This window comes from Hippopotamus amphibius, chromosome 4, assembly GCF_030028045.1.
Source record: "Hippopotamus amphibius kiboko isolate mHipAmp2 chromosome 4, mHipAmp2.hap2, whole genome shotgun sequence".
NCBI classification, from domain to species: Eukaryota; Metazoa; Chordata; class Mammalia; order Artiodactyla; family Hippopotamidae; genus Hippopotamus; species Hippopotamus amphibius.
The window spans coordinates 177,926,549-178,070,727 of NC_080189.1; the positions used below are offsets into that span (position 1 = coordinate 177,926,549).

The window sequence follows — 144,179 nt, forward strand, 5'->3', positions numbered from 1 at the left end:
GAGCTATTTTGCATAAGTTGAAACCCCCTCCAGATGCAAGAAATTAATGATGGTGTGCTGCCCACAAGCATGTAGACCCCAGACCAGTTGGACCTGAAGGCTGATGATGCTGACTCCTACTTAGCTCACCACCAGCCCATCAGAAGGATGCAGGATGGTTACTGCCTTGGTCCTTATGGCCTACCCCTGACCACGAGCTCCAACTATAAGACCTCTCCCTATTCCCCAGGGAGGGGACACAATTCTTGAGGCGCTAGCCACCGTGTTCCCCTTTTGCCTGGGAAAGTAATAAAACTATTCCTTTCTACTCCTCCAAAGCTCTGTCTCCATATTTCTATTCAGCATCGGTGAACAGAGGCCAGGTTTTTCTCGGCAACACTGTGAGGAAGGCCAAGCCACGTGGAAAGGACTCATGTAGGTGCCCTGACCACAGCTCAGCTGAGGTCTTTACTGACAGACAGCAACCACCACCAGACATGTGAGTGAGGAAGGCTTCAATGGTTTCAGCCCCAGCCATTGTCTGCGAGTAGCCACAGGAGACCCCCAGAGTGAAAACAGCCTTGCTGAGCCTTGTCAGAGTTGATCACCAGAACTGAGAAGTAATAAGAAATGATTGCTGTTTTATAACACTACATTCTATACTCAGCAAAAATATTCTTCACAATTGCAGGCAAAGTATAGATTTTTTTAGACAAACAAAAGATTAGACAATTCATTACCAGCAGACCTGCATTACAAAAAACTGAAAAAAAAAAGAAAGTTATCGGGATAGAAGGAAAATACACAGATAGAAATTTGTACCTAACCTAGGAATGAAGAGTAGCAAAAGTAGAGAAAGTAGACTTTTCCCCTCATTTTTAAATGCTTTGATGATATTAACTGTTTATAGAAAAAAAAGAAAAAAGAAAAAAAATTGCAATATATTGTGGAGTTTATAGCATATGTAAATTAAAGATAAGACAACAATAGCACAAAGTACAAAAGGGAAAAAAATCAAGAATATTGATGTAAGATTCTTAAATTTTACTTGAAGAGACAATGTTATTTGAAGGTATACATTGATAAGTTAAAGATTTATTTAAACTTTTAATATACTGAAAAAATGTAAAACAAGTATAGTTTATAAGCCAAGTTGAGTAAAACAGAAACATAAAAACTCCACAAATAACCCAAAAATATGGCAAGAGAAAAAGTACAAAATACAGATGGATTGAGTAGGAAACAAATAGAAAGTTAGACGTCTACACTAACCATATTGGTGATCAATTCTGTAACCAAAATTATAGCAATTTTTTTCACTCATTCTTTCATTTATTCACTAAATATTTATTGAGTACCTACTATCTGTTAATCAGGGTAGTCTTATTGAGAACACAATGGTGTACAAAAGTGTCAGAGTCCCAGCTCTCAAGGATCTTTGAGTGTAATAATGGACACAGATAAGTATCTCTCAATTAAAATATATTGTGATATTTCTTGGAGCATGATATGAAGAATCAGGCGGAAGGCAGAGTTAATATTGTCTACGGTGAAGAAAATAGCATTACCTGCAAGATTTCTCAGTGCCTTTAATTCCTTTTCCAAACTGTCGAAGGTTTGTTGATCAGCAATGTGATCTAAGAAAGGCTCGTCGTGGTCAGTATCACCAATATATTCAAGTTCTAAAATTTCAGAAGCAGCTCTAGAGAGTGAGTGAGCAGCTGCACTTCCTGACTGGGGATGAGAAGAGGAAAGGGGGCTGGAACCTTTTTTCACAGAGTTGGAAAGTGGTAAATTTGCTGTTGAAGGTCTCTGTGATGTCTGGCCTAAAATAAAAAATCTAAAATTTTTTTAATTTAATTTTTTTAATTAAAAAATTTAAAATCAAAAAAATATATTGTGGTATATTCTTTGATAACAGAGTGGGTCAGGCTGGACCTCTACCTCACACCATATGTAAAAATTAACTCAAAATGGATCAAAGACCTAAGTGACAAGTCTAAACCCAAAAAACTCCTAGAAGAAAACAAAGGAGTAAATTTTCACGACCTTAGATTTGGAAATGGATTCATAGATCTGACATCCAAAGCATGAGCAACAACAGAAAAAGAAGGTCAATTGGACTTTATCAAAATTAGAACTTTTCACATGTCAAAAGACACTATCAAAAGAGCAAAAAGACAACCTACAGAAGGAGAGTAAGGTTTTCCAAATCATGCCTCTGATGAGGAAATTGTATCTAGAATATTTAAAGAATACATACAACTCAATAATGAAAAGACAAGCAATCCAGTGAAAAACTGGACAAAGAACTTGAATAGACATTTTTCCGAAGAAGATACGCGTGTCCAATAAGCACTGAACGCAGGCTCACCATCATTCATCCTTAGGGAAATGCAGATCAAAACCCTAACCTGACATCTACTAGGGTGAAATAATAATGATGGTGATGATGGAAAATAAATAACAAGTGCTGTTAAGCATGTGGAGAAATTGGAACCCTCATACACAGCTGGTGAAAATGTAAAATAGTGCACCTGCGGTAGAAATCGATTTGGCGGTTCCTCAAAGAGCTAAAGGTACAGTGAGATTTGATTTGGACCTTGTGACCCAACAATTCCATTCCTAGATGTACACCCAAGAAAAATAAAAACATATATTCACACACAGACCTGTACATGAATGTTTATAGTAGCATATTCATAATACCCCCCAAAATTGAAATAGGCAAACGTCTGTCAACTGACCAATGGATAAACATAGTATAGTACATTCAGACAATGGAATACTATTCAGCCATAAAAAGGAATGAAGTACTGACACATAAACAGTGTGGATGAACCTCGAAGACACCATGCTGAGTGAAAGAAGCCAGTCACCAAATATCACATATTGTATGGTTCCCTTTATATAAAATATTCAGACGTTAAATCCAGAGATACAAAAAGCCTATTAGTAGTTGCCGGGTGCTAGGGAAAGGGGGTAACGGAGTGACAGCTTAATAGGTATGGGGTCTCCTTTAGGGGTGATTAAAATAGTTACAAACTAAAAAGAAGTGGTGGTTGCACAACATTGTGAATGTACTAATTGCCACTGAATTTCACACTTGAAAATGGTTAATTTTATGTTATGTAAATTTCACCACCATAGAGAAAGAAACTTAGAGATACAGTAACTAAATGTCATGCTTAGATATTGGTTGGCTCCTAATTCAAAATAACCAACTGTAAAAAAAAAAAAAAAAATCTGGGAACCAGTTAGGGAAGCAATGACTTGATATCTGATGTTATTAGGGAATCCCTTTTTACGGCATGATATGCAATGGTGGGTATAAATTCTTTTAAATTCTTATAGTTAAAATAAAAATGTGTGTAGGATTTGCTTCAAAAGAACCCAAGGGGAAAAGGGATTGAGAGGTAGGGGGAAGTGATGTTGGCCCCATATTGATAATGCCTGAAGCAGATTATACGCCTGAGGGGTTCACTATGCCATCCCCTCCATCTCATATATGTTTGAATTCTTCCTTAATAATAATGTGAAACAAACAAACAAAATCCTTGAGGGCAGGATTGTGCTCCATTCCCCAGCACTTAATGCATCCTCTGCATGAAGTGGACACTGGATAGTGAAAGAATGAATGAAGGAATGAATGAATGAAACCATGCATCTCATCAGAGCCCCTGCTGTACCCTCCCTTTAGTGAACATCAGGAGAAAGAAGTGAAGATCCGGAGAAGTCAAGGAAAAGTGAAGGTGTGGGTGTTTATGTCCAGGCAGTGAATGAGCAGGATCCTGATAAACAAAGCTGGGAGAAAATGAAGCCTGATTCACACTCATTAACCCAGGAAATCCCTGCTTCCACACGCAGTCTGCAGGCCATCTTTGTGCCACCCCTGCCACCAAGCCAGCTCAGGAAGGACAAGGCTTTTGAGTTGCAAAAGTTTCGTAAACACTCCTTCTGTTGAGTACATATTAACTTTTCTGTTTAGGCTGCATTAAAGTGGAAAGCTCTATTGATTCGTATTTACCATGTAAAAACCACTCCAGCCAAAATGAATAAACCATCATGACATTTGAAAGAGTCATAACCCAAGTCCCTAGGAAGCAAGATCGATGATCTGGGCTGCACTCCTCTGAGGGGCACAGGATCTGTAGCAGGATGTGTCCCAGAGGAGAGAATAAAACCAGGAGAGGCTGGAGCATCGCCCCAATTCCCTCTGCCCTTCCCTGGTTTAAAGAATGTCCATCTGCATCTCTAGGTTTCAGCTTCATGACAACCTTGAAAGGTCAGGGCATGCAAAGGAGGAAACTGAGACTCAGGAGAGTCAGGCTGCAAACCCCTGAGACTCAGCCCAGGACCCCAGCCCCAGTCTCAGGGTGCCTCCCTTGCTTACAGCTCTTTCTCTTCTGTGCATGGATTCCCACACAACCCTCACTGAGGGGCTGGTTGTTTTCCTCACTGTTGGTGGTGCTGAGGGTGGGTGAGGGGCCAAGGGAGCCTCAGAACAGTCTGTGTCATCCCAGGAGGCCAGCCTGTCACAGTCCTCCCTGCAGGGACAAGCTTCTGTGTCAAGGGCCCTGCAGACCTGCTGATTGTCCCCAGCTGCTTGGAAGGTTCAGGCAAAGATTTCAATTTCAGGAGAGTGTGGGGCTGTGGGTGGGGCTGCAGTCCCGGCCCCCAACCAGCTTGGTGAGCCGGCCACAGGTCACCCCCTCACAAGACACACAAGTGCACCCCTCAAGCTCCAAGGGCTGTGCATGTGGACACAGCCTGTGTGGTGCTGGCTTACCCTGACTCCATGACCTTGACAATGCTCTTCTCTCAGCCAAAATCTTTTTCTTGTCTCTCTCCTGATCCATCTTCCAGTCTTAGTGCAGGGGCCACCTCCTCCAGGAAGCCTTCCAGGAACTGCCTAGAAATAAAGGCCTCGTAGTTTCCTCCTATGGGGTCAATTGATGATTCTAGAATTTTCCTTGCAGGCTACTCACAAGGCCGTGATGACTCTGGATGAGCAGAATTCAGAGGTTGCTGCTGCCACCAGCATCCACCTCACTCCTAGACCTCACCCCAATGGGGACCCCACACTCCCTCCAGGTGCTGAGTTCAATTGACCTTTTCCTGTGATAACTCTGTGATGACTTTCCACACAGAAACAGGAAGACTATTTTGGAGGGAAAGATTGTCAACCTATTGGGATCATGGCTCCACGGGTGCCCTGGATGACTCCAAAGGAACAAAGTAGGGGACCACTCTGGGGACCCAGTCAGCCTCCACATCTTTATATGGCCCTGGAGACATCACCGGGCATCTGGGGTTCCATTTCTTCATCTAGAAGTGAAATGGGAAATACGAATATTTTGAAGCACTGATGAAGGCAGATACTCTTGTATAAGCTTCATGCAGCCATGAAAACAACCACTGGCCCACATGCCAGGAGCTTCTGTTGGAGAGTCGGGTTTAGTGAGGTCGTCCATATACTCTGGCTGCCTTGCCTGGTTTGTATGGGAACCTACGAGGTGAGGGTAATAAGGGAGGCCAAGGTCGTGTCATCGGGAGAACAGCTCCTGTGTGCTAGGTGCTTTGTGTATTTTATTTCATTTTAAAATTAATTCCCACAACTTCAGAACAACTATTAAATGAAATTGATCATATGCTCAATTGTTATGATCAGTTGATTATATTTGGCAGGTTTTTTTTTTAATCTACAAAAAAGGCAATTTCATACGGTTCCCCCAATACAATTTCTCCCTTCTCTTAGCTGACATTCAGAGCTTAAAAGACCCACCCCAGCTAACTCAGCTAGAAAGTAGCCGAGCTGGGATTAAGATGTGTTTTATTTCGAAGCTAGACTTTCCATTCTCATTCATTTTCTAGGTCGGTGATTTTCAAACTTGTTTGTGTGCAGAAATCCCCTGAGGATCTTGTTAAAAAGCAGATTTTGATTCAGTAAGTCTGGCCCCGGGGCCTGAGGTCAGGCATTCCTCATGACGCCCTAGGATGCCGAGGCCTCTGGTCCGGTGACCATGCTTGGAGTAGCAGGTGCTAAATCCTCCTGCCCCTGGGACCCCAGAAGGGGTTGTGTGGGTGCTTCAGTTCAGTGCTTGTGTGAGACCGAACGTAAGTGTGGCAATGCCTTTTTGAAGCCTGCAGACAAAACTTGCTGTAGGATTACATACTAACGAGTGTTTTGCAGGAAAATAAGGTTTTTAAATAAAGGCTTTGTGCCCATTCTAGGCTTACTGCCGGTGCTTGTCCACGAGCTGCGTTGCATGTCAGTCACAGCCACTGGGACGCTGGCCGTCAGCCGGCTCACATCCTTGTTCTCCAACTGCACAGAAGGGAGCCACACAGGCTCTGGGGCCAGACACGCCTGAGAGTAAATCCCACCCTGGCTCTCACCAGATGCCCCCTTGGAGCAGTAATGAGAACAGCAGACAACACAAAGGGCAGGTCAAGTGGCTCTAACACATGATCCCACTGAACCCTCATGTAACATTTTACATTTACTGTCAGAAACTGACTGATTTTTTTTTCTCATCTGCAGTGAGAAGGTGGCCACCAAGCACCAATGAGTCAATGAAGTCAGCCTTCCAGAAGGGGGAGCCCCGGAGTCACTGAGCGCATCTCCTGAAAAAGAGGGGTGAAAAGGGCTGGAAAATGAGTGTCTCGTCTTTCATTTTTTGAGGGTTGACAGTGGAGACCCCAAACTCAACTGGCTGTGGGGATAGGGGGGCCTAAGGGGGATAAGGGAAAAATAACTGCCCAAGTTCAGTAGCGGATGTCAGCTGAGCTGGTGTTGGGAATGCGTAGGGAGTGGAGGGGACTGCAGTAAACTGGGTCTCATCTAAAGGAAGCTTCCAGTGTTGGCCTGCCTGTAACAATCGCTTAGATGAGATAGAAGTTTGTATTTGGACCCCACATAAAAGTGAACTGGGACTTCCCTGGCGGTGCAGTGGTTAAGAATCCTTCTGCCAGTGCAGGGGAAACAGGTTCCAGCCCTGGGCCAGAAAGATCCCACGTGCCGTGGAGCAACTAAGCCCGTGCACCACAGCTACTGAGCCTGAGCCCTAGAACCCAAGAGCCACAACAACTGAGCCCACATGCTGCAACTACTGAAGCCTGCATGCCTAGAGCCCATCCTCCATAACCAAAGAAGCCGTCACAGTGAGAAGCCCACGTACCACAATGAAGAGTAGCCCCCGCTTGCCGCAACTAGAGAAAGCCTGCATGCAGCAATGAAGACCCAACACAGCCAAAAAAGATAAAATAAAATAAATAAAATGCTATCTTTAAAAAAAAAGTGAGCTGGCATGGTAGCTGCAGTTTATCCAGGCTTCTTGTAAATTGTGGGTCTGCCATGCCTAGGGTGTTGTCCTCACCTGTGTGTTTGAAGATCATGCACCAGTGCCTCCACCTTCAAGCCAACAGGAAGGGAGCAAGGGAAAAGGTACTACCCATGAGCTACATGTGTCTCTTCAGCTTATCTCCTATTGGCCAGAATCTTGTCACATTGTTCACCTAGCTGCAAGAGAAGCAGAGATTTATCATTTCTATCTTAGGTTACCATGTGTCCAGCCACAAATTGGAAGTTCTCTTACTTTAGAAGGGATGATTGGCTACTGGGGACCCCCAACACGTAGCCTCTGCCTAAGTTCTTAGCCTCAGTTGGATATCATCTTGCAGAAAGGTGTCCCAGGGTTTCTGGCTTTTCAATTATAAGAGAAACTAAAAAGCCAGGTTTTTATGTGAAAATGCTTCCATTTTCGATGTTGACCACTAATTCAATTTAAAATTTTCTGAGCCAGCCAACAGCGTGTAGGGTCAAGGAAGCACACGGTGGGTCCAGAAGGCAGCTGTGCAGAGTGGAGGGCGGTCAGCAGGATCCCTCAGCCTGGCCCTGTAAGGCGCTGGCATCAGGAGCTTAGTTAAAACCCAGTCCTGCATTGAAATCCCCAGGTAAACGTGCAACTGTCCCCAGAGAGGGAAGACAGCAGCTATGAAGCAGCTTACGTCACAAGACTACATTTCAGAAACGTTTGACCTCATTTTACAGAAGATGTGCGGTACTCATTTTTCGACTATTTCAGTTAATAAAGCCAGTATATATAAAATCATTGTTACAAGAACATAATCGGTGATTTTACTGAAATGAAGACAAAAATTAATAAATATTATGAAAAATATATGAACATTTGTGAATTATGTACAACTTTATTTCTCATTGAAACATTATTAGCCCATCAACAGACGTGCAATAAGTATTCCACTCAGTCATCATTCATACTTTTCAGTCATGTAAAACTGTAGCTGGATCCAGAATTTTCAATTCTTTTGTTTGAAGGTATCAATTTTCAAGGGATGGATTTTATTCAGCAGGTTATTTTATTTTATTTTACTTTTAATTAGTTTATTTTGTTTTTATTTCTTGGTTTCATCGGATTTTTGTTGTGGCATAGGGGATCTTTCATTGCAGTATGAGGGCTCTTCGTTGTGGTGCACGGGCTTCTCTCTAGTTGTGGCACTTGGGCTCCAGGAAGCGTGGACTCAGTAGTTGCAACATGTGGGCTCAGCAGTTGTGGCATGCAGGCTTAGTTGCCCTGCAGCATGTGGGATCTTAGTTCCCCTACCAGGGATTGAACCGGCGTCCCTTGCATTACAAGACAGATTCACAACCACTGGACCACCAGGAAAGTCCCTCAGCAGTTTATTTTAGCTTGATTGATAGCTTGTCAATATCTGAATATGTGGGAAATGGTTTCCTTTCATACTTTGCCCTTGGAGGGCCCAGCTAGGAGGTGGCTGGGGTCTTCCATTTGTCCCCTCTGGGCAACTGGGACAGCAAGAAGAAGTGGACAGAGTCGGGACTCCTCAGTCCAGAAAGAGGTGGAGGCTTGGAGCCAGGAGGGGTCACAGAGCAGGGATGGGCATGCCCAGCTGGATGGTTCATCCATCACTCACTCCACAAGCATCTACTGAGCGCCCACTGCACACCAAGCACTGGGCATGACTCAGGTTTACGTGCTCGGTGTGCGGGAGGGAGCAGGAACCCATCCTACAGGTCATCCCATGGAGAAGATGGAGAGTCCTTGGTGCTGGAAGTCCTAGTTGGGAGGATCATCTAGGATCAGTGCTTCCTGCTTGGATGGCCATTGAGGATGGCCAGAGTTTCTTGGGCAGAGATTCTGGGCATATGATGGGGAATGTTGTGGGATGGGGGTGCTTTTCTGTTTTAGGAGGAAGGGAATTACCAGTTCAAGTCAAACCAACATGGAGTGTTGGAAAGGATGACCAAAACCTGGGGCTACCAACCTTGACCTCAACCCACTGGACAGCTCGGCCTTCCAGAGAAGTAACCAGGGGGAGAAAACTCATCCTTCACCCAGCAGGCCTGCCTGAGTACCTCTGCCATGCAGACTCAACTGGGCTACACCCAATCGAGTGTTAGGGACCAAATGTCAACAGTCCCTAAAGAGAGAGGAGCACTGGAGACCTACGATGAAAGGATATGTGGGAGTCCTCCTAATGACATATTCGAGCCTGGGGTAGGGGAGCAAAGTGGTTAGGGGCTAGGTTCACATCCTGCCTGATTGATACTTGCACTTTGTGGCAAATTATGTAACTTCTGTGCCTCCGCCTGCTTCTATTAGCTGGACGTTCTCTCACCTGTACATGGGGTTTTGCTAGTCCCTACCCCACGGGGTTGTGAAGATGAAATGAGTTAATATGTGGGACGTGATTGGAAGAGTCACCAGGCCAGGAAGGAGCCATGGAAATGCCCACTGTCATCATCCCTGGAGTGAGTGAGCTGAGTGGTGGCGCCCAGAAGGTATGTCCACATCCGGACCTCCTGTGAATATCACCTTATGTGCAAACAGGGTCTTGGCAGATGTCATCAAGTTAAGGATATGGAGATGCTCTCCCTGGATTAAATCCAGTGATAAGTGTCTTTAGAGGAGACAGGAGAGGAGAAGACACAGGCACCGAGGTTGATGGAGTTATGTGGCCACGAGGGAGGCTGACGGCCTTGGGAGCTGGAAAAGCCTAGACCCTCCCCTCTGGGGGAGCTCCCCCAGAAAGCACTAATGACACTTAGACCTGGGACCCCTAGACTCCAGAACTTTGAGAGAATACACTTCTTTTTTTTTTTTAATTTTCATTGGGGTATAGCTGATTTTACAATATTGTGTTAGTTTCAGGTGTACAGCAGAGTGAATCCATTATACGTATACAAATATTCACTCTGTTTAGATGCTTTTCCCATATAGGTCTTAACAGAGTATTGAGTAGCATTCCCTGTGCTACACCGTAGGTCCTTATTAGTCATCTATTTTATATATAGTAGTGTGTGTATGTCAGTTCCAATCTCCCAGTTTATCCCTACTTTCCCTTACCCCCTGGTAACCATAAGTTTATTTTTTACATCTGTAACTTTATTTCTATTTTGTAGACAAGTTCATCTGTACCTTTTTTTTTTTTTAGAGTCCACATATAAGTGATATCATATGATATGACTTTTTTAGTTTAAGCCACCCAGTTTGCAGTCATTGGTTTCGGCAGCCCTAGGAAACCAACATGATACCCTCCACGATAGGTACTCTAATGCCAGTTTAGGGTCTACAGTAGTATGGTAGTGGGTAAATGCTTGTTGAATGAACACCATGTGGGGCTGCGCTTGTGGCTGGTGTGGCTTTAATCCCCACCTCTGGGTCAACAATGCTGTGTCCCTTGAGTTCCCTGGATAAGTCAGATCTGTTCTGGGTCGCATCCTAGGGGGTGGCAGAGAGTCCTCTCTGGCCATATGAGGCTCTTCCCCAGGCCCTTCTCCAGACAGGAGCTTCCTCATGTGGGGCTCCACTCTCGGAGACCCTGCTGAGTCGTTCCTTGTCCAGGCCTTCAGGGGCCCTTGGAGCCACCCAGTATTTAGGTGTCCAGGTCTCTGGTCATTCTCAGCTATCCTGAGGGACCCTTTACAAGGTCTGGTCATCCCCAGGCCTTCGTGAGGGCCCCTGCTCATGCACCCTGTCTCCTCTCCATTCTGGCTTTGAGGGACTCTTTCATGTTTGTCCCTCTGATCTGCCCACGTCCCCATCCATACTCTGAGAGATGATCTGGTCCAAGTCACAGTGTGAGTTCAGCCATCCACAATACCTAAGCTGAGGGGTCCCTCTGCTGTCTGGTTCTCAGTCCTCTATCCCAAAAGTCCTGCAACAACAAAGCTCAAATACAAGTCAGCCTTCTGGGACAGGCAAGCACACCAGCAGCACAGGAAGCCTTGGAAAAGATCATCCTTCCACATGCTGGGGAGCCGGGCCCTGCCTTCCAGGAGCTCCCAGTGGATCTGGCAGAATGTCAGTCGCAGCTACGATGGTGGGCAAATCGAGGACAGGTTTAGCTTGATGAGGGAGACTCGGTGGACTTTCGGAAAGACCTTGGTTGCTGGGGGGTGCCAGGTGGCAGCTTGATGCCAGCCACTGGCTGCATGACCACTAGCAAGTACATGTGTAACACGGAGGCCATAGCAACGCTTGACACGCCTCATTCACCCCCACTCCATCCCTGTGGCGGACAGGCTCCTCGCATTGGACAGTGGGGGAAACCCAGAGACAGAAAGGCTTAAATAACTCCCTCCTCTGAGCCCCCAAATGAAAGCAATGTCACTCCAGATCCCTCAGAGCCCTCCACAGCTCTCCTGAACCCTGACGCCTCCTCCTGGGTGGTTTGTGCCCACCTCTCATGCGGGCAACAGACCACGCCACGCCTGGGCCACCTCTGCATCTTTCAGGGCCACGAGGCAGTGCCTGGGCCACAGTGGGCAGTCAGAGAGCCCGGCTGGCTGCAGCGTTGGCCAATCTGGGCTGTTCCCAAGTGAGGAGCTGAGGAGAGAGAGATGGAGGCTGAAGCAAGAGGGAGAGAGGTGTTAACACAGAGCCATCCTTTGTCTTACACACACACACACACACACACACACACACACACACAACACGTGCATGCACACACACGGGCATACACACAGGGGGCAGGATGGGGCAAGAGGGAGAGCGGTACCCCAGGGACAGCAGCAGAGAAAGACAGCAAGGAGACAGGAGAGAAAATTTCACAGACTCCCAAAGCAGAGCAGAAGAAATTGTTTCCAGAGGCAGTTTGGAGTTGGCCCCCCGGCCCCTGAAGCCCCGTCACTTAGCGGGTCTAGAGGTCCCCTTGCAGCTGCCAGGACCGGGAGGAGGTGGGGGGTGGGTAGGGGTGGACGGGGCCTGCTGGAGAAAATCTCCCCAAACCAGGCTTGGCATCCGGGCCTCTGATTGCCCTGAGCCTGGGGGAGGGGTGGCAGAGAAAAGTGGTCCAATATGGTTGGTCCCCGAGCACAGCCCAGATGCCCTACTGCTCGTTAGCAGAGGTGGGAGCGTAACCTGAGAGCCCCGAAGGTGTGGCCCTTAAAACCAGGCCCTCGCTAAGCAGGGGGCTCTGTCTGCTGGATCTGGGGTTGGCAAAACTAAAGCACAAAAAGCTCACGTTCTTGAGAGGAAATGCAGTGTGAAGTGAGGGGAGGGGAGCCAGCTGAATTCCTCCCTATTTCTTCTTTTGTTGTAGGAAGAACATGTAACATGAGATCTACCCTTTTAACAAATTTTTAAGTATACAACACTTTTTAAAAGTGTGGTGTTAACTACAGGCACAAGATTGTACAGCAGATCTCTAGTATTTTTTCATCTGGCGTAACTACAACTTTATATCCATTGAACAGCAATTTCCCGTTTTCCCCACCTCAGCCCCTCGCAACCACCATTCTACTCTTTGTTTCTAAATGACTTTGGCCATTTTAGAGACCTCACATGTCCTTCTCCAACTGGCTTATTTCACTCAGCATAATGTCCTCCAGTTTCATCCATGTTGTCACCTGTTACAGAATTTCCTTAATTTTTAAGGTTGAGTAATATTCCACTGTATGTATACAGTGAAAAGAAAACCTACAGGATGGGAGAGAATATTTGCAAACCACATATCTCATAAGAGGTTAGTATCCAAAATATGTGAGGAACTTCTACAACTCAACAGCAAAAAGAGATATAACCGTATTTAAAAATGGACATAGGACTTGCATTGACGTTTCTCCAAAGAAGACCAACAAATGGCCAACAGCTATAGAAGAGGATGTTCAAGGTCACTAATCATCAGGGAAATGTAAATCAAAACCACAATGAGAAATCGCTGCACACTTGTTAGGATGGCCATTATCAAAAAGTTAAAGAGAAGTGGTGGTGGTGATGTGGAGAAATTGGAACCCTTGTTCACTGTTGGCAGGAGTGTAAATGGTGCAGCTGCTGTGGAGAACAGCATGCAGGATGCTCAAAAGATTTCAGATGGAATTCCCGCATGACCCAGCAATGCCACTTCTGGGTATTCACCCCAAAGAATTGAAATCAAGACCTCCCAGAGATATCTGCACACCCATGTTCCCTGCAGCCCTATTCACAATGGCAGATAAGTGAAGGCCACCCTAAATGTACATCATCAGCTGAATGGATAACGAATTCCTCTCACTCTTTTCCTCTTTTTAGTCTTCATCCTCTAACGTGAGAGTAGGAGAAGATCCCACGGGGATCTACCCCCGTGCTTCTCAAACAACGTCCCTCAGAGGGGAGGATGACAGGTTGATGGGCAGAGGGGGCCAGCGGGTGACACTCGGTGTCCCCCTCTCTGCTCCAAGCTGGGCCATTCTGCCTCCTGTTCTTCTTCTTTTTTTTTTTTTTTTTTTTTTTTTTGCCATGCCACACTGCTTGTGGGATACCAGTTCCCTGACCAGGGACTGAACCTGGGCCAAGACAGTGAAAGCCCAGAATCCTAACCACTAGGCAACCAGGGAACTCCCATGCTCCCTGTTCTTAAAGTAAGATTTCAACTGAGAGAGAGGTCGCACTGCTAAAACTATTAAAATCTAAATAACTCTTGATGACACCATATGATGTAACTTGTTGTTTTCCCAGGGAAGGGAAAGTGGATGGTAATATCCCGAGGCCTCGTGGCCAGAGTGGACAAGAGGCCGGCCTGAGGCATACGGGCCTCTGAGTCAGGCAGCCCTGGGTGCTCTCCTGAATTCTGACCCTTTTTAACTGCATCACCTTGGGCGAGTTGCCGTACTGACTTCACATCCCTCCCTTGTAAAACTGGGATCAGGTAGTGCCTCGTTCATGAGGTCGTTGCCAGGGTAAAACAAGTTCTAACCCCACCACCCCAGAAGCTTGTGGGGCAGCCTTTGGAAGCACAGCTGCTATGACCTGGGCTGGGCACCCTGGAGACCTAGTTCTAGTCTCAGCTCGACCACGAATACCTCGTCCCATTCCCCGCTCTCTCCTCATCTGCTCAGTAAGAACATTGATCTAAAGACCTGGTTCTCCACTTTGGCTGCACAATAAAATCACCTGGGAAGTTTCAGAATGTATTAGTCCCCTTCCTCCCCAGGTGTCACTCCAACAGTTTCTGATGTCATTGGTCTGGAGTGGGCTTAGATATCAGTGCTTTTCAAAACTTCCCTCAGTGATTCTCACATGCAACCAGAGTTGAGAACCACTATTCTAGCTATTCTTAAGCCCCCTTCTGGCTCTAAAACTCTGTGGCTGGACTCAGCTTTATTCCAGAAATATCCAATAAAGTACCTAATAGGTTTCAAGCACTGTCAGATCTCTGGGCCAGTGATGTTTTCATTCATTTCACTGCTTAGGAAATGTCTGATGTGGCTTAAACTGGGAGTTTTCAGATAAGATTCTTTTCTTTCCTTGATATTAACCTGCTTCTGTCTTGCCAATTTTCCAAATAAACTAACTTTGTGAATAACAACCATATGGCCCAAGTTCATTGTCCTATGATCTATATAGGTTAAATATGGGAAAGGATGTCTGTGAGCAACTCTAGCTTACCCTGATGTCAGCATTAGGTCATGCCTACCCACCCTATCTTGGCTGCAGTTTAATAATTTTTAAAAAGTTTGGAGAAATCAATAACTTTCACACATACAAATAATGAGGAAGAAAGAGAGAAGGAGAGGGAGAGAAAGAGAAGGGGGGGAAGAAAGGAAGGAAGGAAGGAAGGAAGGACTTCTTTTCACACAATAGTAATAGCAAGGACAAATGAAACAGTCAAGAACAAAATTGAGAAATGTACAAGCTCTAGATGGAGGAAAAGTTTTAAATGCTGCTGAAGAACAAAGAGGAGTTTCAAACGAAAGGAAAGGTACAACATGGCCTTGGGTGGGAAGACTCACCATCATAAAAATATCAGTTCTTCCTACATTAAGTTATAACTTTAATAGGAACTCAATAAAAACATCAATGGCATACCGTAACTAAATAAGATGATTCTATAATTCATGTGAAAAAAATAAGCAAGCAAGAATAGTCAGTAAAATTCTGAAGAAATGGAAAATATTAAGAAAAAAAAATACTGGAGAGGACTAGCATATTAAAACACACTACAAAAAAAATAAAAAAGTAAAACACACTACAAAACTCCTAATTACAAATCATGAAATTGTCATTTATGAATTATAAAACACATGATTAAAACCAAATGCTGCATGAATAGACAGACTGATTAATGAAACAAAATAGAAAGCCTGTAAATACTCCCAAACTCATAATGGAATTTTGACCACAATAAAGAAGGTATTTCAAGTCAGTGGACAAAAGGTGGATTAGTCATTAAGTAGAGTTGAGACAACACAGTTGTCATCTGGAAATAAAAGTTGGATCCACAATTCTGGTCGAAATCATTGAATCTGTTCACAAATATTCCAGCTCTCTCCTTCTGATCATGTGATTTGCTCTGATCAATGAAATGTGAGCATAAATGTGTCCCTTCCAAGAGGTAGCTCTTAAGAGCCAGGGTATAAGTCACCATAGCTCTGTGTTCCTAGCTCTGTCAGCCTGGCTCCCAGAGCCACCTGCTAACCAAAAATGCACACATAACATGAGTAGGAAATTAGCCTTTGTTGTTTTCAGTGATGAGGCTCGGGGTTGTTACTGCAGCATACATGAGCTTATCCTAACTGTTGCATTCACAGCATACACCAGAATGAATTTCATAGGCATTAAGGATGTAAATGTAAAACGTGAAGCCCAAAAAGCACTAGAAGAAATCGTATAAGAACTTAAAATCTTGGAGTAGGGAACACCTTTGTAACTAAGAATTAAAAACCCAAGCCCATTTTTTAAAAGATTAATAATTTTAAATACATACAAAAATTTTTAAAAATCACTGCATTACAAAAACTGGCACAAGCAAAGTCAAAATACAAAGGAAAAACTGGGGAAATCACACAACTTGTATCATGGAAAAAAGACTAATTGCATCTGTATATAAAGAGTTCTTACAAATCAATATGAAAAAAAACTAGTAATCTAATGTAAAAATTGACAAAAAATATTAATTGATTTTTCATAATAAAGCAAATGAACTTGGCTCTTAAACTTATGAAAATATCACTCAGGCTAAGAGAAATGCAAATTAAAACTACAGATGAGAAGTTCTGTTTCATCTGTCAGATTGGTAAAGATCAAAAATGTTGATGCTGTATTGATAAGAGTATGGGAAATAGGAAGTCTCATATATTCTTAGAGCAAATATAAATCAGAACAGCCTCTCTGAATAAATGCCTAATAATATGTCTCAAAATTATAAATACATATATCCTTTAACCCAGCAATTCCATTTTCTAGGAATTTATCCCACAGGTATAGTTATACAGGTGAAAAATGATATGTATAACAAAGTTATTCATTGCAGCATCATTGAAATTGCAAAAAAAAAAAAATAATAGAGGGACTTCTTAGGTGGTGCAGTGGTTAAGAATCCACCTGCCAATGCAGGGAACACAGGTTTGATCCCTGTTGCAGGAAGATCCCACGTGCTGTGGAGCAGCTAAGCCCATGTGCCACAACTATTGAGCCTGCGCTCTAAAGCCCATGAACCACAACTACTGAAGCCCGAGAGCCTAGAGCCCATGCTCCACAACAGGAGAAGCCACCACAATGAGAAGCCCGCACACCACGGCGAAGAGTGGCCCCCACTCGCCCCAACTAGAGAAAGCCCGTGTGCAGCAACAAAGACCCAATGCAGCCAAGAAAGAAAGAACAAAAGAAAGGAAAGAAGGAAGGTGGGAAGGAAGGGAGGGAGGGAGGGAGGGAGGGAGGGAGGGAAAAGGAAACAACCTAAATACTCCATCGATAAATGACAGTTTACATAAATGAGAGTCCATGCATATGACGGAATCTAATGCAGAAAAAAGAATGGGTGCACTCATTGTGAATCTTTGTGAGCTGATGTGGGAAGATCACCAAAATATATTGCCAAGTACATGAAAAAAGCAAGGTGCAGGACCATGTATTACGCCACCATTTGTATATGAATAAAATATTTCTGGAAAAAAAGTTCAAGTTGTTTAAAACATGCTTGCCTCTGGGAAGGGGATGTTGGTGTCTGGAAGAAGTTTGGAGGTAAATTTGACTATATTCCTTTCATTCATTTTGAATTTTGAATGATGTGAATATTTCCTCTTCAAAAAACAACATTAAATAATGGGGAGAACAAAAAGCTCTCTGAGTGGAACTAGTTTTCTACAGTTGGCCAGCATAAGACCACAACTAGGATCCATCAGACAATGAGATTAAGTGTTCATGTATTTCTGAGCATTGGAAACAATGATGTAACCCTAGAGAGGTCTGAAATCTCATACCAAGAAGGTTCAAGGCAATTGACCATAATTTCCCACTGCACTGAGTTTCATATATTTAAGAATTAAAAGCCATTTCTTCAGAAAAGCTAAAACCAGGTCTTTTGTAAAAGGTCAACTCTAATTCCACTTCAGCTGAGAGATTCTCTCCCTAACTAAAGCCATCAAATTGCTCCAGAGCATCAAATGTATGTCTTATCTTCTTATCTTAGAGGCTCCCATGGAGATTGTACTCACAGCTTCCTTCTCAACAGAGACCCCAAAAGGCCTTTGCCTTTCTATCCACTTAGACCACTAATTTCAGGTGAGAAATACCAGCCTGGTATTACATAGGCAGAGGGATGATGACACATCAGGGACCCGTGATGATTCAATAGGAGCTGGGGGACAAAACTGGGCCTCCTACTCAGAGATCCACCCCAACCCTATGTAGCCTACCCTAAGGACATTGTACCTAGGGTCAGCGTGAGAAGAAGCTTTAGATCAGAAAGACATAGATTTGAGGGGACTTCCCTGGTGGTCCAGTGTTTAAGAAACCGCCTTCCCCTGGTCAAAGAACTAAGATCTCACATGCCACAGGGAAACTAAGCCCATGTGCCACAACTAGAGAGCCTGCGTGCCGCAACTACAGAGCCCGTGTGCTCTAGAGCCCGCGCAACACAACCGGAGAGAAGCCCACATGCCACAGCTAGCGAGGAGCCCATGAGCTGCAAAAAAGAAGCCCGCATGCCACAACTAAGACCTGACACAGACCAAAATAAATAGATAAATAAACAAATAAATAATAAAAAAAGAAAAACATAGATTTGAATCCATGCTTCATTGAGGCATTTATGCAGAATCCCTCACATTCAGAAACCATCCCTGGCAAGAGGTTCAGACAACAACAATGGATTCCCCTTAGAATGGATACTGGAGAGCCAGGCACCATGACCATGACAATAAAGATCTTGACCATGAGCATCCCAGAAGTACCATTAGGACAGGAGACTTAAGGACTGCCTACAATTTAATCAGCCCCACATGAGCCTCTTCTTCAGCTACCTGGGGGAGGTATACTCACCCACACTCATTTCCTGAAAATGATTGACAATGAATTTCCAGTCAACTGGATGAGGATTCAAAGCCAGATGAATTTAATTTAAAAAATAGGCAATGTAACATTTCTTATACACCTAAGTTGGTAGAGTAAAATAACTACCGACTACATTTTTATTGTTGCTACCATTACGTTAATATTTTGCGGGAGATGCTGCTTTTCTGTTGTCCCGACCTGTTGACTCACATAATTACGTGTCCAGCGGTGGAGCTCTCTCCGCTTTTGTCTCACGCCCCAGCCTGAGCCCACTTGCTTAGAGTTGGTGTCTCTGCCTGCCGCTCCATTGCCCAGCCTCTGCCTTCCCTTTTCTGCCCAGATACTTTGGGTCAGTGTGACACCTGTGTTTAGACACTGTGCCTTAGCTCCACACTCTGTTTCATAGGTTAGTCCCACCCACTCCCACATCTGGAAGTTTTAACACCAGTAGATGACTAAGATTGTCCAGAGACCTCATCTAACTTGCCCACTCTGAACATCTAAATCTCCACTAAATTAACCATGTAAGGTGGATCCAATCCATTTTAAGAGCTTCTTTAACTTGGAATTTTATGCATAAAAGAAAAAAAGGTCATTGAGAATCACTGACTCCATGTCTTGTAATAAGAACTGTATTAAGTTAATTTAAGCTTAAGTATACACATGACAGATGCTGTCTGGGGGTTTTTCATGATGCTTCTAGCTCCTCACCATCAATGAAGCAGTGAAACCCCTTACCCACGATGGCGAGATAACAGTCTCTGTTATGGCTGACATGCACCCCTTTTCTCTTACCTCTGGACCCTGTACTGCATGCTCTCAGCTGTGTGGCTTGGCTTTCTCATCCTTGTCCTTTTGCCTTTGGATGCCATCTCAATGGGAGCCCCCGTTACCAAGGTCTCATCAACTATACTTAGAAATGCTCAAGTTCCTTTCAAGTAGAATGTTACTGGAAGCTCCGTCTCCCTCTCATATGTCTCTTAAAATTCTGGCTGATCCTGTAATTCATCCACTCAACAAATACATTGCACTGGATGCCTTTTCTTTGCCTCTTTTTAAACTCTGGGGATGACTGTCTGTTTGTTGGTTTCTTTGATTCGTATCTGGTTTGGACTAGATGGTCTCAAATTCTTCCCATCTTCTGGGCCATGGCTTAAAGGGTTTTTGTGAGTGCTAAATAAGACCACATAATGAGAGTGTCTCACATAGTGCCTGGCACATAATAGCCACCATAAACTATAGCTATAATTATAATTATTATTATTGTCTCCTGTTTATGCCATCCCTCGTTACCTAGCACACAATAGTTGCCTTGGCAATTGTATTTCAATGATTTCCAAGAAAGGACCCCCAGTTTCTTATTACCATCTCCCTCTGCTCCTCCAAATTAGAGTAAAAATGCCAAATAACTTCCAAAAACCAATGACATGACATTTTAATCCTACATGGTTATGGAAAACTGCCTACTTCACTGAGGCCATGCCTTGGTGTACACACAAAGTCCACTTTCAAATTCTTCTTTGATGTTGGGTCTCGACGTTCAGCAAGCTGAGAAACTCAACAGGAAGTGGAACAATAAATCAAAAGTTGCAAAGCCAAGGAGAAAACTTTTTGTACTGATAATAATCTAATTGTTAATGGCATTCTCTAGCACAGTGGGGAGGCAGCCCGACTCAGAGGTCCTCAGGGACTCAGGACCCTCTGCCCAAGAAGCCGTGATCATGGAGATTATCTGGGTAGCTCTATTCTCAAGGTATCTGCTATGACTTAGCTCCTCCCCCTGTTCCAGGCCCCATGACCTCCTTCTGCCCTTTTGATCCTGATTCCCCACCACCATGACATAGCTCATTACCCAGGCCCAGGTCTTTGGAGGCCAATCCTGAGGCTGGCTAACATGCAGACAGAGAAGTCCATTCATGGGTTGGCAGAAATCAGAACACACACACACACACACACACACACACCCCTTTATATATATATTTATTCATTTATTTTTTTTGGCTGCATTGGGTCTTTGTTGCTGCACGCAGGCTTTCTCTAGTTGTCTAGTTGCGGCTAGCGGGGGCTACTCTTCATTGTGATGCGTGGACTCCTCATTGCGGTGGCTTCTCCTGTTGCGGAGCATGGGCTCTAGGCACACAGGCTTCAGTAGTTGTGGCACACAGGCTCAATAGTTGTGCTCACGGGCTCTAGAGCACAGGGTCAGTAGTTGTGGCACATGGGCTTAGTTGCTCTGCAGCATGTGGGATCTTCCTGGAGCAGGGATCGAACCCATGTCCCCTCCATTGGCAGGCGGATTCTTAACCGCTGTGCCACCTAGGAAGTCCCACACACACCTTTTTGCCAATCCATTTGAAAGTAAGTTGCAGACATCAAGACACACACATATACACGTATGCATGCATGTATACCTCTATGCTTAGATGAGTGTTCACACGCACACACAAATGTAGTCAAGAAATGGGGCGGGCATCTCTGACTCCCAGGGTTGGTGCTCAGTGCAGTCCCAAACACACACTCTCATGACTAACACCGTTCAGGCTGCAGCAAAACAGAAATGTGTCTCCCTGTCTCTGGCTCCATGTCTTCAAAACAAAGGATAAGTGTGTCTGGATGCTGGAAAGGATCATGAGTTGTGTCCCTGTTGATTTTGGAGATGGACCCTGGTTCTGAGAGTGGGGAGGATTTGAGTGCTTAGGTAAGAAGAAAGACAGACAAATTGATTTAGATAGTAAAAATGCAATAGATTCTTGCATGTGATGTATCATTTTTTAGAAATACAGATGTTCATTTTCCTGTCTTAGTTATGTTACCATTTGTGTTTCAGGAGGTACTCACAAATCAGCACAATATTCCCAAATAGTTGCTAATGACAGCTGAGGAACCGTTCTTCGATATTAAATAATTGTATACTCCCAAATTTGTATAACATAGGTCTAGACAAAACACACATGAAGCAGGAGATGGATTTTTCACATTGCCAATTATGCTAGAATTGCAAATGGCTCTATATTTATTTAAATAGTTAATCAGATTTAACTAGATTTAAAAATAAATTCTGCTCTATTGAAAAAATTCTTATTTAAAATCTTATACTTATTAATTTAAATTTGCATTTTGTCATTTAATGAAAGACAATTTAAATATGTTAGAAGACAAAATCATGATTTGAAAACATGAAGTTTTGTATTTTCCGTGCATACATTTTCATTTACACTTTAATGAAAGTACGTTCAGGGACATCCCCTGTGGCCCCGTGGTTAAGAATCCACCTGCTGATTCTGGGGACATGGGTTCGAGCCCTGGGCATGGAAGATCCCACATACCACAGAGCAACTAAGCCCATGCGCCACAACTACTGAGCCTGCACTCCAGATCCTGTGAGCCACAACTCCTGAAGCCCTCATACCTAGAGCCATGCTCTGCAACAAGAGAAGCCACTGCAATGAGAAGCCCATGCTCCGCAGTGAAGAGTAGCCCCCACTCTCCACAACTAGAGAAAGCCTGAGTGCAGCAATGAAGACCCAACACAGCCAAAAATAAATAAATAAGTAAATAAATAATTTATATTAAAAAAAGTACGTTCACATTTTGTAAACTTTGAATTGGTGACGTTTCATTGTTTAATACTGTAACTCATGACTGCCAATAGAAAATATTGTGTAATAACCTTGATTGTAGCAATATAATCAGTGATATTGCTGAAAAAGAATAAATGAAGGAATAAAAATATTTTAAAATAAATATCAATATATAGCCATGTAAGAATTTTGTATTTATACACTGTATTGCACAAACATTGACAGTTCATCATCAGAATATCCAGAAATGCACGATAATAATTAAATTGAGTTTTTTCTTCAAAATGTTGCCAACTCTTAATCATATAAAATTATAGCTTTACAGATGATTTGTTTTGTTATTGTACAAGTATATTTGAAAAAGGTAGGAATGATTACGCATTATTTAGTGGTTCATTAGTTTGACTTACAACTTTTAAATGTTTGGGCATATAGTATGTGAGCTTCTAATTATACTCTGATCCCAGGGCCTCCATTTATAGTCTCATTCTAGGTTCTGCAAATGTCAGGACAGGCCTGCACACACAGACCTTGAGACATATACACTTATCCCATTAACATAAGATGTGAGTGGAAAAACAAATACATATTAGCCAGCCAAATATCTGATTAGTTATAACAATGTTCTCTAGCATGTAGTAGAGAAACTTGAAGGCAAAGTGGTTTAACAATTAATAAACTATTAATGTAATACAATGCACTTATAAAACCAAGCAGTCTTAACAGATGACACAAAGGCAGTTGATAAATTTTGATATTTATTCTCAATTTAAATTTCTGCAACATGCTGGAAAATTAGGAAGAGTCGAACATCCAACTTAATCTCACATTTGATGGTGAAATATTGCAGGTATTGCCATTAAATTGGGACAAGAAAAGGATGCCAGGGGGTATTTTTATTAGTTCATATTGTTCTTGAATTCCCATCTCATGTAATTCTGTATGAAGTAGAAATAGGAGATATAATTTCTGGAGGAAGAGATGAAACCAGGTTATTTTTAGATAGTATTGTATATCAAGAAAACCCAGGGGAATCATCTGAAAAGCTATTAAAAAGTAATGAGAGTTCAATAGTATGGCCAGATCTATGATAAATATGCCAAAGTCAATAGCTTTTTTTATATACCAGCAATAACAGATGAGAGGACATAAAGAGAAAAAGAGATTCCCTCCATAATAACAATAAAAAACACAAAATCTCTAAGAATGATGCTAAAAAGATAGTGGAAGAATCTATATGAAGAAAAATATGAAGCTTTACTGAGGGCCATAAAAGAAGACAAGAAAATCGAGGGAACATATCCCTGAATGAGAAGACACGATAGGGAAAAGATGCCAATTCATCCAAAATTAAATAAAGATTTAATGCAATAATAGTCAAACCAACAGGTGGTTTTCATAACTTGACAGAAGTGGATATAAGGTGACTCTTAGAAAGTTAGAGTAGCCAATAGTATTCTTTCAAATAAGGGGAAAACACAGTCATTAAGCTTCCAGTTATTAAAACATATTATCAATGTACATTAATTAAAACAGTGTGTACACGTATGATTACAAATCCATCCAAAGAAAAACAAAAGCCCATTTGTCTGTAGCTCTTTAACTATCTTGTCCCAACCCTCTTCCCCAATTCCAATTGCTGCTGACCTGCTAAATCCATTCTCAGCTCCAAGTCAGTGAAAGCGAAATATACAAGATACTCCTTGATTTGTAACTTTTTATTATAAAGGTCGTATATTTGGAAAATGTAAAAATATTAATCTTTTTATGATACAATTATAGTCCTTTGTCCCTTTTTGGCCAAAAGTTTGCATTTTTAAAAATTTTTTTAATATTATTTATAGCATAGTACAATGAACAGAAATTTTAAATTTCTAGGCAGACAAATCTAATGATCTTTTACCTTGTAATTTCTTCTGTTGTTTTTAGGCTAAAAAAAAATCCTCCCCAATTTAACCAATGATAAATGTGATATTTTAAATTTGGGGGGGGTGGGATATAGAGGATATTATTTGCAAAGCAGGAATAGACACAGATGTAGAGAAAAAACGTATGGATACCAAGGAGGAAAGGCGGGTGGGAAGAACTGGGAGACTGGGATTGACATGTATACACTATTGCTACTATGTAGGAAATACATAACTAATGGGAACCTACTGTATAGCACAGGAAACTCTACTCAGTGCTCTGTGGTGACCTATATAGGAAGGAAATCCAAAAAAGAGGGGATATATGTACATATACAGCTGATTCACTTTGCTGTACAGTAGAAACTAACACAACACTGTAAAGCAACTATGCTCCAAAAAAAATAAACACCTGAAAAAAATTAAAAAATTAAAAAATAATGGGGGGAAGATGAACTTTTCAATCAATATAGTTGGGATAATGTGGTAACTATGACAAAATTATTTTTGACTGCTGCTTCATTCTTTATGTAAATATATTCCAAATGAAGCAACAAATTTAATTGTAAAAAATGAAATTTTAAAAAATATATTAAAGTGAACACAGGACAGATTTATTGGTATTTATGGAGTGTGTGTGTTTTCTCTTCGGCGTGATCCTGAACCCAAAAGCCATAAAAGGAAACACGATGAATTAGACTATGTAAAACTTCATTATTTATTCAATGTGGCAACGGGGTCATGGGATTCCAGCTGGGAAAGCTTCATCCCAAGGAGAAGCAGGATTAATAAGGCGATCTCTGATCCACGGCTCTTGCAAAGCAGAAGGCTTCCGGGCTGCAGAACCTATCTGGTTCAGGTTTTTGAAGACGTCTTGTGCTCTTCACGCCACAGGGTTAAAAATTATGCCAAAAGACATGCAGCTTGCATGCCACACTCATGGAGAACACACTCAAGACCTCACTATGAAACATTTCATTCTCCCGCCCACCCCACCAAAGAATCTCTTCTTCCTGTTATCGGTAGTTCTGAATGTTCAATTTTTCCCCACCATGGGATCAAAGGTACCTAAGTGGATGACTGCAAGTAGAAAAATAGAGACCAAAATTCAAGTATTGGCAGTTTTTCCATTTTCATAGTGTGTGAGTTTTCAATGGAAGTGTAGCGACAAAAAGCACCAATGCAGATCAGAATGTTTCAGGGAAGGGGGTTCAGCTGTTCAACTTTATAATAAGTATAAATAAACCTGTTAAAATTTTCTGGACAATGCCAGAATTTGGATTTTTTTTTAAAAGTGAATTTTTTTTTTTTTATTGACAGCAACTAAATTGCGATTGTAGCATTTTTTTTTTTTTTTTTTTGGCACACGGGCTTAGTTGCTCCGCAGCATGTGGAATCTTCCTAGAGCTAGAATCGAACCCGTGACCTCTGCATTGGCAGGCGGACTCTTAACCACTGCGCCACCTAGGAAGCCCAATTGTAGCATTTTTATCATACAGTACAATCCATCATTCACTATGCTTTTCTGAATTGACCTGCATACAAGTACGTGTTTAATGTTGTCTGTCTTCTGTGCTGTTCCTATGTCTGCTATTAAAATACATTAAACTATTTTCTTAAAAAAGAAAGCAGAGCTACAATTACTGATAAATGATAAATTGATGTGTGAAAAACGTAAGATGTAGAACACTGTGTGTAATGTGCTTCCTTATTTTTTTAATACACATTATACCTTTAAAAGGATACCAAAGCACAATAATTGTTAAAAAGATGACCCTCTGGATAAGGGGATGGAAGAAGATGCAGGGGCGGGGGGTGGTTAGAAACATACTTGAGAGTGACGGGCACTGGGGCCTGTTGAATTGCTTTCTGCATATTAACTACTCAAATAAATACATCTGAAAGGTCTTCCCAATCTGAGATCAGATATATAATCATTTATACTTCATTTGTTTTTACATTTAGATCTCCAATTCCATCGGGATTTATCTTGGGAACTGGTAGAAGATGGCTTTTCCAACTCTGAGCCCAGGGGTCCTATGGAGTTACAACCTTGGTGCAGTCTGGGGGGCTTCCAGCATCACCTTCATCTGGATTATCAGTCAGGACCCCACCTCAATTTTGCAGTGTGCACATAGAGGTGGAGATGCGATGTTAGCAGGTGGAAATACACGTCTGGAATGCTGAAAAGGGGTCAGGCCTGCAGTGCAGTTCAGTAATTTCAAAGAAAAGAGATGCCAGTATTTTTGTAGTCATGTTATCTAAGAAAGCAGAAAGAGAGAAAGAGAGAGAGAGAAAGAAAAAGAAAAAGAAAGAAAGAAAGAAAGAAAGAAAGAAAGAAAGAAAGAAAGAAAGAAAGAAAGAAAGAAAGAAAGAAAGAAAGAAAAGAGGGAGGGAGGGAGAGAGGAAGAAAGAAAAATATAAACCATTAACTTAAAATTTTGTAATTTGATTTATTTTTTAATTGCAGTATAGTTTATTTACAATATGTGTTAGTTTCATGTGTACAGCAAAGTGATTCTGTTATACAAATATATATTTATTCTTTTTCAGATTCTTTTCCCTTATAGATTACCACAAGAAAATGAGTATAATTCTCTGTGCTATATGTTAGGTCCTTGTTGGTCATCTATCTTATTTATAGCAGTGTGTATTGTTAATTTCAAAACCCTAATTTATCCCTCCCCTCCTTTCCTCTTTGGTAACCATAACTTTGTTTTCTATGTCTGTGAGTCTCTTTCTATTTTGTAAATAAGTTCATTTGTTGCATTTTTTTAAGTTCCACATATAAGCAATATCACAAACCATCACCTTTTGAAAATCTGACAGCGCTAAGATGAAACAAAAGGGAAAGTATCACAAACCTTTTAGAAGTCCACAAAGGCAGTGGCCTTGTAGGTCTAGAGGACATGCACGTGACCAGGAACCTATGCCCAGGGCATCAGGTGAGAAACTCACGGTGGGAAGACTGAATTCCAGGGCCACTGAGGCTGATGACACTAGGGAGCTGAAAACCCACAGGGCTTGGGTGGCTTGTTCCTTCACGCTTCAGTCTTTGTTGAATCCTACCGTGCACCAGGGATAGCCCAGGAGCTGGGATTAGCGCAGGGAGCAAACAACCAAGTTCTTGCCTTGATGGTGTTTCAATTCTAGTGGACAGACAAGGGGCAACAACAGTGTAAATGTGAGATGTATAACATATGGGATGGAGAGGAGCGTGTCAGAAACTAGCACGAGGCTGGTGGGAGGGCTGGGGAACGCGGGGGGGAACAGTGTGCTCAGAGAAGGTCTCAGTGGCAATGCCACATTTGAGCCTAGACCTGGTGGTGCTCTGTGGAGAGCTGGGGCCAGACAGGGCCAGACCTGGGTATGAACCCCCTGCGAGGGTGCCTGGCAAGCTTGGGGGAAAAGCAAGGACAGATACTCAGAGAGGAAGCCTGGCAGTTTCACTGGTGCCTTCTCTGCGGGGCCTGGGACTGGACTGGATGGGACACGTGACCTCCAGATTTGGGACTCACATTTTGATAAGGACAATTTGATGCCCAAGGCATTTTTGGGGATGCCTGCTAAGGCAAGATGACATTGGCAACAGGTCTCTGGAGGCCATGTCCTACCCAGGCACAATTACCTCATGAATCCATTTTAATGCCAAAAGCCCATCCCTGCTGGAAGGGTTTGCTTCGTAGAACACTTAGTTCACCAGAAACGTCAGTTTCCTAAATGTGCTGATCCTCAAGTTTGGGGAAGTCCAAGTTTGAAGGGCAATATAGGATTAAATTAAAACACACGTGAGCTCGCATCCCCCCCCCCCCCGCCACACACACAGGGTCAGACTGGAGAACATGGGTGTCCTGTGGCCAGAGACAGAGCTCCAGGAACAGCTATGAAACGAGCCATGAGACTGTGTGGGGGTGGTTGCTGTCACACAAGGAGTGAGCCCCCAGCCTCACCATGGAGGCCAGAGGGGCCGGGTTGGGTTCTGGTTTCTCCCCTGGTAAGAAAAGACTGAGTCTCAGCACTTTTGTGTTTCTTGTCCCTTCCTGGGGCTGGACCATCATTGTCAAGATGACACATGGTTCTCCAGTCTCTCTTCTCTGCTGAGATGTCTTCAAGACACATTGCATCTCAGGGCAGGACCATCGGATGCAGACTAAGCCACCTCCAGCCAGCGCTGGGCTGTGAGGTCCTGGATGGGAAGATGGACAGAACCGGCTCTACCACCCACCTGCCATCAGACCCCAACACTCAGCTGTGGTCAAAGGACATCAATGCTTAACCTCTCTGCGCCCCTGTCTTCTCATCTATCAAATAAAGACCAGGTGCTCCACCTCATAGGCTTGGGGTTCATCACACGGTCCTTTTCTTTTTTCTTTAATTTTTATTTTATCTTGGAGCATAGTTGATTCACAAGATTGTGTTCGTTTCAGGTGTACAACAAAGTGATTCAGTTGTACGTATATACGTATCTATTCTTTTTCAAATTATTTTCCCAGTTAGGTTATTATAGAATATTGAGCATAGTTCCCTGTGCTGTACAGTAGGTCTTTGTTGGCTGTTAATTTAAATATAGTGGTATGTACATGTCAATCCCAAACTCCCATTCTATCCCTCCCCCCGACCCTTCCCACCTGGTAATCACAAGCTCACTCTCTAAGTCCGTGAGTTACAGTGTTCTTTTCAAAGACAAAGACTGTCTTGTTCATCTGTGGGTCCTCAGGGACTGGCACAGGGCCCTGGGTTAGGCATTGTCCCACTGAAGTTGGAATGCAACTGCATGAAGATCCCTGCAATTTAGTGTAAATTAATTTATTAATATTTTTGTGTCATCATAAAGGAGCAGCGAGTGAGGGGAGCCCCCGGCTACCAGAGCTCAGAAAAGGCAGCAGGCGCATAGGTTGTAATCTATTCCAGGAGTCCCATCCTGGATCCCCTTGGAAGCCCATGGAAAACAGAGCGCATAAAATGGCTCTGATAAGCCCCACGAGAACATTCTTTAAAGGGCACATGGAGGGCTTCCTAGGTGGCGCAGTGGTTAAGAATCCGCCTGCCAATGCAGAGGCCACAGGTTCGATCCCAGCTCCAGGAAGATCCCACATACCGCGGAGCAACTAAGCCCGTGTGCCAAAAAAAATAAATAAATAAAGGGCACATGGAGTCAGAAGACCAGAGTCCAAGTCCAGGCATCGTGGTGGTAAGATCTTGAGTAAGTTTCTTGACCTCTCTGAGCCTCAGTGTCCTCATCTGTAAAATGGGAACAAAACTAACTGCCCGCCTATGTCTGCCATATTGGATGGGAGTGTCAGCGAGCTGACATGTAAGATCGCCTGGCAATGGTGAGCATGGCTGGAGGTGACAGACGTGGCATAGCCAGAGGTGAGTAGGGCAGCCACTGTGGCCCCTAATTCCAAACACAAGAGGTTAAAAGGTGACTCCACGCAGCGAGAGAGTAGCACAGACATATATATACTACCAACTGTAAAATAGATAGTCAGTGGGAAGTTGTTGTATAACAAAGGGCATCCAACTCGAGGATGGAAGATGCCTTAGAGGACGGGGGCGGGGAGGGTGGGGGTGACTCGAGTGGGGGGAATCAAGGAAGGGAGGGAATACGGGGATGTGTGTATAAAAACAGTTGATTGAACTTGGTGTACCCCCCAAAAAATAATAAATAAATAAAATTGAAAAAAAAAAAAAAGGTGACTCCATCTCAAGTCTGGACTGACCCAGAGGCCAGTATCAAAGCAATAGCTGCCAGATATCCCCGAAGGAGAGGCTCTAGTTACCTGTGTGGGGTTCACAAAGAAGGTGGATGAAACCTGTTTTGGTAACTCTCATCCCAACACCCAATATCAGGTGAAGGGACAGGACAGAGAGGAGTTCCTGGGGAGAGCTGCTGGGGTGTGCCCTGCTGCCTGGAGGAGCAGTCCTCTGTCCTGGGCGGGGATCTCAGGGGACCCTTGGGCAGCTCGTGCCTCCCCGGGTCTGTGGGTGCAGGTCTGGCGGGTGTCAGCCCCGTGCCTCAGAAACCCTGAAGACAAGAGGCTGAGCTTCCAGCCTGGAGTGTAAGAGAGCGGAGGTGTTGAGGGAGGAAGAAGAGGGGCTGGAAGGGACTTTCACTGATGGTGGGGCAAGGACGTGGAGGTTGCTCCCCCATTTACCAAACACACGCCCGAGGGAACTGGCTCGGGGTCAACTTGGAAGGGACTTTGCCCAGAGGGCACCTGGAGGGGCAGAGTGCCCAGGACAGGGTGGGCTGCAGAGCCCAGAGGCCGAGGGTGAAGGTGAGAGATGCACCCAGGAGCACGAGGAGAAGCGCACCTCATGGTTCCTGGCGGGGGGATTGCTAGGAATCCCGCAAAGGCAAGAAAGATGCTCAGCAAACTTCTCCAAGCCCGGGCCGCCGCCGCTCTGTCTAGTAGAACATTTGCTCACCAAGCCTCTCCCTGCTCCTTCCTTCAGCCCTGGGGCAGCAGGAAGGACAGCTGGGGAGGCTCAGGTGCCTGCCGGCCGAAAAAAGGGGGAAGAGGCCTCCCAGGCCCACCTACCCCTCCACCCCCACCACCATGGACTCCGAGCTCAAAGTTGCAGGGAGGCAAGAAGGAGTTTATATCTGGGTAGATTTCAGTGTTTTCATTATTACACTGGATAAAACAAAGAAATTGGGGGTTTTCAGCTAAAAGTAGACAGAAGACATTTCGTTATCCAGGAGTGACCATGAAAGGGATGGGATGGGACTTGCCCAAGATAGCATCTGTGGGTAGAGAAAGACATAGACTGTCCCTGGGAGGAGACATCCAGAAGCTTTAGGATGGACTCCTAAGGACTCCAACCTGCTCCAAGTGGGCATATATGTGCACAGAAACTCATAACTGTGTAGGGGGTCAGGAGGACAGTAGGGGCAGGAGGCTGGTGAAGGAGGGACCCAGTTTTTTTACTCTAGGTGCTTTTGTATTTGGGGATGCTTTTCGAAATGAATGTGTAGACAAGTATTGCTTGTGGAATTACAAAAAAAATTGTATCTATATGTGTATACACACACACACACACACACACACACACACACACATACACACACCATGTTTCCCCCTCTTAAAGGCCAACCTTCATTCTCTGGCCTTGACCCCCACTTGCAGGTTATAACTGGCTTCCGGAAACATCCCATAAATGTTTTCCACGATCGACCCAAATTCTGGCCTGCCGTGGCCCAGTCCAGCAGTGAGGGTGAGGGAGACAGAAGCAGAGAAAAGAGGAAGGGGCGGACAGGATGGGCTGGGGGAGACCCATATGCCTTCTTCTTCTCCTTCCTTTTCTATAAACACTGTCATTTGCCATTAAATGTGAAGATGACATTGATTAGAGAAACTGCATGACAGCTCAGTGGAAAATACTCTCAGCTCATTACGCAAATATCCAAGGCCTCACTTTTAATTACTCACTTAGTGCCGGATTAACTGCCAGTGCCTGCCAACAGCACGGCCTTCCTCTCCGGGAGTCAGAATGAATCAAGAGGAAACCAGATGAGCCTGAACCTGTCACCCACTCCCTGACTCTGGTAGGAAAATGTTTAGCCAGGAAGGCAGGGTCACCACGCAATCCAGGGGCACGACTGAGCAGGGAAACAGCCTCACTTCCTGTTGGTGTATTTTCTTTTGGTTTCAGCCCCAAGTGTTATTCTAGGTGGAAAGACCTCCTAGAATGCCGTTTTCTTGGGGGAATCGGAAGAAAAGCAGCCTGACGAATGTGGGCTCACTTAGAGACCTCAGATCTCAGACCAAGTGAGGGCTTGAAGATGCTTTTGAGGCTGGTGGCACGAAACTCTGTGACACGGACTTTGTCATTCATTCCACCCCCTCACACGCATGCACAGGGCACTGACTCCGTGCCAGCTCCGTGCTACACACGTTAGGGTCAGAGATGGAAAGGGTAAGGCCACTGCCCTGGAGACTCAGTCCAAGGAAAAGATAGACAGGAAAATAAATAAGAGTGATTAGCTTCTGTGATGCTGGGACAGAGGTCTGCACGGGTACCGCAGAGCATGAAGGAGGGGGTGGGAGAGGAAGCGGGAGAAGTTTTGCGGAGGGGAGCTGGATCAGAGATGACCAGTGAACAAGGACAAGGAGGAGCCGTGAGAGGCAGTGGGGCAGTGAAGTGTGAGAAAGTTCACAGGACGGGAAAGGGACTGATGTGGAAATGGAGGGTGTGTGTGCTACTCTTTAACTGCCCAAAACCTCTGAACTCTCTTCCTGTACTTAAGAGCATCCCTCTTAGGAGTCCTAGCCTTCCCAAGGTAGAAGCCAGCAACTCTCCTTCCCAGCTTCCCTTGCAGCTAGGGCAGGGCCACATGACCTTGAATCTACCAATCAGACACAGCCGTGGGAGACTTGATGGTATGACCAGGGATGCCTTGCAGGCTAGCCTTGCAGACTCCACCCTGCTGGGGTGGTGAGACCCAGTGCCCAGCATCATCAGCACCAGCTTCCTGTGTGTTCAGCTTCAGTGGCACTTGTTCCTGTACTGGGAGGGAGCCATTTCTTCTGCTCTTGAGCCTCCAAACCTGCACCCCAGGCTCTCCTGGAGCCCTGGAGAGCTTCCAGTGTCCTTTTACAACCTCTTCTTCTCTTTAAACTTACTAGATGGTTTCAATTGTTTATAACCAAGCATACTGATTGGTACAACCCAGTGGCTTCCCAGTGAGTATGACAGAGACCTTACAATTGGGGGAGTTTCCTCAAAGCTAGGGCTGATGTAGGGGTTTCTGTGCCACCTCCACCCTTCCCCCCACCCCACTGCTCTACTTCTATCTCTTTCATGCACTCCTCTTTCAAATGAAGATTGCATTCATAAAACAATTACAGTAATAATAGCACTTAACATTTATGGAGCACTTGTTATGTGTCGGGCCCTGGGTGGCAGACTGTATTTCCCAAGATGGCCATAACAGACTCTCTCGCCTCACTTGCTTTTCTTATAACACGACCTTGACAGTCTTCCCTTCCCACCATGAAGTCTCTTCTCCCAGCCCTTGAATGTGGAAAGGCCTCTGACTACTGCAGAAGTGCCACTGTATGACTTGTCATAAAAGCTGCGGCAGCTTCCACCTGGTTCTGTTGGGCTCCCCCATCTCAGAACCCAGCCACCACATAGTAAGAAAGCCCAGGCCACGTGTGGGTGGGGGGGCCTGCAGCCACAGCTGAGACCCCGGCCCACAGCCCGCAGCCCGTGCCAGACAGATGAGAGAGGAAGCCTGGAGTTGGTTTTACAGGCGAAAACCATGTGATAGACCCAAGTGAGAACCACCCAGATGAGCCCTGTCAATCCCCAGGAATGTGAGTCAGATGAACAAAATCATCGTTTTCAGCTGCAGGGTTTGGGGTGTTCTATTATAGGTAGAATGATAGGTAGCTGGAACGCGCTGTTTAGTCTTCACCACAGTCCTGTGAGGGAGGTATTTTTACTATCCATCATTAATACCATTCTCCTCCCTTTTATCAATGGAGAGGGACTGAGTAACTTACCCAATGAGTAACTCACTCAGGTGGCTGGTGGTAGAGCTAAGGTTCACATACACACTGGCTTTAGAGTCGGTAGGCGTTACCACAATGGTGTGCTGACTTTCTTGAAAAGTCCTGCTGTAAACAAGAGAGTCATTGGAGGATTTGTAAGTGGGGAAGTGGAGAGGGGCAGCCATGGCCATATTTGTGTCTCAGAAAGACTGCAGACAGTGGTGGGGAGGAGGGATTGAGGATGAGTGTCAGGGCAAGGCGGAGAGGCTACCTCCGCCTCTGAAGCATCCAGGTGAGAGGTGACCAAGCCTCCACCCAGGCGGTGGCCATGGGGATGGAGCGAGGGAGACAGATCTGAGAGACAGCTCAGGGGGAGCATTGGCTTGGCCATGGGAATGGGAGAAAAGGGACACGGGGTGGGCACATCAGACAATGTCCCCATGGTTTACCTGGGTGGCTGCAAGATGAGGGCACCGATATCTTGCTGATTTCAGCAATCACTAAATGACACGACTCACCCAGTCCTAGCTGTCAGCCTTGGTTATCAGCCAATATCATAGTTACCATCAAACACCTTACGAGGATGACCAGAACTAAGCCTTGTAACAACAGGGATGTGCTCGGTTCTGTTGTGTTAACCACCAACCCTACAAATATCACGGAGCCGTGAAGTGGAATGAAATAATGCCTTTTGCAGCAACATGGACGGACCCAGAGATGATTATTGTGAATTGTTTACGCATCCTCTTCTTTGGCCGTCTGTGAGCTCCTCAGGGCCCAAAAGCCTGACTCACTCCTCTCTATAGTAGCAAAGCCTCCCATTGGTCTGGGTGCCAGTTGCATAGGCAGGAAATTCATCAAGCTGTGCACTTTTGCTACATGTACATTGTACATACTTATCAGAAGTTGAGGATGTCCCGCTCACCCCTCATCACAAGAATCAGAAAACTGGTCCTCAGTCTGACAGCCATCAGTCAAGGGAGCAGAATGGAACCAGCCTCCACCCTCATCCATCCTCCATGGTGTCTCTCTGCTTTTTGGCTAAGACAGGACAAAGGCACCGAGTGGCTTAAATGTGTGTCTAGGCAGCATGAGCCTTTCGGATGTACAAAGTCCATTAGCTGGAAACCTGGCTGAGGAGACACTGTTTGCCTCCCGGCCCGTGCTCTTGGGACCTGGCAAACATCTGACCCGTCCTGGACGACTTTTCCAGGGTCAGCTTATTAGGAATGAATCCTGACTAATTCGGTCACCCTTCCATTTCTCAAGTATGATTTGTGGCTTCATTGCAGCAGGAAAAAAATAATGAAAAGCGCACAGCCCGGGCCATTTCCATAATTCATAACCGTAATAAAACCCTCGACGTGCTGTCGTGACTTATAGCAGTCTGAGGGGCATGCACCTTGGGGCCAGCAGAGGGCCCAGATGTTTCCGTTACAGAATTTTTTAGAGTTCACAGGCTGGAGAATCCCGGCTTTCCAACTATTACAGCAAAGCTCAGCCCTAGCTGGAGGCAAAAGCCAGAGCCTTGGCCCTGGGGCCTGGGGCCCAGGAGGGGTCTGTGCTCAGGCTTCCCTGGAAAGCAGAGGGTGTCGAAGCCTCAGAGGTTGCAGCCAGCATTTTGGAGTCAACTTCAAAGCATCTCAGGCCTACAAAAGGCCCTCATCACACAGGCGGCTGGCCTGTGTGGGCCCCAAGAGAGCATAAGTCTGATGTATCAGGTAGAGGATTAGACTATGAGTGACGGAAAACCCAGGTCAAACAGCTTAAACCATAAAGGGAATTTATCAGCTCACATAAATGAAAAGTCCAAAGATTGTCAGGCTTCAGGAGAGGTTTGATCCAGAGGCTCAAACGATGTCACCAGGAAGAAGGTGTGTTCCATCATTTTTCTCTGCCTTCCACTTCAGGCCCATTGGCAGTCCCAGGATTTCTCCCTCAAGATGAAAAATGGCTGCACCAGTTACAGACCTCACAGCCTTGAGGGTAAGAAAGATTGTCTTCTTTTCCCCAAGCCCCAACTCTCACTACACCCACTGGGTCAGCTGTTCATCCTCTAACCAACTGGCATTTGAGGGGTAGGGAAGAGGGCAGGACATGCTGATCAATTTGAGTCAAGTGGACAACTATAGGTCAAGTCCACACACTCCATACATTTGAAAATGAGGGGAGAGCAGTTCCCAAAGGGGAGACTTGTTTTACCCAAAGAAGCAGGAATGCACATGCTGGAGAAACAAAAGGCAGATGTCTGCTATGTAGAGCAGGGATGGGCAAGTGGGGTCTGGGGGCCAAATCCAGCCCAACACTTGTTTTAGTAAATAAAGTGTAATTGGAGCACAGCCACACTCATTCATGAGTGTATTGTGTGAGGCTGCTTTCACACTACAGTGACAGCTGATTAATTGCAAGAGTCTGTCTGGCCTGTAAAGCCTAAAAAAGTTACTATCTGGCCCTTTTACAGAAAATGTTTGCTGACCTTTGATGTAGAGGAAGGTTCATTTTAATGCGAGCCTTCTGAGACGATGGCTAAACACAAACAGTGGACATTTCCAGCGTCCATACACTTTGAACCCATAGTTGGCACCTGCTCCTGCCTTCTGCCCACACTCTGGCTGGGGACCAAGGGGGTCCAGGAGAGCCAGGGGGCCAGGCAAGGTGGTGTGGGGCTTGTGAGTACAGGCAAGTCAGGAGAAGGGCATCTGATACTGGCTGCTGCCCGGGTGACCTCTGTCAGATCACATGCCTTTTTTGGCCAGGTCGGGTGGATGGGATGGCCCCGAGGATCTCACATCTAACAGTACGTGTCCTCCTGGGACACGACTAGAGGGAGACCCTTCCCCCCTCCCCACTTTCCCAAATCTGTCTACAGGAGGAGGAACCCATCAGTAGGGGGCGGGAAGAGGCACTATGTGATCACCCTTATTTATCGGTCCCTCACCCTCCTACAGGCCTTAGTAACCAGCTGCAGTGTTAATTACCTGCTGGAATGATCCTCTTACCTCTCTCTCATCTAGGTGTGTTCATCCTTTATTAGCAGATCAGGAGTCTCAAATTTTCCCCATCCCAGTAATCTGAAATGCCAAGTTCTGGCCGGGTGAGATGGCTAATTCCCACCAGGTTGTCTTCATGTTCAAGATTATGTCTGTGTTCATTGGTCCCTGCGTTTGGGCTAGGGCATTAATGACACTGCAGACAAGGAAGATGCACGCAAACCTTCAGCATCTTTTAATGTATTCTAATAACTTAGTTCTTGCCTTTTATGCCTGTGGTTAAGAGAATGTGTCTGAGTTACAAAAGATTTCCTCACTGTAAGCAGAAAAGCGTGTATCCACAAACACATACACCCACAAAAATTCCATCAGCGCCTTCAGGGATGTTCAGGTACATACAGCAATAGCTGGGCACACTCGCCTCTGCCTGTACACATACACACGCACTTCCATGCAAGTGCGTGCGTGGATTCATGCAGACAGGACCGCACAGCAGCCCCTTGACCATGCACCACATGCATTCACTGCAGCACCTGTGTGTGCCCAGGTCACCTTTAAGAGGCCCTAAGCACAGAAGCCCCCGCATGGAATTTAAAAGAAAAGTTATTTTTTGGAAATGTCGGAAAACTTATGTGTGTGCTAAAAATGCAGCGATTCTTTTTTTTTAGCTCTTCATTGGAGTATAATTGCTTTACACTGTTGTGCCAGTTTCTGCTGTACAACAAAGGGAATCAGCTGTATTTATACACATATCCCCATATCCCCTCCCTCCCGCGACTCCTTCCCACCCTCCCTATCCCAGCCCTCTAGGTCATCACCCATCATCAAGTTGATCTCCCTGTGCTATGCAGCAGTTTCCCAGGAGCTATTTTACATTTGCTAGTGTGTATATGTCAACGCTACTCTCTCACTTCGTCCTAGCATGAAGCCTATTCTTTTTGCATTTTTCTGATTAGAACCTTAATTTCCCTGCACACATGTATTTGTTTGCTCATGTGTTCATTCATCCGTGCATCACGGCACCCCTGCTTTGCCGGAGCCCCGGCCATGTGGGTGCGTAATTCTGCCTTGGGGATGACCCAGCAGGGATGCACACGGGTTCACACAGCTGCACACCCCGACGGTGAGTGAGTACTCACGCGTGGTGACACTAGTGCTCCCCACATGGGCGCGTGCGCACACACACACAGAGCCTAACGGAGCTCCAAGCCAGAAGCCCCAAGGAGGAATCTGACACTGGTACCTGCAGGGTCAGACACAGCCAGCGCTTCTGTAGGACCCCTCTCCTCCCTCCTGGTGTCTTGGCCATTGTGGGTTCCAAGCTCAGCTGGAGACTTCACAATATGCTTGCACACAGTGAACCCTGCAGCCCTCGGAGGTGGGCAGGAGTGTGGTTCAGAGGAGAGAGAAAGATGTGGGCTTGTGGAGGGGGGCCCAGGGAGGGAAAGAGGGCACATTCCACACGGGGGGATAGGTTGGGGGTGACGGGGGCTGGCCAAAGGACCCCAGACAGGGGCCAACACTGTGACCTGGATGTCAGATGGTGACCAACATATGCCAGACTGACCCCCTTCAAATTACAATATGAGACCACCCAGCCCCAGACTCAGACTTTAGTTCAATTCAGGATTTCCGTTTATAGCTTTCAAAACTGCTGGGTAGGTCCCACCCTAATGTTCTGATTTAATTGGCCTGGGGTGGGTCCTGGGCATCTGAATGTATTGATGTAAAACCTTCCCAGGTGATTCTAATGTGTAGCCAATGTTGGGAACCTCTAGTCTGCAGGAGCCCTGGTGAGTTCCTGTGACGGGGAACTCACTATCTGTCCTGGCAGCTTCCTTTCTCTGGGGACAATTTCAGAGCTAAGAGCCTTTCTCCACAGCAGTGTGGTACCAAATTCCCAGAATGGCGAAAGCAATTTCAGGAAGTATCCTACCGCTGTCGCCGTGGTTCTTGTGCCCCCTTCTCTGGGTGTCCATTTGCAACAAGACCTGCCTCCTCCAGAAAGCCTGCCATGACTGCTGTTTCTCCCATGTCCCTCTCCAGGCTCTGAGCACCCAGAGCCCAAGGGCGGAGTCCTTGCTTCCTGTCCCCGGTGTCCAGCCCGTGAGGGCACTGGTAGCTGGCACCTTGCAGGCTGCAGGATGCGGCTGAGCGAGCACAGGCCTGGGGTCTGGCAGATGATGGCCTGATGCACCCCCCTGGGCAGTCCCCCTGCTTCTCAGAGTCTGCTTCCTAGGCCACAACACAGGGAGAGGGGCAGGGAGGTGTTGGGGGGGGGGCATGGGTGGGATTCAGCTGAATGAGATACAGCTGAAAGAATTTGTGAACCACGAGAGCACCCTACCTGGCCCGCGGAAGGGGACCCATCGTGGGTTCTCCCACCTGGAGCAGGGAGCCTGATGGGCAGGGTCGACCTCTCTGCTCCACAGAGCAGGCCCAGTGCCTGAAGCCCAACTTACTATTTAGGGAGCCACAAAAATGTCTTCATTTCTTTTATTTTTTTTCTCTTTCATTGTATCTTTTAAGCTCTTTATTGGAATATAGTTGCTTTACACTGTTGTGCGAGTTTTTGCTGTACAACAAAGTGAATCAGCTGTATTTATACATATATCCCCACATCCCCTCCCTCCTGCAACTCCTTCCCACCCTCCCTATCCTGGCCCTCTAAGTCATCACCCATCATCGAGTTGATCTCCCTGTGTTATGCAGCAGCTTCCCACGAGCTATCTATTTTACATTTGGTAGTTTCTATATGTCAATGCTATGCTTCCACTTCGTCCCAGCTTCCCCATCCCCCCCCCCCCACCCTGTGTCCTCAAGTCAGTTATCCACATCTACATCTTTATTCTTGCCCTGTCACTGGGTTCATCAGTACCAATTTTTTAGATTCCATATATATGAGTTAGCATATGGTATTTGTTTTTCTCTTTCTGGCTCACTTCACTCTGTTGACAGTTTCTAGGTCCATCCACCTCACTACAAATAACTCAGTTTCATCCCTTTTTATGGCTGAGGAATACTCCATTGTATATATGTGCCACATCTTCTTTATCCATTCATCTGTTGATGGGCATTTAGGTTGCTTCCATGTCCTGGCTATCGTAAATAGTGCTGCACTGAACATTGTGGTACATGTTTCTTTTTGGACTATGGATTTCTATGGGTATATGCCCAGTAGTGGGATTACTGGGTCATATGATAGTTCTATTTTTGTTCTTTAAGGAACCTGCAAACTATTTTCCATAGTGGCTGTACCAACTTACATTTCCATCAACAGTGCAGGAGGGTTCCCTTTTCTCCACACCCTCTCCAGCATTTATCGTTTCTAGATTTTTTGATGATGGCCATTCTGACTGGTGTGAGGTGATACCTCATGGTAGCTTTGACTTGCATTTCTCTAATGATTAGTGATGTTGAGCATCTTTTCATGTGTTTGTTAGCCATCTGCATGTCTTCTTTGGAGAAATGTCTGTTTAGGTCTTCCACCCATTTGTGGATTGGGTTATTTGCTTTTTCGGTATTAAGCTGCATGAGCTTCTTGTATATTTTGGAGATTAATCCTTTGCCCGTTGCTTGGTTGGCAAATATTTTCTCCTATTCCGAGGGTTGTCTTCTTGTCTTGTTTATAGTTTCTTTTGCTGTGCAAAAGCTTTTAGGTTTCATTAGGTCCCATTTGTATATTTTTTATTTTATTTCCATTATTCTAGGAGGTGGGTCAGAAAGGATCTTGCTTTGATGTATGTCATAGAATGTTCTGCCTATGTTTTCCTCTAAGAGTTTTATAGCGTCTGGCCTTAAATTTAGGTCTTTAATCCATTTTGAGTTTATTTTTGTGTATGGTGTTAGGAAGTGTTCTAATTTCATTCTTTTATGTGTAGCTGTCCAATTTTCCCAGAACCACTTATTGAAGAGGCTGTCTTTTTTCCATTGTGTATTCTTGCCTCTCTTGTCAAAGATAAGGTGCCCATATGTGCATGGGTTTATCTCTGGGCTCTCTATTCTGTTCCATTGATATACATTTCTGTTTTTGTGCCAGTACCATGTTGTCTTGATCACTGTAGCCTTGTAGTATAGCTTGAAGTCAGGGAGCCTGATTCCTCCAGCTCCATCTTTCCTTCTCAAGGTTGCTTTGGCTATTTGGGGTCTTTTGCATTTCCATACAAATCATTAAATTTCTTGTTCTAGTTCTGTGAAAAATGCCTTCATTTCTTTTAAAATCAGAGGGAAAAAGTGAATGTCATCCACTCTGGATTATATTTTTCTTCTTGCCAATGCTGTTGTAAAATATAATTTTAAATGTTTTCATGGAGAAAGGGGCCCTCAAAAGCCGTACCAGAGTCCCATGGAGAGGGGTGATATCCAGGCCCAAAAGTGCACCCTGGGTGGCCTCCCCTACCTCCCAACGCACCCAGATCAGTATCTCAGAAAGCAAGGTCTGTACCTGACCAAGCTGACTTCAGTCAGCAGAGCTTCTCCAAGAAACTGAGGCAGGTGAAAGCGCAGGCTCTGGAGTTACATGGTTCAAACCCAAGCTGTGTGTCTTAGGCAAATTACTTCACCTCTCTGTGCCTCCATTTCTGCTTCTGTAAAATGGCAGTGCTCCCCCTCAGAGGTTGTCGTGAGGATTCAGGGAGATGATGCATTTAAAGACATGGGCACCTGGAAGGTCTGTTATCAGCTTCAGAGAAAACAGGGGATGCAGGAGCTTCTCAACCCAGCCTTCCTTCTCCTGCTCAGTCCCATGTGACCTTGGGTCAGCCACTTCCTCACTCTCCTCTCTATCAGATGTTCATCTGGGGGAACACAGAGCTCCAAGCCCCCTCTTCCCTTTCAGCTTTAATCTAATTATAGGCACCCTGGAGGAAGGGTCTGGGTCAGTTCCCCCCAGACCTGTCCCAGCCAGTCTGCAGTCAAGCCAAGAGGGTGACCCTGCGGGAGGGCCCATGCCTGCGGGTCCCAAGAGCCTTGGGGATGAGGTTGACCTTCAGCGCTCTTGAGGCCTGAGAGCTGACGTGGCTTAGTGAACTGGCTCTAAGTGTGTGGATCACAGCTCACCACTTACAGCTATATGGCCCTGTGTGGGCCTCAGTCGCCTCATCTGTGAAATGGCCATACCCATCTCCCAGGGCCATGTGGAGATGTGATGAGCTCCAATTGGCTCTTGGCCCCTGGGGGTGCTCAGCCGCCCAGAAGAAACCACCCGCTGGGCTGTTCCTACTCCTCTGGGCCTGGCTGAGACCCAGAAATCCCAGCAGGTGGCTCTATTTCCATCCACCCACCAGCACTCAGTAGGTGCCCAGTGAATACTCACGCATAGAATCTTCCTAAAGCACAGGTCGAACTTGACAGCTTTCAAAGTGCTTTGCATCTTACAAAGCACAGAGACACATATCATTTGTGTCTCTTCACTAAGTCCTGAGACATCTATCTTTCTTTCTTTCTTTTTAATTTTTTTCTTTTGGCCACGCCACGTGGCATGTGGGATCTTACTTCCCCCACTAGGGATAGAACCCATGCCCCCTGCAGTGGAAGCACCGAGTCTTAACCACTGGACCGCCAGGGAATTCCCCATGATGATTTTTATGATTATAAAACAGAAAGCACAGCAACGTATAAAAAGCAGAAAGATTACCCACAATCCCTTTCCCTGGAAGCAACTACCTTTATTAACATGTTGGCATGTTTTTCCCTACTCCCTTTACTATTTTAAAAAAACACTTTTTATTGGAATATAACATCCAAAAAACGTATACAGGGCATGTCTTCGTCCCTCTGGACGGCTATCACAGAACCCCATAGACCGGGCGGCTTATAAACGACAGAAGTTTATTTCTCGCAGTTCTGGAGGCTGGAGGTCCGAGCTGAGGATGCCAGCGAGCCGGGTTCTGCTGAGAGCCGTCTTCGGAGTTGCAGATGGACTCCTCGCTGTGTGCTCACAGGGCAGAAAGAGAAACAGCCCTCTGGGGTCCCTTTTAATAAGGGCACAAATCCCACTCCTAAGGCTTCACCCTCATGGCCTCCCACCTCCCCAAGGCTCCGCCTCTAGATACCCTCACCTTGACTTCCATATATGAATTTGGGGGGGACACAAACATTCAGCCCATGACACTGTGTAACCTGAAGAGTACAGCTTGCTAAATATCCCTGTGAATGTAGCCACCAGCTGGATCGAGATACAGAGTAATTCAGCCCCGCAGCAGTTTCCTGGTCCCCGCCCACCCCTGGACCACAACAGCGGCCATTCTAGCACCTGTCACCATAGTTGAGCGTTCCTTGCTTTAGAATTTTACATGCATGAGATTGTTTGTATCTCCCTTCTTTCGCTCAGCATAATGACTGAGGGGCTTTCATTTTGCTGCCTGTGTCTGGGTTTGCGATTTTTTCCTGCACCATCATTAATTTATCATCTGTTGACGGACATTTGGGCTGTTTCTAGTTTGGGGCCTATAATGGATACAGCCTCTATGAACATTCTTGCCCTTTGGTGGGTTTCACACAATTAATACATTTCATCATCATCGTGTATATTATACAATGTATAATAATATACACGATGCATATCATATGAATAATAAATGCATTAAATAATATGAATATACTAATGTAATATACACATTGCATCATATGAATAATTAATGCACTAAGTAATACGAACACACTAATGAAAAGTAATATAATTTTATCACAGTAGATGACATCTTAACTGTGTGGCCCATATTGTCAGCTAAGGTTACAACACGAGTATTTCCCACATCATGAAGGCCCCTCCAAAGTCACTGTGCTTCAAAGCTATATAAAAACCCTGATTTTATTTTTCTGTTTTATAGATGAGAGCACTGAGGCTCGGAGAGAGTGGCAGTGAAATCACACCTCAAACACTGACCCCGGGCTCTTTGCCCTCATGGTAGAGTTTCACCGTGAGGGAAAAAAAACAGCATAAAATATAAACATGCCACCAACCAACCAGGGAAAAGGACATTTCACACGCAATAGAGAAAGTAAAGGTTTAAGGAAGATGAAAGGCGTTTTGTGGGCTGGCTTTTACGAACAGGAAGCAGAAAGAACTGAGAGGGACTGGGATCCACGCAGTCCTCCCCGCAGGAGGGTCCAGGGCGCCTCCTCGGCAGGATTTAAAGGGGCGCTTGGGCGCCCGCGCCAACCACTAGGCGGCGCCAGAGCAGCGCCGATGCCGGCTTAGTCAGGCCGGGCTGGGACCACAGTGGGGTCCAGGGAACCAACCTGGGGCCTCTGACCGAGACTTCTGGGAAAAGACCAGGGAGGAGACGTCTCTGGCCGCGGATTAGAAGCTTTTTAAAGGACACCCTGCCTCCGCATCCCGAACTGTCCTGAGTTCCTTCAATCCCCTAAGCTTCCCTGACCTCATTTGTCAGCCAGGAAGGCTGGAATGAGGCGGTGGGGGGCACGATCAGACACAACGCAGGGAAACTGGGCAATTCCTGCTGTCCCTCCCCATCCCCTTCACAGAAACCCTCACCACTGGGGCCGCAGATGTATAACTTTCCAGCCAGGCAGTACCCGGAGCCCAGCCCCTCACCTTTCCACCGAGCTCAGAGAAGGCCATCGCGAGCCCGGGGCCACACAGCCATCACGGGGCTGTGGTCCTCACTCGGCTGCTCTGCATCTTGCTGCCGCCCTGGTGGGGGCGGGGGGGCAGCCAGTCCCGGAGGGGTCCCTCTGTACCACCACCCCCTTCTACTGCGAAAGCACCTTTCAGAATAACTGGAGTCTCCTGCAATATACAAGAAGTGATGTTTCCAGTTACTCTTCTAGACACGTGTATGCTTTGGGTTGAAGGAAGACACTCAAAAAAGCTTTAAGACAAAAGTGACATGAATGCTAGAAGTACACGTGGAGCATTTCCCCAAAGCCAGCGGTGAAGTCATCCATTCCGAGGGAACTCCGAGACACCTGGTTCCACAGTTCATTCTGCGCACTGGGGACCTGAGAGGTGTAACTGTCCCGAGCCGTATGGCAGACGTGAGGTCACTTACAACTGAAACTCCCATGGGGTGGGTGGGGGTGAAACTCCAGGGTCTGTGCTGTGGGGGCTGCAGGAATGGCTTGAACCATCCTTCACCTGCGAGAAGCCCGAGAGACAAAATGATGGAAACTAGAGAAGGAAATTCAATGGAGCAGGAGAAGCAAAACCCACCTCCCCAGGCCAGAGGAGGCCACATTTCAGAAGGGAGGGCCACTGTTCCAGTCGCCCCCTCCACCTTGTGTCGAGTCCCTTCTCACATGGGAACAGTGAACCCGAAGCTGACACACACACCTGGGCGTGTAGCCCGCTGATTATCCAACACGTACTGTCATCAGCATCAGTAGTATCGCTGTTATTAACTCTTGTAGCACTGGTGCCCCTCCAGGCACGGTAACCCTGCAGGAGTGTACCTTGTCCTCTCTGTGCTCCAGGAGAGAGGAGAGTTGGGAGGCCATGTGCCCAACCCCCCACGGCTAAAAAACCAGGAGGCTGGTGTCACAGCCAACTCCAGTGCTGGGGCTTCCTGAGGGAGGGACCCTGGCTGTTCAAAGTGGAAGGAAATATAGCGACTGCCTTTCGAAGGAGCTTCTGGATGGTTGGCAAGGGCAAGAGTTCATACGTGTGCACAAATATAGCGAAAATCCTGTAAATCGTAATTCTGCTTTTAACATCTAATCCTTTCTCACCAAACTATTGGTAAAACCTCTGCCAGAGAAAGAAAAATGCCTCCATTTGGGTTTGAACCAAATCCCCTGTCTGTCTTCTTGTTTGGAAACTGCAGCCACTCTTCTCTGGCCCCTGCTGTCCACATCCTGCTCTGCTATACACGAGTGGGCGCATCTCGAGTGGCTGGAAATTCTCAGTCTCTCCTGGCATAATGGCTCAAGGTGCACCGATGTAGCCCCTGGCTGGCCTTCTCCCGGTGGCTCCCCACAAGAGGTCTCTCTGTCTTTCTGCTGGGCTGCACGATCCTTAAGGGCAAGACTGACATTCATCGTCTGTCCCCAGCGTCAGTCCCAGGCCAGACACGGGAGAGGGCTCAGGCCTCTGGCTCCAGGAGGCCTCAGTCACCGGTGAGTGGCAGAGGTCTCGGAAATAGAGAAGGCCTCATCTAAGTTACGATGTCAAACTTGGACAATAAACTCCTTATATTTTTCTAGACTCTCCAGTACCACCAATTGCTAGATATTCATGTCACCCCTAGACTCTGAGCTTTGGGTCTCTTAACTGAACAGACGATGTCACAGCAACTAAACACACTTCATACTCTGCATCAAAACAAATTCCAAATGGAACAAATATTTATGCACAAAACAAAAACAAAAAAACAAAACACTGAGCTCTGAAAGTGAAAGAAGAAAGCGCAACATTTTATATATGATTCCAGAATGGGAAAATGCTTTCTCTAAGCATGATACGCAACTCAAACACAATAAAAGACTGTTGAATTCTTATAAATAAAATTTTTGAAACTGCAAGGGGAAAAATCAATAAACAAAATCGAAAGAAAAGCAACAGGGGCTTCCCAGGTGGCTCAGTGGTTAAGAGTCCACCTGCCAATGCAAGGGACACGGGTTCCTGGGCCAGGAAGATCCCACATGCAGTGGAGCAACTAAGCCCATGTGCCACAACACTGAGCCCACGTGCCACAACTACTGAAGCCCGCACACCTAGAGCCCGTGCTCCACAACAAGAGAAGCCACCACACTGAGAAACCCACATGCCACAACAAAGAGTAGCCCCCACTCGCCACAACTAGAGAAAGCCTGCATGCAACAATGAAGACCCAACACAGCCAATAAATAAATAAAAAATAATAAATTTAATAAAAAAAAAAAAGGAAAGCAACAAATGGGGGGGAAATATCTGTAACTCATATCGCAGATCAAGAGACACTTTCCTTGATATTTAAAGACCTCCTACAAATCAATAAGACCAAAAGCCCCATAGAGAAAAATGGGCCCAGGACATGAACTGCCTGGGTTCAAATCCCACCTATGCCAGCTACTAGCTGTGTGTCCTTGGCAAGTTACTCGACCTCTCTGGACCTTGGTTTTCTTGTCTGTATAAGGATTCTGTTCTTGTGTGGGTTATTGTGAAGATTAAATACATGACTGTTCCCCGGAATTACTACTGTTTACTTGCCTGTCTCTTCTAAGACTGGGGGCTCCCTGGGGTCAGGGGCTGGGCCCAGCACAGACTCTCCTGTCCAGCACCCGTGTTTGGTGAATTGAGCCCATCTGCCTTGAACTTGCCATGATGGCAAGGGGAGTCAGGATAAAGGATCCAATCCCGGGTCTTTTGGCTTAAGACTCAGATAAAGCTGCTAAGGTCCCCGTTATGCATCCAGGTTAGAAGGAAGGAGAAAAACAGACTAAGGACCTCGAATGGCAGATGCAGTCCTCCACTGAACAAATGTTATAGTTCCATGGGCCCTGGGTGGAAGTTAAAATTCATAGACTGTTAATTAGCACGTGAAACAGGAAGTTTCTAAATAGCTTTGCACCGAGGCAATTCAGCAGGCTGTGGGCCAGAGCTTAAAAGCCTGGATTAAAAGAGAGAGAGGGGAAAAAAGGAGGGCAAAACCCCAAGACATCCCTGCTCCATTTTACATCATGGCAACCCACGTGCTCATTTCTGCCGAGACCTCCTGGGGAAACAGCAGCCTGTCCCCCTGGTGGGCTTTGAAAGGACATGGGGCTGCAAGCATCCTGGTGCTGGGAGAGAGTACGGGGGTGGGGGGTGGTGTGTGTGTGCATGTATATGTGTGACCACCTTCACAGGCCACTAAATGCTGTTCCTGCCTGCTTTTAAAGCTACCCTTGCATCCTTGATGAACCAGGATTCAGTGTCAGCTGTCATGGAGACATGACAAGGTGAGATCAGGAGGTGATGGTGGCCTTGATTCAGTGAAATGAATGCCTTTGGATTGAACCAAACAGTTTTGAGGACCTTGAGTCCCAAATTTGCAGCTCAGTGACCCCCTTCCCTCCCTGGACCTTGGTTTCCCCCTCGACAGGGAAGCCCTGGCCCCATAGCTGCCAAGGACCTGCACCTGCACAGGTGGGATGTGCCCCATCCCCACGGGGCTTGTGGCTCTTCAAGGCTGACCCTAGTCCAGAGGGCAGCATTTCCCAGGTGTCATGGTCGGTGAGTGTTTTCCCCAGTGGTCGCACCAGCCCAAGGCTCTGCTCTTCGGGTGCCCCAGACGCTGCCACGGGCTGCTCATGGACCAGGTCTGCACGCTGCCCAGTGCCCACCTCGGGTTAACTGTCCTCAGTGGCTGTGACAGTGCGCCAGGCACCTGAGCTCACTCTGCTTGGAGAGTCACCATGAAAACATTTGCCTGTTCTGGATGACGCATACCTGCAGGGCACAAGTATCCTGTATTTCAGCCTCTGGGACAGGATCATGCCACCAAAGGTCCAAAAAGCAAACTTTTTTTGAGTCTGAGAGATGCTAAGGGAACCTGTCCACTGGTTATGAAGCCATTCCTAGTCTCTTCCAGCTCCTCCAGGCCTAGCCAATAGATGGTGCCTCCAGGAAGCCTTCTTTGCTAGTCTTATTCAGTCCATTCAAGCTCCTTCTGATCAGCACTTGCTGATCATCTACACCACACCAGGCACTGTGGAAAGCCGAGAGACCTGTAAAGTTTCCTTTTTCTGAGCTCCCTGACATTTTCTCACCTCCCAGTCACAGACGCCATTGTCCTCTGGCCTCTCTTGGATTACTGTCTACCCTCTCTCATCTTTATCTCTCCCCACCACCACCCCTAGAATACACCTAGCTTAGTGCTTAAGAGCCAGATGGCTTGGATTCAAATCCTGCTTCTGATGCTTCTGGCTGTGTGACCTTGGACAACTTAATGTACTTCTCTGTGCTTCTGGTTCTTCACTTTTATAAAGCTCTTAGAACAGTGTCTGACCCTGAGCAAGCACTATGTAAGGGTTTTATTTTAAGTGAATAAGGCATTGGTAGATCAGGGCACACATCGTGCCTCCAGGAATCATAAACTCACATGCCTGGAGACATAAGGCGACATCAGACAACAAGTGAGCGAGAGGGCTGGGTGTGGAATGTGGCAAAGATGGGCGCTCCAACACCGCCAGCGAGAGGGTGGCAGCTGTTCAGCTCCCAAGCTCACTGCTCTGCAGGAAGGAGACACCAGGTTTTCCCATTTTCAAGGGAAGCTAGAAGTTCTGAGTGTGTGTTTTTAATGTAAAATCTCAACTTTTAAATATTGGCAGCTAATTTAGAAAAAATGTCAATGCATTGAAAACTTCTGTCCACACAAAAACTGACACATGAATGTTTATAGCAGCTTTATTCATAATTGCCAAAACCCGGAAGTAACCAAGATGTCCTTCAGTAGGTGATGGATAAAGAAACTGGGGTATATCCAGACGATGGCATGTTGGTCAGTGCTAAAAAGAAATGAGCTATCCAAGCCATGAAAAGACGTGGAGGAAATTTAAATGCATATTACTAAGCGAGAAAAGCCAATCTGAAAATGTTACATATGTATAATACCAACTGTATGAATTCTGGAAAAGGCAAAACTATGGAGACAGCAAAAGGATCAGTGGTTTCCAGGGATGGAGGGTAGAGAGAGGGAAAATAGGCAGAACACAGAGGATTTTTAGGGCAGTGAAACTACTCTGTATGATACCATAACAATGGATACATGTCATTATATATTTTTCCAAACCCATAGAATGTATAACATCAAGGGTAAACCGTAATGTCAACTATTGACTTTGAGTGGTAATGACATGTCAGTGTAGGTTCGTTGATTATATATAACACATGTACCATCTACTGAGGGATGTTGATGGTGGAGGAGGCTGTGGGGGGGTGGCGGGAAGGAGGTATATGGGAAATCTCCATACCTTCTGCTCAATTTTGCTGTGAACCTAAAAGTGCTCTACAAATAAAGTCTATTAAAAAAAAAAGTCAGGACTTCCTAGGTGGTGCAGTGGTTAAGAATCCACCTGCCGATGCAGGGGACACAGGTTCAATCCCTGCCCCAGGAAGATACCACATGCTGCAGAGCAACTAAGCCCATGCGCCACAACGATTGAGCCCGTGTGCCACAACTACTGAAGCCCATGTGCCTAGAGCCTGTGCTCTGCAACAAGAGATGCCACCACAATGAGGAGCCTGCACACCACAATGAAGAGTAGCCCCCACTTGCTGCAACTAGAGAAAGCCCGTGTGCAGCAACAAAGACTCAATGCAGCCAATAAATAAATAAATAAATTTATTAAAAAAAAAAAGTCAAGACATTGCTGGCCAAGCAAAACATATATACAGGCTGGATAAGGAAGACCTGTCTGTTATCTTAGTCATGCACAGTTTTTGTTCAACAACTAGACTGTGAACTCCATGACGGCAGAGCCCTGCTGTTCTTGTTCACTGCTGTATCCCCAGGGCCGGGCGGGCGGGGGCCGGGGGCTATGGGGCACGGAGAAGGGTTGGCTAGTATGATGCTGGGCAAGAGTGAATGAAGGAAAGAATGAATGAATTGCATGTTTTTCTTAACAAGAAAGATGACGGAAACCAACATTTACTGAGTGTCAGCTATGTAGCAAGCACCACACGGGGCACTTCATGAGCTTTGCCACGTGAATTAATTTAACACTCTCTCATGATGGAGGTATTATCAGCTCTGCTTTGCAGGTGTAAAACAGAGGCTCAAGAGGGTTATGTTGTTTGCCCAGTATCACACAGCAGAGCCTGGAAGGGTTCCCAGGACTTCCAGAATCCAGTGGCAAAAACTCCCATTTCAGCCTGCCCTGGTAAGGGTGGAAGTTGGATGGAGAGGTGGATGGCTAGATGGTGGATGAATGGATGGATGGAGGGACAGGTGGATAGATGTTTGAATGGATGATGAATGCTTGGATGATGGCTAGATGGATGGATAAATGACTGGCTAGACAGCTGAATAAGTAATGGATGGATGGATTGAAGAATGGATGAATGGAAGGATGTATGGATGGAAGGATGGATGGATAGATGGATGGATGGATGGATGATGAATAGATCTGAAGAATCCTTCTCCTCATGAAAGTTCCAGCATAATCTTTCTTCCCTTTCCCACTTCCTGTCACTGCAGAAATTCCAGATATTTCCATTAAGCAGTTAAATGAGATGCCCAAAAGGGGGCTGATTTCACAGTTAGCAACAAAACCAGTTTAAACAGGGTGCTTGCTGGGGGTGGGGGTTGGGGTGGGGGGAGTTACCTTTCTTTCCCCTTTACACCTTGGCCAGGTGCAAACAATGTAATGAGGTTAATCACAGAGCCATCCCCAAGTCCTGCAGAATCCACATTTCCTAACACCCCCCACTCCCCCACCCCAGTGAGGATCCGGAAGGGCTGCATCCCTCCCTCCCTCCTCCACCGCCTTCCATGATAATGGGACCCTACTGGGAAATGGGGCTGAGATGCACAAGGCTCCCCAAACATTTCCCAGCACCCACTCCCTAGCTGTGTGATCTGGAGCAGGGGACTGATCCCAGCTGAGCCTCTGGTTCCTCGTCTGCACAAAGGGGTATGATGGTGCATGTACAGTCCCGAGCGCAGAGACGGTGCTCATTACATTTTGGTTTCCTTCTGCTCAGCCCTTAACTAGATGGTCCATCCAGGTCCAGGCTAGGAAACCATCTGAGACTGGACTGTTTGCTTTGATAAGCTAAGCATTCATGCACTCTCCTTGCACGAGCTGGGTAAGTACCCCCCTTGGGTCCTGGTACTTCTGACCTCTAGGCATGAATGGCAGGGGGCTGGAGTTCCCCTTTTAGGCTGAGCCAAGCGGTGTGTTTAAGGCTCTTTATGCCTCCCCAGGTGCCTGATTCAGTGCAAGCACAGGTTCTAACCTCAGACTCTCAGGATCAGTATTCATTCCCCACTTAGGTGCCTGAACCAAGAGCTCGTTTAGTGCCAAGTGAAAGGAGCATTTTGTTTGCCCCCAGGCCCTCCCCGCCACGGTCTACCTCTGCTTTTTATGTGCCCCAGCAAAACCCCAAGGTCTTCTCTGGTTAATACGGTAATTATGACTCCCAAGTCAGTGGAAAGACCAAGCTTTTCCCAGAGTCTCTGAAAGGAAAATCTGAAACCTGGGCCATAAAAACCAGACCCGAGGGCAGAGAACTGGAATCCGGGAAGCAGTGTGGCATCATGGAAAAAGCTGGAGGCCCAGACCTAGGAGAGCCTGACTCTGGCTCCTGCCCTTGGCATGACCCTGGATGAAGCACCCTCATTCTGTGGTCTCAGCTTCCTCATCTGTGTGATGGGGTCGCCACCAACAAAGGTCAGGAGTTGGAGACCCTGTGGGCATCCGTGTTCACATATGCATTCATTCAACACGTGTTTATTAGTCGTCTGCTCTGAGCTAAGTGGCCAGAGCAATTTATCTCATTTAATTCTTACACAGATCTCCTGAGGAAGGTACTGTTATCTCCATTCAAAGAAATGAGGCTCAGCACGTGGGTGACTTAACCAAGGCCAATAGGAAACACAGCAGGGATCAAACCTACGTGTCTTTGGCTCTAAAATCTACGCTCCTGCCGCTAAGCTCCGGAGATCCCCATTGGATGCTCAGGTCAGAGCTGGAGTGATCTGAGGTGTGTCCAGGGGGGAAAACTAAGGCTCAGAGAGACTGACTAGCCCTGGGCTGTACCTATGTGTTTGTGATCACTCCAGAGTTGAAGCTGGTTGTTGCCACAGATGAGTCCCTGCTCTCATGTAAAACTCCACTTTGCAAAAGAAATACCCAAGGTATGCAGCTACCTCTGTCCGTCCAGAGCAGAGTTACCCAGAGGTGGGAAAGTGTCAGCCATGGAGGACCTGACACCACCTTGAAGAACAGAGCATCACCCATTGAGAAAGTTACTCCCTTTACAATTCTTTTCCAGCCTTGCCGATGATGTCAAGGACAAGAAAGCATGGTGCTGATGCTTTTAACGCCTCCCTGACACCTATTCATCCTTGTTTTGCAACTGGGAGAAAGCATATCTCCGTATCTCCGGGTCACAGACTTCAGCACACAGAAGACAAAAGTATACAGCTAGGATGATAAGCCTTGCTTTTCATTTTGTTTATTGTTAAGATTACTTTCTGTTTATTGCCGGGGATACGGTTTTCTGTTTATATATACAGTTTCCTCTCTAAGGAAATTCATTCAAGTAAAAAGAGGATCAAGTTAAAAAAAAAATCTTAGTAACTGTGAATTTAAAATTTCAGTTTTTCCTACTGTATAGCACAAAGAACTATATTCAGTATTCTATGATAAACCATAATGGAAAAGAATATAAAAAAAGAATGTATTATATATGTGTGTGTGTGTATGTGTGTGTGTGTAACTGAATCACTTTGCTCTTCACAACATTGTCAATCAACCATACTTCAATTAAAAAATAAAATAAAATTTTAATATTATTTTATTTTAATTTAATTTTAAATTGTTAAACAATAGATCAGGTGCTTTGTGGCATGGCTGCCACAGGTATTGCAATGAGCAAGTCCTGTTCAGTCCCACAGCCCTGGTTCAGACGGCACTTGACCCAGAAGAGGGTGACGCACAAGGCTGCATCCACATCCACATGTCCTGCTGCGGCCACACAGGATGCTGGGTAGCACTGAGCCCGATGACTGGCATCCCCTGCTTTACCCCATTCCTAGCACGTACACAGGCAAAGCAAGTCTCCAGTGTCTCTCGACTCTGAGGCTGGACAGGAAGGGGACCCCACTCTCCAGTCTGCTCTGCCCCAGCCAAGGACCTGGGGGCAGGCCCCCATGCTGACTTCTCTGTCCATCAAGGAGAACATGGAATCCCTCTGACCCCTCTGCTGTGTGGTGACAGTGCTGACTTCCCCTTGTATGATGGGTACCCAAATTCCAGGAGATTCACTTTCTGGGTCTGGGTCTGGTCTCTCCTCCAGCCGAGGCTACCATGTATTTATTCAATAAACAGTAACAGAATGCTTCTTACATGTCCTGGGGTTCTTCAGACGTATTAACTCAGTTAATCCTCGCCACCCCTAGGGGGAGGTACTGTGGGTCTACCCATTTTACAGATGAGGAGACTGAGGAAAGGTGATCCAGGTGGGACCATTAGAAGCAGTGGATCAGGATTTGATTGCTGTCAGTGTAAGTCCCACTCCAGCCAGAGTGTCCTCCACTCTTAATGGCGGAATGATGCCTCGCTACCAGAAGCACACTAAAAAGAAATGTATCAAAACCAGCGCTGGGATGGGAGTCAAGCCTCTGAACTTCTTGCCCTGGCTCCCCCACTGCCTGCTGTGTGATCTTAGTCTAGTCCCTGTCCTCTCTGGGCCCCAGTCTTCTCATCAGTAAACAGGCAGGTGTTATCCCATATCAGGTGTCAGAGAACTACAGTCTTCGGGCCCAATCCGGACAGTTTTGTAAAGTCTTACTGGAACAGAGCTGCACCCATTCACTCACATATCGCCTGTGCCTGCCTTAGCCCTGCAGCGGCAGAGCTGAGTACGTGTGATAGACCTAAAACATTTACCATCTGACCCTTTAAAGTTTCCCACCCCTGTCCTAGAAGATCCAGGCAGAGACTTTATTTTGTTCGCTGCTATTTTCAGAAATCTAGCAGGCTTCCCCTAGATGCTTATTGAATGAATGAATGAATCTCTGAGCACCCTGCCTGCTTTGATGTCTGGCCATGGCTGGTGGATTGGGATCACTTCAAGGCCTATGACCTGCATGTCTCCTTCGGCTGTCATTAGGCACATTGCCCAGTGACTGGCGGTCATGGAGATGTGCCAGTCAGGTCTCTCTTCAACAAGGAATTTGTGGGACTTCCCTGGTGGCGCAGTGGTTACGAATCCGCCTACCAATGTGGGAGACACGGGTTCGAACCCTGATCCGGGAAGATCCCACATGCCGCAGAGCAACTAAGCCCATGTGCCACAACTATTGAGCCTATGATCTAGAGCCTGTGAGCCACCACTATTGAGCCCACATGCCACAACTACTGAAGCCCGGGCGCCTATAGCCCATGCTCCGCAACAAGAGAAGCTGCTGCACTGAGAAGCCTGTGCACCACAACAAAGACTAGCCCCTGCTCTCTGCAACTAGAGAAAGCCCGTGTGCAACAGCTAAGACCCAATGCAGCCAATAAATTAATAAATATATATATATATTTAAAAAAAGAAGGAATTTTTGGTTCAGCTGCAAGAACAGGGGTTAGCTGACAACCTTCAGCTGTGGGTAACATCCAGCTCCACCAGGCATTTCAAAGCCAGTCCCCAGCCAAAAACTGGTCTGTGTTTTAGGACCCGGCCGCTTGCGGCCAGCATAGGACATCCTAAGGTGCAGTGTTTGTTCTGGAGCTCTGCACTGGCCTGGCCAAGACTATTAGATGCTCACGGGGTGTCTGAGACTCCCCCTGCCACACCCGCTTCTTCTTCCTTTGTCTTTCGTAGGCGTTACCTACATAAACCTCTGCCGCTCCTAGTGCCACCTCAGCAACTGCTTTCTGCAGGAGCTGAACTGCCACAGGGACAAACTCCTCAGCAAGCGTTTACCAAGCACCTACTGTAAAAGGAGCACTGGGCTAGGAGCTGGGGGTGCAGACCCACTGATCTCAAGATGAACAGATCTGGTCACCAGCCTTGAGAGCTTGTCTGGAAGGTGGAACACTCAGCTCCCCTCCCATATTCCAAGCACCGAATCTTACGGGTTCCAGTACTCACAGACTTGCAGAATGTTCCAGCTGAGCTTGGTGAGTATTTGGTAGCACTCCTGCTATTTGTAGAGGAAGAGACTTCGTCTCAGAGAGGTGTTGGGGACTGAGGGAGCCAAGGCCCACTGCCCTCCTAAATTTGGAAGCAGCAAGAAGTAGGCACAAGGATCACATAAACGTAAATTGCAAAGTCAGGTTTATTGGAAGAACTGATTGAAAAGTGAGGCTTAGATCTGTGGCCAAATCCAAATCCCTAAGACTTCCTGCCCAGAGTTAAATTCAACCACACAACCGCAGGCCTCTTTCCTCCCCCAAAGAGGGGCTGGGTTGTGCCCCTTTGTTCCCCATCCCAAAGTCACCATCAACTAAGTTACTCCTCCTCTCCAAGAAAAGACTGAGTCAGGGGCTGGTGGGTGGCCAGGCTATTTATCTCTCACTGGTTAATCCCGCAGAGGAGAGGGCGGAACGTCTCCCCTCCGTGGACACAGAGGAGAGCGGAATTAACGGAAGAGATGTGTCTCAGATGGCACGTGGGCTATTGGTGGCAGAGTTGGAACTAAAAGGGAAAGAAAACCTGATGGTCAAGCACAACATATTGAGAGGCCTGACAGGAAACAGGCAGCTCACTTCACAGCTGGAATCTGGGGAGAGGGTCACGAAAGGACTAGTCACAAAATGTGGGCAAAGCAAGAAGACCTGCAAAAGAGGATGACGCATTGCTGCTCTTTGGGGCTGAAGCAGGATGGACATGGAGAAAAATGTGTTCCTGGAGCCCAGTGAGAGCTGCAGGCTGACGGAGGCGCTGCCTGGTGGGAATAATTCCAGAGGGACTCCCCCCTGGGTGGCAGTCCTGAAGCAAGGAGGGACTAGGGAACAAATACCCCAGCCTCTCTCTGCTGCCACCCTCTGAGCTCTTACTGGGCCTCCCATTGTCTGACGCCATGGACCACAGGAACTTGGGAAATGAAGTCCACAGGGGTGACTTCCCCAGGCACAGAGCAAGAGGGAATGGATCTGGAGGGGGCTGGGGGCATGGGAGGGATGCAGGCCAGCGGAAAACGGAGAATGAAGAGCTCAAAAGCTGACTATGGCATGCGCTTTATGTACAGTATTTCATTTAATTCTCCCAGGTTGCTTTGAGGTAGGAGACATCTGCCCCTTTTACAGGTGAAAAAGCTGAGGCTCAGAAAGATTTGGAAACCTGGACAAAGGATCACAGGAAGGAGTTGCTGGGGCCAATACTGGAACCTCCATCTCTAGAATCTTTCTTCTCTCTCACAGCAGACCCCACAAGGGCTCACCAAGCTTCCCGGGGCTCTGTCTGGGTTCTTGCCAGGCCAGGAAAAGGCTACCTTTTCATGGCTGGCTGTTCCAACGTTTTATATATTCGTCCTGCATTCATTCCAAGCACCATTTGATTTGCCAATTCTGCAGCAAAGTGTGAGTCTCTGCTAATCAAGCCCCAAAGGCCGTTGACTCCGAGTGCTTCATGACCCAAGTGCACCCCTCACTGCGTTTCTCCAGACATTCAGAAGAGTCTGTTCGGTATTTGGCTCGTGGAGCCCTTGAACGCTCTCCTCCAGGTGCGCTCAGATGAATGTACCAATAGACAGCTGAGAACAGCAGCAGAGCAGGAAGGGTGTGAGGAAGGCCCCCGTCACTCACTGAGAGGCTAGAAAATCCTCTGCCATTGGGGGCGCAGTGGGGAGGAGTGGAGGGATACTGCTCTTGGGCTCCGCACACAGTGGGTGCTTGGTAAGTTGTTCTGAAATGGGTGAGCACCTGCTTTGTGCCTGTAAGTACAGTAAGTCCCCTACACACAAACGAGTTCTGTTCCAGGAGCACGTTCATAAGTCCAATTTGTTCATAATTCCAACAAAGTTAGCCTAGGTACCCAACTAACACAATCAGCCATATAGTACTATACTATAATAGGTTTATAATACTTTTCACACAAATGAGACATAAAAAAACCCACTAAAAATAAAGAAAACATTTTTAATCTTATAGTACAGTACCTTGAAAAGTACAGTAGCCCAGTGCAACAGCTGGCATCCAGGGGCTGGCATCGAGTGAACAGGCAAGAAGAGTTACTGGCTGGAGGAGGGAGAGGAGGTGGGAGATGGTAGAGCTGAAGGATGGTCAGCAACAGGAGATGCAGGACAAGCTGCAAGTTCACTCATGCCTGACATTGATGGAAAGCACATTCGCATCTTTTGAAAGTTTGCAACTTGAAGGTTCGTATATAGGGGACTTACTGTATAATGCTCCAGGGAAAGTGCCCAGCACAGAACCGAGTGTTCACATACATATAGCAGATGATGAATGCCATGGGCTCCAGGTGTTAGGACCTGGGTTCCAATCCTGACTTCTCTGCTTACTGGCTGTGTGACAGTGGACAAGGACTGGGCTTTTCAGCCTCATTTTCTAATTCTGTAAAATAAGAATCATAAACATGAACCAAATGCCAGTCCCTATTTCATGGGATTGATAAAAAGTGTGAAATAAGAGCTGGAAAAGAGTTAACCCTCTAAATAATGTATAAAAAGCATACCATAAATGATACCTGTGGTTATTTTAATGAGCTGTATGATCTTGGGCAAGTTACTTACCCTCTCTGTGCTTCAATTTCCTCATCTATAAATGGAGGGAAAATAGTGCCTAATTCATTGGGTTGTTGTATAGATTACATAAGACAACGCATGTGAAGCGCTAACATGGGAGCCTGGCAGACCGTATAGATTCCCTAAGTGCTAGCTCTCATGTCAGTAACCATCACCATCCTCAACAGCAACACTGGTCCCTCTCCTGCTGCCCAACTCCTACTCATCTTGCAAGGGTCACCTTCTCCAGGAAGGCCTCCTGGATCTTAATCTGGGACCTCAAAGCAGCCAAATAGCTTTAACCTTCCTTCTATCATTGTTTTGAAATGACCACCTCCCAGGCTGATCTCCACCTACATGCTTCTCCCCTGGGGCCAGGGTCCATTTCCTCTCTCCTCCATCCTCCCAGAACCTAGCCAAGGCCCACCCCTCAATAGGCTTTCCATCAGTGTCGGCTAGATAAAAGGAATTAAAGTGATTTAATAGATATTACCTGAAATTGAGTCTGAATATAGGTGGTAAGCAAAACAAAAGAGGAATACAAGTTATAATCCCTGCTTTCCAGGAGGTAAGATTCTGCACGTGGAGAGAGAGGTGAGTCAAAACTTGAAGATATTACTCTCTCCATTTTGCAGATTATGAAACTGAGGCTCAGAGCGGTCAGGTCATGTGCCCCAGGTCACCCAACAAGAAGCTGCAGAGCCTAATCAGGAAGGCAGGCTTGCTATGGCTTGCCTGCAGCTAAGCCTCATCACTTCTTTTTTCTTTTATCCTGTGGTTGCATCTCAAGCAACCCCAGCTCAGATGTGTTTTATCAGCATTTCCTTCTGTCTACAGCCAATTACTGGGTCAGCCAATCCCCAGGGCCCCTGCCCAGGGCATAGCAAACTCAGAGAGGAAATTTCGCATTTAAAGTCAAGGATTTGGGGGCTTCCCAGGTGGCGCAGTGGTTGAGTCTGCCTGCTAATACAGGGGGCACAGATTCGATCCCTGGTCTGGAAGGATCCCACATACCACTGAGCCCATGCACCACAACTACTGAAGCCTGCGCGCCTAGAGGCTGTGCTCTGCAACAAGAGAAGCCACCGCAATGGGAAGCCCATGCACCACAACGAAGAGCAGCCCCCGCTTGCCACAGCTAGAGAAAGCCCTCGCGCAGCAATGAAGACCCAATGCAGCAAATTAATTAATTAATTGTTTAATTACAAAAAATAAGAATAAGATAAAGTCAAGGATTTCACCATACTCCACACTGTATGGAAAGCTGGAGAGTTCACATTGCATCAAGTATCCCACTTCCCAGTCCTCAGGGGCTTATCGCTTGTGTGTTCATGTGAGCGCAGGAAGCAAAAAGAAGGAAATAAAAGAGTGCTGGGTCTTGAAGACTGTGGCCAGGGAAGACCTCTCCAGCTGAGACCTTCTTCTCCAGGACTAGACTTTAGACACCTCCTCCCCCAACCCCGCTCCTGGGACTCACACCACCCTGGGACCATCACACCCCCAGGGCAGCCCTGCACCAGCCCCGAGGTGCGCACCAAGCCTTGGGACTGTATGAAAGGCAGGGTCTAGGGCAGTGTGTCCGGGTGTGTTCCGCATTCTTCCAAGCCCCCAGGTAAGGCTGGCGCTGCTGGGCTATAGACCCCCGGACCAGAGAGGTACTTGGACCCGCTCCCCCATTGCCCCCCATGAGGCTCTTCTCCCCCAAGCCTTTTCTTCTAGTCTGGGCCTCCCCTCCCCCAGCCACCCACCCTCCAGACCCTCCACTCCCACTTATGCCTGAGTGCAAGTAGGTGGCAAGAGGCATAAAGTCTTCCCTTCCAAGCTCCTCCAGTCTTTGATATGGACATTTTTAAAGTCTTATGTACATGTGATGCAAAGGGAGGTCCAAGCCCCTGCAAACCACATTCCCCACCCACGTATCTCACACTTCCGGCCCCACTGACCCCCAAATCCTGCCACATGGAAATGCTGGGCCTTGTTGCCCCTACTCTTCATGCCATATCACTATGGTTAAGAGCCTGGGCTGGAGCCCTAGCTCTGCCCTCTACTGGTTGTGTGACACTGGGCAAGGTACACACCTTCACTTTTCCTCAGTTTCCTCATCTGTAAAATGGGCATAATGGCAGTACATCTGCCTCCAAGGATGGTGATGGGGGTCAAATGAGTGAATGTTGGGAAAGCACTTAGAAGAGTATATTGTCAGTGCCTAGTTAAAGGTCTGTTAGATGATTAGTGAATTACTTCCCGTCTCATGCTGCAGAAACCCACAGCCCACACAGCCCGGTCGCTGCCCTTGGCAGAGGCATGTGCTTGTTCTTGTCTCAGTACCTTTCTTCGCAACAACCTTGACAGCTCGTATTACTATGCCCATGTCACAAATGAGTAACTTTAGGCTCAGAGATGTTAAGTTACACAGGCACTATTAAGTTAATTGGCTGTAAAAAAAAAAAAGAAAGAAAGAAAAAAGAGAGAGAGAGAGATAAAGGGCATAGATCAATTTATCTCTAGTCCTGAACAAAGCACTGGACACATAACCAAACTCAATATTTGTTGGATGAATCAGTGAATGACCCAAGAACACACCAGCAACTTGTGGTGGGACTAGGACCTGAAGCCAGATGATCGGATTGCAACAGAAGAATCAGACTCAGCCTCGGAGGCCAAGGGGCTGACAAGTAATGTGGTGACTGGGAATTAAAAGTTAAAATGCCTACAACTTATGGTTCTTTAAATGTCCCTGGAATATAGCAGCTATCAGCAAGTATTCTAGGAAAGAGAGAAGGAGGGAGGGAGGGAAAGAAGGAAGGAAAACACTGAATTAATTCCCATCAGAAGTTTTGCTATTTCATTCATTCAAAAAAAAAGTAGCTATTAAGCACAACTAAATAGCCCTGTTCTTGGTCCTGGGAAAACAAAGCAGATGAAAATCCTGCTCTTCTGGAGCTCACATTCTAGTGGGAAGAGAAGGACAATAAATAAATAAAGAAGGATTTTTGAAAAGTAAATTCTGCTGCAATTTGTCCAGGGATAAGTGTTATTGAGAAAAATAAAAGCAGGGAAGTTGTTTAGAAAGTGGGAGTTGGACGTGGGAGGTCTTTATTGCCCTTTCACAGTTATAAGATCCTATGTGTGGAACTTTACTTGGGTCCTTTTCAATTTAAAGAAAAACAACAACAATAAAAAACAGACAACCCACTAACTACCAGTCAATGAGCACCTATAGGTGCCAGGCAGCTTGCATCAGTATCTCCAGTAATCACCAAAGCAACCGTAGGACCAGTACCAGCCTGTTTCACAGGTCGGGTTTAGAGATGTTGAGCAAACTTCCATAAATCAGAGAATTAGTAAGTGACAGCATCAGTTATATTCTCTCAGCTTTACATCCACTCATCTACACTGTGTTTAGGGATGCTGGGGCCCAGGGTGTGCAAATGTCATTCCTCAGATCCACCAGGCAGCTTGTTCTAGTGGGCTCTGCCAAGTGGGTCACTCGCAGGAGACTGGGTGGCAGGAGGAAGCGAGAAGCACAGCCTCCTTCTGCTCTGCCTGCTGTTCCTATTGGTATCACCCAGCAATATCACCCTTCACCATGACTCTGCACTCAGTGGCAGTCTAATTTCTTTCCCTGTCACAGGGGTCTGATCCCTAGCTCCACAAGCCCCTCCTCCAAGCTCCCCAACCCCAGTGCTCTTGTTCTTGCCCCCCACCCCCATGGGTGGCAGCTGCTTCCAGCATTGACCTCTGGCTCAGCTCTCTTTCAGTCTTCCACCTCCTGTGAAGTCCATTCCCACGTTAATCCCCTTCCGTGCCCACTGTGGCTTGTTCTCCTGGATGCACCCCAACTGATACAATACTTGCCAGGAGACGTCACAGGAGAGAGACCCACAAAGATGAATATTGAATCAGCGTGGCTGTGCCCTTGGTCTTAGACACAGTCTTTGGAAGGCAGCGTTCCAGTGTTCCTTGGCATGGAGGGTGACTATCCTACTCATCAAGTGATCAGTCGGGTGGCTTGGGATGAAGTGCCTTCAATGCACTTACTGCTACTTGCAATGATCTTGTTCATGTAACTGCTCAGTCATTCATTGTCTGCCAGCTCTGTGGGTTCCAGGACAAGGACATTTCCCCAGTGCCAAGCACAGGACCTGGCACACAGTCGGTGTACACTTGCAGACGGACCGAATGAACTCTGAAAGGCACAGTGCCCTGGCAGAGGATTTGAACCTGCCTCTACCCTGACTCCAATTCCAAGGGAGCATGTGACCTGCCAGACCGAGCCAGGACTTCCACATTTGGCCCTGGCTGGGGTACCAACCTTGAAGAGGGAAATAAAAGCCATATGGGACAGTTGGAAGCATACAGGCTGGGAGTCAGACCCTCAGTTTCAAAGTTTGACTCAACCACCTAAAATTATGGGGAATCTAATAACTCCTCTAAGCTTCAGTTTTTTCATCTGAAATTAAATAATGTTAATACTATCTAATTAATTGGGTGTTTATGAGGACAAAATATCATTAGGCTATTATCAGCCTCTTAAGAGAGCAACCACATAAAGGTCACAGATTCCTGGAATTCTAGTCTTGGAAGATAAGCAGACATTTGCTCACAAAGACAATAATGAACTTGAAATTAACATTTACTCCTGCGGTCAGCAGGCTTTTCCAAGAGCTCAACCTACCGACCATCCTTTTCTTCTGTTTCTGGCACGCCTAGCCCAGGGTCTCAGTCTCTCCTCTCCTCCAATCCCCACCCCAAGTTCCTGAGACATGATAAAAGGTGGCCTTAGGCAAAGTATTTCATCCCTCTGAATATCTGTTTCTGCATCCATAAAATGAAAATGGGAGAATTAAATGAGATTAATGTCTTTTAAGTGCCTAGGCAGATAGTAGATCTAGATAAATGGTGGTCTGCTCCCTCCAGGAATGGCTTTCTTTCCGCCACACAAAGTTCCCACGATGTTCTCTGGTGGGATGCTGAGATGGGGGTGTCTGGGAGAGACCACATTTCATTCACTCACTCATTTATTCATTCAATAAAGTGCATAGTATGTGATGGGTGGGAAGGAAAAGCCTGTGAGATCCTCACCAGTGAAAATCACTACCCTCCCCTCCAGAGCTAAGATGACTAAAATGCCTGCCTTGAAGAAGCTCCTGTCTGGGGAGACGGGCATGAACAGGAAAGGCAATAAGGTGTCAGAAGAGAGGCCTTTCCTGGGCTGATGGCTGGCTGTCCAAGGAAGAGGTAACATTTTCCCGAGTCCCCAAGCTTCCCAGAGGATTTCAGAGCCTACGAGTGCATTCCAGATAAAGGGAAAAACACGAAGGCATGACAGGTTCAGAGAGAGGCCAGCATATAATTCAGCATCACGCAGGGACTTAAATGTTGGGCAAAAGTGGATGGCATTGTTAGATAGTTTAGAGAAGGGAGGAGGATGCAGGATGGTATGCTAGAGAGTGGCAGGGATGAAGGGTGGATATGCTAGAGAGTGGGGGGGGATGAAGGATGGTGTGCGAGAGATTGGGGGATCTAGGATGGGTATGCTAGAGAGTGGGGGGGGATGAAGGATGGGTCTGCTAGGGAGTAGGGGGATCAAGGATGGGTATGCTCGAGAGTGAGGGATCTAGGATGGTTATGCTAGGGCGTGGGGGGATCAAGGATGGGTATTCCAGGGAGTGGGGGGATCTTGAATGGGTATGCTAGTGTGTGGGGGATCTAGAATGGGTATGCTAGAGAGTGGAGGATCTAGGATGGGTATGCTAAAGAGTGGGGTGGATGAAGGATGGTATGCTGGGGAGTAGGAGTATCTAGAATGAGTATGCTAGAGAGTGGGGGATCTAGGATGGGTATGCTAGGGCGTGGGGGGATCAAGGATGTTTGCTAGAGAGTGGGGAGATAAAAGATGGCTATGCTAAAGAGTGGGGGTCCTAGTATGGGCATGCTAAAGAGTGGGGGGATGAAGGATGGTATGATAGAGAGTGGTGGTGATGACAGCCGGTGTGCTAGAGAGTGGGAGGATCAAGGACAGGTATGCTAGAGTGTAGGGGTATCTAGGATGGGTATGCTAGGGAGTAGAAGGACCAAGGATGGTGTGCTAGAGAGTGGAGGGAACTAGGATGGGGATGCTAGAGAGTGGAGGGAACTAGGACGGGGATGCTAGAGAGTGGGGGGATCAAGGATAGTAATCTAGAGTGTGGGGGGATCAAGGATGGTACGCTAGAGAGTGGGGGATCAAAGAGTGCAGGGGAGGGGGATCACGGCTGCACAGGCAGGTTTCTGCCAGATCCTGAAGGCTTTGGCTGCCTGGCTCAGACCCATCATTTTATCATTCTAGGCTACATCGCTCTTCTATCTCCTGCTGACTGTCTGAAAATCTGGAAACCAATTTGCATGTTCTATGGTGAAAAAAAAATGCATTAATGGCAAGCTTTGTGCTCATCAGAGCCCTAATTTCCACTGGTTGTTGGTTTTCAGCTCTATAAATCCTAAATGTGCCTTTCATTTCATTTTACCACCCTTTGAGGACATCTGTTTGGCATTTGCCTTGTGCAATTGGGAAGGTGGGCAGGGGTACCGAGTAAGCTCTTTTTCAACTTCTTTGCATTGAAGTAAGAGGCCACAAATGTGCCCAAGGGTAGCAGGCAACAGCCTGTCTCTCACCCAGCACTCTAAGTCCAGCGCTCGCCTTCCCATCCTCAGGTGCTTTATGAAGATGGCTCAATTTCAAGATGATGTATTAAAAATGCTATCTATAGGCCAATATAGGGCAACTTCACATGTTTCCAATTTATAGTTTGCAGCCCAGCATGTTGTAATATGGATTTTATATGCATGTAGAGTCAGGTTTTTTCCTTTTTTTTTCTTTCAATGAGACTTCTTTTCCCTGTATATTTCCATTGTAATTTATCCAAATATTGCTGAGCTGGACCTGTGGGCTTTCAGTAGGGGACAAATGCTCACATAAATTTCAAAGTTGCTCCTTGGCACTGATGAGGTCAAGAGGTCCCATGGACAGAACTTCATGTACTGAGCAGCTACTCTGCTGTCATGCTTTTCCTGTGTTTGCTCAGGTTTGTTTTTTTTTTTTAACCAAACTGGAATACTTTTTGTTCTGATTCAAAAATTAATGCAGGCTACATTTTTGAAAAATCATACATTATAGGGCTCCCTAGGTGGTGCAGTGGTTAGGAATCTGCCAGACAATGCAGGGGACACGGGTTCAATCCCTGCTCCAGGAAGATCCCACGTGCCGCGGAGCTACGAAGCCCGGCGCCACAACTATTGAGCCTGCGCTTTAGAGCCCGTGAGCCACAACTATTGAGCCCATGTGCTTCAACTACTGAAGTCCACACGCCTAGAGTCTGGGCTCCGCAACGAGAAGCCACAGCAATGAGGAGCCCGCGCACCACAACGAAGAGTAGCCCCCACTCACGGAAACTAAGGAAAGCCCGCACACAGCGAAAAAGACCCAACACAGCCAATAAAATAAATAAATAAATAAATAAATAAAATCGTACACTATAAAATGGATTCAGTAGATTGCAGACAGTCCCCATATGCTTATCCCAAAGGGATAAACACTGTAAACAATCCTGTTGGTAGGTACTTCCAGATTTATCTATGTATATTAAGAAAATATATAACTCAATACAAAAATCAAACAATGCCCTCCATAGTGTTCCATAATCTGTTGTGCATGTGTGTGTGTGTGTGTGTGTATGTGTGTGTGTGTGTCTGTGTGTTAACTTAGGTTTCACTCCTGATCACTCAGTGTAGACCTACCTGATTTTTCTTCAATGAGTATAGCATGTTTGGGGATGGCGGGGGAAGGAGTGGGTTGCTGGGCACCTTCTCTGTTGAACCTGCCCTTTATTAATGGCTGGGTATTTGTCAGTTTTCATTCCTACACCACACAGGGTGGTCCTGAACCTCCTCCTCCATACACCTTTGCCCTTTGTTCAAATTATTCCCCAGGATCAATTCCACAAGTGGAATTGCTGGGTCAAAGAATAGAAAGGTTGTTGATTTGAATCCCCAAGTCAATTCATTGAACCAGTTTCCACAGCCACCAACCGTGTAGGACGGGAGCTCTTCCCCAGCCCCTGGCCTCATCACTTCATTTAACCCTCAGCTAACTCTGCAAGGGAGAGCTTCATTTCCCTCAGGCCCAGAGGAAACGGAGGCTAAATCCTCACGGCCTGAGATTTGACCACGCCCACAACCCACCCAGGACCATCTGACTGCAGGAAAAAGCATGCCAGGGCAGGACAAAACGTGCTCTGGGCTGTCCGGGTTCCTGACCGGAGAAATCCGCAGAAACCCTGCAGGAAACTTGCTGTCCAGGAAGAAGAGGCCAAAGGCGCGCCCTTGAGGCACCGGCGCACAAGCTGGAACAGGGCGCCCCCTCCAGGTGGAGGCAGCTCCGCGCCAGGGAGCAGGTTTGGGACTGCGGCAAAGACTCGCTGTCCACCCTCAACCCCCACATCTCCTCCTGGAAATCTACACAACCCTGTGCAGTGGCCGGGCCTGACGCCTGCCCCCCACCTCAGTTTCCCCATCTGTTAGAGAGGAGAGTGATCTGTCCTGCTGCCTCTTGGGCCTGTCGCCTGTCACCTGTCTTAAGGATACATCCCATCAAGGATGTGGAAACAGACGTTTCTGGCTATTTTTCCCCCCAGAGGAGCATTCTGGGCCTGAAGATCGCCCGCCCCCTGCCTGGCAGTCTCCCCCACCCCCTCCCAATTCGGGTGACTGATCGCTTCCCCCATCTGCCCCCAGGCCTGCGCGGCCCGCCTGCCCTGCTCTGCATGAAAGCGCTTGAGTCCTTTTTATTGAGTTATAAAACCAGGATTGTTTTTGGATTGGGTTGGTAAAAAGGCCTGGAAACTTGGTAATCTGAACTTCTCAGGTTTGTAGACGGATCTTGTTGCCTGGAGAGATATTGAGGGCTGCGTTTGCAAGTATTAAATTCTTTTCTTTTTTTTTAAGATGGTGCTCAAGGCGGTGGGTTCTGTTCCCTCTGTGGCCATAGCGATGCTGGGTGGGACTGCCGGTGTACCCAACAGAGAGGGGGGACTGGGCCAGTCACCGGTCCAGGAGGGAATACAGAGGACGTCTGCGGGCCGTGGGGGGAGGAGTTTAGGGAGGGACGTGGGCTTTGAACCCAGGGAAACTTTCTCCACTATCCAAGGCTGCCTGGGACAGGGGCAGGTGGCCCTGAGTCTATAGGCTACTGATTCTGCTGCACCTCATGTGTGACCTTGGGCACGTTACAGGCCAGCTCAGGAGCCCCAGTCTTCACATCTGTAAAATGGGAACCCTGAGGCCTTCCCCTCCTTCCTTACAGGATCAGGCAGGCTGGACTCCTCTCCTGCAGAATGACCACAGTTCTGTGTCCAGATCTCTCCAGTCATAATCCCAGTCATAACAGAGTTGCTAAGAGTAGCTCAGCAAATGCTAGTACCAACACCTACTCCTGCAGGGTGAACACCCCTGCGTGCTCAGCCTCATCAGCGTCGTTGCTCAGCAGTGTATGCCTGTTACCTCCAATGCTCACGGTGGCGATAAGTCAAAGTAATGGTAACACCAAGAACTGAAGTTTCCCAAGTGCTCATTCTATGCCCATAGTGCCAATTCTATGCCCAACCGCCTCGGTTGCTGCAGTGGTCAACGCGTGAAGACACAAAGAGCCTATACAACGCTGTCTGGTTCCACCGTCATCTGACAGGGTCAAGCAATTTTCCCGAGGCCATGGACTTGAGTGGCAGAAGAAGGATCCGAACCTGCACAGCCCCGCCTCTTAGGTGATGAAGAGGGACTCAGTGCCCCACATCCTTGTCCTTGTTGTGTGGCTCCTGGAAGGGAAGGCGGTGTGGGGAGGGGGCTGCTCTGCTATTAAGAGAGAAGATGAGGGAGTTCCCTGGTGGTCCAGTGGTTAGGACTCGGCACTTTCACTTCCGGGGCCTGGGTTCAATCCCTGATTCGGGAACTAAGATCCCACAAGATGCGTGGTGCAGCCAAAAAAAAAAAAAAAACAAATACCACAGCCCCAGAGAAGCAGTGAGGGCTCTGGGTCATCCCAACTGTGCCCAATTCCAGCGTTTCCAGGCCCGCCTTTATGAGTACACTGAGAAGGGCAGGCACCACTCCTCCTAGGCAGAGTGCAAACTGGGGCTAATTTGAAAGTTTCAGAAGCATCCTCCCTCCCAGCCCCCAGTGCCAGTGCCAGTCTGAGAGCTCTCATTGTGCCAGGACCATTTAGCCCTGCAGCCAGCGGATCCCCTTGCCTGCAAGGCCGGCGTCGGCCCAGGGACTGCATTCTATTTCACATCTTTGGCATGACGGCCCAGAAACTAAACAGCATCCCCAAGGCAAGACTCCTGCTAGACAGCAGCCCCGTTGTAAAATAGGGTGCCTCTCTCCGAGCTGGGCTCTGGATCCCGTCAAAACGACGTGTGTCTTTCCTTTCCTTCCTCGAGAAGGTGAAATACAAGCCTGTAATAACACCGTGCCCCTGTTCTCCCCTGGACAAAAGTCAAAATTTGAATCTGATAAATCTGAAATCAACGTTAATTTTCTAATTGGACTTCACGGGGCCTGGACATGGTGTCAGAGCGCGTGGTATTTCACATCGTATGTTATTGTTGGTGCCGACAGAAGAAATGAATCTTTCAGGGGATTCAAGGAGAAATTAGTATTTGCCTGATTCCAGGGAACTAAATACCCACCTATTCTACTTATTACAAAGGGGCCTATGTCCAGCTTTTAAAAGGTTGCAGTGACCCCAGTGGCAGACATTGGGGTGCCCTTACACCCCTCCACGCTTATTTATAGACCTAGGACCTTCCCCTCATTCTCATTCCAACCCGAAAAACTGCTACTCAACCTCTAAGACTCAGTTCAGAATGCCCATCTCTGAGAATCCTTCCTGACTCCCATAATCAATTGCTCACTGCTTCTTCCTTGGTCACCGAGGGTCTGATGTGTCCCTATGTCTTCCAGCCTGCTTATGGACCTCACCTGGTTCCTTTGTCACTCCCCAAGCAACTCCAGGGCAGTAAGAATACTATTCTTCCATTCTTCCTACACTCCCCAGAGCAAGCACACAGCTCCCATGAGGTGTCTTCTGAATGCTTGTTGACTGAATAATTATTACTTTTACAGTGTATAGTACTTAGTACTTAGACACAGTATAGTATAGTGTAAAGCAGTGATTCTCAACTGGCCAATTTTTGCATTATTTGTCCCCAAACCAGGATACCTGGCAACGTCTAGAGACATTTTTGGTTGCCACAATTGGAAAGGGGAAAGCTAATGGCATCTAGTGGCTAGAGGTGAGCTATACAGGAAGACTTTTGTGGGCCCTACACCACTTTCACCATCATGGGCCCCTTCCTCCATAGAAAATACATTAAAAATTATATTTTAAAACTAAGTTGGTGTGGGACTTCCTAGGTGGCGCAGTGGTTAAGAATCCGCCTGCTGATGCAGGGGACACGGGTTCAAGCCCTGCTCCAGGAAGATCCCACGTGCCACAACTAAGCCCATGAGCCACAACTACTGAGCCCATTTGCCACAACTACTGAGCCCGTGGGCCACAACTACTGAAGCCTGCACTCCTAGAGCCCGTGCTCTGCAACAAGAGAAGCCACCACAATGAGAAGCCTGCGCACCACAATGAAGACTAGCCCCCCGCTCACCGCAACTAGAGAAAGCCCGTGTGCAGCAATGAAGACCCAATGCAGCCAATTAATTAATTAATTAAACGAACAAACAAACAAAATACTAAGTTGGTGTGAAGAGAAATATAATCCAGGCTGGATTCGTTAGTATATATTCTTTATTATTATATTCACTTTTTTTCTTCTGATTTTAAAATTAAATTAAAATTAAAACATTTGTGTAAGCCCCTGAAAGCACCATAAGCCTAAGTTCTACTATGACTAATGGGCAGGTGGGCCCTGGGCAGAGGCCAGGGAGCCTGCTAGACATCCTACAATGCACAGAACAACCCCAAACAGCAAAAAATCATCTGGCCCCAAATGTCAGTAGACTTGAGGTTGAGAAACTTGTTATAAAGGAAAACTCCAGAATGTCGAAGCCTGGAAAGTTAATGTCTGAGCTCCCACAGAAACTGTAATACAACACTGGAAGAACATAACTTTTGGTAATTAGCAAGGCTTTGGGGTGGAGAAGAAGCGGACGAACACAGCACACACTTTCACGAGAGCGTTCATAAAAAATCCAAATGCTTTTCTTCTCTCGTTCTCCAAATGGTGGATAGAGCACGGAACATAGATTTTGTTCCTTGTCAGCTCTGCGGGCAGTGGGCAACACTTCATCACTCAGACAAATTGGGGAAATCCCATGATGCCCCCGCCTCGTGCTCAGCTTCTCAGTATCAGGACCCAGAGCTCCCTGCTCAGCAAAGCAACTCAGAGGCACCAGTGCTGCGCCCTTCACCTGCCTTCCAAGGTGTCCATTTCAGGGCTGGTTCTTCCCAGAGAGGCATCGCATAACACACAGTTTTGACTCGGAGATCTGTTTTAGGGTTCTCTCAAGAAACAGAACCACCAGGAATGAAAATTGATACAGCCGCTATGGAGAACAGTATGGAGGTTCCTTGAAAAACGAAAAATAGAGTTACCATATGACCCAGCAATCCCACTGCTGGGCATATACCCACAGAAAACCATAATAGAAAAAGACACATGCACTCCAATGTTCATTGCAGCACTATTTACAATAGCCAGGACATGGAAGCAATCTAAATGTCCATCAACAGATGAATGGATAAAGATGTGGTACATGTATACAAAGGAATATTACTCAGCTGTAAAAAGGAATGAAATTGGAACATTTGTAGAGACATGGATGGACCTAGAGAGCGTCATACAGAGTGAAGTGAGTCAGCAAGAGGAAAACAAATATTATATATTAACACATATATGCGGAATATAGAAAAAGAGTACACATCAACAAGTTTGCAAAGCAGAAACAGAGACACAGATGTAGAGAACAAACATTTGGGCACCAAGGGGTGGAAAGGGGGGGCGGGGCTGGGGTGGGATGAATTGGGAGATTGGAATTGCCATATATACATTACTAATAAGAAAAAAAATATCAAATTGTACACTTTAAATATATGCAGTTTATTGTATGTCAATTGAATCTCAAAAACAGTTCTTAAAAAAAAACAACAACCCAGAAACAGAACCACCAGGATATGTGTTTGTGGGCTTGTATCTGTGTGTGTCTATAAATATGTGTGCATATATAATATATGTATATATGTGTATTTTATATACACATACATTCAGAGAGAGAGACATTTTAAGGAATTGCCTCATACAAAATGTGCAGTGTAGGCTGGTAGGCGGAGACACAGAAAAGAGTTGCAGTTTGAGTCCAAAGGTCATTTGCTGGCAGAATTCCTTCTTGCTTGCAGTGGGTGGCGGGGGGCCGGCAGGGGGGTCAGTCTGTGTTCTGATCGGACCTTCAACAGATTAGACAAGGCCCATCCACATTATGGAGGGTAATATGCATTACTCAAAGTCCACCAATTTAAATCTTTTTTTTTTAATTTTTAAAATTTATTTAAATTTATTTATTTTTTGGCTACATCAGGTCTTAGTTATGACATGTGGGATCTTTTGTTGCAGTGCACAGGCTCTTTGTTGTAGCAGGTGGGCTTCCCTCTAGTTGTCATGTGCAGGCTCAGTAGTTGTGGTGCACAGGCTCTGTAGTTGTGGTGCACAGGCTCTGTAGTTGTGGTGCACAGGCTCTGTAGTTGTGGCACAAGGGCTCCAGAGCATGTGGGCTCTGTAGGTACAGCATGTGGGCTCTCTAGTTGTGACATGCAGTCTCAGTAGTTGCGACACACAGGCTCAGTAGTTGCAGCACATGAGCTTAGTTGCCCCCTCAGTATGTGGGATCCTAGTTCCCCGACCAGGGATTGAACCAGTGTCCCCTGCATTGTGAGATGGATTCTTAACCACTGGACCACCAGGGAAGTCCCCAATTTAAATCTTAATCTCATACCCAAAATAATGAGACTGTGAAGGTGAACCCATGTGATACTACAGAGCCTAAAAGTAAGTTATTAACGTATTCTTTCATTCAAAGAATGTTTTGCAAGCCCCCATGTGACCCTCCTAACAGCCTGCTGACCTGGCCAGGGCAGGGACTGTATACCCATTTCACAGGTGAGAAATCTGCAGCTTAGAGAGGTTGAGTGCCTTGCCCTAGGGCACACAGCATCCTGCTTTAGGAATGGGAGCCAGGCCTCCTGCCATTGCCCTGTCCACGGAGAGTAGATGCCTTCGGGAAGCAAGAGCCTGGAAGGTCTTTAAAAAGTTCAGGAATCTACTTTCTCAGGTCAGAATGGGACCCAACTCCTTGCGCACAAGAGGAGTCATAAAAATCGGCAGTAATCTATGTGATGATCCCATCCTGGTACTTGGCACTGAGTGTATAATAAATAAATAGCAGAGGAATAAATAAATAAGTAGCAGCTGCTGTTGTTATCATTGTCATCATAGTATCTATGTTCGATGGTCTGCACTGCATCACACATAATCCAGAGGCCTGCGATGGGGAGAGGGGATAAAAAAAATACATCAGTGCAAGTATGTCTTACAGTCCTTTGTCCTGCCCCTTTCTTCTAAATGTCTCCCAGGACAAAGATTTCCATGGCAGCTACATAACGATTCCCTATTTTTCACCTCAAATGTTCCTATTTATGGCCTGCAAATGTTGGCAGGGATGTGAAGTGAGGACTTTTTCTTATTTTCACCCAGAAGGCCCATGACCATTACATCATTCTGAATTTCCTGGGCTTGTTCGTGACAATACACCCGCCCTCGCTGTGCAGACATGGGGCTTGATTTTCCGCACGACATGCAAGGCTGGGAAATTCCACACGATAGGCATGAAGTCGGGAGAGGCTGTGGAAGGAAGACACAAAATCAAGATCAGGCCTCAGCCATAAGGGAGAAAGTCAGGCTTGCAAACGACACATGGGTGGGAAATCTGGCCATTTCCCACCAGCATAATGGCAGAGAGCGTGGTTTCCTCTAAAAAAAAAAAATGTTTTTTTTAACTTTGGGGAAAGGTGTTGGTTGAGTTCATTGCACCCCTCATTTCATGGCTCACTCTCACCACTGGTCCATTCGAGGTATCTGTCATTTCCTTATTTGTTCCCTTTTATCCTCATTTCCTACCCCACTCCCGTTTCTCATGGGCATTCTAACCCTGTGTCACTGCATATATATTTGTGTGAAAGTACTTAATATACATAAATGCTCTTGGGCTATAAATCTCCTACTGCTTACTTTTTTACTCAGCACTATGTTTTTAAAGATCTATATCCATGCTGCTAACTACTGCATAGTATTCCAATGTTTGTCCATCGCTTTTTATGTACCTGTTCCTGGGGGGATGGAAAAACCCCTAGAATACCTCCAAATGTTCCAACAATCCTAGGATGAATATCCTGTATATATCACCCTCTGGAGATGTGTAAGAGTTGCTTTGAGAAGTAATATCCAGGGAGGACTTGCTGGGCCATGGGGTGCACATATACACCCCGATGATCCTAAAGCCAGCCCAGGGACTGGCCAGGATGGCTGCATCCATCTAAACCTTCCCACCAGCCCTGCACGAGGTTTTCTGTATCCCCACATCCCCACTGACACTTCACATAAACCTGTTATGGTTGGCAAAACCATAACAATCCTGTGTTATTGGTTTTGCCAACCCGATAGGCATAAGTGCTAACTCCTTGTTTTAATTTGCATTTCTCTGTGTGCCGCTTGAGTTTGAACATCTCTTCGTTGACTTCTTAGTCTTTGGGGTTTCCTCTCCTGTGACCCGCCTCACATCTTTTGCCCAGTTTTCCCTTGCAGTTCTTGCTTTTTCCTGTTTCGCAGAAATTCCTCAGATTTTTTCGTTAGTCCCTCGTCCGTTTCTGACATTGCAAACATGGCTCAGTTTCGTTATCCGCCTGTGAACTTGCTCCAGAGTGTACTTCACTGAACAGAAATCTTTAATTGTATTATGATCAAATCCATTCCTTTTTTTTTGGTCTTTTAGTCTGCTTTGGGGACACACACACACACACACACGCTGCAGTGTCCCACAAAAATGCCCTCCTACATCATCTTCTATTGAGATTCTAGCCTTACCTTTCAAACTTGTCTCACTCCATCTGGAACTTGCCTTTGTCAGTGATATTAAATAGAGAATCTAGGGTTTTATTTACCTCCATTTAGTGGGTCAGTTTTCCCAACTCCAATCACCAGACTGTCCATTGCTCCACCACCGGTTTGTGGGAGCTCCTCTCTCATATCTTGAGTTTCCATATGCACACATGGGTCAGTCTCTGAACTCTATTCTGTTCCACTCACCCAATGCAATGTTCTTTTTCCATACTTTTTTCATTACTACATCCTCTGCTTTTCTCCTTCAAACTTCCCTCAGTTATTCATGGACATTTATTTGTGCAAAAAAAATCTTAGAATAAGTTTATGGAGTGCCCCCCCAAAATTCGACCACAATTTTGATGGGGTCTATATTGAAACAATAGCTTAACATGGGACAATTGACATTTTTACCACATGAACGCTATTAAAGAGTATGACTGTCTCTCCACTTTTCAGATCTTCTCTTTCTTCTTTAATAGCAAATGTGTAAACTTTCTCCATAGAGGTTTTGTGTATTCTTTTGTTATTCCAAATTTTTACTGCTATTGTGAAGAGTATCTTGGTTTTTATTATATTATGTTTACATTATTATATTTTCTAGTTGGTTACTAATGATGTAGAGAAATGCTATAGATTTTTTATAAGTTGATCATGTATCTGAATTCCGTGTTTGACTCTTTCATTAGTTTTGATTCTGCTTTCCTATGAAGATGATTGTATCTTCCAAAGAAAAAGAGGTATTATCTCTTTGTACATTTATTTTTCTTTTCTCTTTCTTTTTAAATTTTTGTTTTTCTTCTAATATTGGCAAGACTACCTATGTTAAAGAGGAGTGGTAATAGCCGGGCATTTCTGTGTTTTTCAAAATCATAAAGAAAATATATAAAGTTGCTTTGTTAAAATAAAAGTTGCATTTCTCCAAAGAAGACATACAGATGGCCAACAAACACATGAAAAGATGCTCAACATCACTCATCATCAGAGAAATGCAAGTCAAAGCCACAATGAGGTATCACCTCACACCAATCAGAATGGCCATCATCACAAAGTCTGGAAACAACAAATGTTGGAGAGGGTGTGGAGAAAAGGGAACTCTCCTGCACTGTTGGTGGGACTGTAAGTTGGTACAGCCACTATGGAAAACAATTTGGAGGTTCCTTAAAAAACTACAAATAGAACTACCATATGATCCAGTAATCCCACTCCTGGGCATATACCCAAAGAAAACCATAATCCCAAAAGAAACTTGTACCATCATGTTTATTGCAGCACTCTTTACAATAGCCAGGACATGGAAGCAACCTAAATGCCCATCAACAAATGAATGGATACAGAAGATGTGGCATATATATACAATGGAATATTACTCAGCTATAAAAAGGGATGAGATGGAGCTATATGTAATGAGGTGGATAGAACTACAATCTGTCATACAGAGTGAAGTAAGTCAGAAAGAGAAAGACAAATATTGTATGCTAACTCACATATACGGAATCTAAAAATGGTACTGATGAACTCAGTGACAAGAACAGGGAAGCAGATACAGGGAATGGACTGGAGAACTCGAGGTATGGGAGGGGGCGGGGGGTGAAGGGGAAACTGAGAAGAAGCGGGAGAGTAGTACAGACATATATATACTACCAACTGTAAAATAGTCAGTGGGAAGTTGTTGTATAACAAAGGGAGTCCAACTCGAGGATGGAAGATGCCTTAGAGGACTGGGGCGGGGAGGGTGGGGGGGAATCGAGGGGGGGGGCGTCAAGGAAGGGAGGGAATATGGGGATATGTGTATAAAAACAGTTGATTGAACCTGGTGTACCCCCAAAAAAAAATAAAATAAAATAATAAAAAAAATAAATAAATAAATAAATAAAAGTTGCTATAGAACTTAAATACATGACTTTTACCAACTTAAGAAAACTTCCATTTTATTGCTAAGTGGTTTAAAAACAACAGTTATCACTTCATAATATATTTTCCTGCCTCTATCTGAATTTTTTCAAATCAATTTGATTTTTTTCAGATAGATTCTCTGATATAATACTATTATTATTAGGATAAGCTCTATTTGATTATGATTTATTTATTTTAAAGGTTTTTCGATTCTTTTAGGTAATATTTTATATAGGTTATTTGTATCTACATCCATTACATAAATTGACCTACAATCTATTTTCTTATTTTTTTTTCTGAGTAATTAGTCATATATTTTTATCTCGTTTTGGAACCAATATTATCCTGGCTTAATAAAATAAACCACGCAGTTTTCACTCATATTTTCTACAATATCTTTCTAGAGATCTGGATGATTCTTTTTTTAAAATTATTTTTATTTATTTATTTATGTATTTTGGCTGCATTGGGTTTTCGTTTCTGTGCTTGGGCTTTCTCTAGTTGTGGCAAGTGGGGGCTACTCTTCGTTGTGGTGTGTAGGCTTCTCATTGCGGTGGCTTCTCTTGTTGCAGAGCACGGGCTGCAAGCACTTGGGCTTTAACAGTTGCAGTGCAGAGGCTCAGTTGTTGTGGCACACGGGTTCTATAGCACAGGATCAGTAGTTGTGGTGCACGGGCTTAGTTGCTCTACAGCATGTGGGATCTTCCCGGACCAGGGATCGAACCCGTGTCCCCTGCCCTGGCAGGTGGATTCTTAACCACTGCGCCACCAGGGAAGTCCCAAAATTCTTAATACAGTAGAAAGCCCAGTGCACTATGACATAGACGTGTTGTAGATCACATTCTACGTGACTTGGCTGTGTGACCTGGGTGATTTAACTTTTCTGAGTGTCTGTATCCTAAACTGTGAAATGGGGTTTGTGACTCTCTCTTCCAGTCTCCTGTGAGCACTTTATGAAATAATGCACGGAAGGCACCTGTGAGATGCAGAGATCTTAGTTCCCTTCCCTTCCGTTGTTCCAGAGCTAATTAGAAATCTGCTAATCATAGATTCATAAACATCTCAAACTTTGAAGAAGTGTTTGCCAGCTGGGGACAGCCTTTGCTCCCTAGGGGACATTTGACAATGTCTGGAGACAATTTTGGTCATTCCCACTGGGGGAGGAGATGAGGGCTGCTGGCATCTAGGGAAGATCCCTGGATAGAGGACGGCTAAATGTCCTACAATTCACGGGATCAGCCCCCACGACAAAGAACTATCCTGCCCCAAATATCAATAGTGCCAAAGTTGAGAAACTCCACCTTGAGGGAAAAGCCAGGGGCATCTGGTCCTGCCTCCTTCCGAATATAAGAATCTTCTTCCCAATACCTCCTCTGTTTGGGTCCACCCAGGGACAGGAGGCTCACTACATAAGAAGATAGGTAACAACAGCGGACGGAACACAGACAACGGAGTCAGGCATTCTTGTACATTGGTCCACCCTTTATTCTGACTTATCATCTGTAAAGCTCAGTTTCCTCATCTGTTAAGTGGACGAAATATGTAGCTACGATGACCGTACGAGATATGTCCCAGCACGGGGCCCAGAATGTAACAAGTAGTCAATAAAAGTTAACTTTTGCAGTTAGCCCTTATTGCATTCAAATTTGCTTCCAGAATTTTACAGTTCTGAACTTTGGCAATACAGCTTCTTCTATCTGAAGGCCCCTAAACTGTTGGCAGAAAGTGATCGATAATGGTCATTCCCTCTCTCTGGGTCTCAGCTTCTGCATCTGTAAAATAGATGGTGCCAGTAACTCAGATCTTACAAACTGCTTGCCCTCAGTCAAAGCCAATTTGCAGATATGTTTGGCGTTTGGCCTGCATTTTTTTTTGTTTGCCTCTTAGAATTCAAATCTATCTCTCATTTATAAAAATGGGATAGTTCACCTAAAAATACGGAGATCTAGCATCTTGTGGAGAATAAAAGGTGAAGCAATACTCAGCCTATTTCATTCATGGCAACAGTCTGGGGAAAGTGAGCAGTGCTGCTCCCGTACAAGAGACATGTGTTCTCCATTCCCCACAATCCCCACCACTCCCTATTGTCCTGTTTTCACTCACTCTTATCACTTCCGGCTCCTGTAGACATTTGACTTTACAATTCTTAAGATATATGGGCTCTCTGGCTCCTTTCATCTCTTCTGGTCTATGAACTCTGGAAACCATGAGTTGTTACGCAAAGAGGAAATTTCCTTGATAAATTACCAGAGGAGACTCTAACTACTGATGATTTGCTACAGCCTTTACTTAAAACAGAAGCTCTCCTAGACTCTGATTCCATTTTCCAACAAGGGAAAGAATGTCTCTTTTGAAAAAACTCCATGGCCAACTTGTTCAAGTTAATGGAAAGGGTCTTTTGATTTGCAAAGCCCATGAAGACAGAGGGCAGATGCAGGGCTGAAGAGTAAGGGAGCAGGGATGCCTTACAGGAACCTGGTGGTCTCCAGGTGCTGCAGGGCACAGCCATGTTAGGTGCTAGTACAAATCTATCCCCTGCTGGGAGGCCCCCGACTCTTTTCACCAGGCACAAGTGGACCTTCAGGAAATAGGTGGTCTGGAGGGGTGAGGCAGGGGTGCCATGCGGACACACAAACACACACAAAATCACACTTTGGCCCATCCTGGAGATGATGGGAGATGATAATTAATCCCTTCCCAATTAATCTCTGTAGGACTTCTACATTTGCCAACAAAATTCTGCCCCCAGAGTGTCTTTATTTACTTATTCATTTATTCATTTATTTATTGGCTGTGTTGGGTCTTCATTGCTACACACAGGCTTGATCCAGTTGCGGGGAGCAGGGGCTGCTCTTCGTTATGGTGCATGGGCTTCTCATTGAAGTGGCTTCTCTTGCTGCGGAGCACGGGCTCTAGGCGTGTGGGCTTCAGTAGTTGCAGCACACGGGCTCAATAGTTGTGGCACACAGGCTTAGTTGCTCCGCAGCATGTGGGATCTTCCTGGAGCAGGGCTTGAACCCATGTCCCCTGCATTGGCAGGTGGATTCTTAACCACTGCACCACCTAGGAAGTCCCCCCAGAGTGTCTTTGAGAACAAACCATACAGCATGGTGGAAAACCCACAATGTAGGTGGAGCTGGCACTTACCCACACAAGCAACCTTGGACAAGTTACTCAATGTCACTGACCCTCAGTTTCCACATCAGAAAAATGGGATAATGGCAGCACCTCTTTCCCAGGGCGGCTGCACACGAGTTAACGGACATCTATTCCCCTTTGTTCTCTGGATGACAAAACCAAAGCTTGGGCAGGAGAACTGATTTGCAGCACAGCGCTGCTTTGGGAGGTTCCTATGGCTGGCTAAGATGTAAGCCCATTAATCAAATCCAAGGGAAAACTTATTAAAAACAGATCTCCAGTACAAACCAGAGGGTATTATTTAACCAGGAAAAAAAAATAAACACAATAATATGTAGTGCTGCCCTAGTTGCAGTAAAACAAATACACATTCAAAGTGATGGGTCAGTCTTGTCACTACAGGTGAGAAGGTACGGCTTGAGGTAGACTCCCCATATATGTTTGCTGAACTGTTGAGCTGAAAGCAATTCGTCAGTTGTCTGAAGGCCATTAAAAATGTTCATTATCTTTATTCTTTTTTAACAACTTTCCTGGGAATTTGTCTAAGCACCCAATCTTGTATGAAAAAAAAAAATGAAAAGAAATAATATATTGAATTCACAGTGTATGTTGGAAAGTGCTTTACAAATGTTTTCTAGAATTATACAAAGTGATGGGTTGGACAATGAGGTCTAAGAGTCGCGATACTGCTGATGTCCACTGGAGAGGTCGATGGAGCTGTGAATAACTGAAGATAATCTCCAGGCCCAGCCATCAGGACACATAGAGAAGCCAGGCACCCTCACTCAGTGGTATTTGGAAGAGATTGGCTAGCAAAAGGAAAAACATTCACATTATAATGTTAAGCAGAAAACTCAATGTTGCAGAGGTGATGACAGATCAAAAGGAGAATGAAAATGGCTGTGTCAGAATTGTAAGCTTAGGAACTTCTCTGGTGGCACAGTGGTTAAGAATCTGCCTGCCAATGCAGGGGACATGGGTTTGAGCCCTGGTCCAGGAAGATCCCACATGCCTCGGAGTAATTAAGCCTGTGTGCCACAACTACTGAACCCGAGTGCTGCAACTACTGAAGCCCGCCAGCCTAGAGCATGTGCTCTGCAACAAGAGAAGCCTGTGCAGCACAACGAAGAGTAGCCCGCACTTGATGCAATGCAATGCAATGAAGACCCAACACAGCCAATAAATTAATTAATTAATTAATTTTTTAAAAAAGAATTGTAAGATTAGGGTACATTTAAAATTTTTTTCTGTGATTTTTATAATACATGCACATCAGGGAGAAATGCTGTGTTCTGCACACCAGTTGCAACTCAGACTGGAGTCTGTCCAGCCATGGACCTCCTGATCTTTTTGCAATTGAAGCCATGCACTAAGCACCTACTATGCGCTGGTAGGCATCGTGCCAGGAACATTCTGCTGTGCGGACAGGGATCTCCAATCCCTGTTGAACAGGTCTCAGAGGGAGGAATCAGCATCACAGCCTCTGGAGAAGGGAAACTGAGAGAGCAGGGAACTTGCCCCCAGGGTCACGTGGCTAAGAAGGGCTGAGTCGGGGCTGAAGCCCAGCCTGATGTGTGGACACAGTCTGGCCTCTCTCCAGCACCCAGTGTCGCCCAAAGAATTGGAACATGGAAGAGGGCATTAAACAGCCTTGCGTGACACTGCGAAGGTCCTCCCTTGTTCAACCCCTTACAGTACACCTGATGACCAGCAGAAGAAAGATGATTCTCGTTATCAAAGGGAGCGCAGTCCCGGGGCTGAGAACCCTCCCCAGATGGGCTAGAAGTGAACAGTGTTGCAGAGCTTTCACTGGTCATGTCCATCTTTACGGTTGTTTCCATCTCTGCATGGGAAGCCATCCTTGTTTTCCATTGACCATAGTGACATAGACAGCCCTTTCCACTTCCGTTCCTTCCTATGAATTTCAGAATGTGCCTCTCTAAATGTATATTTCAGAATTCGTGCTTCTGGGACCTTGGGTTTAACCACACCTCCCATCACAGTGTTTTCTATTACAAAACACCTAAACTCCCCGCCATGACGGAGCATAGGATCCAAACATTCAATCACAAAAGATGCGTTGCTTTATTATGAGGTTAGTGAACACTGATATTTTACAGGTGGTCTATATGGCCACAAAAATCACAAAAGTGTAGACACTGAAAATTATCCTATGCCCTAAACTGAGAATATCCCATATGATACTGGGATGGTCACTTCCTAGCCCTCCACACTCCCATGTCACCCCTTCCCAGCATAAGGTGAGAACTTTGGCATCCTCCCCACCCCCACCCTCATGGACTGGAGCCCTTCATTGGTCCAGTTATACCTGATCCACTTAACTACACATTTTCACAGGTGTTTGTGTCCATCACTATAATGAAAGCCATCCAGCCTTTTCGCTGGTGCAGACCTTCAACCAACTCATTGAATAAGGGAATCAGGGGTAATTTCCTAGAAAAGAAGCATGCAGCTTTTACTCCTCAGAATCACAGAAATGATTCCATGCACCCCTGTCCTTGCAACCTTGGTCTGTTTTTACAAAGTCTACTTTTAAAGTACCAAAAATGGCATCACCTATTAATGTTGAAAAGGTAACCACATCTTTCTTTGCAAGGCTTCTGCGAGTGCAGCCCTGTCTCTTACCTTCATGAGCAAATACGGAAGGGGCTGTTTTGAGGAGGCTGATATTCAGAGTACAGCCTCCCCCACATCTAGGGGCTGGAAAATGCTGGGATCACGACCAGGGGCTTCCAATGTCCACCAAACAGCGCCACTGTAGCCTGCTTGGTTTCCAATGCTGTGCTCATTATTGGCTGCAAAATCACTTCTGGGACGAAGGAATGTTTCTGAATTCAGAACAATTCCATCTCAAACATGTTCTCCACTATTAACAAGCAGTTCAGGAAGAAATGAAGGAAGCCAAATCCCTCTGGGGACCCACTTGGTTTTGCCCCGATGGGATCTTAGCAGCATCTGAGAGCCCTGCGATTTGACAAGGCCAACTGCAAACTCCTGGGGCTGTTGACGAAGCTGGCTGTTCACCTGCAAGAAGACGTGAGGATAGGCTAGGTGAGGGTGACTATCAAAGCAGCCTTCCAGGCTGGAGGCAGCTGTGGTTTCCATTACACATCACCCTGCCTCACTCCATGTTTGGGAAATTCTAGTGGACTTTCAGAAAGTGGAATCAGGGAGATATGTTTGACACCTATTTTTTTTTCAACTGTGGTGGATGGGGCCCGTGGCTTTTCTGAAGGCTGGCTTCTAGCACTATCCACCCTCCATTGCTGCAAGCTCACCTGCTTTATAACGATCTGTCACCCCTGCTGGTCCCTGAATCTGGGGCAGCTGTGCAAGGCTGGGTGTGGGAGAAGGATGTGACATGGCCCTGTGGAGATATGAGAAGTCCACTACCTAGGCCCAGCTGGCCTGGTCTCTCACCATTTCTCCCCTCTGGACCCCCTTTGAGCTCTGACAGGTCCTGGAGTTCATGGTCACATCCATCCTTTGTCCCTGAAGGACTTCTAGCTCCACAGCCAGAGCCCCCATGGAGCTAGGAGAGCCTGCAGCCCTAGCTGATCAGGCCCAGGAGGCTCCATATTTAAATAAATACATTTAAGGTTTTTTTTAATATATATAAATGTATTCATTTATTTATTTATTTATTGGCTGTGTTGGGTCTTCGTTCCTGTGAGGGCTTTCTCTAGTTGTGGCGAGTGGGGGCTACTCTTCATTGCGGTGCATGGGCTTCTCATTGTGGTGGCTTCTCTTGTTGCAGAACACGGGCTCTAGTCACGCAGGCTTCAGTAGTTGTGGCATGTGGGCTCAACAGTTGTGGCTTGCGGGCTCAAGAGCACAGACTCAGTAATTGTGGCTCACGGGCTTAGTTGCTCCCTGGCATGTGGGCTTTTCCCACAGCAGGGCTCGAACCTGTGTCCCCTGCATTGGCGGGCAGATTCTTAACCACTGCACCACCAGGGAATCCCCCATTTAAGTTTTAAAACACAAAATAATTTGAAGAAATATCGAGTAAACCACTGTACAGGTGTTGGGCTGACTGATGTGCTGCATTATGGCTGGTCCATGATTTGGTCACACTGACTTAGATCAGGCCTCCATGAGTTTTGAACACATTGTTGCTCCATGGCCCAGGTGCAGGATGCTATTTGGGGTTCCTCCCAAGCCACCAGCCTCCCTGGGGACTGGAATTCATGGAGCAACGTGATTCAAAGTCTTCCACTGAGGCTAATCTGTACTGCTTTAAGTCCTACAGTGTTACAGAAACTCAATGACAAAAGAGAGAGCTGGTCAGTGACAGGAAGATGCCATTGGAAGGCAAGAAGCAGCCAAACCGTCGGTAAGTGAATTAACTCACTTAGCTGCTGGAAGGTAAACCTTTCTGGAGATGGCCTCCAAGGTAGGAGCTGGGCCAGCCCGCCATCAGGTGGGCACTTTAATGCAAATGAAATGTGGGTTTGGTGCCCTGATGTGGATCCAGAGGGGCCAGGGATGCAGTGCCCAGCAGTCAGTTTTAGCCTGTGAACACCAAGATGCAGCACATTCAAAGTTACAAGGAAGGGGAAAAGCTGCAGGAATGAAAGCAAATATCTGAGAGGGGATTTTCACTTCTTTAATTTTCTTTTTTTCTTTTCTCTCTCTCTTTTTTTTTTTGGCCATGCCATGTGACTTGCAGGATCTTAGTTTCCCAACCAGGGATTGAACCCGGGCCCTCAGCAGTGAAAGCACCAAGTCCTAACCACTGGACCACCAGGGAATTCCCTGGGAGGGGATTTTCTTTGGGCTCACTTCCCGTTGTATTCAAACCTATTAACCTTAGTGTGTTAGGAGCACTTTCTTCAGGAAGAATCTCGCTAAATGCTGTAGAAAAGTTAGAAGGAGTTTGTTGGGCTAATAGGTAGAGAAATAGACACAGTTCAATAGCATCAGTGGAAACTGCAGTGTAAGTCTCCAGGTCAAATATCCCATTACATCTTCTGGAAAAAACCCAAATGACCTTTTGGCCAACCCAATAGTAGAGTTAGAATCCTGACCTAGAGATTACTACCCTTTTGGTAGTATGTGTGTGTTGTACGTGTTATTTTTTAAAGAAATAGTTTGGCTATTATCCTTCAAATATTCAAGGCATCTGGAAAAGATAGTCTAAGACAAACTATTGATCCATCTCTCCAGTTTCCTAAGCTCTCAGACTGTATCAGGTTAGAAGATAAAAAAGCTGGTTCCTAAACCGTAGAAACTTAATTTCTTACAGAAATGATTTTACTAAATTGCACTGAAATAATAAGCTCTTTTGCTTTGATGGAATGTTATGGCATCTTTAGAAAAATCCTTATGCTACTTAATAGTCTCACAAGTAAGGATCCTCATGAGAAAACATTTGTAACCTTTGAATCAAGGATAACTTCATCTCTCTTAAGAGGTTGGTATGTTTCCTTTAATCAGACAAGTGTTATATAACTCATCAAATTTCTGTTTTTGCTTTGACTGCAGGAAACTCAAAGTTAAATTATCTATTTAAGACCAGTAACTCTATTGACCAAAATTTAGGGGGATGATCATTTTTCTACTTACTTTAATATTCGCTTAATAATTCTCAGTAATAATTTTAACTGTCCTATTATATCTGAGTCTGGCATATATTATATCTGTTATATGCCAGGCATATATAGTATATATTATATCAGGTCTCTTTTTGCTTGCAACTAACAGATATCTGACTCAGGTTAAGCAATAAAAAGTGGGAAGGGGATTCTTATTGGCTCATATATCTGAAAAATTGAGAAGTTCAAGGTAGATCCAATCATAAAACTTTAAAATAGGGACAAGTCAAAGGGACACAGGAACCAACCTGAAAGAGCTCCCAATGACCAAAGCTGGAATAATTTGAACAACAAAATAAATAACATAGATTTGAATTATAATCCAAAGTATAAAATAAACATACATGAGTCTATCCTTACATAATATAAACAAATGACGGAATAAATAGGAACAAGAAACAAATCTTCCTTACAGAAGAATTTCAAATAATATATGTAGATGCTCCCTTTCTAGGAGGTAGAGGTTAATTCCTTTGAGGGTGGGCTAGATTTAGTGACTGGCTTCCAAAGACGAGGGTATAAAAAGGGAAAATAGTACCTTTACAGTGGAGAAGACTGGCATGTTGATATTCTGAACCCTCTGATGTGATGTGATGAGAAAGGTACTTCACGTCCACCGCAGTCTTTCCAAGACTCCAAAACCCCAGTCTAAGCATGAGGAAAACATCAGACAAGCCCAAGTTGGAAAATATTCTACAGGATACCTGGCCAGGACTCCTCAAGACTGTTAATCAAGGTCATGAAAATCAAGGAAAGACTGAGAAACTGTCACAGACCAAAGGCTACTAAGAGGGCATAATGACTAAATGCAATGTGGAACCCTGGATTGGAAAGAGGACATTAATGGAAAAACTAATGAAATCCAAATAAAGTCTGGAGTTTAGTTTACAGTAATGTGCCAATGTTGGCTTCTTACTTGTGAAAAATGTACCATTGTAAGGTATAGTGTAAGAGGTTAACAATAGGGAGAACCAGAACTCTCTGTACCAGTGTCTCAGTCTGTTCAGGCTGCTATAAGAGAATGCCATAGACTGGGTGGCTTATAACCAACAGAAATTTATTGCTCACAGTTCTGGAGGCTGGGGGTCCAAGACCAGGGTGCCAGCATGGTTGGGTTCTGGTGAGAGTCCTCTTCCTAGTTTGTAGATGGCCATTTTCTTGTTGTATCCTCACATGACAGAGAAAGAGAGGGATCCTGTGTTTCCTCCTTGTTCATAATGGCACTAACCCTCTTCCTGAGGGCTCCCTCCTCATGACTTATTCACCTCCCAAAGGCCCCACCTCCAAATACCATCATATTGAGGGTTGAGATTCCAACCCTCATGAATTTTGTGAGGGGGGGACACAAACATTCAGTCTGTAGCTATCTTTGTACCTTCTCTGTAAATTTAAAATTATTCTTTAAAAAACAGTTAAAAAGTAGCAAAGGGACAAACAGAAAATAAATAATAAATAAAATAAATCCAGACCTACCAACAATCATATTAAATGTTAATGGTCTAAAAACTCCAATTAAAAAGTAGAATGGTCAGAATGAATAAAAGAGACCCAACTACATATTGTCTAAAAATGATGTACTTTAATTATAAAGACAGACAGATTGAAAGTGAATAGATGGAAAATAATTTGTCATATAAAAAGTAAACCTAAGAAGGATGGAGTGACTATATTAATAACAGGCTATATACACTTAAAGGTAAAGAGTATTTGTAGACATATATTGCATGTAAACACACACACACAGCCCTGATTGATGGTTTAAGAGATATTATCTTCATCAAATGGTGTTAGATCTGTGTTTGGCCCAGTTGCATATCTGCCTTTTTCTCTTCATCTGTTGCCCCATCCCACCCCATTTAACCAATCTTAGCAACCTAGTGTTGACCTTTTCCATATTTCCCTATACTTGAAAAATTATTTCTAGACATATAATAAGAACACACAGACGTATATATACATATACAAAATATTTTTGTCATTGTTTTAGGAAAAAATAGGTTCAAGGCATACATACTCTGCTCCAGCTTCTCTTTTAATGCCTCATGCAGATTGTTCCAGGTCTCCAGATATCGTGCTAATTCACTATTTTTAGTGAACTATTAAGAACAATCCATTACTATGAATTATCCACAATTTATTCAACATTGAATAAATCCTTACATTATTCCTTACATATATCCTTACATTATTAGTATAAGGATTCCCAGGAGTGAGATTCTGAGTCAAAGGGGCATGTGTGTGTAATTTTAATACATTTTGCCAAGTTATTCCCCGAGAGGTTGTAACAATTGCATGTCCACCAACCATGGGCATGTGTACCCTCTTTCCTGCACAGGAAGCAGATGCCACCTCTTCAACAGGAAGAATCCTGCACCCCCAGCCCCCATGGTGGGTGTCGGGCAGATGCCACTGGGGCTCACACCCATCATCATGGGTCTCCTAGACCACTTTGTGGGAGCAGCAGCATTCATGCCCACAGCTCCCCCAGCTTCTTTATTTTTTCAATAAATTTATTTATTTATTTTATTTATTTGTTGGCTGCCTTGGGTCTTCGTTGCTGTGCACTCTCTAGTCAGGTGAGCGGGAGCTACTCTTCATTGTGCTTGGGATCCTCACTGCAGTGGCTTCTCTTGTTGTGGAGCTCGGGCTCTAGGTGCATGGGCTTTACCAGTTGCAGCGCGCAGGCTCGATAGTCATGGCACACGGGCTTAGTTGCTCTGCGGCGTGTGGGATCTTCCCAGAGCAGAGCTTGAAACGGTTCCCCCAGCTTCTGCTCAACTTATCTGTCAGGGTCCCAAGTCCTGGGTCACTTTATGTGAATGAACCCGTTCATGTCCACCTCGGCCAGGTGCTTCTGTGGGGAAGCACCAGCTCTTCTGCAGCTCACCTTAAGTCATCAAGGTCATGGGCTTGGAGGAAATAAAAGACCAACTGGAGGTTGATTGAGATGCAGAGGGTTCCAGCCCATCCTCCTGGCTTCCAAATTGACCTTGTTCTCCCCACTGCAAGGTCATCTTCTCCTGCTGCCAGTCCCACAGCAGACTTGGGGACAACACACTGACATAGACAGTTTAACTGGTTCCCAAAATGTATAAGGTCTAATGCCCTATAATATGTCCCTTATCACACTCAGAGCTGTTCTGCTTCTCTGAGGGAACCCTGACTAACACACCACAATTATTCTCAATCCAGCTTTATAATGAAGCAAGCTTTGAGCCTTGAGAGTGTATACTAATACCAGCTCTTCCTATGGCCATCACTTAAACGATGTCTGCTTAACTATAGACTGGAATTAACTGATACTGTTTTACAGTAAGGCAATTCAGCGGACATGTATTGAGCACCTACTGTGTGCACTCAGTGAGATCTGTCTTCACACTAGTAATAATCCTCTTTTATAATGACAAAGAGAAAGGAAAATCTGGAGATAAGGTAAAAAACAAAAAGTTTATGCTTGTAGTTGTAGCAATTTCATGTTAGATTAATCCTCCAATTGTTTTTTTAACAAAATTAGATCTTTCATTGGGTGATAAAAATGATCTGTGAGGACAAGCTGTAATACATAACTCTGTGTATGTGTGTGTGTGTGCGCGCGCGCGCACGCAAGTGTGTGATAATTTCCCAAGAGGCTAGGATCTAACTAATTGCCCAATTCTGATTTTCTTTAAAAAAAAAAAAAGAATCTAGCATGCTAACATGCATCAGCATCTTTAGAATTTCAAGAATAGTTTAATTTATACCCAAAACTTGGATTTGGAACTGCTTGAGAAGCATTCTTGTCACTTATTAAAAAAATAAATTTATTTATTTATGTATTGGCTGCAGAATTTCTCTAGTTGCGGCGAGCTGAGGCTACTCTTCATTGTGTGGCTTCTCTTATCAAGGAGCACAGGCTCTAGGAGCGTGGGCTTCAGTAGTTGTGGCGTGTGGACTGAGTAGTTGTGGCACATGGGCTTAGTTGCTGTGTGGCATGTGGGATCTTCCTGGACCAGGGGTTGAACCCTTGTCCCCTGCACCAACAGGTGGATTCTCAACCACTGTGCCACCAGGGAAGTCCCCTTGTCACCTTTTTTAAAATTAAAAAATAAGGCAGCAGCCCCGTGTCTATTCCATGAAGGTTTTAAAACATGTCTGTGAATGCTTTGATGCTCCTCCCATTCAAAGGCAAGTCTGCTTGTGCTCCCTTTGACTATGGGCTGGCCTCTGCGACTCTCTTAGAAAAGCCCCAACTTGACTTTTGGAGGCTCATTCACAAAAGCAATACAGACTCCACCTGCCTCTGTCTCTTTCATGCGCTTCTGGAGCCCTGAGTCACCAGTAGGACTCCAGCTACCCCGAAGGCACTATGCAGGAGAAGCCGCATAGCGAGTCCACATAGGGATGGAAACGCCCAAGCCACCCCAGCTGCCCAGCCCACGTAGCTGAGCCTTCCCAGGCAGACATGGAAGTCGGCGACCTTCACGTGATGCCAACCCCAGCCTCCCTCCCACTGCAACTGTGTTGAGTCGAAACCGCCCATCTGAGCCTCCTCAACCCCCAGAACCCTAGCGATAATAACATGTTATTTTAAACCACTAAGTTTCAGCGTGGTTTGTTACACAGCAATAAATAACTGGAACATTGTGGGATGAGAAATAAATAGCACTGTCACCCTGTTCTCAGAACTCACAGTTTATAGGGAGACAGAGTCACAGTTTCAATACCATGTCAGTGCCCTGTGAGATGTATTCAAGCCTCAGAGGGAGCAAAGAGGCAAGACTGACTTCCAGACTTGAACGCTGAGGGATCTCACCTCTTGTGGCTTTTTTTTTCCAAGTTCTTTTATTTAGTAACAGCTCTATGTTCATAAATGTTAGCAAACTAAAGCACTCCTGAATCACGCTGAACCCACTGGGCTCCCGTGTCATCTGCAACCATCAGATGGATGGTTGTAGGCTTAGGATGGTACTTAAAGATTGAGTCTCCTTACCATCCAATCCACATGGTACTGCACGTTCTGAAAATGTTAGCATGGATTTCATTTGCCACAGCAACTCTTCCAGATACTGCAAACTTTTCTCATTGGAAGCTTAGAAGACAAAAACCTTCTACTACCCAATCGGCCTATAGGAAGGAGACAGAAACAACACTCTGGAGGATGGGCTCTAGGCCAAGTAACTTATATCGTCTCACTTGATCACAGCTCAGTCCTGCCAGGCAGAGCCTGTCACACTCCTCATCCAGAGACAGGAGTCAAGTCTCAGGGAGAAAACTGTCTGCCCATGGTCAGCAGAAGCCATGGCTGGGATGTGAAACCAGAGGTCCCTGCCCCAAACCTCTTTCTGTCATGGGTTATACTGTGTGTCCCCCAAGGACTTCCCTGGTGGTCCTGTGGTTAAGACTCCACGCTTCCATTCCAGAGAGCCTGGGTTCAATCCCTGGTCAGGGAACTAAGATCTTGCATATCACACAGCAAGGCCAAAAAAAAAAAACCAAAAAACAAAAACCAACAAACCCAAGAGCAAACTGTGTTCTCCCCAAATGATATGTTGAAGTCCTAACCTCCAGGACCTCAGAATGTAACCTTTCTGGAAACAGCATCATTGCAGATGTAATTAGTGAGGATGAAATCACAATGGAATAGGATAGACCTCGAATCCCATCAGACCGGTGTCCTTATAAGAAAAGGAGAAGAGACACAGCGAGAGACACACAGGAGAGGAAGCCATGTGACAATGGAGGCAGAGACTGGAGGGATGCGGCTACAAGACAAGGAAAGCCGAGGACTGCAGGCAACCACCAGAAGCTAGAAGAGGCAAGAAAGGATCCCCCTTTCAGAGCCACTGGAAAGAGCACGGCCCTGCCAATGCCTTGATTTTGGACTCCAGCCTCCAGAATTAGGAGAGAATACATTTCTGTTGTTTTAAGCCACCCAGTTTGTGGTACCTTGTTACAGGGGCCCCAGGAACCCAATATACACCACAATCCCCGAGAGTTATGACCTCCAAAGGGGCTCACGTGGTCTGATCATGAGGATTTATCATGACCTTGATGATCTGAAGTAGGAGGAACAGGTTCCAGAGAAACCTGTAAAGGGCTCACTCTGTGTTCACATCAGGCGGAGCACACACAGATTCCACTTGGCCAGACTAAAAACAGTCTGGGATGGCCTGGGTGTCTGCATGTCAGGAAACATTTTTTTAAGGAGCTGGGATTTTTTCGTTCCAGTGTGAACTATATCACAGGATTCTTGTTTATCCAAAGGATTTTCCATGTAAATAAAGACATTTGCAAATTGATTTAGATTAATCAGGTGTGACTGCTGGATAAACAGAGGGAAAAACCCTGTCACTGAGATCCGGGTGCTGGGACAACCAGGATCCTGTGCACAGGCCTGCAACAGCGGCGGTGGCAGAGGCAGAATTGTGGTCCAGCAGAGAAGACGAAAACCAGGAAGGGAAAGAAATCCAAAAATATGAAAACCATCTTGGGGTATAATCCCCAAAGAAGCAGCTGGACACGAAGGTCACCCAGGAGACCCGAGTTTAAATTATGGGCTCCCCAAACCCAAACCTGGGGGATTTCTACCTTCTGGACTGCCCCCGCTCCTTCTACCCTCCCCCCACCCCATCCCCATGCACAAACAGACACACACACACACATATACACACACACACAGAAACATACACAGAGTCACACACACATACCCCCTTGGGCACTGGGTTTTTAGAGAATATGTTGCATGTACTCGCCATTCAGTCCCTGGGCCAAGTGCTCTCAGCTGCAGTATTATCTCATCTTCTTCTCACAGCGACCCTTCGAGGCGGTTGTTGCTAATCCCATTTTGCAGACAGGAATACTGAGCCCAGAGATTTTAAGTGTCTGGTACAACTTTCCACAGTCAGTAAGCAGCCCAGCAGGGATGCTGATCCCTACCCTGAGTTCAGATCCTGCGCCCTCTTTCCCACCAAAAGACACAAACCCACGTTGATTCCATCCACACTGTCTTAGGTGCTAAGGAAAAAGCAGTCAACAAACCACACCAAGCCCTTGGGGTGGGCGAAATGGGAAGATGCTGGTCAAAGGTACAAACTTCCAGTTACAAGATGAATAAATTCTGGGGGTGTGACTATAGTTAACAACACTGTATTACATACTTCAAAGTTGCTGCAGGGTAGATTGCAAATATCCTCACCACAAAACCTAAAGGGTAATTAAGCGTCAGGATGGAGGTGTTAGCTAATGTTATGCGGCAATCATTTTGTGATATATAAATGTATAAAATCAACACACTACACGCCTTATGTTATAGATCAATTATATCTCAGTAAAGATGGGGGTGGAAATCAACACCACATATTGTATGAGTCCATCTACATGAAATGTTCCCAAAAAAACTAAAGAGAAAGTAGATCAGTGTTTGCTTCAGGCTAGGAGTGGAAGTGGGGAATGGCTGCAAATGGGCACAAGAATCCTTTTGGGAGTGATGGAAATGTTCTAAAATTAGATTATGGCGATGGCGGCACTGCTCTGTAAATATACTAAAATATAAGTATGTAATTAAGTATGTAATTCATACACTTAAAATGGGTGTGTTTTATAATATGTAAACTGTACCTCGATAAAGGTGTTAATAACAACAAAACTGAAACAGACCAGATCCCGCCCTCTGGGAACTCGTACTGCTCATCATCCAGGAGTCCCTACTCCTTTCCCTGTGGGCCATCTGCTTCCTCCAGGACAGAACTTGAACGTGCATGGGCATCCCTGGGGGTCTAGCACCTGACTCTGTGGGTCTCAGGTGTGTGTGCGTTTCTATCAAACTCTCAGGTGAGGCCGTTGCTGTGACCCACGGACTGCACCTTGAGGAGCAAGGCTGCACCACATCTTGGAGAGGAGAGAAGAGGGTGTATCTCACGTCCCGGATCAGTTGTTGAATCTTTTGCGGCAGATCAGCCCTGGCTACCTGACTGGTGAGTTTGGGAAGGGACTGGCCAACAAGTTAGGACCACCTGCTCCACTCCTCCGGCTTGCCCTCACATGCCTGTGACCAACCCCACCCCCGCCAGGAAGTGCTTCCTCCTGAGGTGTAGTCTCAGGAAGCCACCAGCCCACAGATGGAGACCATGTCCTCAGTATCAGCCTCCACTGTATGTCAATTTCCCACCTGCTTTATTTCTGTAATCTCTTTATTGGTTCCAACCAGTAACAGGGAAGCATTATTAGGTTGAATCATGTGCAATTGCCAATTGAACAGGTCAGTAGGATTTTTTTTTTTTTTTGGAGTATTATTGCCTTACACTGTTGTGTCAGTTTCTGCTGTACAACAGAGTGAATCAGCTGTATTTATACACATATCCCCATATCCTCTCCCTCTTGAGTCTCCCTCCCACCCTCCCTATCCCACCCCTCTAGATCATCACCCTTCATCGAGTTGATCTCCCTGTGTTATGCAGCAGCTTCCCAAGAGCTATCTATTTTACATTTGGTGGTGTATATATGTCAATGCTTCTCTCTCACTTCATCCCAGCTTCCCCTACCCCCCTCCCACCCCCGTGTCCTCAAGTCCATTCTCTACATCTGCATCTTTATTCTTGCCCAGGTCAGGAGGATATTGACAACTTGGTATAGTTCAACCTAATATGCATTGGGCACCCTCATATTCAAATACCACATGCCAGTGGTTTTCAAACGTAGGTCATATCAAAATCACCTGGGAATTTGGTAGAACAATGAAGGCTCAGACCACATCTTACTTCAGCTGGCTTGAGCCTCTGTATCCTTCATCAACCCTGTAGGTGAGGCTACATACACCAAAGTTTGAGATGCCCCATGACACGGCAAGTGCGATGCTGAGTTCTCTGCTTATTTCATTTAATTTCTGGGACGACCCATTGTGCCTGTGCCTGAGGCAGCTCCTATGGGCTCTCAAGAGCAACTTGTTAAATTTTTGGAAATTTTGTGAGCTGTTTGCTAAACACAGTTGCTATTAAAACAATTTTTTTTTTTTGGAAAATGTTAAATTTTATTATTTAACATTGTTTCACCATTATAGTTATTATACATACAACTATTACTAAAGGTCACTTTATAGAGTAATTGCAGAATGGTCTGAAATTTTAGCAGCACCCATTTTATACAAGAATTCTTTTTTCCACAGAGACACATCAGGAAAATCATTTCAGGCAAAAATGTTGGTGAGGAAAAAAAGAACGTGAAATGGCAGAAATATCTTTTTATAAAATGCAATGTTAGAACAGTACTAGAGAAGACAGGATTCTTTAAGTCCCGGATTTAACAAACACCACCTAAGAGAAAGATAGGGGTTTTCAAGATACATTCCTAACCTTTTAAATATGGCACCATGGATGTACCATTACTCAGCACTGCAGGGAATTAAGAATGATTTGGGATTATGTACTGTATTAGCTCCCAAATTTTCTCAACAATCACATTAAAAAAAAAATGAATTGGGAAGAGCGCTGAGGGTAGGTATGTTGGCAGGGGATTGGGGAGACCAGTTCTAATAGTCCCTGACTCCATTCCAGCTGTTCCTGTTCCATACCGTCCACTGAGCTGGTCCAGTCCCCTTCACTCAGTGTGTCACCAAAGGCAGCTTCAAGGCTCCATAGCAAGAGACCACCTATAACCTCTTCACCTTCTGTTGCCTCTGACTACCATGACCGTCTGCTATAGTTGCACTGTCCTCAGTGTGTCCAGTCCCCGGACAAGGAAGGGGAACCACTGTGAGACCCCAACCCCCAGGTCCTAACACGTACCTAAAACCATTGCCTCTAGCTTGCTAGCTATCTATCAAACCAGAAGTGAGCTGCTAACCATATCTCTAGCAGCTGATGCTGCACATAATTTTATTGAATGTCTTCAATTCTAACCAGCACTAGCCATCATTCTCTGAAGTAGAGTTAACTGGGCAAGAATTAGAAAGGGTAATCAGTATTCCTTTGCTCTTGGGCCCCAAGAAGACTTCAAATAGACTTTGTAGCTTCATGTAACACAGCACCTCAATTGAAACCTTTTTTGCAGCGCATCTGTCATAATTCCCTGGTAGGAGGGGAGCACATAGTCCCAGGTTGGGAAGGGAAGAGGGCTCGTACCATTCTCTTCCTTATATGGGAAGAGCTCCATCTCACTATATCTGCCCATCCATCAATTCAGAAGCTGAGTGGTTCTGAATTTGAGTGCATTTTCTGTTACCTGCTGGGCCTTTGGTACTGGTTTTCTCCCACCATGCTAACTGAAGTGCCTCCCAGCCTCAGCCATATCCTCTTCCTCTTTGGCCTCTTCAATGCTCCTCTGGATCCTCTCCTCTATGGAGCCTTCACCCCTGGCTGCCGAAGAAGGCACCAAGATCTTAGTATAGACTCCTCCAGGGAAGGAGATTCTGGGAGAATGCCCCAACAGAAGATTCAAGCCCTCAGACATATGGAAGTACAAACAAATGTGGCAGCAAGAAAGGCAGAAAAAACAAAAGAGACATTCCCATGACATCCATTTGCTGAGGACAGCATATATGGGAATAAAATAATTATTCTTCAGTACTGTGAGGACATCTCACTTCTACCCCTGCTCTTTTAGCTTCCAAGTAAAAGAAATACTGATCAGTGTCTCTACTTTGACCCAAGCTGAGACTTGAGACTATATCTAAGGTAAAAACTCACACAGAATTCAGTCCCTGATTTGCCTTACTGTAAGTAGTGCTTCAGAGCTTGCAATACTAAAATAGGAAAGTAATTTTAGAAAACAAAAATTGGACATTTACTCATAACTCAAATGAAACAGTAACCAGCATAGGATAAAAGATTAAATATAAACACAGAGAGTTCCACCCAAGCCCTATTTCACCAAGGGTGCATGATCAAATGCAATTTCTGGAGAGAACACCTGGACAACACACAGTGGGTCAGCGATGCCTCTGGTCCGGACTTCTGCTGCGTCTTCGGCCACCTCTCCTCTTGCCCTTGGGTGGACCCCGAACAAAACACCAGTCCACGCTGATTGGCTGTCCCATCAGATCCTGGCCATTGAGTCCCTCCATAGCAGCCTGGGCCTCCTTGTATGTTTCATACTCAACTAGAGTATACCCCTTTAGATATCCTGTAAGTCTGTCCAGGTTGAGGTGGATGTTTTTTATTTCTCCATACTCTGCAAATTTATCATGGATGTCTTCTTCTGTGGCTTCCTCATGGACTCCAGTGACAAAGAGAATCCAACCTTCAACCGAGCGTTGTGGTCCGGGTTCATCGCCATCCTGCTCCACACTGTCATAATCCTCACGCATCCGCGCTCGAGACCCCTCTTCGGAGCCAAAGCCACGGCCCTTCCGTTTCTTTGCTTTTTCTTTTAGTTTGTGGATGCTCTCGTCCCCATCCTCATCCATGGCGAAATCCTCGCCCCCAGCCTCATGAAGATCCAGTACGTCCGCCATCTTGCCTTCGCTCGAATCTAAAAATTTAATTATATGAACTTACAATTAAGTAAATTATATTTAAAGCAAAGATAATACATACTTAAAACTCATCAGTTCCTAATTACTACACTTTACTATCACCTATGCTTTGGGGGCTATTGACAACATTATAACGGTATAATAATATACTACTGTGTGTGGCCGTAGTCTCTTCTCAGCTCTGCCTTCTCTGACTTCAAGTTGGTGGCTTGACATCATCCGTGATGAGAGTGTTTACACCATGGAAACTGGCAAACACTACAAATCAGTTCTCCCCCGACCAGATCCTTGAGATGTCCATTTCACAGATGAGGAAACTGAGGTTTGGAGAGTAAATGACTTTCCCATGATCTCAGGGCCACAGTCTGAACTCAGCTGACTCAGGACCCCAAGTTTTTAACCAATGGGCATATTGTGTTTTTCCTCTGTATCTGTCCCAGGCTTGTGGCATGAATCTCTACCCACCTTCCTGGAAAGCATAACCCCCTCCCCAACAACTGGCCACCCCAAGGACCCTACCCCTTCTTCCCCAGCAGCCTAAAAAGAGGCCAAAATAATGCTTCACCAGCAGGGCCCATGGCCTCTGACAGGTCAGGTACCTCATCAGAGTCAGGAGTGGGGGCTTTGTTGCCCAAGCCCAGCCTCCTGCAGAGTCTCCCCACCAGTGGATGTCCCTACAGTTTAAATGGGTTGAATTAAATTAGGTGGGTGCTCTTGGTGAAAAAAAGTCATAAAGAGATGGCAGAGTCTGGAGGTGAGAGAGGCAGGTAGAGTTTTGCCCCACAGGTGGGGGAGGTTGAGCAGATGCATGTTGAGAGGCGAGGTGGGATGGCGGGGCGCTGCTCTTCATCCCACCCCACCCAGCAGTGGTCCCTTGGCCCTTCCAAGGAACCTGGAAGGAGGGAGGAAGGAAAGCCCACAAAGGGGGAGAGGGCAGTGTGAGTTGTCCAGCCTCATTTTCCCCTCACCCTTCTTCATTTTCTTTCCAAAATGTTGGGTCCCTAATGGTTCTACCTCGAAGTGCCACCCACACTCAGTCCCCAGAGGAGGAAACACTTGGGACCAAGACCTCCTTTGAATGATTATATTTTTGTGTTTTAAAAAAAGTGAACATAGAAAGAAAGGGAAAAAAGGAAAGAAAAACTGAGGTCACAACCAGTTTATGACATAGTGTTAAAAGCAGGATTCCGGGTGTTTTATTGTCCTTTGTTGGTACTGGATTTCCCTTTTTCCCCCTACAATAAGAATGTATATTTTTTATAATGATGAGGAAACAAGTTATATTTTAGAAAGAAGGAGGAGGGAAAGGAGGGGAAAGAAAACAGCAGAAGAAATCATCACAGCGATTATGCAATTATGTAACTGTGGGGCAAAAAATACTTTTACATTAAATAATACATTGCTTTCTCCCAATAGCCCTGCAAGGAAGAAGCACAGATGTTGTTAATTCAATGCTTAAAATGGAGGGAAATGCTTATTCACGGTAATTAAGATATGGAATCAACTTAAGCATGTGTCAATGGATGAATGGCTAAAGAAAATGTGGTATGTACATATTAATACAATGGAATATTATTCACCCTTAAAAAGGAGGAAATTCTGCCATTTGGAACAACCTTGATAAGCCTGAAGGACATTATGCTTAGTGAAATAGGCCAGACACGGACAAATAGTGCATGATTTCACTGATAAGTGGAATTTGAAAACGTCAAATTCATAGAAGCAGAGAGTAGAATGGTGGTTGCCAGGTGCTGAGGGTAAGAGGAGAATGGGGAGATATTAGGCAAAGGGTACAAAGTTTCAGTTATGCAGGATGAATAAGTTCTGGAGATTTAATGTATAGCATGCTGACTATATTGAATAATACTGTATTGTACACTGGAAATTTGCTAAGAGAAGAGGTCATATATGTTCTCGCCACACACACACACACACAAGATAATGTGAGGTGATGGATATGTTAATTCGCTCGATTGTGGTAATTATTTCACGACATATTTGCATATCAAAATATCACACTGTACACATTAAATATAGTATACAAATTTTATTTATTGATAAAGCTGTAAAAAATAGGGAAGGAGCTGCTAACGTTTCCAAGGTCAAAGAAAGAGTCCAAAGCAGAGTCAGGATCTGGCTTGAAGTCTCTCAGCTCTAAATCCAGGACTCCTGCCACTGCATTGGGGGCACTCTCTATACAAGTGACATTGATGGAATATCCAAAACAACCTCCCCTTACCTCCCCAGATCCAGGGTAGGGATGCTCTTGGCCATGAATAAAGCATCTCCATGCCCTGACAATGGATTTTGTGGGGGAAGTGGGAGCATATCCAACTCTTTAATTCCTTCCCTTAGAATCTGGAGTTGGGTCATGGGAAAATAGAAAGAGTGATGACAGAGAAAAAGGAGTGAGACCTTGTTCATGTGGCTGGTAACCATGGGTTTACCCTACGACATGGAGAACAGAGAACACAGGTCTGCAGGTGCATAAAAATAAAGCAGAGACACAGAAAGGAATGGAGATGAGAGATGAAGGGAGAATCTGAGTGACCTTCTAAGGTCTTCATCAAGCTTAGCTGTGTTCCTGCCCTGCATATTATAATAAGTGCTGTTTGGTTGTTTTTTAATTAAAGGTAGGTTGGGTTGATATCTGTTACTTGCAGCCAAAAGACTGCAAACTAACAATTTGTTAATGCTTGGATGTACTTGCCCAACAGTGACTCTGAAATTTAACTCTTTAATTTTCTAGTAGGAAGTCTATCTTCACTTCAAGTATTTACCATTATTTGTCAAGGAACAACCAATAACAAATATAATATTTATCCGTGGAACCCAAAAGCAAACCCTTTAAAGAAGAAAACAAGGATGCCTGGTACCCACAGCATTATATTCACTATTTTCTTGAGGACCTAGTGAATGCAATAAGGTAGGAAAAAGAGATAAGAAAAATGAGTATAGGAAAAGAACAGACAAAATTATTATAGTTCCAGATAATATGATTATGCACCTAGTAAATCCAATGAATATCATGCTGAACCAGTGAGAGTTGGATATGATATAAAAAAAATTCTTTATATGCCCATAAAAAACTATTGTAATGTGTAATGGAAAAAAGATCTCACTACCACAATGAGAACTGTAAAATATCTAGGAATAAACCTAATGAGCATTGTGCATTGTATATGCAAAATACCATAAAACTTTACTAAAAAACAAAAAAGAAGAACTAGCTAAATATAAGATATACCCTGTGGTGGATTGCATTACTGGCCCCAATTCTTCATCCTGCATCCATTCCTTACTTTGGCCCCACCATGGGCAACGTGTATTCCATCCCTTGAGTCTAGGGATTCGAACCATGTGACTTGCTTTGGCCAATAGCATGTAAGCAGAAGTGACACTGTACAATTCTGAGCCTAGGTCTTAAGAGACTTCTGTTTGCCTTCCTGCATCTCTTCCATTGCCAGGAGAGAGGCTTAGCCCAGAACTGATGCCCAAAAGGAATAAAAAGTCAGCAGACCTGAGCCCCAACTTCAGTGAGGAGTTAATCCCAACCAGATGTATTTGTAACGTGAAGCAGAGCTACCCAGCCAAGTCCAGCCCAAATCAGCCATCTCCAGCCAACTCATGGACTTGTGACCAATAATAAATAGATGTGTTTTAAGCCCACTGAGCTTCAGGATGCTTTGTTACACAGCAAGAGGTAACTGATACACCCATATTCCTGGATGGTGATACTCAATATTGTAAACATGCATTCTCTACAAATTAATCTATAAAGTTCAGTGTGATTCCAATCAAAATGCCAACAGATACTTATGTTTCTGGGATTTGAAATATAAATGCTAAAATAAAATTAGCCACTAAAATTGTGGGGGGAAAAACTAATGGAGAACAAGATCTTACCCCATCAGATATTGAGGTACCATAAAACTAGAATAGTTACACAACATGGTAACAGATAAATGAACCAATGGAACAAACTAAGAGGGTGATATAGATAGATAGATAGGTAGATTACATAGATAGATGATAGATAGATGATAGATAGATAGATAGGTAGATAGGTGATAGATAGATAGATGATAGGGAGATAGATGATGATAGATAGATATAGATAGATAGATAGATAGATAGATAGATAGATAGATAGATAGATGATAGATAAATAGGGACAGATATGATGCCACAAAAAGATAAAGATAATGCTATATTATAAATCAATGATGGGGGAGATAGATTTTATAGTAAATAGCATTGAAACAACTGACTATCACTTTGAAAAATGTAAAATTAAACCCTTACATCACCCTAGATACTAAAATAAATTCCAGATGGATTAAGGACCTACATGCAATCAATCAAACTATACAAGTACTAGAAAAAAAATACAGAAAACTAGTGTCATAATCTTAAAGTAGGCCCTTCTAAGCAAGACAGAATCCAGAAGCCTTTGAGAAATAGATTCACAAATTTTACTCCATAAAAATTAAATGTTCTATACAGCAAACAGCCATAGATAAAGTTGAAATAGAAATGACAGCTTGAGAGACAATATTTGTAACACACATAAGGGCCAGAGGGCTAGTTGTCCTGATTGGCTTAAAGTTCTGACAGTAAGAAAGGGCCAATTGTCCTACCGAAAAATGGGGAAGGGTATGGACAGGCAATTCATACAAGAGAGAAGAAATGCCCACAAGCAGGAAGAAACACATCAACCTCTCTATTAGCGAGGGGCTGGTCAATAAAAGTGAGATGCTGTCGCCTCCACCCCTCAGCCTAGCACAGCCAAGACTGACACCTGCAGAGGGGCAGTGTGACTGGCCAGCAACTCTTCCTGTGGGATCCTGTCCCCCAGGAGAAAGGGCAAATAGGAGCCTTGCACAATGGTTTCTGGGCATCAGCTGTGACAGTTAAAGGTCGGAAATGGCTTCCTAAGCAGCAATAAGGAGATAGGTCAAGAAATTAAGGCATATTGGTAGCCACTGAGAGCAGGAGGCTGATCTACATGACAGATGGAGAAGTTCATGAGTTGTTCATGATGGATTGTTTAATATAACACATACACTCGTTCAGAGAGAGAGAGGGAGAGATGGCCTGGGACTTCCAAACTTTAAACAGTGGCTCTTCCTCAAGAAAAGCATTAAAGTTTCCTTAAAAATCTAGAAATAGAACTACCATATGATACAACAACCACACTCCTGGGCATATATCCAGAGAAAATGATAACGCAAAAAGATACACATGGGCTTCCTAGGTGGCGCAGTGGTTAAGAATCTGCCTGCCAATGCAGGGGACATGGGATCGATCCCTGCTTCAGGAAGATCCCACATGCTTCGGAGCAACTAAGCCCGTGTGCCACAACTATTGAGCCCATGTGCCTCAACTACTGAAGCCCAGGCGCCTAGAGCACATGCTCCACAACAAGAGACTCCACGGCAATGAGGAGCCCGTGCACCACAGCAAAGAGTAGCCCGCACTTGCCGCAACTGGAGAAAGCCCGTGTGCAGCAACGAAGACACGACACAGCCAATAAATAAATAAATAAGATACACGCACGCCAATGTTGATAGCAGCACTATTTACAATAGCCAGAAAGACATGGAAGCAACCTAAATGTGCATTGACAGAGGAGTGGATAAAGAAAATGTGGTATACATATATAATGGAATACTACTCAGCCATTAAGGATGAAATAATGCCATTTGCAGCAACATGGATGGACCTAGAGAGATTATCATACTAAGTGAAGTCAGTCAGACAGAGAAAGACAAATATCATGTGATATCACTCATATGTGGAATCTAATTTCTTAAAAGATGATATAAATAAACTTATTTACAAAGCAGAAACAGACTCACTGATTTTGGGAAAAAAAAAACTTACCAAAGGGGAAATGTGAGCGGAGGGATAAATTAGGAGCTTGGGATTAACATATAGACACTACCATATAGAAAATAGATAACAAACAAGGACCCACTGTAGAGCACAGGGAACTATACTCTACCTTGTGTAATAACCTGTATGAGAAAGGAATCTGAAAAAGAATGAATATATGTGTATGTATAGCTGAATCACTATGCTGTACACCTGAAACTAACACAGTATTGTAAATCAACTATATTCCAATAAAACTTCTTTTGAAAGCATTAAAGAGGAAGGGAAGATTTTCGCTACTTACTATGCTGTCCTGTAGAGTTAAAAATTTTATACATGCATGGATGGTTTATGGAATCCTAAAAAAAGAGAAAGGAAAACAAATAGAAATGAATGAATACTTGTGTTTTAATATGGGACAGATTTGCATATAGACAGAGAGAGGGATACATGCACACCTGGTTTTATTGTGCTTTGCAGATTTTGCATTTTTTACACGTTGAAGGTTTGTGGCAACTCAGCATCGAGCAAGTCTAGTGATGCCATTTTTCCAGCAGAATTTGCTCTCTGCGTCTATGTCACATTTTGGCAGTTTTCATAGTACTTCAAACATTTCAATTATTATTATATTTGTTATGGTAATCTATGGTCAGTGATCTTTTTGTTTGTTTCTTTGTTTGTGTTTTTTTAAGCTCTTTATTGGAATATAATTGCTTTACACCATTGTGCCAGTTTTTGAGGTACACCAAAGTGAATCAGCTATATTTATACATATATCCCCATATCCCCTCCCTCCCGCGACTCCCTCCCACCCTCCCTACCCTGGCCCTCTAAGTCATCACCCATCATCGAGTTGATCTCCCTTTGTTATACAGCAACTTCCTACTAGCTACCTATTTTACATTTGGTAGTGTCTATATGTCAGTGCTACTCTCTCACTTTGTCCCAGCTTCCCCTTCGCCCCCTCCCAACCCCGTGTCCTCAAGTCTGTTCTCTATATCTGCATCTTTATTCTTGCCCTGTCACTGGGTTCATCAGTACCATTTTTTTAGATTCCATATATATGAGTTAGTGTATGGTATTTGTTTTTCTCTTTCTGGCTTACTTCACTCTGTTGACAGTCTCTAGGTCTATCCACCTCACTACAAATAACTCAATTTCATCCCTTTTTATGGCTGAGTAATATTCCATTGTATACATGTGGCACATCTTCTTTATCCATTCATCTGTTGATGGGCATTTAGGTTGCTTCCATGTCCTGGCTATTTTACATAGTGCTGCAATGAACATTGTGGTACATGTTTCTTTTTGGATTATGGTTTTCTCTGGGTATATGCCCAGTAGTGGGATTACTGGGTCATATGATAGTTCTATTTTTGGTTCTTTAAGGAACCTCCAAACTCTTTTTCCATAGTGGCTGTACCAGCTTACATTCCCACCAACAGTGCAAGAGGGTTCCCTTTTCTCCACACCCTCTCCAGCATTTATTGTTACTAGATTTTTTGATGATGGCCATTCTGACCGGTGTAAGGTGATACCTCATGGTGGCTTTGACTTGCATTTCTCTAATGATTAGTGATGTTGAGCATCTTTTCATGTGTTTGTTAGCCATCTGCATGTCTTCTTTGGAGAAACGTCTACTTAGGCCTTCCACCCATTTGTGGGTTGGGTTATTTGCCTTTTTGGTATCAAGCTGCATGAGCTGCTTGAATATTTTGGAGATTAATCCTTTGTCCATTGCTTCATTGGCAAATATTTTCTCCCATTCTGAGGGTTGTCTTCTTGTTTTGTTTATCATTTCTTTTGCTGTGCAAAAGCTTCTAAGTTTAGGCCCCATTTGTTTATTTTTTTATTTTATTTCCATTATTCTAGGAGGTGGGTCAAAAAGGATCTTGCTTTGATTTATGTCATAGAGTGTTCTGACTATGTTTTCCTCTGAGAGTTTTATAGTGTCTGGCCTTACATTTAGGTCTTTAATCCACTTTGAGTTTATTTTTGTGTATGGTGTTAGGAAGTGTTCTAATTTCATTCTTTTATGTGTAGCTGCCCAATTTTCCCAGAACCACTTATTGAAGAGGCTGTCTTTTTTCCATTGTATATTCTTGCCTCCTTTGTCAAAGATAAGGTGCCCATAAGTGCGTGGGTTTACCTCTGGGCTCTCTATTCTGTTCCATTGAGCTACATTTCTTTTTTTGTTCCAGTATATGGTCAGTGATCTTTGATGTTACCATTGTAATTGTTCAAAGGTGCCAAGAACTATCCCCACAGAAGATGGTAAACTTGACCAATAAATGATGCGTGTGTTCCAGCTGCTCCACCGACCAGCCAATCCCCCATCCCTCTCCTCCTCGGGTCTTCCTATTCTCTGAGACAAAACAGTCTTGAAATTAGGCCAGTTAATAACCCTATAATGGTTACCCTCTAAGAGTTCAAGTGAAAGGAAGAGTCACATGTTTCTTACTTTAAATTCAAAGCTAGAAATGATTAAGCTTTGTGAGGAAGCTGTATGGAAAGTCAAGATGGATATGATGCTATTGCACACTTAATAGACTACAGTATAGTGTAGACATAACTTTTATATGCACTGGGAAACCAAAAAATTCGTGTGATTCGCTTTAGTGCGATATTCAGTGTATTGTGGTGGCCTGGAACTAGACCCAAGATATCTCTAGGTAAGCCTGCGTAGATAGAGATAGACATACAGATAGAGATATGAAATAGATATGCATACAGATTTTAACCCCCTCATCACTTTCTGTTTTAAAATTCACTGTCTTGAAAACCTAGGAGCCCTCCCCAAGTGACCCACAGAACCGTGCGTGTCCTAAGCCCTGAAGAGAGCCGTCACCAATTTAAGGCACAATCAACCTCATTAGCCTGATCTGGTGACATCTTTGTCTCAGGGAGGACGCTGAGAGTGTCATTTCAAGGGGAAGAAAAGCTGGGGATCAGCCCCTGTTAATGAGCATTGCTCCACGAAAGCCCCACTAATCCGGCCCTGTGGCCCCCACCCCAGATTCAGCCCCTCTCATGTGGCCCCCAGGGCCCCCCACCCCAGCTCTTTAATTTCCACCTGGACACCATTTGTGTGGTGTGTGGTCCCCTTGGGAAAGGCTTCAGGCATGAATCTTTAAAACCTTTATTAATCCTGAAGTCTTCTCTGACTCCATCTCTTTCCCTTCCCAGGTAGAATAACAATAAGAAGGATGACAGAGCAGCCAACTCAGGCTGGGCGTGTGTCCTGCTCAGGTGCTGGACTAAGGGCTCTACTTCTAGGCAGCATCCAATTCAGTCCGGGGCACCCCCTGGAGCAGCCGGTATCAGTAGGCTCAGGGCACAGATGTGAAAACTGAGGCAGGGTCAGGGCTCACAGGGATGGCTCCAAGCCCCCTGGTCCCCGGCTCCCCCGCCAGGCCTTGCGCCCACCGCTCATTCCACATCGGTCACTGTCTCCATGGAGTTCATGTTTCAGAGTCTGTCTCCTGCCTTGGCAGGAGCTCTGCCCTGTTCATCTTCACATCCCCAGCCCCTAGCAAAGGGCAAAGGTGTTGGAAGAGGGAAGGGCACAAAAGGAGGAGAAGGAACCAAGTGGGGGGCGGGGGGGAGGGAGAGAGATTCAAAAAAAACCAAAATGAGGGCACAGTGTAGGGTCCTGGGAGCGAGGCTAAACAAGGGCAGGGGCGGCCCCGTGGGAAGGAACAGCAGCAACCACGGTCAAGACAAGACGTGGTCACATTTCATCCTGGACCTTCGTCCCAGTGTTGGCTAAAAATAGTGCTGTCCCCACGGGGACTCTGCATTCACATAGCCCTCAGTGGAGTCTTAAGTGGACCCGGTGCAGGAATGTCAATCCAGCCTCCACCATGTGCTGCCTGAGTGCCTCTCAGACCCAGAATCTTCCATCTGGCAGGCCTGTCCCCCGCTCTCAGGGCCGGCAGGAGCAGGCTGCTGGCCCATGCACCCAGCTCCCAGCACTGTCCGGTACCTCTGGTCCCAGTGCACCCCACGCCCAGGGTTGCAAAGCTGTTCCCGTCAACTTGGCCCTGGACTGAAGACCCGGGTCCCGATCATGGCCTCTCCCTCCCCTTCTGACCTGAGGCTCCGGATCCCTTCCCAACCCTGTCTGCTCAGTCCGCTCTCTCAGTGCTCTGGGCATGCCTGGGAGGCCCCTGTCCTGGACTCTGAGCTCAGCTGTCCCCGCCTCACAGATGCAGCCAGTTACGGGGAGACCCTGGACCTGCCCCTCTCCCTGAGCCTCCGTTCCTCATCTGCAGCATTCCTCACTTTATCTCATCCTTTATCACCGGCACTAGATGGGGAAATGCCTCGCTCATACTTGCCAAGCAGTCGAGGGTGGTTGTTTTTTTGTTTTCCAAGAATGCAGACCAGGTTCCTATAGCTTGCATTTGACCTCCCAGATGTTCTATCGGGGGTCTCAAAACAGAATACTTAGATGCGAGGTTCCACAGGCCAAAATTTGACTGTTATCAACATCATATTCTCCCCCTTCACATGCAATTCATTTGAAGAGTCCACTCAGCCCTCCTTCTCGGAGGGAAAAGGGGAAAAAAAATCGCCTTTGTACTTCCAAGATTGGCGTCCTTTGCCCTGGAGAGAACAAGGCACGTGAGTTATTAACTCTATGCTGGAGTCAACCATGCCTCTGAGAGGTTACAACACTTGCCTGTGTCACCAGGCTCAAGGGGCCTTGGGAGGCAGAGCCGAGCAGCCTGGCTCTCCATCCCCAGAGGAGAGCTATTCCCACCACCTTGTCCTGCCCTGCCTGCTAAAGCACTTTCAGTGCTCTCTGTCGGCAGTCACATAATTTGGACCAAATGCAGACCAAACCCTCAGGACGGCAAAGAGAGAGAGGGCCTCAACAATTCAACTGAAGGGGAGCGAAATGATTGAAAATCGTTCATTCCCAGTGAGGATGCAAACAAAAACAAAAGCAAACCGGAGAGCATTCTGTCATTCTGGCAACAGATGCTTCCGGGGATAAGCGTGTGCGAGAGGCTGCTGCACGCTGGATCTCTTCACCTTAGCTCTGAAAACAAGCTGCTCTTCGTAAAAGGCAAATGCATCTAGATTTCCAGCGGCAGTGACGAGAACGCCCCACGCGCTGGAAAGAATGAGCATCCTTGAGGTCAACCCCGCTTCGCTGCAAAGAAACACACCCACTCTTCATGGCCGGCTGGCTGGCGGTCACCTCCATCCCATGAAGATGTTGGTCAATATCCAAATGACCCTTCTACTTGGAAGCCCTCGGCACAGCTCAGCCTGGAAACCGTTGCTATGTGTGGGGAAGGTTTTTCCCCCAAGCACTGAACGTAATAGCAGGCAGTGAGAAGGCTGCGCGTGCCAGTGGATGTCCCCGCGGGGCTGGCTTTTGGATTATTGAAGACAGCAATTTATCCGGCAAGGCCTGCAAACTTCCAAAGAGACGTGAAGAAGTTGCGGGATGGGGGAAAGCAGACCTTTTTTGGAATAAAAGGAAGGGTAGCGGTGCCAGAGTTGGGTGTTTAAGGGTCTTCTCTGAACCAACAGAGGTAAGAGATGGTGGGTTGGGAGGGGGTGGGGAATACAGCCCCTGGAGCCAGATAGACATGGTTTCATGGTGCCTCCCTGGCACTTCCTAACTGGAAGATCTCCCTTTTCTGAGCCTCAAATTCCTCATCAATCAAATGTAACAATTGTCCCCGCTGATGGGGGGGAGGGTGAAGTGAGGCCTAGACCTACAGTGTACAAATGCCCAGCACGGCCCCCAGCACTGCTTTCAGTGTTCACTGTGTGCAGCTGTAACTAGTAGCATTTTTAAGGAGAGACCCATGGAGAAGAAGACCTTAATGAAAATGTCTACAGATGGCAGAAGCTCTGATGGGTAGTATTGATTCATAAAACCAGGAAGATACATGAATATGTGTAACTAAATCACTTTGCTGTACACCTGAAACGAACACAGCATTTTAAGTCAACTATACTCCAATACTAAACAAACAAACAAAAACACTGGCAAAAATCATGTATAACCTAAGAAATTTAACATCCTGTAGGACAGATAGGTCAAAATGTCAGTTCCGCTGGTGAAGCTAATCAAAGGGGTGTTACAGACAGAACTGTGTCCCCTCAAATTCAGTGTTGCAGCCCTAACCCTCAGGGTGTGACTGTATTTGGAGAAGGGGCCTTTAAGAAGGTAATTAAGGTTAAATGAGGTCATAAGGGTGGGGCCCTGATCTGATAGGATTAGTGTCCTTATAGGCAGAGGAAGAGATACCAGGTGTACCTGCACACGAAGCCCATGTGAGGACAAAAAGAAGAGGTGAACTGCTGCAAGCCAAGAAACCAACCCTGCCAGGACCTTGATCTTGGACTTCCAGCCTCGAGAACTGGAAAAAATAAATTTCTATTCTTTTAGCCCCCCAGTCTATGATATTTTGTTATGGTGATGAAAACATGGGGTCTTGAGCCCCAGCTGTCACTTGCTGCCTCCAAGGTTTTCATCTCCCTGGAACTTACAGGGACAGCCCTTGGGCCCCACTCCAGAGCATCACAGGTACATGTAGGGTCACCCTCAGTGTGACCGGATGGAGAGTGCCAAGGGGAGAGGTCTGCTGTGGACCTTCTTAGAATGATGTGCAAGTAAGAGAAATGGATTCACAGCAATTCCTCCCTTTCCTTACCTCCAGGGGTGGGTTCAGTGGTGGCTCCCCAAAAGATATGTCCATGTCCTAACCCCGGGAACTTGTAAATGTGACCTTATTGGGGAAAGGGTCTTTGCAGATCTAATCCAGGGTAAAATGAGTTCATTCTGGATTTGGGGGCCCTAAACTAATGGCAAGTGTCCTTTAAATATGAGAAAAACAGAGAGAGATCTAACACACAGAGAGACACAGGGGAGACAGCCCTGTGAAAAATGGAGACGAGATTGTGGTTAATGCAGCCACAAACCAAGGGCCACCTGGAGTCACTGGAATCTGGGAGAAGCAAGCAATAGAATCTCCCTGAGAGCCTTCAGAGGGAGCAGGTCCCTGCCAGCACCTTGTCTTCAGACTTGTGGCCTCCAGAACTGTGAGAGAATACACTTCTGTTGTTTTAAGCCACCGCGTTCACGGTAACGTTACTACAGCCACAGAAAACTGATATGTCTCCGCCTCCCCAACTAGTTCAATCCCTAATCTTAGATTCATGGACAAGCAAAATTAGAAGTAGCAAATAACGTCATAACACAAAGTTCCTAATGACAACAGCCCCTGTTTCTTGAGGATTTGCTCCTGGTAGGCCCTGCAATAAAGGTATTACATCCATTCTCTCCAGATGAAGAAAACGAAGCTCAGAAAGACGAGGTGACCTGCCCAAGTCCCAAAGCTCCCACCTGGCAGGGCCAGAATGAGAACTGAGTCAGTCTAATGCCAAAGCCAGTGGGATATTGAATCAGATCTGCAGGTAATGGCAACAAGACGCTCTGTGAGCCCCAGCCTGTGGCATGATTACCACAAACGGAGTTGATGTAACACACCCCAGCACAGACGAGGAAGCAGTAGTTTTCTGGGGTTTGTAGCAAGGGGATTTTATCTCAGCGAACAATCGAGGGTCTGTGAAAGTTGATCAGAATGCTCTTGGGTTCCCTGGGGACCTATGAAGACCCAAACACCTGGTCGCATTGCATGAGCCCATCATTCAGCAAAAATCCAAATTCTGTAGCATTTGTAGCTGCTTCCGGTCTGTCTGCTACTCTCTCTGCAGTTGTTGCTGCCTCCAGTGCAGGTAACTGGAGGGAGAGACACACGCACACAGGACCCTCCACCACACTTCAGGGCCCGGCAAGAAGAACAACCACCAGCCGGTGCTGAAAGGCATGTACTCATTTATTCACTCACTCACCCACCTCTTCTACAGATGTCTCTATGTCCTAATATTAGAAGTAATAACTACATAACTAGTTCGTATGCTCTTTAATCTCCACCATCAAACACCCTCCCTGATACATAGTAGATGCTTAATAAATATCTGTTGAACTGACCTGAAATTAGAGAAGGGGAAACTGAAGACCGGAGAGGCAGGAGTCTTACCCAAGCCCACAGGGGGACCAGAATGCCAAGTCACCGTAGTGCCCAGTCACATTCTCTTGCTACACCAAGCCTCTGAGTCTGGGACCAGTGTTTATTTCCCTGCTCACCTGACTGCCTCCTGAGCAGCTACTGGAAGATGACAGGATTTTCAAAACGCAGCACCATGGGGAAAAGAGGTATCCTTGAAAGAGGGAACAGCATGGACAGATGCTCAGAGCCACATCTGGGGGCCGGACCAGCCCGAATGCCTGGGCACTGGTCTTTCTACTCCTTTCTTGAAGGTCACATGCTCAATCTCCTGGGCTTCAAAGTGTTTCCCTCTAAATGTCATCTCGTAATGCTTTCAGAAGAAAGATAATGAAAATGTCCTAACTTCAAAAGAGTGCTCACAGTTTTCCTTGCTGCCTTCTCACAGATTTTAAAATTAAATGGAACATTGGGACTTCCCTGGTGGCCCAGTGGTTAAGAGTCCGCCTGCCAATGCAGGGGACACGGGTTTGATCCCTGGGCCAGGAAGATCTCACATACTGTGGAGCAACTAAGCCCGTGCACCACAACTACTGAGCCTGTGCTCTAGAACACGTGAGCCACAACCACTGAGCCCACATGCTGCAACTACTGAAGCCCATGCACCAGAGCCCGTGCTCTGCAACAAGAGAAGCCACTGCACTGAGGAGGCTGTGCACCGTAACGAAGAGTAGTCCCCGCTGGCTGCAACTAGAGAAAGCCCACACGCAGCAATGAAGGCCCAACGGGCCAAATCAATCAATCAATCAATCAATCAATCAATCAGTGAATGGAACATTGAAATGCTCCAACCAGAGGGATGGGAAAGAACAAGGCCCCATCCTCTAATTAAGTATCATTACAAACAACTATAGAAGAAATTAAATTTGGGGACATTATTTCAGGGCAAAGCAGTGTATTAGTTTCCTAGGGTTGCGGCAACAAATGACAGCAAACTTGGTGGCTTAAAACAATGGAAGTGTATTATCTTACAGCTCTGGAGGCCAGAAGTCCAAAACTGATGTGCTGGCAGGGCCGAGGTACCTCTGAAGGCTGCAGGGGAGGATTCTTCCCTGCCTCCCCAGCTCCCAGGGAATGCAGGTGTCCATGGATTGTGGCAGCATCACCCCAACCTGCCTCTGCCTCACAGAGCCTTCTCCCTGGTGCATCTTTTCCCCTTCCTCAAATCTCCCTTTCCTTTCTCTTATAAGGACGCCTGTCGAGGGACTTAGGGCCCACCCTAGATCCAGGATGATCATATCTCAAGATCTTTAGCTTAATTACATCTACAAAGAGCCTTTTTCCAAAGATGTGGTACTTATATACAATAGAATATTACTCAGCTGTAAAAAGGAATGAAATTGGGTCATTAGTAGAGACATGGATGGACCTAGAGACTGTCATACAGAGTGAAGTAAGTCAGAAAGAGAAAAACAAATATCGTATAGTAATGCATATATGCAGAATATAGAAAAATGGTACAGATCGACCCATTTGCAAGGCAGAAATAGAGACACAGATGTAGAGAACAAACATATGGACACCAAGGGGGGCAAGTGAGGGGGGGAGGTTGGGGTGGGATGAATTGGGAGATTGGGATTGCCATATACACACTACTAGCAAGAAAAAAAATATCAAATTGTACACTTTGTATGCAGTTTATTGTATGTCAATAAAAGTTCTTAAAAAAAAAATGAGCCTTTTTCCAAATAAGGTCACATTCACAGGTCCCAGGGGTTAGGACTTGGACAAATCTTTTTTGGGGGGACACATTTCAACCCACTACAGGAAAAGAAAAGAGGCCAAATGCTTCTGGAAGCCCTACGCTTGGCCCAGAGCACACAAACTACATGGCCCACGGGGGCCGGCCAGCTCTGTGGCCTGCATTGTCAAGGAGTCACCTAACATATGTCAGGGGCCACACGTCTCAGGCCAGACCAGTGACAGGCTGGGTGAAAAACAGCTACTTCCATGAAGCAGCCTGGGTGTGGGAAAGGCCAAAAAATAGAGGTAAAGAGTGTCAGAGCTGAGACGGGCACCGCCAGGTACAACCCAAAGTCCTCCAGCCGCTGAGGACACGGATCAACATGGGATCACAGGACCCGTCACATGGCATGTTCACATCCACCAAATTGTGTGGGCCTCTCAACCACCCTGGCAGGTGGACAAGGCAGGACGAATGACCCGCCCTAACAGATGGGGAAACTGAGGCCCAGAGGTGGAGTGTGGCGGCCAGTGGTCACCAAGCCAGGAGGTGGCAGAGGCTCGCCTTCTGACGGCCAGTACAGTTCTCTCCCCATTCCTTCCACCCCCATGCTTAGTCCTAATTCAAAGCCTAACTTGGCACTCATCAGCATGAAAGAGACCAGGAGGGCTGAGTGGGGCTGGTGCTACCAGCGGCCCATCTGCAGACACACCCCTGACCTCCATCACCCCGTTGCCTAGCCCCGTTTCTAGGGCCTGAGCATTGCCTTCCAACCCCCAGGAAGAGCAACAGGGCGGGGGTTGGGAAATCCTCGCCCTCTGTCCTCTGGCTTTGTGCTCCAGGCGGCTCCACCCTCCCTGCCCTGCTGCTGAGCTCAGAGAAGGGTTTGGCTCCTGCCTGCCCCCCGGGAGTACTTGCCCTGGGCCTGGCAGTTCCTTCCCCTGTCCAGTGGGAAGAACAGTCCCTGCCATGCTCCCATCCCCTGGTGGTTGTAGAGACAGGGAGTGAACACTTGCAGAAGGGGTTCTAGAAGCCGTAAGTTGCCGCATGCACGCCTGGGCCGGTGCCCGTGGGCGAGGATTGGTGCCTGTGGCTGGGGAGGGACTTGGAGCTGGGACATGGGGGCGGGGGAAGCCTCGATGTGTCAGCAGCCCAAGAATTATAGCATCTGGAAAAATCACTTTGATGAATTAGACTACCATCCACAAATCACTTTATTTTAAAACCCAATCCAAAAAAAAAAAAAAAATCTTCTTTGCAGAAGGCCCTGAGATGTTTTTCTCGCACTCGGTGGATAGCAGATGGAGAAGACTCCGAGCAGATGCTGATGAGATGTGGCCCCGCAGGCTGACAGTGGCCATGAATGCTGTCTCCGCCTGACCCGGGCATCTCCTTGACTGTCTCCCAACATCTGGGAGGGGAGGGACGCCTATCCTGCAGGGGGGTTTATTTTTCATTTTTATTATTATTCTTTTTAAATAAATTATTTATTTATTTATTTAGGCTGTGTTGGGTCTTCGTTGCTGTACACGGGCTTTCTCTAGTTGCGGTGAGCGGGGGCTACTCTTTGTTGCGGTGCGGGGGCTTCTCTTGTTGCAGAACACGGGCTCTAGGTGCACAGGCTTCAGTAGTTGTGGCTTGTGGGCTCTAGAGCACAGGCTCAGTAGTTGTGGTGCAAGGGCTTAGTTGCTCTGCGGCATGTGGGATCTTCCTGGATCAGGGCTCAAACCTGTGTCCTCTGCCCTGGCAGGTGGATTCTTAACCACTGTGCCACCAGGAAAGTCCCTGCAGGTGGGTTTGAAATAGTGAACTGAACACCACACGGTGCCAAATTTTGGATTCCCAGCAAGTACCTGCGTTCCATTCCTTCCGTTCTCTGCCCAGCCAAATTCTATTGCTGGTGGCACCCTGCCTACCCCTTCCAAGCTTTTGATCAAGCTGTTCCCCCTCTTGAAACACTGTCTCCTTCTTCGCCTGCCCATCACCAGGTGCCTCAAACCATGTAGCTCTGATGATCCATCACCAAAAGCCTTCCAGGACCCCTCCTCTGCCCAACCACGGATGTTGTGGGGTTCCTCCCCACCCCTCCACCTCAGTACTGGTCATCTAGTATTCAATCAGCCTAATTCTCCTGCCTGAGGACACAAACCGCTCCATTCCTGTTCGTGACCCAACTCAGCACAGAGCCCAGTGCTCAGTAGGATTGGCAAGCGTTGGATGAACAGTTTGCACACAGAAACGCTGGAGTGTGATAGCCAGACAGCTTCCTCTCTGGTCTGAGCAGGGCAGCCTCCTCACTGCCACCGTACCTGCCTGTCTTCGTGCCTCTGTTCCACCTGGCCAAACACTAACTGGCCTGCAACTCCCACTTCCTCCAGGAAGCCTGCTGGGGTTGCAGCCGTCTTTCCTCTTGGTCTCCAAGTCAAAGTCACATAATCGAGCCCTTCCTGACATCCTGTTTTATTTTTTCTTTTTTATCTTTTTTGCCTTTAAGAACTTTTACTGAGATATAATTGACTGTTGCGCACACAGACTACAGCCCCAGGAGAACAGCTCCCAGGCAGCAGGCACCGTATGGTGTTCTGCCACATCCTGCCTTGCAGCCCACCCCCACCCCCATCACAGGGGGCCTCACACTGTGCTAAGACCCCAGAGAAAGGAAACAAAGCATTAGGCAAACAGGTGTAAATTCTGCCTCCATCCCTTACTAAGGACAGACTCCATTTCTGGCTTACACTCTAAACTTTAGACCAGCTATGAGTCAACTTTTTCTATGAAAGACCAGACAGTAAATATTTTCCGTTTTGCAGGCCCTACTATCTCTACTGCAACTGTTCAACTCTGCCATTAAAGGGGGAAAGCAATTGTAGACAACACATAAATGAATGGGCATGGCTGTGTTCCCAGAAAACTTCACTGACAGTGGACCAGATTGGCCCTCTGGCTGTAGTTTGTCCACCTTGGCTTTGGAGGATTACTTGAGATGACACTGAATCCCCTCTGCACAAAGACAGCCTCAGATCACACTGTAAAATATCCCAAACTCTGCCTCAACCCCTAGCTCCCTCCATCTCCACAGCAGAGTTGGTTTTCATCTCAGCATCTACCCCTGAAATCTGAAATCACAGCCTGTCTGCCTGGGGACTCAATGTCTCCCCCAACAGAACCAGGGTACTCCAGTACCCTCAGCACCTGGAACGGACACAAATGGGGCACCCATTTAATGTTTGAGAACTGAATGGAGGCCATTATTATGACTATTATTGTTGAAAATCTTCAACAAATAAAATTGTTTACGTGCTTCCATTTTTTTAAATAAATTGATTGGTTGATTGATTTCGGTCTTCATTGCTGCATGTGGGCTTTCTCCAGTTGCGGCAGCAGGGGCTACTCTTCGTTGCTGTGCGCCAGCTCCTCATTGCAGTGGCTTCTCTGGTTGTGGAGCACGGGCTCTAGGCACGTGGGCTTTAGTAGTTGCAGAACATGGGCTCAATAGTTGTGGCTCAGGGGCTCTAGCACACAGGCTCAATAATTGTGACGCACGGGCTTCGTTGCTTTGTGGCATGTGGGATCTTCCTGGAGCAGGGATCGAACCCGTGTCCCCTGCATTGGCAGGCGGATTCTTAACCACTGCACCACCTAGGAAGTCCCTGTGCTTCCATTTTTTAATGTGTTGACATATTTACCATGATTAATCATTTGTGTTTGCAAAACCCCAGGTGATTTTCATGTGTTGCAGAAATTATAATCCTCCCACATTGGAAATGGGGGGCCGAAGCTCACAGGTGACATTGCCTGCTGGTGACTGGGCAGAGATTGCAGCCCAGACCTCCTGGTGGGTCCTTACTAAGGGAGGTATAGAGAGAGCACTGGACATGGAGTCTCAGATGCAACCTTACTTGAATAATAGACAATGGCATTTCACCTTCTGCAAAATGGCGACAATAATGCCAACTTCACAGGAGCAGGGAGAGGATTAAATAAGACACAGACGAGAAGGCACTCAGAAGAGTGCTGGACACCACCACCGAGGTGGCTGTCCTTAGGCAACAAGATGCCAGCAACCACCTCCAACCAGCCTCATAAGGCTTAGAAGGGGTTAGATAAGGACATGATTATGAAACTGTCAATCCTCCCCAAACATAAGATGCATTTTTTTACCACACCCTCCAAGCGTTGCAGAAAATATTTCCCCTTAAAAAACAAAATACACACAAACCCCTTCCATAAAGATAAAAATAAACCAAAAAGACCTATGATCGTTTTAGAGCTTTAATTGCAGTCAAGAAAAGAGTTAAATTTCTATCTGCTCACATTTGTATCAGAGTCCAGTTACCATACAGGCTGAAACCGAAACAAAACGAAGGGGGTTTCGTCACACTAAGAAAAAAGGGATGGGGTCTCTGTTTCAACCCAGGCACACCACGAATCTTCTTAGAGCCATAGCAGACACGAAACGAAAACAGCAACCCTGAAACAGCGGGAGTGTCACCCCGCTCCTGGCGTCCTGCACCAGCGGAGGGGGGCCATCTCTTTGAAGGTTCCAAGCGTGGCAGGAATTGCGCATGCCTGGATTACGGTTGGGATGGTGGTGGCAGGAGGGGGAGGGGGCCATCCACACACACACACACACACACACACACAATTTTCCATCCTTGCCCACTTCAGTAGAAAGTGATTCACTTGGTTTCAGATTTAAATATTTATTCCTCAAATACAAAACAATGTTGAACAGGCGCATCCCCTGATGTCCCAGCCATCTGGCCTTTGGTCGGAACTTCTTCAGATGAAACGAGCAGCTGGGATTCCGACTTCACAGAGTTCTGAGTCTTCTTCGCAGAGGGGGGATCCTTCCAAAGGCTCTGGGCCTCCCTGTTTCTTGGAGAAGGGCAGTTTTATTTTTCTGGTCCCAGAGTTAGCACTTTGAGGATTTTCAAAGGAGGATTAGCCCTACTCCATCTGGAGAGAAGCATCGCTTGGTCCTGCCAGTGATGTCAAGAATTTCTTTAGGACACGAATGAAACAGGCACAGTCACCGTGAGGCTGGCTGGTCAAATGCTGGCTGGTGTGATTCAGACCACGCCAGCCCCAAGGCTGTCTCTGCGGTGAGCTCCTACCTGGCTGGTGCAGGCCCTCCCAAGCCTATAAGCTTCCCCTCCCAGAGAGATGCCCTTGACAGCCTGTACATCCTCTGTGCAGCCCTGCAGCCACGTGGGACCGTTGCCACTGGAGTAGCCGTATTTCTCACTCCAGGCTGCTGGAAGACATGGGTCTTTTCTCCAAAAATTTCTTATTTTTTAGATATTTCTGTGCTCTCCCACCAATTTTAAATCAGCTATCCCGTGTTAGTTCTGAGTGTGGGGGGCATGGCAATCACCAGGAAAGAGCACTCAGTCTTCTACAGTTCCACAAGGAGAATTTGTCTCCTTAACCTGCAGCAGCCCCCTTCGGGGTCAGTCTCACTGATCACGCAGCAGGAGTGAAGCATCTCCTGGTCTCAGCATCATACAACTGGTAAATCAGAGAGGAAATGATATGGACACTTTGCAACTCTATCCATCGCAGCTAAAATTATCTCGCTAATTACAGCTTCTATAAGTCAGCTCAGGGTAAGGGAGGGCGTGCAAACGCCCAGCTAAACGAAGTTCATCTGACCAAACCCAGCTGCTTGATTTGGTCAGCAGACACTGGAGGACTTCAAAATTAGGAAAACAGAAGGTGTAAGTGGAACAAACGCCTAAGGAGAGGAGGAGGAGCTGGGAGAGAAATTCTTAAGATCCCTCTTCACTGATGCGTCCCAGGGCTGGACACTTGAGAACAAATGAGGGCTGCTGGAATCCAAAAATTATAGACCCACTTTAAAATACCACAACATGCCATAATTCGTCCTGTTTGTTCTGTGGGTCATTTGGACTGCAGAGACAATGGCTTTTTATTTTGCCCCCATTTAAAACCAAGCCGTGACAAACAGAGGTCTTCTGTGTTGTCACATGGCTCAAGGTACAGACCTCAGGGATACCCCATGTCCCACCCACAAGGGAGAAACCCTCACAACCAAAGACCCAGCTGGATCCATTTCTCACACAACTTTCAAGAAGCTTTGCACTGGCTGCTGTGTTTGGTTTTCGTTTTCATTTTGAAAACTTCAAGGTCATTTCACAAACTTGGAAGTCGAATCCAAATCTGCTCCCCATTCGCCCCTTCTTCACTGTCAATTGCCTTGTCCTACAGCTCTTAGGCAGAATGCAACCCATTATACCTTATCAGATACTCCCTTGTCTTAAATCCATGGCAATCACATTTAATTTCGTTAGTGTTTGTGTCCTGTGGTCATGCATAAACTAACTCCTAAACCAGCAACAATTAAAAACAAAGTGCATTCCTGAATTTCTAATTCCAATCTACTTAGGCAGTCCATTAGCCAGCTGCTTTGAGGGTGGTTTTTCAAAACACACGGTAATAAATGTGTCAGACACTCTGCTGGGTTCTTGTATTATCTCTAATCCTCTATTCAAGCCCATTTTGCAGGTGAAGAAGGAACCTCTCCCAGGTCACTTGGCAAGCACATAGCCCCATCCAGATGGAGGCTTGGACCAGTGTGACTTCAGGGCCAGCCAGCCAGCTGTCCACTTGCCACCTCATGTTGCCCCGCGCTTCCTGGCCTGGGATTCCATCTTCTTACAGGTGAAAGTTAGCATCCATTTCACTTAAGGAGGTGACTGCTTGGATGTGCAATGAACAAAGGAGGGTTCATTTGGGGGACCTGAGGTGACGGACGCAGGGATCTTTGGGTAGGGGCCTTGGTGGCTGAACTATTTTACTGAAAACCTCGTACAATGCAGAAAACGCATGCCCTGTCACCCCACCTCTCGGTCCCCATTTTCTTTCACATGCCAGGAAATGTAAGAGGAATCTGCCAACCTGGATCTTACACACACCCATTAAAATGACATCCTTTATGCAAGGCTTAGAATGTTAGCTCAAAGTTCCAAAGTCAGTAAAAGGCAAACTCGACTGAAGAACTGTCATTGAGATACACTCTCCAAGGGTGCGGTTTGTAAAGCAATTGTTCTAAGCCCTTCCCTCTCCCCCCACCCCCCAGCTAAGATGATGACCACACCCTCCCTGGAGCTCGGCCCGCATCTTCCCCAAAGACTCCAGGGTCTTTCACTGGTCAGATCCTTGCAGCCAAGGCCCTCCTTGGCTCAGGTGACCTGGAGTACCCGGAAGTCATCACCCCATATCTTGCCACCAATACCAAGAGGCGTGTGGGAGGTCTACTCAGGTCTGCCCTGCCCTTTACTAAGTGTTCAGGGGAAGGCATTTAGTCTCTCTGAACCTCTGTTTCCCATCTGCAAAATGGGTTGCGACCCCCACCTCCTGAGGGCCTGAGAGGTGTGTGGAAGGGCTTGACAGTGGAAAAGTCTTAGACTGACGTTAAAGGTTCTGATGGTCGGCATTGTTCTTTGTCAAAGCCTGTCTGGCACTTTGTTGGCAGATTAATTCCTGTGGCCCCCCAGGGGCAACGACATTCACTCCTGCAAAACTTATAAACACAGCTTCAATCACCACCAGAAAAGAACAGCCTGGTTTCTGTGAGGCAGCCTGATTTATGGAAAAGAGCCCTGTCCCTTGCATGTGGCAGTTCTCATCCTGGCCCTTTGTGGTAACTCTGTGCCTCAGTTTGCTCACCTAGAAAATGGGAAGCAGACTGGAAGCCACGTAGTCAGTCACCTGGCTTACATCCCCCTCTCCCCCACTGGAACACATACACATCACTTTCCTACACCAGGATCCAAATTACCATCCAAGACAATTACAAGATACAAAGACAGCTCTTGAAGGCCTTCTCTCCCGGACACCAGGTGGCCCTCCCTGACCCCAAGAGCCAGGCTAAGACTAAGATTTGAGCCTCACGGCTGCTTGGGGAATGCAGGAGGTGGTGGCTGGACTGTAAATAGACCATCCTGACATTTGCTTCTTCATTCCAGACGTCTGTTATGTTTATTTCCTGTGCGCTGGGCCGATACTAGAGTGCTTCACAGGGTCCTCCTGCGTGAAGACCTGGACAGAGAAGAGCTCTCTCTTGCCATCCTGGCCCCGTCCAGGCCAAGTTGGGAGCAGCTCTCTGGCTCCCTACCCCGCCCCCTCTTTGCAATCCCCACTAGCTGTGGCTTTCCGCCAGGTGCTCGTGGGGGAGGCGTATCTGAGGACACACCCCACCCTCAATCCCCCTCCCTCTCACTTGTTGTGGACACTTCTCCAGACTGGACAAATACAATTTGTTTTTTAAATGAAAGATCACATTTATAAGGAGTCTGAGGACAAGTTGTGGATAAAGACACATGTGAGGTTAGAGCTCTGGAGGTGTCACATTTCTCAGGGTGGAATGATGCTGCCCGCTTCTGTTGTATGACAGAATGTTCTAGACTAAGGGAGTACCGGAGGAAGGGTGGAAGGCAGGGCTCACCCCTCTCTAAACGGGACAAAGAGCAGCATCTAGGAAGAGTGTTACAGAAGAGGTGCCAGGCAGGCAAGACTCTCCCCCTGAGTCTGATATCTAACGAGGAGGTATATAACACCAGCCATTGCAAGATTCATTTGAAATTAATGGAACAGCTTCTTTGAGTATTTCACACCAGAACTGGTATTAGTGGAAACATTTCCAATTATGGTTTAAGATTTACTTGGGCAAAGATGCTGTCTCCTCTTTATTTCTTACAAGCTGAATGTTGTTAAAAGTATTTAACCTTTCTGAACCTTAATTTCCTTGTCTGTAAAATGGTGAAAACAGTCCCCAGTTCAGAGTACTTGAAAGGTAAAATGAGACAATGTACATAAATCTTGAAGTGCTGGGTCTGACACAATATAAGTCATAATCTCATTTAAAAAAAATAAGTAGTCATGAGAGATTCCCCTGTATGAGGTATCAGTCTATCTTTAATGAGACAGTGTCTAAGGTCTCCAACCCCCCTGAGAGGCAGATACTATCACTGTGCCCATTTTACAGTCATGGAAGGTGAGGTGCATAGGGGTTCAGTCATTTGCTCAAGGTCACAAATGATGGAGTCTGGAGAGGAACCAAGGCAATATTGCCCCTTGAGGCAGACCCGGTCTGCAAACTGCTACCCACACTCTCATTTAGGGAGCCTCCTTATTTAAAATAAAAGGTGGTGCTTGAGAGCCACCCCATATTTCCTAAGCGCTTTCACCTGCTCCAGAAGTCACTTCTACCTTTTAAACCTGAAAAATCTGTGAAAAACTACCGCTTCTTGGGAAAAAAAACAAAAACCAACCAAAGAAAGAAAACAAACAAAAAAACATCTTTACTTTGCATGTGCTGTGCTCCCAGCGGGGGCAGCACATCAGGACGCTCTCTGAACCTTAGCTTCCTTGTCTATAAAACGCATTTAGCCAAAACCAATAAAGTTTAACATATTAAAAGTCATTCCTGCTGGCCCTTGGCCTCCACTCCATCCTCCCCATGGTCTGGAGAACTGTGCAGAATGCATGCTCTCTTCTTCGGCCCCAGCACTTATCCGGCACCAGGAATGTCCCCAGGCCTTCGCAAGTGGCTGACCAGCGCCCAAACTGCTCCAGGGTTTCTCCTAATCTGGCCCCATCAGGTGCAGAGTGGAGACAGTGGGCAGAGAAAGCCAGAGGCTCAGCACTTGCACTTCACTATGACTCTGCCACAGCCGCTGGTGTGCTCATAGGCCAGCTAAGCGGACAGAATGCAGGGCTCAGGAGGCGGACCTGGTCATCCCAAACTCCCAGGGAGAAGCACGATGGGCCCCACTGGGCTCTGCGGCACACAGCTCCAAGCCGCCAGCAGGGTTGTGGGGCAGAAACTTTGGCCCGGGAGGAGGGGAAGCAAGGAGAGCGACCAGGAAAGGTCCAGGAAAGCTTCTAGAGAGGGGGCATGCCTGCCTAATTCCACACGGACCCGAGCTTTCGGTCTGGGGATTTCGTGGGAGCAGGGCTGGATAAGCAGCCTAAACACTCTGGAGACGCTCCTAGGATCCCTGCTTATCCGCTGTCCCATCAGTGGTGGCAAGGAAGGAAAAGGTCCTGGTTCTCCCCACAGGTGAGGGGGAACAGGAATCCCAGGCAGCCTTCTCTCAGGGACAATGCTACCTCCTCCAGACAGCTGGCAATGCCACTCTCCATCCCTGCCGGGAAACCTACAGACAAAGTTTAAACCAGGACAGTGGGTCCTGTGACCATTGGTACCCAGACTTTCTCTCTCTCTCTCTTTTTTTCTTTTTCTTTTTTCTTTTTTCTTTTTTGGGCAGGTCAGAGCTGCCCAATTTTCCTTTCGAAGCTACAGACTAGATTTTTTTTCTTTTGTGGGCCTCAGAGGGTGCTGGCGGTGGGGTACGAAATACAGAATGTGGCCCATCTACATCGCCGTCACTTTATTGTACTGTCACCGTTAACTTAACTATAAATACTACGGTGGGGAGTGAGTCGCCGGCGGCCTCGGACTTCGGGGCTGCAAGCCCCGGCGCAGCCCGACCCCAGGCGCCCACCCTCCGGACGGTACACTATTTACAGCTCCTCGTTCCTCTTTCTCGACCTCCCTCCCGCAAGGCAGCGCGTGTGCAAGAAAGTAGCATCGTCTGGGTGTGCAAGTCCTTCGAGTTAGGCAAGGGCCACGGCCGGCCCGCAGCCGTCAGCTGTCCGAGTCCAAATCGCTTTTACCTTCCTCTTCCCTCTTCTCCGGCGACGCCTTCGACGACGTCTTGTTCCACTTCTCGGCGTTTTCCGACTCCTCCGACGAGGACCGCTTCTGCCGCCTCCATTTGGCGCGACGATTTTTAAACCAGACCTGTTGCGCAACGGAAGACAAAACAACAGTTAGGATCAAAGGTGCGCGCCCCCGCCGTGCCCGGGCACCCCCGGGGCGACCCCGGCGTGGAGAGGGAACCCGGGGACCCCGCGCGCACGCCTTCAAAAGGAGACCCGCTCCCGCTTCCGTATTTTCATTCAACTTCCTGGGCCTAAAGCGCCCTCCAGTAGCCTCCAGGCCGCCGCTGGGATGTTTTTAAAGAGCAGGAAGAGCCAAAGAGAGCCGAGCACACCCGGCCGGGGCCTTATTTCGCTGGGAAGGGCCGCGGGATGCGCCCTGGCGGGGTCCCTCGCCTACCTCCACTTTCTCCTCGCGGAGGTGCACCTTCCGGGCCAGCTGCTCGCGGGTACCCACGTCTGGGTATTTGGTCTCCTGGAAGAGGTTCTCCAGAGCTTCGAGCTGCTCGTCGGTGAAGATGGTGCGGTGTCGCCGCTTCCGCCGGCAGTGCAGCTGGTTGAGGAGCTGCAGCTCCGTGCGCGACAGGGTGCCCACGTTCATGTAGGGCAGCATCTGGTGCGGCACAGGGGACACCAGCACCGAGCCGGGGCCCTCGTAGCCTGCGACAGAGTAAGGCGTACAGTCAGCCGCCTCCCTTGCCACCGGCGCGCGCACACGCCCGCCCGCCCGCCACCCGCTCGCGATTTAAAATCCTCTGCAAGGGGGTGCGGGGAGTTGGGAGGTGCGCGGAAAACAAGGATCCTCTGCGAGGATCCGGGGGACCGTGCTACCGCGTCCACCCGCACACTCCCAAAGCCAGTTAGGGAATGCTAAAAGCCTAAATCCTAAAAGTCTCCCCATGCAGGCACTGCTATAGTTTCCACTACCTCTAGGCAGGGGTTTGCAGCAAGTGTGCAACCCCCTGCGCCCGATCCACAAAAGGGGGGGGGGGGGCAGGCAGGTTTGCAAGAGGAGGAAAGTGTGTGCAAAGTGAAATAAGCAAGCGCCGCCGCCCACCCACGTCCCGGAGGTGCCGAGGACCCCGGCGGGCCGCCGAGGCCGAGGCCGGCGCGAGCGCGACCCTACCTGGGGGCGTCGGGACGCAGGAGCACTGCTGGGCGCCCAGCGGCGGCACGGCCCCGCAGCAGGCCGGGCCCACGGGTGCCGCCTGCACGTGCAGCTGCCCGTAGAAGTAGTTGCTGTAGCCCAGGCGGGAGCCGCCGACCGCGGCCGGGAGGCCTGCGCCACCGGGGGCCACGGGGCGCGGGTAGAAGGCGCCATAGTCCGAGGAGGCGCCGCCGCCAGCGCCGTAGAGCGAGTCCCCGTGCAGGGCCGGGAAGACGACGGGAGCCGCGGCGCTAGGCGCCACCGGCAGCACCGAGTCCTTGCAGCGCGGCCGGGCGGCCAGGATGTTGTCGATGCTGAACATGCTGGCGGGCATCCCCGAGCCCCGCGCCGGGACCGGGGGGCGGCGGGGACGCGCCGAGGAAAAAGCCTCCAAGTGGCGGGGGGGGGGTGGGGGGGGTCCACGCTCCTCCAGCCGCGGGCCAAACCGAAAGAGAGCGCCGGCGAGCGCGCGGCCCCGCGCCCCTCCCCGCCCCCTGCGTCCGCTCGCCCTCCTCCCGCCCTCCCCGCGCCGCAGCGGCCGCCGAACTCAACCCGCGGGTAGGACGGAGTTTAGCCCAGCTGAACCTCTTGTTGGTTTTATACTGAGTCGACGTCATCCTGGATTTAGTTCCTGGTAATATGCAGATGACAAACAGAACCAGATTTGGCCCTTTCTGTTCCTTTGGGGTGGGGGTGGGGGTGGGGGGCGCTTGAAGAAAGGGGGAGGGGAAGAGGTGCCAAGGGGAGGGGGCTGCGGGGGCCTGAAGAGAGATTGTGGATTGCGAATTAATGAAATTAACCTAATCTTTTCCATTCAGCCGCCCCGCCGCGGGCCGGCGGAGCTGGGCGCGCGTCCTAATTGCCCGGGTTAATCTCATTAATTCCCCCGTCGGGCCGCAGTTAACTCCCTCCGCCGACCTCTCCGCCCCCCACCTTCTTCCCTCGGATTGGGTCCTGTTATTGGGTGCGATTTCCTCTGCGTGAAACTCAAATTCATTGTGGCCAGTTTTACTTTGGGGCGACTTTGTTCTTTTCCTTTCGGAATTTGTTTTGTTTTAGAAAATGTGAGGGGCTGCGGCCTCAGTCGAGCGAGATTGAGATTCCGCTCTTCCTTCGGCCCCCATGCACTGACCGCCTCATTTCGCCTGTTTTTTATCTTGACATTCTCTCTCGAATGGAACTGGTTAACACCCCCCACCCCCGGCCCAAAACCCTTTTGTTTTTGCAAACGCCAAAATTTGTAATGACAAAAACGACGAAAGAAGTGAATCGTGGTTCTTAATTGTGTGTGTGTATATATATGTGTGTGTATATATTTTTTGCAGTCACTTTGGGTCTGAAAAATAGCCCAGTTTTCAGTCCCTAGACCCCTACAAGGCGGAGACCAAATTCATCCACTTCTTTAAAATTCGCCACCCAGAGTAGCAATCAGAAGCGATGCTTCCAACTGCTTCCTACGTGTCAGTAGGTTTTGTGGGTTTTTTGTGTTTGTTTTTTTAATTTTTTTTTCTGAAGTAGGGTGTCTTCTCCCTTAAGTGTTTTAGTTTTCAATACACAATCCAAAAAATGGGACTTTAGGGATTCTCTGTTCCGTTTCCCAACAATTGAATCGCATTTTTCCCTTTCAATTTGCTGGTTCCGTGACTAGGACAGGCCCCCTAGCCGTCCTTCCCCCGGCAGGCCCAAGCTGAGCTCCCTGGGCCCGGGTGGCCTGGCCGAAGCTCGGCTCTGCTCGCGGCAGGCAGCCACGGTGATCCTCGGCGCGTCACGGCCGGTCAGCCGGAGCTGCTGGAAGCGCGTCCAATCCACGACGGAGCGCAGGCGGCCGAGCGCCCTGCGAGAAGGTAGGAGACGGTGCGCGCCGAACGAAAGCAGCCCCCGAGGTCCTTCGGGCCCCGTGCAAGTCCCCGTCTTACGGAGCCGTACTTTCTACGCCCTTCGCGCAGGCAACTCCGGCCACTCCAGGGGAAAGGGCAATGCCGGGCGCAGGCGAGACTGCATAGCGCCGGGGTACCAGGGCACCTCGGGTTTCCCAAAGCAAGGCCGACTTTAACTCACGCCCATTTTTCGCTATTTCTACCGGCTAATTAACCTGGGGCCCCCTCAAGGGTGTCTGAAGTCGCCGCAGTACGGCTAAGTATGTGTGGGCCGCCTCCTGCGTGGCTCTGGGCAGAAGGGAAAGCGTACTTGTCCATTGCTGTTTTCGGGTCAGAGGAGAGTTTGCGCGGAGGTTTGGTCCTGCAGGCGCCCAGAACTCCGGAGGCGCGCAGCGCTGATCCGGAGAAGCTAGGCGGCGGCGCTTCTCCTCCTAGGCCTTCCCGCGAGGATTTCGGCGCCCTCATGCCCACCCGCTCACCCGCTCTTGGCTTGAGAGCTTTGCTTCTATGAGTGCTGAGGAAACTCAGAAGTGGTTGTAGGAAGAGGTTAGGGTAGGACAGAGATGGATCTCAATTTGGGGATGCGCTGGATTTTTTTTTTTTTTTTTCCAATAAACACCGCTCCCAGAGGAAGGAGTGTGACCTCCCTCCTCCCCCCGCCTCCAGAGAGGTCAGGTCTAGGGAAAGAAGTGTATTGCCTCTTCTTCTCCCACTAACTAGGGATGGAGGCTTTTTCTTCTTCTTCGTTCTGAGAGACTTAAAAATCGCCAGGGGTTCCAGGCACACACATTCCCCGCCAACCTTTTCCAGGTTTAATCCTGCAGGGCAAATGATGGAACACAAGTAGAGGCTGCAATTTTAGCAGGGACTCTGGCTGCGTTCGTGGCTCGGCGCACGCGGCGGTGCGTGTGCGCGAGTGTGGATCTTTTAAGACCTTTGATGAGCCGGGCATTGGCAGAAGCGCAGTGGGAAAGCGGGGCATATTCCTAGTGAGTTTCTGCAAAGGTGCTCAGACCAGAACCACGCGGAAACTTCAGTTGCAGATCTCAGAGAGCCTCCGAAATTTTAAATAAGGCAGCCTCCCCCCACCCCTTATTTGCAACATGCTGTCTTGCGTCCTTCCACTGGGTACAGAGTTCTCTAACAATCAGATGTAGCAAACCCCTAAGCTTCACTCCTTAGTTTCCTGCAGCCCTCCCTCTGTGCCATCCGATTCCTGGAAGGAAGAGCTCGGTACAGGGAGTCTGAAGAGTCAGAGTTGTAGACCGAACGTTGTCACTTTGCAAATCATCCCTCCTCTCCAGGCCTCAGGTTTTTAAATTATTGAACCAATGCCAACATTCATTGGGTCCCTTACAACTCAAACATTTAACGAGGCTGGATAATTGTCCCCCATTTGCCAAGGACACTGATCGTGGCATTAGGAGCATTTTTAGTACTTTTCATTGGGACAAAGGAGTGTGCTGTCCCCACCCCACCTGAGGGCAGGGCCTCTTTATCAGCGGGGTCTAAGATGAGGAAATGCAAGTCCCAAAGCTCTGTCCTGCAGTGGGTGGTGACTTTCAGGAAAGAAGTCACGGGACTCCGAGGCCACCCCACTCCAGTTATTCGACGGGCTCTCGGGGAGCTCACCCCTGTGCCATGGGGCCTCTTCCTCCAGGTTGTCCCTCAATCCGAAGACGCTCCTCTGAGTGTAGGGAGGCAAGAGGCGAGAGCCGAGGAAGGCAGTCAGGGGCGCTGAGCCCCCTCTGCGGGCCGAAACCCACAAGTGTCCACAATGCGCTAAACAAACAATCAGTAGCCTCGTGTCGCCCGATGCAATTGGAATAACAAATGCGACGCCCGCAAATTGCCCGCCTCGTGTTGCTAAGCGATTGTTTGTCGCCCTGCAAGCACCGCTCAGCATGGGAGGACCAGGAGCGTCCGGAGGCTGCCAGCGAGCGCTTAGGTCGGAAATGCAGTAAACACGCTCCTGATTTTCCCTATTATCACCCAAACACGATTTCACACAAAGCAATCACCACGCAGAAGTCTATGAAAATGTGTTTGTTGAGGAGTCAGTCGCCCTGGTAATAGCCCTCATTTTTAAGATATTAAAGAACAGATCAGAGGATTCCACATGCATAAGGTATATTTGCGGTTCAGCATCTATCAAGACGCTTTTGCACCGCGGTCATCGTTAAATTGATTCACAGAGCGTAGATTAAATTGCTTCTCTGATTTAAAACGGAGTGCCCAGGTTTGGAGTGTGCATCTAGGTATCTCCTCCTGCCCAAAGATGTTTTCATCATGGAGAACACTGTTGTCCCACTACCCATACACACACGCGCACACACACACGCACACACACACACACACACACACACACCCCTGGCTATGAGAAGAAAAATGCATATGTGGCTCCAACTTCTTACGGTTCGTTCCGGGAACTTTCTTAATTCTTTCAGCCTCTTGCCCGGTCACAGAGCAGAGTTCACAATCGGATGCGTTTAAGTAGGAATTTTCGTGGCATGTGCAAAAAGCTGACGTGTCCTTCTCAAAGGTACGGAGCCCCCTCGCAGGGCGAATTAGCCAGGTCAGAGGATTCAGGAACAATCCACAGACCCGGCTGCAGCCAGAGCGCAGCGAGGAGACCCGCGTAGTCTGCACAGCGCTTATCGGTTTTATTGTCTGCATTTGGACCATTAAAAAAATACAATGTCTCAAAACCAGTGCTCAAAACCCGCTCCACCACCCTGCTGCTACCTCGAGGACACCTGGGCTCCCAAGGGAGCCCCAGGGGATTTGCCGTGTGCGGTTGAGTGGATGGAGTTGAACACGAATCGCAAATGCCACCCCACTAAGGGTTTCCGGCTTTCAGTCCGACTTAGGGAAATTTGCTAGCTGAGTTTTGCTGGGGGTTTTGGAACATTCCAAATAAACCCACCTAGCCCCTGAGGACAAAATAATCAAGGTGTTAGGAAAACTCATAACACTGGAGGAGAAGAAGAGGGTGTCGGAAAATGACGCCTTCCCAAGGCATAAGAAAAAAAAAAAATAGCTCTAGTTTTCCAGGGTTGCAGAAATCCGCTTTCAGCCGAGCTATTTACCAAAGTTTGTTTCAAAGTGACTGCACCGTTGCTTTTGCAAATCACAGAATGCAAATGACGATAATTTGTTCTCAGTGGAACTTTCTCTTGAAATGATTAGCAAAGTCAGTCATTTGAAAATTAGAGCGATTGCACAGACGGTTCCCGAAGCCCCTCGCTAAGCTAACCGATATCAGCTTCTAAAGTTTTCATTCATGTAAACCTCATTAATGAAGATCTTTTATTTAAACGTCAAGGGGATTTGAAATTTAGAGTAAATTATGAAGCTTGTATGTCTAGCCAAGTCATGGGTCAAATGCGTTTGTGAAAAACTGCTAAAAGAGCATATGGTTTTGAATTTTTCTACAATGACTAGTGTTTAAATAAATTGCTTGTACTGCTTAACTTCATGTGTAATTTTGACAGAAATTGGCCTATAGCCTTTTGATATGTAAACATTTCAGCCTTTTATGCGGTATAAAAAAGACACTTGCTTTTTAGGATCAGTTCAGGCAGTCACCCTGTAATTCAGAAAGCTGGCACCTACCATTACATTCTTGCTAGATTTCAACTTTCAAGTGGCAGCCTCGGGGAGAAAAAAAAAGGAAGGAAAGAAAGAAAGAAAGAGGATATTTCAAAAGCAATGTCCATTTGGGATTAAAAGCTGCAAATGAGGTGAGAACATGCCACTTACTATCTGAGAGAAATGGATAAACCATAGTTATTAAAGAACATTTTCTGTCATCTTTCTTTAAGCCAGCCTGGCTGAGGGGACACTTAAGCAGAGCTGGGACTGACTGGCATGTCATTAAATGCTTGTCTTAGTCCAACACACAAATAGGTGTTAAAAATCTAGGTATCACTTCAGGACGCTACCAGCAAAATGGTTTCATGTCACAGAACCCATTAAGATGCAAAAAAAAAAAAAAAAAAAAAAATTACTCAGTCTCAGAAGAGAATCATCCCAGTCACAAAATCACTGGACACAAATTACAGCACTGAGCCATGCATGGGGGTCTTTCTGGGTGGGAGGCTCCTGCTGGAGGATGCAAAACTGGTGCAAGGCACAGTGCAGAGACCACTCTGGGCTGCCAGGGTTCCTGAAATGCTATAAATCTGCATAAACCCATTTGTTGCTAATATATCCGCCTCCCATAAATAAGCGTTGGAATGTAGATTGGAGGGTGGGTTGCCCAAGTGCTAGACAGGCTACAGGTTGACTTCCTGATCGGTGGCAGGGCTAAGGCTGTTTCTTCCCCTCTATTCTCTGGGTCCTGTCCATATTTATCCTCCAAGTCAGCTTTGTCATATACAGACTGTCTGAGAGACATCGTCCCTTTTGTGAAGTCTTGAAGGAATTGGGGGAAGAGAGGACAGGAGGCAACGGAGTGTTTCTTCCCTATACATCTGAGCCTTCAGAACAAACTGAGATTCTCTTTATAAAGATTGTGCTGGGGAGAAATGTAATTAAGAAAAAAGACTGGCCAAGAGAGACAGGAGGAGGTATTTTATTTACATTTTTTATGCATTCCAGCACATCATATTGTGGTCAGCAAACCGGATAGGAAAGGACATATTTCATGACATACAAAAGGCACCAAACGGATTTTTTTGTTTTTTTTTTCCTAAGCGGTCTACACTCCTGCCTAACCTTTCTGTCCATTTTGAAAGGAATAAGGGTAATTTTTTTTTCGTTTGCTGTAGTTTTAAAGTTCTTGGAAAAAAACTGATTTGCTAATAAAATACTTCTGTAGCTTTTAGCTGCTTAACTTTGAGAAACTTACCCCCAAAATGTGTTTGTGATCAAAGTTAGCTAGGCAAGATCTGTATTTTGGGTAAAAGAGGGACACGGTACTTAAAAGATAATTTGGGGAATTGAGGGGACTTATTTTTTTGAAGGAAAGAATATTATGAAATAAGCTGGAAATTATAAGAAAAGAGAGCCATGCATGAGTGGCCATGTTATGAAACTATGGATCTAGAAAGGTCAGTATCAATGGAGACCTGTGTAATGTGGAACTTGGTTGTTGCATTCATCTTTTTAAAGAGGACTTGTTAAAATAGTTATTTGCTGGTAGTCATCTTAAGATCTAGATGTGAAATTTATATGAGATAGCATTGTTGGTTCTTTCTACATTTTGGAGTAAGAAAACGAACAAGCACATTCCCAGATGTGTCTTGTTCTTCAAAGTAGTCACTGGAGGAGACTCCAACATCTCTGTTGCTCCCTGGTTTTGAATAGTTTTCTGAACTCCTGGGAGGGCACTTACTTGGGGCCATTAATTCCTGTCTGTTTTTTAAAGAAGCAGCCAGACTCCCTTGCCCACTGGTTAGATGCAGAAATCAAGACTTCCTTAGCCTAAACAGTCAGGTAGAGTCATGGGAAATAGAAACTAACAAACAAAGCCATCTTCAGACATCACTGGTCATGTCACCCACTCAGTCCCACCACCCGAAGGATCTGATGCTGTGACTCAACTACAGCCTGGCCTTTCCTTGGGCAGAGGAGGCTGAGCCCTTACCAGCCTGTCTGGATAATTCAGTTCTTCTCTGCTTGCCTGTGATGGGAAAAAGGAGGAGAATTCTCAGGAAGAGCCTCAGCTTTCAGTTTGACTTGTGTTGGGGCTTTCATTGTCTTTTCTTTAGACAGGAGATGAGGAATTTGGGAATCTAGCACCTTCCTCACTTTCTCACATTTACATACCCCTCCCCCACAACCCCTTGCTCCTTCACTGTGTACACTTGATCATTTCTGGGACAGTCAGTCCCAATACCAGGTCCCTGGTCACCTCCTTTCTGGAGTTTGTGTGTATTTTCTTGTTTGGGGTATCTACCTGCAGTCAGGGACCAAAACTGAAGGATGCTTGATCCACGATGAGGATTGGGTTTCACTTAGCAGTAAAATTCTTTCTGCAGACCAGAAGGTCTTGGTTTTAAAATCACAAGAGTCTATCTCCCATGTCGTTGGGTTGTTTGTAATTTATATATTATGGGGGGAAGTAGTCTGTTTGTAGTAATGATAGCTTGGGGAATTCAGTATATGAGCCAAATGTAGGACAGAAAAGACCCCCTCTTGTCTACATGATACCTCACAGGGTTTTGTTTTTTGTTTTTTTTAAATAGGTCCCCAAAGAACATTTCATTCTGTCTCAGAAGGTTTGTAGATATAGTCATTTTTGGTTCTGCCGGGTAGGACAACACAATATTTGCAAGTGAAATGGTGACCGTGAAACACATTCATACCCAACAAATGACAATACTTTCTCTGAAACTCTAGAATTCTGGAATTATTTGGATCTTAAAGTATCTTCAGTTGACTTTGAGACGGCAACATAAGTTTTTGATAATGCTATCCACATTCTGATTTAAGCCGTGGCCTTTCTTTCTTCCTTTCTTTTTTTTTTTCCAAAACCCTCAGAAAGTAGCTTTCCAAGTCACACTGGGGTGATCTAGTGAATGTTTGACTTCAAATAATTTTTAAAATAACTCGTTCACCGTTCAAATCCTTCAGTAAAGGAGCAGCAGCAGAATAAAGTTGCTTTGAAAAGCAGCTCTGCTGGGCAGAGGAATTCCAGCACTTCTGACGAAAGATGGATATTGAATATGTGTGGCGAATGCCCTCCACTCTGTATTTCAGGGAAGTTCCTTATTGAATATTTCTCGCTCACAAAGCTGGAGTCACTGTGAAATCTCACTCTTCGGATCTCTGTCGGAGCTGAACTAGCCTCCCAACCTAGTAACAAATTGCCTTTTTATGGGTTCATGTTCTAACTGAGAGCAAACATCTGCATTCCGGGGCATCAAGCCATAGAACCTAGTGTGAGGGAGGGCTAGCCTGGACCATGCTAATCTGGTTGTTCTAGAAAATGGAGCTAATGGACCTGGCACAAAATTCTGAAAGTCCTGCCCCAGAGGAAGGAGGAAGGAGGGGACCATCTCCATGTGTTCAGTGAATGATCACTCACTACCCTCCTGGGAGGTGAGGCCTGTGACTGTCCCCTGTTACAGGTAGGACACCACGACCAGATCAGGTCATTAATCTGCCCAAGTCTTCCAGCTGAGGTCTGGATTTGAACTCAGCTCTGTTTAGCTCCAAAGCCATCTTCTTGCTCTCATATTAAGCCAGCTCTTATAAAACAAGTGAAACGCCCAGCTCCTGGGCCTGGCAAGCAAGACCTTTGGCTCCCTGGCACCAAGTACCTTTCCTGCCTTTCTTCTCACCATTGTCTGTCAGGACTCCAGCCACATGGAGGGCTCCTGTTCTGTGCCATTCTGTCTCTGTGCCTTTTGCTGGCTCTGTTCTTACTTCCTACGTGGCCTTCCCCTGCTGGCCCTGCACGTCCACACGGGCTTCCCTGTCTAGCCATGTGGACGTGGCATCTGCCACTCTGAAGACCATGGGTGCATTGTTGGGGCTTTTCTGTACTCCAACACAAGTCCCCTGGTGTTGGAGGTGTCCAACCTGGGACCACATGGGCAGAATCACATCGATTCAGCTCCATATCTCCCACCAGCTGACCCTAGGCCTTGGTGCAATGCAGTGTGCTAAATAACTCCTCGTTTAAGGAAAGAATAGGGCTTCACCCTTGCCACCCCCAACCGCCCCAGGCCCACCTCCCTGCTTCTAGATCTCTCCAAATTCCAGGCCAAAGACCATTAGCAGGAGAGTGTTAATTAACCACAGTGGGTGAAATAGATAAAAGAGGAGGAGGAAGAGAGTCTGTCCATCTGTTAGCTGAGCAGTTCCCCAGAAGCTGGCTGGGGTCATCACACAGCCAGCATGCACCTAGGAGTGGTCAGCCTGCAGGTCACACTTGTGTCTCTTCAGCCACACCAGTGTACACTGGCAGGCCACTGTCACCTTTGAACCTGAGAACGGACGCATCCAGATGGAGTGTCTTGTGGTCATCTGGGTGGGTCCTGAATGAAGACAGCAGGAAGACTCCCCACACCAGCCTGGGTTTATATCCCTGTTGGAGTCTTCCTTTTCCCATCTGTGAAATGGGGGAGCAATCAGGAAACAAACTGCGAGTCCCTCTCAGCTCAGACACCTGCCTCGATCCAACGTATTAATTTGAGTTCTGGCTGCGTTCAAGGAGGACATATCGCCGTTTCCCGGTGGGACAGCCTGTGAGGGGCAGAAAGGGTCAGAATCTAGTTCAAAGCCACATGGAGGTGTGGGAGCAGAGCTGCCCAGACACAGCTGACCTCCCGAGATGTTTCCTCCTGGTCTTGGGTAGTTGAAAAAGGCTGCCTCCTGACCCCTAAGCAGTGACGTATTGTTGGGAGATCCTCCACCACCTTTGGGGGTCCTATTTTCAGACCATAGTTTCCACTCCCTGCCCTTCCACATTGGCAAAGCAAGTTAAGGAAAGATCATTGCTTGGCCCAGCGACAAGGATGATGCCAATGGTGGAACTCTGACACTGGCAGTTCACCTAGCGAGAGAATAAATGTTGAACACTGGCAAAGCTCAACCATCTCTGTCCAATTCCAGAGCTTCTAATCCCGACGGCAGCAGCCTGGGAGAGGATTCTGAGCTGCTGGCCTCATGGATGGCATGGCAGCTACAAATCCAGGCTCCGTGGTTAGGCCGACTCCCAGCTCTTGTGACTACAAGCTGTGCGAGCCAAAGAAGCCCCAGAACCTCTCTGTGTCTCAACTCTGTAAAGTGGCGATGGTCTGACCCTCTCCTCTGGGCACATCAGGGTGCATGGTAAGTATGCATCAGAGAGCTGCAGTAGTGTTTGCAGGCTTAAAGGCCTTAGCACATTAAGGGATTTTTACTATGAAGGCCCCCAGCTCTCCTACATAAAAAAATTAAGGAAGTTATTCATCAAAGGACAGAGAAGCCTAAATATCTGGGGCAGTTTAGATAGTGAGGCCTGGGCTTTGCTCCTTGCATAACAAAAGGCTCAAATCCTATCCTGCGGGAATTTCCAAGGAAAATGGTGCTTCACTTAGGAATCACAATTCTCCACGTCTTCATTTGATTCTCAGATTAAAGCAATGGGGAATGGGAAGGGGGGGTACCCCAGGGCAGGGACTAGTAACTCAGCTTTCCTGGTAAGGAAACTGAGGGCCAGAGAAGTCCAATTACTTGCTGGCTGGGGCTCCTCTCTAGCAGACCTCTGAGAGTGCAGCCTGGCCTTTGGCTCCTTCAAGTAACAAGCTACTCCAACTCTGCTTGGGTCAAAATCAAGGTGACTACCAGCAGTGATGAGTCTGGAAAGCTGCGGGACCACTTGCTGGGAGGGTGAGGTCGTCCTGCAAAGCTGTGCACACCTGCCTGCCCAGGTGGAGGTCACCCTTAGTCTATCTCTACCTCCCAAAAAAGCACAGGGAAGAGACCAGTTTTTAGGTCAGAGTTCAACTGTAATCCACGCCTCATCTCTCCTCCCCCCACCACCTACTGACAGGTTTAAGGACTCTGCCCCAAACCTGTTTGAGTGAAGCATATATTATTCATAGATTAACGTACTAAGTAAGGGTTAAGATTTAAGACGCCGTAAGTAGATTTAACCTAGAAATCCCCTCCACTCTTGCTATACACAAGGTCTGTGAAAGGATGCTCAGGAAGGATACTGAAATTCATTAGGAACACCCTAAATGTTCACCAGTAGGGTAGTCATTAAATAACCAGTGCAAACTCATAGTGGAAACCCCGCAGCCATTGAAGGAAATGAGGTAACATACATGTAACTGATATGGAAGGATCTCCAGGATGGATTGTAGTGACAGAGGCAGGTTGTGGAACTCTTGCATGGTATGTGTGTGTGTGTGTGTGTGTGTGTATTACATATATGTGACAGCACTATTTTCTAGGGGTTAATAAATATAAATGAGGTAATATTTGGAAAGCAGTTAGAACAATGCCTGGAACATAGTAAGTCTGTACCATGTTTGAGAAATAAATATAAATGCAAGGGGAAAAGATTAGGAAGGTCTACTCTAGAATTCAGAGCTGTAGTCACCTCTCTGTCCGAGGGGCTGATGATTAAAGGAGACTCAAGTGTTATCGCTAATGTTTTACTTTTGCACAAAGACACGACATTCATGTTTTAATTGTGGTGTTAAAATTATGCATCCAAACCCAGTATCTCCAAAACATGAAACTCCTCTCCTCCTCTGCACAGGCAGCATAAGAGGGAAACAGCACCAAGGTCAAACAAACACCTTGAGAGAAGACCACCCCGCCCCCACCCACTCCCCCATCTTCACTTCCTCAACTAACACCTCATCACAGGCAAGCAGTATCCTTGGAAATGGGTCCCTCTTGCTAACGAGTCACTCTCCTAGCTTCCTGGACAGCAGCTGGGGGTGTGGGGAGACAGGGAGGATCCAGAGTGGACAAATTATAGGTTTAAAGTCTTAAGACCGCATTCATGTCTCAAAATGTGCCGCTTGTATGTATAAATCACTTCTCCTTCTGATCTCTGCAATGGGGACCCACATCTTTGTATATCTCTTAATTCTTTTTTTTAAAGGAATGCTTCTTATTGGATATAAAATATTGTTTTGCTGTTTGTGCCACACATGTACATGGATGTGTCAGATCATCTTCTTAGAACATAACTCTCTGTGAGTGAAGCTATTTGGTCAAAGGCTACACACATGCAAAAGTCTGACTTTTTAAAAAAATGTGTACCTCTTAATTCTTGAGAAACAAGTGGGGTGCGTGTAACTATAATTACCATCAGCTTTGTCCCTTGGTACCTAACAGTGCCTGGCCCTCATAGATGCTCAGTGGATATTTGTGAAACTGAGCTGAAAACAGTTTATGTGGAATTGAATTAATGACAAAGGAATTGCTAATATAAAGCCTGAAATTAACATTCTGATCTTTCAAATTCATATTCGCAGTGCACGCATTCAACACATATCTATCATTTACCTTCCGTGTGCCAGGGACTGTGCTACGTGCTGGAAACAGGTGATGTATGTGAAAAAGTCCGTGACCTCACGGAGCTTGCATTAAGAAGAGATTTACGGCAATAAAAAGCTATGCCTATGGAGGAAATAAAACAGGGGATCTTAGCTGCTCAGTGCAGCGGTTGGGAACAGGACATCTTTATCACAGTTCAAAGGGTTGCAATGAACAGCACAACATCCGAGTTATTGGGAGTCACATAGACTTATAGCTCAAATGTAGATACCACATTTGATTTTTATATGTACATATTTGTGTATCTGATACAGGTTTTCTAATAAGCCTACTTGATCTTCAATCGTGGACAGATCTATCAGCTGACTGACAATCTTGGGGAACGTAACTTTGATGCCATGAACTCTTGGACCAGCCATTGTACTCAGACCTGAGCTCAAACAACAGTTTCGTCATCTCTTAGCTGGGTAATTGGGGTGACAGGGCAAGCTCTCAGGGTGTCTAAGCCTCAGTTCAGATTGTTAGGACTGCTTTGGGGGGTGTTGTTACATGGAAGAGAAGTAACATAGGTGCAAGTCTCCAACACACATTGGCTCAGCCAATGGAGGCATTCTGGCCTGGACAGGAGGGACAGTCAAGTCAGCAAGACACCTGCACCTCCACAGAGGCAGATCACTAAATTGCAGCCTGGGGAAGCCACCCTTAGTGTTCAGATTTAGCATTTACCAAGGCCTTAAACACTTCTTTTTTTTTCATTTTTTTCATTTTTTAGCCTTAAACACTTCTAAGACCCAAGTCATTGTATGGACTCAGTTTGACTCAGAAAATCAACCTAGTTCCTCTTCAATGGAAGAAGGAGATAGATAAGAGGACCTTGATACTTTCCTTATCTTTAATATCTTTTAAAGCCCTTTTATCGTGCATTATTGTCTCCATTTGCACATCAGGGCCTGAGATCCTGGGAGATTAAGTGATCACACAGATTGTAAGAAAGTCGCTGAAGAATGATGCAAACCCAAATCTTCCCAAAGACTGTATTCTTTTCACGCAACACACAGGGAGGCAAGAAGGAGATGCAGCAGGATGGAAATTTCCAGCCAGGGCTCTCAAGTCACCGAGACTTTCCTCTCTCAGTTTGCAGGTTTTGTAACCTCCCCTGATCCTCAGTTTTTGCATTTGTAAGATGGGGCTAATAGTAGTCCTAACCACGTAGACTGTTGAGAGCACTAAAGGACCAATTTGTAAGTGGCTTTAGTGACATGGCAGGCTGGACGATGATGCTATATGGAAACACACAGCCCTAATTCACCAAAGTCAGACTCTGTGGTTAGAGGGAAAAAATTTGTGTTGCTTGTATTTTTCTTTTTTAATTTAATTTTTATTTTATATTGGAGTATAGTTGATTTATAATGTTGTGTTAGTTTCAGGTGTACAGCAAAGTGATTCAGTTATACATATACATATATCTGTTCTTTTTCAATTATTTTCCCGTATAGGTTGTTACAGACTATTGAGTAGAGTTCTGTGTGCTATACAGTAGGTCCTTGTTGATTATCTAGTTTTTAAAATAAATTTATTTATTTATTGGCTGCATTGGGTCTTCATTGCTGCACTCAGGCTCTCTCTAGTTGCGGAGAGCTGGGGCTTCTCTTCATTGCAGTGCTTGAGCTTCTCATTGTGGTGGCTTCTCTTGTTGTGGAGCACGGGCCCTAGGCATGCAGGCTTCAGTAGTTGTTGCACGTGGGCTCAATAGTTGTAACTCATGGGCTCTACAGCGCAGGCTCGGTAGTGGTGGTGCACGGGCTTAGTTGGTCTGCAGCATGTGGGATCTTCCCGGACCAGGGACCGAACCCATGTCCCCTGCATTGGCAGGCGGACTCTCAACCACTGCGCCACCAGGGAAGTCCTGATTATCTACTTTATATATAGTAGTGTGTATATGTTAATCCCAGGCTCCTGCTTTCTCCCTCCCTATGTTGCTTGTATTTTTCTTTGCGCACATAAGAGTGTGATACATAATAAAGATTCCTGTATGGCTACGTAAGCCTCAAGAGCTCATCACATGAGAAGGAAGGTGCTAAGTGGCCTTTGTGTGCACAAACACACGTGACATCTTAGCCTGGTGCTTAGCAGGTGCTATGGTAGAGTTAATGAAAAGATCTGGTAAGCAGGTGAAACCAGGATTTGAACCAGGTGCCTGAGTGTCTTCTAGGCCAGGGGTCCCCAACGCCCGGGCCATGGACCACTACTGGTCTGTGGCCTGTTGGAGACTGGGCCGCACAGCAGGGGAGGGGCAGCAGGCAAGCCAGCGAAGCTGCCTCTGTATTCACAGCTGCTCCCCATCGCTCACATTGCTGCCTGAGCTCTGCCTCCTGTCTGCGTTATGGTGAGTTGTATAATTATTTCATTATATAGTACAATGTAATCATAATAATAGAAGTAAAGGGCACAATAAAGGTAATGTGCTTGAATCATCCCGAAACTGTGCCCACCTCCCCCCGCCCCCTGTCTGTGGAAAAACTATCCTCCACGAAACCGGTCCGTGGTGCCAGAAAGGTTGGGGAGTGCTGTTCTAGACCATTCTGCCTCCCCTGTCCTGCTGAGACTAGCAGAGAATGGATTTGTGGCTGCACTTTGCACATGGCTGCAGGCGATGCAATACGTGAGCCTCACTGTCCCTGCCCTTCCCCTCTGCAGGACTTAGGACAGGTGGAGTGTTTCGGAGAAATGGTGCTGACCGCAGGTATGGGATGTGGCCAAATCCCATTAGCTCTCTTCCTCTTCCGAGTGTCGGGCTGGAGTGCCCACCCAGGCCTGGGGGGCCGATGGCCTGCCTGACTGACAACCAGGTCAACTGTGCAGAGCTGAGAATCCGGCCCAGCAAGGCTGCTTCCAGCAATGGAAGAACATGCTGGAAACCCGGGTAACACCACTCGAACCTTGGGATGCAGGCGGCCCTCTGCAGAGCAGCAGGTCCACTCTGTGAGATGTTACTGACCACTGGCCTCCTGGGTTGCAGTCATGATGGGTGGGATCTCACTAGCTTTCCCCATATCTCTCTGAGGAGAGTCCTGCTGGAAGGACCCCTCCCCCCCTGTTGAGTAGCTTGGCTCTCTGGTCCTGGCTCCAACATATTTTGCATAAGTAACGAGCACACTGGAACACAAAGGAAGCCCCTTTAGCGTGAATCAGTTATCCACGCCCCAGGGTCCAGTGGGGTCTGAGCTCCACTGGGGCTCACCCACAGCCTGGGTAGTGGTTTGCATTTCCTTTTCTCTCACGGGCTCAGGTCCCCTGGAGGGTGGGAGAAACATACAGACTTCACAGACTGCTCCAGTTTCAGATGTCACCTCTGGCACTTGAAGCCATAGGACTGTGGATAATCCCTTAAAGTCGGATTCAGACTCTCTGCGCTCCTCTTTAAAATGGGACTAAAGACACACCTGCTAAAGCAGGGGTAGAGTGAGAGCTGACAATGGCATTGGTGTCAGCATGAAGCATAGAGCTACCTTGAGGGTTAGGCTTACAGGTTCCACTCAGGGGACAGGCTTAGGTCTACAGCGAGGTCAGAGTCACAGGCCACCATTGGAGCTTGATGGGTCTTAGAATTAGTTTTTTTGTTTGTTTGTTTGTTTTTGTTTTTGGCCACACCATGCTGCTTGTGTGATCTTAGTTCCCCAGCCAGGGCCTGTGGCAGTGAAAGCACCAAGTCCTAACTGCTGGACCACCAGGGAGTTCCCTAGAATTAGTTTGGATTGACCTCCATGACTGTGCATCTCCCAGAATTGCTGTAGGGTTAAGAATCAACTCAGATTAAGTGCTTGGCATTTACTGTAGTTCATCAATCCTAAGATGTGCTTTTTCTGTTACCCATATTCTAACACATCCGACGCTAGGGTTGACTTACGCCTATGGTGAGCCATGATTAAATTGGCAAGACACTTTTCTTTCTTTGTACACATAAAATAGTGGTGCATCTGACATTGGATGCTCCGGTTAATAGAAACACACTGTATGGTTACTATTCTTAAGCCACCTGCCCTCTACTTGTACATCGCTTTGCTCAGATGAGTCACTGAGCTCCCCCTTTGCTCTGCCTGGGAGCTCCCATCCCCATTTTCTGCTCACTACATACTCATATGTTTCTATTCTACTCCTATAAGATCCTCTGGGAAAGGAACTGGTCTACTTTCATTCCCATGTGGTCCTGGTCCCCCAAGGACCAGGGTATCATATGAACCATGGTGTTAGTAAAAGCTGCCATTTGTTGGGCATTTGAATGAACAAGGCATTTGCCAAAGGCTTTGCTTTTATATTCTTATTTAATCCTCCTAACATCCCTCAGAGGTAGGTACTATTATTATTACTCCAATTGGTAGGTGAGGAAACTGGGGCACAAATAGCTTGAGGGGTTTTTTCAAGGTTGTTTTTTAAATAATGCCCTTGGGGCTTCTTTAAAGACAGCTTTTAAAAATTGCTTTATCAAGATACAATTTACATCCTGTAAAGTTTACCCCTTTAAAGTGTACACTGTGGTTAAGAATCAGCCTGCCAATAGAGAACAAACATATGGACACCAAGTGGGGAAAGCAGGGAGGGTTGGGGGGAAATGAATTGGGAGATTGGGACACCAAATTGTACACTCTAAATATATGCAGTTTATTGTATGTTAACTGTAACTCAATGAGAGTTCTTAAAAATTAAAATAAAATAATCAACCTGCCAATGCAGGGGACATGGGTTCAAGCCCTGGTCCGGGAAGATCTCACATGCTGAGGAGCAACTAAGCCTGTGCACCACAACTACTGAGCCTGCACTCTAGAGCCTGTGAGCCACAACTATTGAGCCCACATGCCACAACTACTGAAGCCCACACGCCTAGAGCCTGTGCTCCACAACAAGAGAAGCCACAGCAATGAGAAGCCCACACACCACAATGAATAGTAGCCCCTGCTCACCACAACTAGAGAAAGCCCATGCGGCAATGAAGACCCAATGCAACCAATAAATCAATCAATAAATAAATTTATAAAAATAGAGTGTATACTTCATTGATTTTTTAGTATATTCACAAGATTGCATAACCATCAACACCATGTAATTTCAAAACATTTTCATTATTCCTTAGAGAAATCACATACCCATTATTAATCACTGTCATTCTCTCCCCAAAGCCCCTGGCAAACACAAATCTACTCTCTATTTTTATGGATTTGCCTATTCTGGACATTTCATATATGTGGAATCATACAATATGTGACCTTTTGTGTCTGGCTTCTTTCATGTAGCATGGGTTCAAGGTTCCTCTATGTTGTAACTTGTGTCAGTATCTCATTCCTTTTTAAGGCTAATATTCCATTGTACGGATAGACCACATTTCGTTTATCCATTGGTCAGTTGATGGACATTTGGGTCATTTTCATCTTTTGGCTATTTTGATGAATGCTGCCATAAGTATTTGTGTACAGGTATTTGTGTGGACATAGGTTTTCATTTCTCTTGGGTATATACGTATGGAGTAGGTCATGTGGCAATCCTGTATTTAACCGTTTAAGGAAATGCCAGACTGTTTCCAGAGTGGCTGTATCACTTTACATTCCCACCAGCAATGTATGAGGGTCCCAATTCCTCCACATCCTCACCAACATTTGTTACTGTCTGTCTTTGTTAATCCTAACTATCCTAGTGGTGTGACGTGGTATCATTGTACTTTTGATTTGCATTTTCCTAATGACTAATGGTGGTGAGCTTTTTTTTTTAATGTGCTTATTGGCCTTTTGTATATTTTCCTTGGAGAAATATCTGTCTGAATCCTTGGCCCATTTTAAAATCAGGTTGTATTGTTATTGTTGAATTGTAAGAATTCTTTATATATTCTGGACACAGTTCCTTTATTAGCTATGTGATTCGCAAACATATTCTCATTCTGTGGGTTCTTTTTACTTTCTTTCTTTTTTTTGGGGGGGGGGCGGAGGGGGAGGCAAACAGCGGAGTTTGTGGGATCTTAGTTCCCCAACCAGGAATCAAACCCGTGCTCCCTGCAGTGGAAGCGTGGAGTCCTAACCACTGGACTTTTGGGGAATTCCCTCTTTTTACTTTCATTATAGTGCCAAAAATGATTTCTAAAGTGGTTGTATCATTTTGCATTCCCCTCAGTGATGAACACATGTATTTTTAAATCTTTATTCACCAGTTTTCAGACTAATGAGGTGGTTCCCTGGATATACTCCAAAGAGACCCAATGAGTTTTTTTTTCCTTTCCTCTGAGTGTCACAAATTCATAGATTTAAATTTATTTTATGTGTTTCTGTATAGTGAAATTAATTTTCTTATTAATGCTCACATTGTCCATCTTTTGTGGACGGGAATCCTTCCAGATTTGCTCCTGAGTCTCAAGTTAACAAGGGCAAGGTAGTTTTTCCTCTCTTTCTTTTTTTTAGTTAAAGGAGCCAGGTAGGTTTTTGAATTCTTCCCAGTGCAAACTGGAACAAAGCATGCAGGTATCCCTCCTAACGGTGTCCCCCCAATCCCAGCCACTCCCACTTGAGGCCAAACTGCCTCCCCACAGGGACGGCTCTCCACCCAGCAGTGCGCCCAGCAGCACAGAAGCCTAAGCGTTGTGGCCACCACCCAGCAGATGCAGCCTCCTGGCCAGAACTCTCATGGGCCTTCTTCTTCACCGGCCCCTCAGCTGCTGGCGTGTCTGCCTGGCCGTGGAAGAGTAGCCAAAGTGCGGGTGGCTGTGTGGTACAGGAGGGGCTGGAAGAAGCAACAGAGCAAATTAGATGTGGGTCTGAGGCTGGGTGGACATGCTGGCAGGACGAGTCATAGCCCATGCAAGGACCCATAGGACACCGTATGCTCCATTTATTCTTCTTTGGGGCGGTTTTGGTTCAGGGCCGCTTCCAGCGTGTCCCCAGGGCTCACCACCTGGGTGTGGTCCTGGTCTAGGAGCTCTTCCAGCTTGCTGTTCTCCCGGCGCTCTGAGATGCTCCTGATGCAGGTGCGCACCATGGTCCCAAGCACAGGTCACAGGACATCTCGGCTGCAGCGCGCACTTCCCTGTCTGCCCTGCCCGCCACTGCGCATGCGCCCTGGAGCACTGCCCGGTGACCCCTCCCACCCGGCCCCTTTAGTCTTTCACAGCTGCCTTGCTTTTTTTTTCTTTTCTATGAAAAGATGTTCCAGAATCGTCTTGTTCATTTCCTGCCCAATACCTGGAACCATGCCTAATTTCTTTAAGTGAGCAAAAGCATTTAGAGACCATAATCTGGGTCCTGGGGTCGCTCCTTTATACTGACTGGCTACCGTTTCTAGTCTTTTTCAGTGGATCTAGCGTTAACAGTTTTTAAAAAGTACAAAAAATTTTTCAAAGATAAAATACATCATGAGTTTGTACTGATGCTTCTATTCCAAATTCAG

The 144,179-nt window shown here is 46.3% G+C and overlaps 2 protein-coding genes and 1 pseudogene across 2 annotated transcripts; 1 reads left to right on the forward strand and 2 right to left on the reverse strand.

The window, feature by feature from the left end:
* Positions 1–9,745: 9,745 nt before the first annotated feature.
* LOC130851993 (putative gonadotropin-releasing hormone II receptor) lies at positions 9,746–95,413 on the forward strand (annotated as a pseudogene).
* Positions 95,414–95,731: 318 nt separating this feature from the next.
* On the reverse strand, positions 95,732–96,364 carry LOC130852119 (RNA-binding protein 8A-like). Its single transcript, XM_057732808.1, has one exon. The coding sequence runs from the start codon at positions 96,351–96,353 to the stop codon at positions 95,829–95,831; it is 525 nt and encodes a 174-aa protein (XP_057588791.1). The 5' UTR covers positions 96,354–96,364; the 3' UTR covers positions 95,732–95,828.
* A 26,215-nt stretch (positions 96,365–122,579) lies between these two features.
* On the reverse strand, positions 122,580–124,261 carry GSC (goosecoid homeobox). The gene is made up of 3 exons (XM_057733512.1): positions 123,907–124,261; positions 123,181–123,440; positions 122,580–122,862 (listed from the first exon to the last, which is right to left on the reverse strand). Exons 1-3 carry the CDS (start codon positions 124,259–124,261, stop codon positions 122,707–122,709), a joined length of 771 nt encoding a protein of 256 aa, XP_057589495.1. The 3' UTR covers positions 122,580–122,706.
* Positions 124,262–144,179: the final 19,918 nt, after the last annotated feature.

Coding starts and splice junctions, on each gene's coding strand:
- LOC130852119 (XM_057732808.1), bottom strand. CDS start 96,353: ATGGCGGACGTACTGGATCTTCATGAGGCTGGGGGCGAGGATTTCGCC.
- GSC (XM_057733512.1), bottom strand. CDS start 124,261: ATGCCCGCCAGCATGTTCAGCATCGACAACATCCTGGCCGCCCGGCCG. Junction 123,441..123,906: donor CTGCGTCCCGACGCCCCCAG/GTAGGGTCGCGC, acceptor ACTCTGTCGCAG/GCTACGAGGGCCCCGGCTCG. Junction 122,863..123,180: donor TCCGCGAGGAGAAAGTGGAG/GTAGGCGAGGGA, acceptor GTTGCGCAACAG/GTCTGGTTTAAAAATCGTCG.